Source organism: Anabrus simplex, chromosome 10, assembly GCF_040414725.1.
Source record: "Anabrus simplex isolate iqAnaSimp1 chromosome 10, ASM4041472v1, whole genome shotgun sequence".
NCBI classification, from domain to species: Eukaryota; Metazoa; Arthropoda; class Insecta; order Orthoptera; family Tettigoniidae; genus Anabrus; species Anabrus simplex.
In genome coordinates this window covers 110,922,796-111,032,489 of record NC_090274.1, presented here as the reverse complement: position 1 = coordinate 111,032,489, position 109,694 = coordinate 110,922,796, and the positions used below count along the sequence as shown (strand labels likewise).

General features: G+C 39.5%; 1 protein-coding gene and 1 non-coding gene across 11 annotated transcripts; both read left to right on the top strand.

Moving 5' to 3' along the window:
• Window positions 1–31,882: 31,882 nt before the first annotated feature.
• sqd (RNA-binding protein squid) lies at window positions 31,883–101,635 on the top strand. 10 transcript variants are annotated; one of them, XM_067154670.2, is made up of 11 exons: window positions 31,883–32,133; window positions 41,338–41,378; window positions 44,708–44,835; window positions 44,916–45,062; window positions 45,152–45,283; window positions 62,764–62,857; window positions 73,223–73,279; window positions 82,814–82,909; window positions 93,652–93,720; window positions 96,349–96,465; window positions 101,209–101,635. In XM_067154670.2, the coding sequence occupies exons 1-10, from the start codon at window positions 31,949–31,951 to the stop codon at window positions 96,423–96,425; spliced, it is 1,026 nt and encodes a 341-aa protein (XP_067010771.1). In that variant the 5' UTR covers window positions 31,883–31,948; the 3' UTR covers window positions 96,426–96,465; window positions 101,209–101,635. The 10 variants fall into 10 exon arrangements, with proteins under 10 accessions (XP_067010771.1, XP_067010770.1, XP_067010769.1 ...); XM_067154669.1 differs by having other exon boundaries at window positions 62,764–62,878; window positions 101,212–101,635; XM_067154668.1 differs by having other exon boundaries at window positions 62,764–62,878.
• Window positions 62,963–63,028, top strand: LOC136882507 (small nucleolar RNA SNORD58). Its single transcript, XR_010861208.1, has one exon. It is a non-coding gene; the product is annotated as a small nucleolar RNA SNORD58 (small nucleolar RNA).
• Window positions 101,636–109,694: the final 8,059 nt, after the last annotated feature.

Below are 109,694 nucleotides of genomic sequence, written 5' to 3'. Positions count from 1 at the left end.
ACGCACAGGGCGCCTACGGTAGTCGAATCAAAAGACCTGAACCTGGCGAGCCGAACACTCCCGACACTAAAAGCTATACGCCTTTTCATTTTTTCAACTTTCAGAACATTTTAAAATCCATGGCCCTGACCGACTGGCTTATAAACGCCCAGCCGAGAACATTAAAGCTAGAGAAATCAGAATTTTAAGGATTCATTCGTATAAGTGCGCGAAGGTGTGCCAACAGGTTTTTTTTAATAACATTTTGATTTTAAGGCGATAAAATGGGGTAGAGGCCTACTCGAAAGTTATAGTTTTTTTCGATTTTCTCGGCCGCGAAATAAAATACACCGTTTTTTCTTGCAGAAAACATTCTTCATATAAATGCCTAAAATATGATTTCTAATTTATTGAAGTTGGATTTACAAGGGGTACAAAGTTTTGAACAAGTGTTCTTTATTTCTTAATCTGTTTATCCTCTAGGGTTGGTTTCCCCTCGGACTCATCAAGGGATCCCACCTCTGTCGCCTCAAGGCCAGTGTCCTGGAGCGAGTAACTTTCGGTTGTGAAAATACAACTGGGAAGGAGGACCAGTCCCTCGCCCAGGCGGCCTCGGCTGCTATGCTGAACAGGGGCCTTGTGGGAGGGATGGAAAGATTGGAAGAGATAGACAAGGAAGGGGGAAGGAAGCGGCCGTGACATTAAGTTAGGTACCATCCCGGCATTTGCCTGGAGGAAAACCACTTCGAGAATGGCTGAGGTGGGAGTCGAACCACCCTCTACTCAGTTGATTTCCCGAGGCTGAGTGGACCCCGTTCCAGCCTTCGTACCACTTTTCAGAGCCGGGAATCGAACCTGGGCCTCCGGGGGTGGCAGCTAATCACACTAACCACTAGACCACAGAGGCTGACTTTAACACGTGTATTTTCCAAATTTAATTAATTAATTAGCGCCTTTCTCAGTGGCGAAGTTAATTAAAATCTAAAAGAAAATACTAAAATAATTAAACTAGTTAAAACTTAACAATTAATAGAATTAAACATGAATTTAAATAAATTACTGATAAAATTAATATTAAAACTTATTAATTTAAAACTCTTAAAATATCTTAACTCAGCGATGTGCAGATGCAGCGCGCTGCTACACGGGCAGGGCACAGGGGTGCGACGTCCTCTCGCTCACTTCATAGTTATTAGTCTCGGTCGACAAAATGGAGCTTACTGTGGACATTCCCGTCCTCGTTGTCGTTTCGAAATGAATGGGCATCGCCCTCTACTATGACCAAATACAGTAGAGACAATACACGACACTTACGGATTTCGCCTTGCTAAAATGGGAGACAATTCGACGGTGGCGCTCCTAGTGACTTGACCTGAACAAATCGCGCTAAATTCAAATATCAATGGAAATGTATATACGGAAATGAGCAAATAAATTACGTCTAGAAAGACAGTGGTATTGAGATATTAACTTCGAAGTTGCTAAAGCAATTCTGGATAAATGAATGAAGAATTATTTAAAAGGTTATTATTCAAAGACTGAAATTAGACATATAAACAAGGTGTGAAATGGACTGCTGTGAAATGGCTTGATCTTTCATTTATGCATTACTTTTTTAGCTTTAGCATACCTGCCTGAAATCTTACGGTTGGATTTGTCTTTTTTTTTTTCTCATTTAAAAACATTGTATCATCACATTAAGACACTTGTCAATAAAAATATCGGCACATTCCTTACACATATGATGCAATGAATTAACATTTAATAGCTGGACAATTTTCCTCTTAACATGAAGCCTACTAACAGAAAGAAAATCTATAAAATCCCGGCTTTAATCTGAGAAGAGGGATAAAAGAAAGAAAAGTTCGAAAATGTTGTCGATAGTGATGCTTTGAGGAATATTTACGTACAATTAGAGTAAAAATGTAACATACCGTACCCTTGGCTGTATAGTCGAGGATTTTTAAAGTCGCTGGCCTGGAAATGATCTGAACAGATCTTATAATTCTTATACAAGCCTTACGTCCCTTCTTTCTTGTACACTTTATCCAAATCGCTTCTGTGGCATTTCAAAACCCACAGATCACACCTACAACAACACATCGGTATTGAAGGTTAACTGCTGCACTATACAATAAAATATGCGTATTATATTTTAAGCCCGTTAAAACATGGGTCGAGCAGGTCAGAAGATTATGAAGTACTATAAAAGTCTCTGTCACTGGAAGAATAGATATGCAAACACAATATTACTTACATGTTCTTGTCACGAGGGAACCTGAAGAACGAGCGCGCATTTTTCTCTACTTCGTAATTACTGCAGCCAAACACAGCACATACCTTTCCCCTCATGTTGAGAGGAGATATCAAGGAATGACACACGCTACTATTTAATTATGTCAACTCACTGAAAACGCATAAATAACACCAAAAACTTCACACAAAAATACACGTGCTCTTATGACAGAATCAGTACCGTTCAGGTCTATCCGCTAGAGTGAGCTCCAATAGCTGTCCCTCGATATCTCGCTCAGTGTCGTGTATTGTCTCTACTGTATTTGCTATGACTGCGCTAATACGCCTTCTCAATTGCCCAGTCACACATGTAAACGAGCGAACACGGCGTAGTTACAAGTTCAGGCGCTAGGAGCGCTGAGAAGCTGGCATTAGTCTGCTTGACGAGACACACTCAGTGATCATTGCTGATAGTGCTGGTGTAATTTGAGCAAGTGTTTTCCTTATTTGGTTTGTTTCTTTGGTCGTGAACCGTTTTAATGTTTATGTTCATAATATTATTTACTACTGTGTGCCTTAATGTAAGATGAAAAGCAGATCGGCAAGTGGGATTTGGTTTCATGAATTCACTTTCAATGAACAACGTCATCAATGGCTAAATGTTACTTCAAAACAGAATTTCTCGTCGAATTTCAATTCAAGATCACCGAAACGATATGTTTGGCACACCGAATAAATCCACACTTTCACGCTACGTAGGAGATATAAACTGCGAGACTGGCATAATACTATCACTAAAGGAGCGCCTCTTAGCAGAAAGTCAGCGCCTAAATGAAGCAGAGAGATTGTGTTTGTTGGTAGTCCATCGAACAGAAGATGTTATATGACAAGAAACTCGACACCTTCTTTCAACAGCAAGACGCTTCATTCCATGTTGAGCCAATAAATACTACTGAAGATGATTGTCGTGCAAGCGAAAGTAGAAATCGAATTACCCTAGTCAATAACCTTTTCTGTTTTATAATTTCTGCTGTGACTACAAAATAAAGGTTACAACAGCATTTTTCTTGTTTAGGAAGCTTTTGGGTACAGAGCTATATATTAACACTCAAAACAATAAAGGAATTCGAAGCTTGAGGTTTTTTCGTGTTGCGCATTGTGAGTGACAATCGTAAGACTAATGTTAGCAGGATAAGAAGAATGTCTTCTTCAAAACACATTAAACCGAAGATCTGTTATCCTGTTGATGGTGAAATGCCTCTTGCTTTTGACAAATGGCATATTCTGAAAAGTAAGAAATCCCCCCCACACAAAAAATATATCTATGTTTGATGTTTCCCAGGATATAAATGGTGATTTTATCAAGAAACTATATCAGATGCAATCAAATTACTTAAACTGTGAAACAGATTCATTTTTCTTACATGCAAAAACATCGAGCCGCCTAAGTTTAAGAAAATGAATGTGCAGCGCCCGAAATATATTTTCTCGACTGAAGTAATAACAGCCTTATAATATTTAAAAGACCATTCGTATGCATATATTCACGATTTTTAATGCAGGTACCACTGTCAAATACAAGTTATCGATAAAAAATTGATTCGACATACGTGTCCGTAGCACAAATGCAGCAACATTGCAGCCGGACAAGATGCTTGATTCTTTTGACAAGACCAAGGTGCTCAACAGTGCTAATGGACTTGATTTATAAAATAGATTTAAACAGCAGGCTGCAGTACCCATCTGATTTGCCAATGTGGATTTTGAAAGTTATTCATGATTTTGTATTGAAAGTAGCCCCAGGGGCTCTGAACTTTGGAGCGTGGGTTGGCGACCACGGGGTCCTCAGCTGAGTCCTGGCATTGCTTCCACTTACTTGTGCCAGGCTCCTCACTTTCATCTATCCTATCCGACCTCACTTGGTCAGCTCTTGTTCTTTTCCGACCCCGACGCTATTAGGTTTGCGAGGACTAGGAAGTCTTTCATTTTCACGCCCTTCGTGGCCCTTGTCTTTCTTTGACCGACATCTTCATTTTTCGAAGTGTCGGATCCCTTCCACTTTTCCCTCTGATTAGTGTTAAATAGAGGATGGTTGCCTAGTTGTACTTCCTCTTAAAACAATAATCACCACCACCACCACCACCGTATTGAAAGCACAACCATTTGTGCATAAAAATCCTCTTGCATCTATGAGTGACTATTTAGTGCTTGTGTTGCGTGATTTTCCTCACTTCAGTTGTTCTGAAATCGGACATTCATAGTTATTGAGTGAAGTTATTTTTCTTTTTGCTAGTCGCCTTACGTCGCACCAACGCAGATAGGTCTTATGGCAACGATGGGACAGGAAAGGCCTAGGGAAGGTACAGCCCCAGCATTTGCCTGGTGTGAAAATCGGAAGTGTTTAGTATATTTAGTATATCTTCAGGACTGCCGACAGTGGGGTTCGAACCAACTATCTCCCGGATGCGAGCTCACAGCTGTGCGTTCCTAACCGCACGGCCAACTCGCCCGGCAGCGAAGTTATTTGCGAGTGTGCTATTCCTGTATTCTTAAATAACATAGCCACATAAATAACAGAGAACTTTGAAAGATTTGAACGCGAGAACGCGAAACACTTCAACAGAAAATTGTGTGAATATAATTCTCTACAGTATTTACTGTACTACCAACCGTTAACATTATTTTGTTCAGCTTTTCCGCTGCGGAGGGGTACGTTCTTCACTGCATTTCTTTATTAAGGTGTTTTTTCTTGCTAGGGACTTTACGTCGCACCGACACAGATAGGTCTTATGGTGACGATGGGATGGGGAAGGTCTAGGAGTTGGAAAGAAGCGGCCGTGGCCTTAATTAAGGTACAGCCCCAGCATTTGCCTGGTGTGAAAATGGGAAACCACGGAAAACCATCTTCAGGGCTGCCGATAGTGGGATTCGAACCTACTATCTCCCGGATGCAAGCTCACAGCCGCGCTCCTCTACGCGCACGGCCAACTCGCCCGGTTTATTAAGGTGTAAGGTGTGATTCATATATGTTTTTTGAGTGATTGGCTATATATTTGAACAGAAATATACTAAACACTTAACGTGTGCTGTAATGAACAATCATGTTTCAATGCCAGCGAAGCAGCGCTCGGTGGTAGAAATGGGAACTAGGCCCATATCGCTCATATTGCTGTATTGGGAAGGCGTATTAGCGCAGTCATAGTAGAGGGCGATGGAATGGGAAATATTGTACTTATTTATGGACGCTTAAGGGTTGACAATATGTTTAATTTGTCATGAAACCTGTCCGCCTGTGTGGTGTAATGGTTAGCGTGATTAGCTGTCATCCCCGGAGGCCCGGGTTCGATTCCCGGCTCTGCCACAAAATTTGAAAGAAAAGTGGTATGAGGACTGGAACGGGGTCCACTCAGCCTCGGAAGGCCAACTCAGCCATCCTCGAAGTGGTTTCCACTTTTCCTCCAGGCAAATGCCGGGATGGTACTTAACTTAGGACCACGTCCGCTTCCTTCCCTCCTCCTTATCTATCCCTTCCAATCTTTCCATCCCCTACAAGGTCTCTGTTCAGCATAGCAAGTGAGGCGGCCTGGGTGAGGTACTGGTTCTCCTCCCCAGTTTTAACCCGACCCAAAGTCTCATGCTCCAGGCCACTGCCCTTGAGGCGGTAGAGGTGGGATCCCTCGCTGAGTCCGAGGAAAAACCAACCCTGGAGGGTAAAAAGATTAAGAAAGAAAGATGAAAGCTTGAGCCAACTGAATAAATCCAATCAAAAACGACATTATATTGTTTATCATAGTAAGGATTACGATCAATCTAAATACAACGATCGTCCAGCACAAATAAGCGAATAAAAAGGAGGAAATGTTCAACCGAGAAATTTTATTCACACATTTCAGAGTTTATGATTAATTTATCTATGCCTGATCATATTAGCCTATTAAATATGGTTCAAAACTGAATACGCACTAACTACGAAACTATTCTGTAACGCCAGGCAAATGCTGGGGTTGTACCTTAATAAAGGCTACGGTCACTTCCTTTCAGCTCCTAGGCCTTTCCTATCCCATTGTCGCCATAAGACATATCTGTGTCGGTGCGACGTAAAGCCAATAGCAAAAAAAAAGAAATTAAAAAATTCTGTAACGTATTATTAGCCCATTGCTAGATGGTTCGTAAATAATTATGATTATTGAAATAACTAAAACAAAACCTGAAATTTCCATGTATGAGAATTATTTAAAATAAGGGTAAGTTAAGATTACATCACTCTGTTTACTTTCAGGACAATGCAATTTTAAATATAAACAATTAGCCAGCCGTCCGCCTTTCCTACAACATTTCTCTTCTGTTGGCAAAACTATTATGACGTTCATTAGATGGAGATTTGATCAAAGGTTGATTAAAATGGGTGGAGGGTGGACGGAAGAATTTAATCCAAATCTGACAAAACAATTATCAGTAAACCTATCAAGACGGACTGTGATTTGAAAGAGAAACGTTCCGTCAACGTACGGGTTGTTATCGCCAGCACCGGACGGTTGAGGAGCTGGCCTTCTGACCCCAACTTGGCAGGTTCAATCCTGGCTCAGTCCGGTGGTATTTGAAGGTGCTCAAATACGTCAGCCTCGTGTCGGTAGATTTACTGGCATGTAAAAGAACTCCTGCGGGACTAAATTCCGGCACCTCGGCGTTTCCGTAAACCGTAAAAGTAGTTAGCCGGACGTAAAATTGCAATTATATTCTTCTTCTTCTTCTTCTTATTATTATTATTATTATTATTATTATTATTATTATTATTATTATTATTATTATTATTGCCAACCCGAAGGTCGCCACTGGCGCACTGGCAAGCAGCTGCTCGCAGGTTGTTCTAGCGAGCCAACTACTGTAATCCTCAGGCAGGCACACATTCTTACTTCAACCATTCAGTCAGCTGTCCTCAGCAGGTCTCGGCAGGCGACCTTAAATCTTGGTGATGTAATGAGTAAGTTTCTTTGACCTGAGTTTATTTTACTTATTTATTCATTTATTTATTTATTTTATTTATTTTATTTATTTATTTATTTATTTATTTATTTATTTAATTAATGATTAGATACAGCCTGAGTCCTGGGTTGCCTCTTCCGCAATCTCCACCATTCAGAAGTCCATCTTCTCCGCTGTAGATTCCGTTGAGGGCTTCGCTCGTAACCTTGAGCTGGGACCCATACCAGATGCTACACACCGGGTCAGTGTGCTCTGGAACTCACATAGGCAGGGGCGCCAATCCCTAGGTACGGCTGCCTCTAAAGAGGGTCCCTACCTGCTACAGACTTATATTGAACTCTGAGCTGTATCGTAGGAATGGGACAAATGGTTACTTTCCAGTATCAAGTTCCTGTGTATCTGTTACACTGTAGTATTAGGTTGGAGTATTAGGATTTAAAAGTAAGGTAATACAAGTTGAAGGTCAACTTTTGAAAGGAACATTCCTTAAGGGCCCCATACACGCGCAGACTTAGTCGGAGGTAAGTCTGCACAAACCAGTCTCTTCAGACATGTCTCTGTGTGTATGGCCGATAAGTCTGCCGACAAAAAGTCTGCAGGCAAGTCTCTGACATTCTAGCGCTGCTTGAATTCAGCCGGAGACTTTGCGACGAAAGCGCCATCTCAGAGTTGCGGCAGAAAATGTAAATGTGGTCATCTACAAATATGAAAACTGAAATTTATTTTTGCGCGTCTTCTTCGTGCAGAGCGCTAAATTGTGTCCAGATAACAACTCATCTTCTATACCGACTACCGGTATCTAATTAATTTCGATCCGCATTCATTTTTCAACCATCCGAAGCCCATAATCGTAAACAGAAAACAGCTGAGCGTGACGTACCGTATTCAACTTCCTCGGTAAATAGTCATTTAGTCTGAGCATGTGTGGGCAACTGCATACTTCCGACTTACCTCCCGGAGGCAAGTCCGTGCAGGTAAGTATTCCAGAAGTCTGCGCGTGTATGGGGCCCTTATGCCTGTTGTCTTGTAGCCCCTAACCGCACCTTAGTAAATATTTATAAATAGCAATACTATAACTTCATCTCGCTTTCTTCTCTCCCACTGTCCGTTTCACCAGCACGTCTCTCCATTCTTAACCATTCCTAGAAAAATGTTTGCAATGACCCATTTACATTCCGAGAACCAATACTTCGAATATTTATAAAAAGCCCCGTGGCTATTAGGTAACTATGTGCATTCGTTTATGTCCAAGGATCTGCAGTTACGCAGACACTAGGACCAGACATAACGAATGTCATATACACTTCAGATGCTGCTGGAATGGGTCTTGAGGAAATAGCCCTATCAGGCAAGACGTACTCTTTTGTTATTTGTTTCTTTACGTCGTACCGACACAGACTGATCTTGCAGTGACGATAGGATAGGATAGGATAGGATAGGATAGGATAGGATAGGATAGGATAGGATAGGATAGGATAGGATAGGATAGGATAGGATAGGATAGGATATGACAGAACTAGGACGAAAACAACCGCGGCCTTAACTGAGTCCCAGCATTTGCTTGATGTGAAAATGTGAAAATGGGAAACCACTGAAAACCATCTTGAGGACTGCTGACAGTGCGGTTCGAATTCACCATCTCCCGAATACAACCTAACAGCTACGTAACACAAACCGTGTAGCCAAGTGGCTCTGTAAATCCAGTATTTTTTTTCTTTTTTGCTAGTTGCTTTACGTCGCACCGACACAGATAGGTCTTATGGCGACGATGGGACAAGGAAGGGCTATGAGTGGGAATGAAGCGGCCGTGGCCTTGATTAAGGTACAGCCCCAGCATTTGCCTGGTGTGAAAATGAGAAACCACGGAAAACCATCTTCAGAACTGCCGACAGTGGGGTTCGAACATACCATCTCCCAAATACTGGATACTGGCCGCACTTAAGCGACTGCAGCTATCGAGCTCGGTAAATCCAGTATAAAAGGCACCAAAATCGCCTTTCGTTATATACAGAAGGTTGTAGATATGTGGTAAACAACAGTGTAAGTGGTTTGTCCATCGTCTTTTTTCTTTTTTCTTTTTCTGTATATCACTCCTCTTTTGTACTGGTAAAAATTATTATAGCAGCTTGTGCTGCACTTGCCTCATAGGTTGCAGTCGATGACTGAATTTCAGGAAATTCACGTGATGGGACTTTCGATAGCTTTTCAGGACCTGATATTTGAGTACCATGTACATTATCAGAACTACGGTATACGAACCGGTAGAATTTTGAATTTTTAAAAAATTATTACATCCACTCACTCGTCTAGAACACGGAGTGAAACTCGAGATGCAAGGTAGGAAGACCACGAGGAACTACGCTACCACCAGTAAGCCTAATACAAAGCACTTCGAATAAATAAAGAATATCTGTAACCGCCTCCTCTGCGAACCACGTGACCTTGCCGCGATGGGGAGGCTTGCGTGTCCCAATGATGCAGATAGCCGAGCCGCAGGTGCAACCATATCGGATGGGTATCTGTTGAGAGACCAGACTAACGAATGGTTCATCGAAAGGGGGGTAGCAGCCTTTCGGTAGTTGCAAGGGCGGCAGTCTAGATGATTGACTGATATGGCCTTGTAATAATACTCAACATGGCTTAGCTGTGTTGATACTGCTACACGGCTGAAAGCAACGGGAAACTACAGCCGTAACTAACTCCCGAGGACATGCAGCTCTCTCTGTATGAATGATGTACTGATGATGGCTTCCTCCCGGGTAAAATATTCCGGAGGTAAACTAGTCCCCCATTCGGATCTCCGGGTGGGGACTACACGAGAGGGGGCGATCATCAGGAAGATGGATACTGACATTCTGCGAGTCGGAGCGTGGAATGTTAGAAGTTTGAATCGTTGTGGTAGGTTAGAGAATCTGAAAAGGAAGATGGATAGGCTAAAGTTCGATGTAGTTGGTATAAGTGAAGTACGTTGGCAGGAAGAACAAGATTTTTGGTTTAATAATGAATAAGAAAATAGGGCAGCGGGCAAGCTACTACGACCAGCATAGTGAAAGAATTATTGTCGTTAAGATAGACACCAAACCAATGCCCACCACAATAGTGCAGGTCTATATGCCTACTAGTTCAGCGGATGATGAAGAAATCGAAAGAATATATGAGGTGATAGAAGATTTAATACAATATGTAAAAGGTGACGAGAATCTAATTGTGATGGGAGACTGGAATGCAGTGGTAGGCCAAGAAAGAGAAGGTAGTACAGTAGGAGAATTTGGATTGGGACAAAGGAATGAAAAAGGAAGTCGGCTGGTTGAATTCTGCACTGATCATAATTTAGTCCTTGCCAATACTTGGTTCAAACACCACAAACGACGGCTGTATACGTGGACGAGACCTGGAGACACTGGAAGGTATCAAATAGACTTCATTATGATTAGGCAGAGATTCAGAAACCAGGTGTTGAATTGCAAAACTTTCCCAGGAGCAGACGTGGACTCTGACCACAACTTGTTGGTCATGAAATGCCATCTGAAGTTGAAGAAATTGAAGAAAGGAAAGAATGCAAAAAGATGGGATCTAGACAAGTTGAAAGAAAAGAGTGTGCGGGATTGTTTCAAAGAACATGTTGCACAAGGACTAAATGAAAAGGCTGAAGGAAACACTATAGAGGAAGAGTGGAGAGTCACGAAAAATGAAGTCAGTAGGGCTGCTGAAGAAATGTTAGGAAGGAAGGAAAGATCAACTAAGAATCAGTGGATAACTCGGGAGATACTAGACCTGATTGATGAACGACGAAAATACAAGAATGCTAGAAATGAAAAGGGCAGAAAAGAATACAGGCGATTAAAGAATCAAGTGGATAGAAAGTGCATGGTAGCTAAGGAAGAATGGCTGAACGAGAAGTGCAAGGATGTCGAAGTCTGTATGGTCCTGGGAAAGGTAGATGCTGCATACAGGAAAATCAAGGAAACCTTTGGAGAAAGGAAATCTAGTTGTATGAATATTAAGAGCTCAGATGGAAAGCCACTTCTAGGGAAAGAAGACAAAGCAGAAAGATGGCAGGAGCATATCCAACAGTTGTATAAAGGTAAAGATGTAGATAATTTGGTTCTGGAACATGAAGAGGCTGTTGATGCTGATGAAATGGGAGACCCAATTTTGAGGTCAGAGTTTGACAGAGCTGTGAGTGACCTCGATAGGAACAAGGCACCTGGAATTGATGACATTCCCTCTGAATTACTGACTGCCTTAGCAGAAACCAGCATGGCAAGGTTATTTCATTTAGTGTGCAAGATGTATGAGACAGGAGAAGTCCCATCCGATTTTCGGAAGAATGTTGTTATACCTATTCCCAAGAAAGACGGTGCTGACAGGTGTGAAAACTACCGCACCATTAGTTTAGTATCTCATGCCTGCAAACTTTTAACACGTATTATTTACAGAAGAATGGAAAAACAAGTTGAAGCTGAGTTGGGAGAAGATAAATTTGGCTTCAGAAGAAATGTAGGAACACGTGAAGCAATCCTGACTTTACGTCTGATCTTAGAGGATCGAATCAAGAAGGACAAGGCAACGTACATGGCATTCGTAGATCTAGAAAAGGCATTCGATAATGTTGATTGGACCAAGCTATTTATGATTCTGAAGATGATAGGGATCAGATACCGAGAACGAAGAATTATCTACAATCTGTATAAAAATCAGTCTGCAATGATAAGAATCGAGGGTTTTGAAAAAGAAGCAGCAATCCAGAAAGGAGTGAGGCAAGGCTGCAGCTTGTCCCCTCTCCTTTTCAATGTTTACATAAAACAGACAGTAAAGGAAATCAAAGAGGAATTTGGAAAGGGAATCACAGTCCAAGGGGAGGAAATCAAAACCTTTAGATTTGCCGATGATATTGTTATTTTATCTGAGAATGCAGAAGATCTCGAGAAGTTGCTGAATGGTATGGATGAAGTCTTGGGTAAGGAGTACAAGATGAAAATAAATAAGTCCAAAACAAAAGTAATGGAGTGCAGTCGAACGAAGGCAGGTGATGCAGGAAATATTCAATTAGGAAATGAAGTCTTAAAGGAAGTAGATGAATATTGTTACTTGGGTAGTAAAATAACTAACGATGGCAGAAGTAAGGAGGACATAAAATGCAGACTAGCACAAGCAAGGGAGAGCTTTCTTAAGAAAAGAAATTTGCTCTCTTCAAACATTGATATCGGAATTAGAAAGATGTTTTTGAAGACTTTTGTGTGGAGCGTGGCATTGTATGGAAGTGAAACATGGACGGTAACTAGCTCAGAAAGAAAGAGAATAGAAGCTTTTGAAATGTGGTGTTACAGAAGAATGCTGAAGGTGAGATGGATAGATCGAATCACGAATGAAGAGATACTGAATCGAATTGGTGAGAGGAGATCGATTTGGCTAAATTTGACGAGAAGAAGAGATATAATGATAGGACACATCTTAAGACACCCAGGACTTGTTCAGTTGGTTTTTGAAGGAAGTGTAGGTGGTAAGAACGGTAGGGTTAGACCAAGGTATGAATATGGCAAGCAGATTAGAGCAGACGTAGGATGCAATAGTTACGTAGAAATGAAAAGGTTAGCACAGGATAGGGTGGCATGGAGGGCTGCATCAAACCAGTCTATGGACTGATGACTCAAACAACAAAAACATCTGTAACCGACCAGCAAGTAACAGGATAGGAGCTGCGCAAGAGTGCACCCTTAAAGCGAGCTGCTATGCTTCCTAATATCCGTTATCCAATCAGAAACTCCCTATCCTTCCCTTGGTTTCACTGAGACAGTTACTTTTGTATTAGGGTCTCCGGAGGAACATTATATATCTGGAACAGCTTACTGTTATGGATTAGGATACAGTATCATGTTACGATATGTAACTCCCATCTCTACTGTATCGACAGTTAGAATCAGCCAATATCAGCATGCGACGTAGGAGGCTTAAGTTCTACGGACACCTACACTGAATGGACAGCAACAGGCTTACCAAGAAGATCTTCTCTTTGGTTAAAAGCTACAAGACTGGAAGCTTGTGGTTTAATGAAGTTCAGAAGGACTTGGATTCGGCTGGGATTTCAGACATTGATATAGAAGTTCGTTCCAAATTTTGTGCTATGGTACAGTCTTGGACCCCACCATGGGCTCCCGCAGGATCTTTTCCAGGGGGCGGGGCCACATTAACATTTTTCTTGAATATAAAAACCAATATAACGTCAGCAACATTAAATTGTTTACTGAAATTTCCGGTTATAACAGATGCTAGCTGGCTATCAGTAAGTTCAGTTTATGAAATAACCTTGTATTATATTAAGCAATTGAACATCAACCTTTTTAGAATACTAGGGGGGAGGGCGCTCCCCCCCCCTTGCCAGCCCTTGCGAGCGACGATGGACCCTAGAAGTCGGAAGCCCCTTTCACAGGAGAGAAAGGAGAAATTGTCAGCAGGGCTCAAGACATATTGGGAACGAAGAAGAGCATCGAGGAAGAACTATTTTAGTGGTTTTAAATCAATAATAATAGAGTAATTATTGGCAAGTGTCGGTTACAGAAATTAGGAAGAAGAAAGGTGGAGGGTTGGATGGACGGAATTGGCAAGGAATTCCATAATCTGGCGGCGGTCACCGCAAATGACATGTTAATTTTATTTTTGCGGTGCACTGGAATAGAAAGAAAGCAGCACGAACGGGTATTTAGGTCGTGAAAAGATGATAAAAAGGTGAATTTAGAATAAATATACACCGGCCCCGTGTGCCTACCTCTTACCAGGAGGTCCCGGCACCTGGATTTTAGGGCTGGTTCGAGGTCGACTCAGCCGACGTGATTACAATTGAGGAGCTATTTGACAATGAGATGGCGGCTCCGTCTAGGAATTTTCATCGCCACTAAAATTGCTCACAGTCTGAGTAAAACCAAATTATCCCCACTTTTACATCCTCGGATACCGTATACGAAATTCCCTGTAGTTGTGGTAAGGTATACATCGACCAAACATGCCGGTCCATTGGTACCCGTATCAAGGAACATGAACGTAATATTCGTCTCAACCAACCTGACAAATCGGCAATAAGTCAAGATGGCAGTGACTTACATGATGTTCGCGTGTAATATTGTCGCTTGGAACTATTGAATAATCGGTCATTCTAAGCTAAAATTTACCGTCTGAAGCACCAGAGTGAAGCTGCTAAGTACTTTTGTAGTGAGTGTGGTTTTAAATCTGCGTTGTGGAGATTAGTGTTCATTAAAGGATCAATCTCATACCTATAACCTCATCTTGTTAGCTAACCGATAATGGCCGCCTCTGTTGATGGAGGTCGGCAAGTTTTTTGTAACTCAATGAATCTAAATAATGAAAATCAGCAAGTCTCAAGTAACCTCATGAATCGACAGAATAAAGAAAGCATAATTCCCACCCGTACCGGTGAACCAGGTAACCTCATGACAACCTCTATTACTGTTCCTAACACACTTAATCTCCTAACAATCCAAGGTTAAGTTACTCTGCAGCAATGCAATCCTACCCTACCAAAGATCAAGCTATTGTTATTGAATCTTGCGATGGTATTAGTATCCGAGATTTGTTGTTGTTGTTGTTAGTCTTTTAGTCGCTTTCGACTCTCCGTGACCCCATAGACCAAAGTGCACCATTTCTTCCTGTCGTATACTATTTTCCGAAGTCTTTCTAAATTGAGAGCCGTGGCTTCCTTGATGTCATCAATCCACCTCATCCGTTGTCGCCCTCTTCTCCTGTTACCATCAGTCTTCCCCAGCATTAAGGTCTTTTCCAGTGAATCATGTTTTCTCATGATATGACCGAAGTACTTTAGTTTTTGCCTGAGTATTTGACCTTCCAGTGAACAGCCTGGGTTGATTTCCTGTAATATGGACTTATTAGATCTCTTCGCAGTCCACGGAACTCTAAGGAGTTTTCTCCAACACCATAGTTCAAATGCATCTATTCTTCGGCGCTCAGCCTTTCTTACTGTCCAGGTTTCGCTTCCGTACATTGCTACTGGGAAGACCATAGCAATTGGAAAAGTCACTAGCCCTAGTAACATCCGATTTGTCTCACGGATATCTAATGGAAGAATATGTATCTTCCTTGCAAGTCAAAAGTGTGTTGAAGAATTAATTTCAAAACGTCCTAAGATTCTCATAAATAATGTCTCCTTGGAAATAAGACCTCTCCTAACTAAAAACAAACGAGTTATTCTATCCAATGTTTGCCCCGTTGCCTTCGCTATAATACAAGGCCTTGAAATGCACTCGTGGAAAAGGGTTGCTTCCTAGTTCACCATTCAGCCGCTAGGATCGCGGTCTTGCCCCCTTGTATTCGCATGGCCGTATATGTCAATAAGTAAAGTATAGCCTATCCTAAATTTAAAAAAAACTGAATGTTTTTGCGAGTATTGGCAGTACTTTATTTATAGAGCGGTACTGCATTGTCTTGGATATGTCATTGAAGTTTCAAAACTTTCCTTCTGAGGAGCTTCTTATCAAGTTTCAAAACTTTCTCTCTTCTACTTGAGTGGCTCAAAGCAATGTTGTCTAACAGAGGTCTCAGAAATTTTCATAGTAGAAAAAGAGGTGGTTTGTCGCCTTTACACTTTCCACACTTAATTTCACTGTTGAACATGTCTTTCGAAAAAATAAACGCACACCTTTTAGTAACTCTCTTCGGGACAAGTACTGCGTAGCGGAAGTGACAAATTCCGTCGTTCACTGCAGAAGTGCCACAGACGATGATTTTCGGTATCTGAGGGCTCCTCGATCTTGAAAACGAATAAGACACAATGTTGGACTTTGAGTAGCTGGAGAACAGATATGTTCTAAACAGCCTTTACAGTCTGTTTTTTCTTTTGCCACACGAACCATAATGTCATTGTATTCCGCTTGGCGTCTTAGGTAGCTGAAGAAGAGCTCGATGTCATAGCTCGTTAGGTTCCTCGTCAATGCATAATGCAAATGTATACTTATGAGGTATTTTACGCAGGCCACAGTGGCCTGGGTAGTCAAGATCTATGCCTGATACATTTCTCTCATGATTCTTTTTTACTTTCTCTGAATGCATTTTAAGTTTCTTAATATATGACAGGAAATCATTAATTAACCAACTGAGGAGTTCATCTTCAGTACTAAAAGATGTTTTTTTTTTTTGCTGGTGGCTTTGCATCGCACCGACACAGATAGGTATTATGGCGACGATGGGATAGGAAAGGCCTAGGAGTTGGAAGGAAGCGGCCGTGGCCTTAATTAAGGTACAGCCCCAGCATTTGCCTGGTGTCAAAATGGGAAAGCACGGAAAACCATCTTCAGGGCTGCCGACAGTGGGATTCGAACCCATTATCTCCCGGATGCAAGCTCACAGCCGCGCGCCCCTAACCGTACGACCAACTCGCCCGGTTAAAAGATGTTCGTTTGTTCTCGTTCCTGAATATGTCCCATGTGAGGTGTTGTTGACGTTATACGCATTGAACAATTTAATAAAATGCTCCATAAAACAAATGGCTTATTTTAAACTGTATTTTATGCTCTCGGGACAAAACCACCTCCATACTTTTCAAACCAGAGATTGTTTCAGGGGAAAATACAATATTTTTAGCTCTTGCTACATTCATTTTTGTGAAATTTGTTGGGCAAATTATTTTCCTCGTTGGTTTCCTAATTTAAGATTTCTGAGTTTGAAGATGCCTCTCAAATGATTGCCGGTCACGGTAGCATAGTTTAAAAAAGGTCAAGTGACAAATTTTGGGATCGCCCGATTCTTATGACGTAACTCGGATCAAAACTTAGGAACAGAGGCCTACTTCGATCAGCTTGAATTCGTATCTCATGCGTAATACTTCCTCTGTATAATGTTTCGAACATTGAACATTCACTGGAAATTGTGAAACGAAATTCCACTACCTTTAATTTCTCGTGAATAAACCATGACTGGAACTGCGAATGCTTAACATGAGACAAATACATAATACATTCACAACCAACTCAGTTAATGAACACGTTTAAAGGCGAGAGCCTTGTAGACAGGGGCAAGATAGCGATCCTAGCGGCCCAGCATTGAACTTCAGTGTAACCACTTCCATAGCGTTTTACGGGCTCTATTTCCAGGCCTTGTATTATAACGTAAGGCAACGGTTTGCCCTGTGATTCCTAATATTGTTGTTGAATAAGAATTTCTCAAACTTGGCATTAAACCAATGTCAAAGATATCACCTATTAGAGCAGGTTTAACAATCCCCGGATTTTCTCACATTCTCAGTTTTCGGAGAGAGATTTATATTCAAAATGAAGACTTTAACAAACTTCCAGACTCACTCCAAATGGAATATGAGGGTACCAATTACTGAATTTATTTATCCTCTGACACACCCACCTGCTTTCTTTGTAAAACTGAGGGGCACTTAGCTAGAAACTGTCCTGATAATGATGAAATAATAAATGAAGGCTCCTCATTAAATCAAAACAGTCATTCTCGTGGCAAGATCAATCTAACAGAATTTCCCCAACTAGTAGAGGATACACAAAAAATTAAAACAAACTGTCAAGAAAATGTTACCTGTACTCCCTCACAAACTACTGTTCAGACAACTGCTACATCTACATCTCTTCAGTGTTCTCAAAATCAAAACTGTGGGCCTTTACCCTCAGTCGAAACAACTCTAACCTCTCATTTGGAATGCCCTCAAAACCACTCATGTGTTCATCTTGCTGGATCGAAGAGACCAATATCACTATCTAGCAGTGAAACTACAGGCAGAAAAGACCTTGATTTTAAGGAACCTCCCCTAACAACTGAACCTAAGACAAGTGAACAGACAGGGAAACACAAGAGAAAACAAACAAGAAACCAAAGACAGAAAAAGAAAGCACAACTATTAGTGATATGCTTAAGCCAATTAAGCAAGTTCTAGAAGCCAACCCTCAGTTACTTACAACTCCAATCCTTTTTTAAAAACAGTATTGGAGTTAATGACATTGCAGCAATAGCTTCCAATTACACCCAAGATCTAGAGGGTTTAGCCCAAGCCCTTCAAAAACTATATCCATACTACACTGAAAAATCCATTAAGAACAGGAGTACTCGAATAGTCAAGAAACTGCGGCTAGCAGTGAAAACCGAGGTGAAGCAATTAACAGTTTAGTTCCAGATTACTCCAGCGATGACTCTACTTCCCTCACATAATGATGATAAAATTCCCTCTACACTTGTTTGTCATTCTTATGACTATATCATTACTTCAATGGAACCTCAACAGTTTTCGATCACAGCGAGAGTATTTACAACTTCTACTAAATAAACATCAGCCTTCAGTTCTCTGCCTACAAGAAACTAACTTTAGAGACAACTTTGTTTCCCATTTAAGACCGTTCAACGTACATTATAAAAACCGAATTAATCCAAATCATGCAAGTGGAGGCGTAGCCACCTATGTTAAAAATAATTTATACCATCAAGAGGTTCCTTTAACTACTGATTTAGAAGCAGTCGCAGTTTTATTATACCTACCACAAGCTATATGTGTATGTAATGTTTATTTTCCTACGAATAGTACATCTCACGCTGATGATTTAAGAAACCTAATACACCAACTCCCCAAACCCTTCATTTTGATGGGTGATTTTAATAGCCAGAACAGTTTATGGGGTTGTCGCAATAATTATGCAATGGGGAAAGAAATAGAGAAGATACTAGATGAATTTACTCTAGTATTATTGAACTCAACTGCTCCAACTCGTTTTGATATAGCACACGGAACATACAGTAGCATAGACTTAACTATATGTACGCCAGACATAGCTGCACTATTTAACTGGTCCATTTATTCAACTCTACAAGGAAGTGACCACTTCCCCATCATAATTAATGATGATCAAAGTTCTCCAGACAATACATCAAAACTCCAATACTGTAAATGGAATTTAAATAAGGCAAATTGGCAATCATTTAGAAAGATTGTAAATAACTATTTAAATGATCTAACTCCAACAAATAAATTTCCTTCTAAGCACATCAATGATATTGTTCAAGACTTCACTGAAGTAATAATTAAATCTGCTGACCAGAGCATCCCAAAAACAGCTCCTATGCCCTTCAAGAAAACGGTTCCCTGGTGGAATGACTCCTGTAAAGAGGCTATCAAAAATAAAAACCGTGCTTACTACCTATACAAAAGAAATCCTACGCCTGAAAATAAAATCAATTTTCAAAAACAACGAGCAATAGCACGAAATAAAATAAAATAAAGTAAGAAAACCTCCTGGTTAACATTCGTCTCCTCCTTAACCTGCCAAACTTCACAAAAAGTTATGTGGAATAAAATCCAAAGAATAAGTGGCAAATACAATAAATTCTGTATTACCTCTCTAAGAGATCCAGTCGCTGGGTCAATTGTAAATGAACCTCAACAAATAGCTGATTAACTGGCTAAATCATTTTCAAAAATCTCTAGCGATAACAATTATGAACCTGAATTTCTTCGCATGAAAACAACTCGAGATCCAATAGACTTAAGTGAAACTGTACCTACACCGAACTATGCTTATAATGATACTTTACAGTTACAAGAAATGGTTACAGAACTCAACAAATGCGACAGATCTAGTCCTGGCCCAGACACCATTCCATATGAATTTTTAAAACAGCTTCCACATTGTGCACTCAATTATCTACTTGCTATTTTCAACTATATATGGAGTTCCAAACTATTTCCAGATCAATGGCGTTGTGCTATTGTAGTGCCTATACTCAAACCAGGAAAGGACATTTTGATCCCAGATAATTATCGTCCCATCGCCTTGACAAATACAATGTGTAAGCTACTGGAGAAAATTGTTAACAAGAGATTACGCTGGTATTTGGAACATATACACTTTTTTAGTGATGCACAAAATGGTTTTCATCAAGCACGTTCAACAACAGATACTCTGATATATTTAGAATCAGAAATCCGAGAAGCTTTCCTAAATAATCAGCACTTCATAGCTGTTAGTTTAGACATTGAGAAGGCATATGACATGGTGTGGAAATACTATCTAATTGAAACACTGATGAAACATAATATTTCAGGAAACATGCTTCACTTCATTTATAATTTCCTTAAAGATCGCCGAATTCAAGTCAGGACAAATGGAACTCTTTCACATGAAGTAACCATTGACAATGGAGTTCCCCAAGGATCTGTCATCAGTGTCACATTATTCCTCGTTGCAATAAATGGCATTGTCTCCAACATTCACCTACCAGTAAAGGCTTGCCTTTTTGCCGATGATTTGACTATACTAAGTGCAGAAAGAAAGAAATTAACTACTCAACAGTTACTTCAAGAATCAATTGATAATATCCAAAAATGGGCTAAAGTTACAGGGTTCAAGTTTTCCAAAACTAAAACCAAATGCATACTCTTCTCCAAATGTAAACATACTGTACAAGACCCTGAGCTGTACATGGACAATCACAAAATTGAAACAGTAACAACTATGAAAATCTTAGGAGTTTTATTCGACACTACGTTAAGTTGGATACCTCACCTGAAAAACCTTAAAGATGACTGCTTGCGAAGGCTGAACATAATGAAGATCCTGGTAGCAAAGAACTGGGGGGCAGACTACCAAGTGCTAATGAACACGTACAAAGCCATTATTAGGGCTAAATTAGACTATGGCAGCATTGTATACAATTCCGCAAGAATGTTTTCGCTCAAAAATCCTTGATTCCATCCAGTCCTCAGCTCTTCGAATTGCTCTAGGAGCCTTCCGTACCAGTCCAGTAGCCAGCATTCAAATAGAAGCAAATGAACCACCACTCACAATTAGACGTAAACAACTAAATTTGACTTACGCGCTCAAGGTAGCAACTATGAGTGAATCAAGTATTAAGTTGTATGCTTTTCCTAACAAGCATCAAGGTACACTCATTAAATCAGGATCACAACCACAGCCTTTCAATGTCAGAATAGCCAAGTTTCTTGAAGAACTAAATTTAAATATCCCTCCAATACTCCTCACAGACAACTCTCTTAATGTCCCACCATGGACTATTACCCTTCCAAAAATTAACTTTGAAATAAATTACAGTGTCAAAGATGAAACTGACAGATCTCACTACCATCAATTATTTCTTGAAATTTCTAATAAATACCCAAGGCACACTGCAATCTATACTGATGGATCAAAATGTGAGGAAAGAAATGGATGTGGGATTATATATCCTGAACGTACCATGCTATACCGATTGCCTGACTACTATACAGTCTTCTCTAATGAGCTGTACAAATAAAGCAGGCTATGCTATATATTTTGAAAACCAGCGCCTGTAATAACTCCATCATTTTTTCTGATTCAAAAAGTGCATTAAACGCAATAGAAAGTCCATCATCGAAACACATCCTTGTACAAGAAATACAACTGTTGTTTAACAACATTATGAAAGAAGGCAAACAAGTCATCCTTGTGTGGATACCTCTCATAGAGGTATTCAAGGCAATGAATCTGCTGATCAAGCAGCTAAAGACGCTACTTACCTCCCGCTAGGCGATCTAACAATAGCTACCCCTCACACTGACATTATTGCCTATGCTAAAACAAAATTATACCAACAGTGGAAGATAAAATGGCTTCAAACTTCGAACAGCAAACTCCACGAAGTAACAACGGAATCTACAGTACAACACTATCTTCACAACCTTCACAGGCAAGATCAAGTCCTAATAACTAGAATACGGATTGGCCCCTCCAAGATAAGTCACAGCTACCTCCTTGAGAAGAAACTGCCTCCCATCTGTACAACATGCAATAGTGTGTTGACTGTGAACCACATCGTAACAGACTGTTCACTGTATGACAAATGGCGCCAGTACCACGGTATACCTAAGGATATTAAGGGGACACACTCATCTCCTTCACTGTGCAAACAAATTATCAAGTTTTTCAAAGACACTGGTCTGTATTCAAAAATTTAACTGTTCAGTTTAAAATACCACTTTTATATAGTTTCATTCTTCACCCTACTGTAATTTAATGTAAATTCTACAGTTAGAAGTCACGATAAGACCTTAGGGTTAAAGTGACTCTAAATTATCTTAATAATAAAATAATAAATCGGCAATAACTGAGCACGCTCTATCGTCGGGTCATGATGTCATGCTCCAAGATGCTCGAGCTCTTCCCCACACTAGACACTATAGGTCTAGGATTATAAGGGAAGCTGTGGAAAGACGTAGAAATCCTAACAATTTCAACAGGGACACTGGCTATCAATTAAGTAATACGTTGTTGCCAGCCATTAAGGATTTACGTAGGTAGTTCCCTTCCCTGTCCCTTCACTATTGTTATTTCGTCTCGGTGTTTTCCAAATTCGTACGTTCCTCATCGCCAGATGTTTCATTCCAGGCTTGTGTCAATGTCATACATCTGTCATTGTAATATGTTACGTACACATATTATGTGACCCTCTTTGACTGATTCTGATGGTTCTTTCAGCTTCCGCTTCGAACGCTAGCGCTGTGCCACATCCAGGGAGCCATCTGGTGAAAGTACCATTTCCACTTCTATTATAACGTCTAAATTTTAAAAGTCATTGTTTAAGAAGCCTTTCTCGTGGACAGTCGAGATTTTCTTCTGATGACGCAGAGCACAGTTCTCTGCGAAACGTAAAGAATATCACCTTATTTTCTTGACACGGCATAAGCCCGAAAGCCTTATACAGCATAATGACAACGATGTTATCTGCTCTAAACATATTTTTTAATCCAGAGAACCGAAGGTTCAAGTCGGTTCCTGCAGTACAAATAAATCATTTAGGGACCGAGCTCGATAGGTGCTGCAGTCGCTTAAGTGCGGCCAGTATCCAGTAATGGGGAGATAGTGGGTTCGAGCCCCATTGTCGGCAGCCCTAAAGATGGTTTTCCGTGGTTTTCCATTTCACACCAAGCAAATGCTGGGGCTGTACCTTAATTAAGGCCACAGCCGCTTCCTTCCCACTCCTAGCCCTTCCCTGTCCCATCGTCGCCATAAGACCTATCTGTGTCGGTGCGACAGGTACGTCAGGGCTGCCCACAGTGGGGTTCGAACCTACTGGCTCCCGAATACTGGATATTGGCCGCACCTAAGCGACTGCAGCTATCGCGCTCGGTTCGTAGTTTTCCTACTCCCAATAATTCTGTGTTGTTTCTTTGAACTGCTGATCCAGGCAAGAGAGGCTTAGAAATTACTTTGTTCGATAGGTAGTCCACGTGCAATTTCCAAAGCCCACAGTCACAAATCTTCCTAACTTGCATATTTCGCCTTCCCCTTCTAGCCTCCTGGAAACAGGAACAGCGTTTTTCATACTGTACATACTTTTTTATGTTCAATCAGACTTGCCGACATAACCGTATTTTCCAACTGCTTCTTCCACAAGTAAAGATATCGCTCCGACTTCACTAAACTAAAATATTTGTGGTTGTATGAAAGTGATAATCGCTTTTTGCCGCCTTCGTTAAGGCAGAAGTTTATAGCCCTTTTCTTTTACTCCAAACTGATGTTTTCTCGCACACTTTTTACGTGGCTAGGAACACACTGTAACTAGAATTGGGTCTTCACTGTGGAGAAACCTCCTCAATGCGTCGCACTCCTCTACGATTTTTTTTTCCATCAAACCAATCAGGTATTCCTTTTCTTTGGAGCTATTTTTTTCTGAAAACAAAAGCGCCTTTCCGCGGAAATAACTTATTACAAGCTCCGCTACGATTTCAAACGTCATCCTTCGAGGAACTCCTTTTCACTGCCTTATTTTCTTTAAAGAGACCATCAAAACCGTTACGTTACTGCTGTGTATAGTGAAAAGCAGTCCGGTGGTATTTGAAGGTGCTCAAATACGTCAGCCTCGTATCGGTAGATTTACTGGAACGTAAAAAAACTCCTGCGGGACTGAATTCCGGTACCTCGGCGTCGCCGAAAACCGTAAAAGTAGTTAGTGGGACGTAAAGGATATAACATTATTATTATACAGAGAAAACACCCGACAGCTGAGTAGCGCGCGCGGTTGTGCTTATCACTGGCCGTGGGTACGTCGGCCACAAGGGCTGTCCACACCAGTCCTAGCATAACATCCCATTGATCTATATGAGAGAATCGCCACATGATTTTGGAGACTTGCAGTTAAATTTAGAGGCTGATGAAATGAAATGGCGTTTGACTTTTAGTGCCGGGAGTGTCCGAGGACAAGTTCGGCTCGCCAGGTGCAGGTCTTTTGATTTGACATCCGTAGGCGACCTGCGCGTCGTGATGAGGATGTAATGATGATGAAGACGACATATTCACCGACCCCGCGTGCCAGCGAAATTAATCAATTATGGTTAAAGTTTCCTACCCTGTCGGGAATCGAACCCGGGACCCCTGTGGCCAAAGGCCAGCACGCTAACCATTTAGCGATGGAGCCGGACTAGAGGCTTATTTTCCGCACGTTGTCCTCTTATAGAACACAACGGGGGTGTCAAAAAATGTCAAGGTAGTTTTCGACCCGTCTTACCTGATACTTCCCTTGTCAGAACGTTTTAAGAAAGCCTCGGACCTACGGGAGTAACGGAGTCCCACTCCCAGTTGACAGGTGAGGGACTCCTTGGATACGACTTGGCGAGCAAAATGGAATTCGATAGCGAGCTATCAGTATTAATGGGGCTTATGGAAGAAAGGAAGTAGAACTGGCTGAGTCAGCAAAGAGGATGCATTTGAATGTTTTAGGAGTTAATGATTATTATTATTATTATTATTATTATTATTATTATTATTATTATTATTATTATTATTACCCGCTTCTGTGGTGTAGTGGTTACTTATATTACCTGCCACTCCCGGAGGCCCGGGTTCGATTCCCGGCTCTGCCACGAAATATGAAAAGTTGTACGAGGGCTGGAACGGGGTCCTCTCAGTCTCGCGTGGTCAACTGTGTAGAAGGGGTTTCGATTCCCACCTCAGCCATCCTCGAAGTTATTTTCCGTTGTTTCCCCACTTCTCCTCCAGGCAAATGTCAGAATGGTACCTAACCTAAGGCCACGGCCGCTTCCTTCCCTCTTTCTTGTCTACTCGCTTCCAAGCTTCCCCCCCCCCGCCCCACAAGGCCCCTGTTCAGCATAGCAGACTAGACCGCCTGGGTGAGGTACTGGTCCTCCTCCCATTTGTATCCCCCGACCCAAAGTCTCACGCTCCAGGACACTGCATTTGAGGCGGTAGAGGTGGGATCCCTCGCCGAGTCCGACGGAATAACCAACCCTGAAGGGTAAACAGATTAAGAAAGAAAGAAAGATCCAAAGAAAGAAAGATTATTATTATTATTTATTTATTTATTTTCCTTAACTTGTACATGTACAATCTAGGGGTGGTCGATGGAGAAAGCGCAAGCCCCACATGATATTCGGGTAAGGGGAGATAACGAGGAAGAGTGTACTTACCGGGTGTTAAAAAGGGAAGGGCAGAGTGTGGGGTAGGACTGTTCATCAGGAATACTATTGCACGCAATATAGTTTTCTGTTAGGCACGTAAATGAACGATTGGTGTGGGTAGATTTCGCAGTTGGAGGAATTAGGAATATGATTGTCTCAGTGTATTCACAATGTGTGGGTGCAGATGAGAATGAAGTTGACAAGTTTTATGAAGCATTGAGTGACATCGTAGTCAGAGTCAACAGCAAAGATAGGCTAGTGGTAATGCGAGTTTTCAACGTGATTGGTAAATGTGGGGAAGATATGGAAGCTATAATAGGAATGTGAAGCGCTTGTTAGACTTCTGTGCTATTATGGGAAATATCTTAGAAATGTCCAGCAAAGCAGCAAACGCTTCCCCTTACTATTGGTTTCCATATCTTCCCCACATTTACCAATCACCCCTTCGTATCCTTCAGTAATCTTGGTGGAATGATGAAGTGAGAGTAGCTTGTAAACGTAAAAGGAAGGCTTATCAGAAATGGCTCCAAACAAGGACTGATGCTGATAGGGATTTGTATGTAGATGAAAGAAACAGAGCGAAACAAACAGTTGTTGAATCCAAGAAGTTGTGGGAAGAATTTGGTAATAACCTGGATAGGCTAGGTCAAGCAGCAGGGAAACGTTTCTGAACAATAACAAAGAATCTTAGGAAGGCTAGTTGCTTTACGTCACACCGACACAGATAGGTCTTATGGCGACGATGGAATAGGAAAGGGCTAGGAGTTGGAAGGAAGCGGCCGGGACCTTAATTAAGGTACAGCCCCAGCACTTGCCTGGTATGGAAATAGGAAAGCACGGAAAACCATTTTCAGGGCTGCCGACAGTGGGGCTCGAACCCACTATCTCCCCATTACTGGATACTGGCCGAACTTAAGCGACTGCAGCTATGCAAGCTCACAGCTGCGTGCCCCTGACGGCACGGTCAACTCGCCCGGTAATCTTAGGAAGGGAGGGAAAAAGGAAACTGATATTGATTTGAATAAATCATGTGAACTCATACTAGATCCCAGGAATCACTGAACAGGTGGAAGGAATATTTTGAAAATCTTCTCAACCTAAAATGAAATCTTCCTGGTGACGCCGCAAACAAGCGAGCTTATGGGGAGGAGGTCAATGGTGTTGGTGAAATTACTCTTAAGGAAGTGGAAAGAATGGTAAATAAACTGCATTGTCATAAAGCAGCAGGAATACATAAACTTCGATCTGAAATGGTGAAATGTAGTTGGAATGCAGGGATGAAATGGCTTCACAGTGTAATAAGATTATCACGGAGTGTTAGTAAGGTACCTTTTGATAGGACAAAAGCAGTAATTGCACCTACAATCAGTCACAAAAGTCTACATACACCTAGTAAATGTTCTACCTATACAAGAAACACAAATAAATATTAAGTTTATACCACCTTTTTCCTTTACAGTGACATAAACGTTGTCATAACAAAAATAAACATTCAGGTACTTATTTTGTGACAAAAATAGAAAACGAACTAAAGGTAGCAACTCACAAAAGTGTTCACTCTCAATACTTCGTAGCACCTCCATCTGCGTCTACAGTATAACAGTCTGCAGTCTTCTAGGCATAGATAACACAAGATGTTCTGTCATCGATGGAGTTATTTCGGACCATGCCCTCTTCAGTGCATCCTTCAAAGTATCTTTGTTTGTGATTCGATATTTGCGAAGTCTTTCTTCGACTTCAGCCCAGATATGCTCGATTGGAGTGGTGAGTGCAATTGTTTAGGAACGTTATACAGGATCCATTCTCAGACGGTGCGAGCAGTGTGTTTTGGATGGTTATCCTGTTGGAAGATCCATTGTCGTCCAAGCCCTAAACTTTCTGCAGACGCTTTCAGATGTTGTCGTAATATGTTGAGATACTGCCTGTAATCCATTATGCCTTCAGTAAAAAGCAAATTTCCCACCCCAGCCGCCGCCATTGATCCCCATACCATCACAGTGCCTCCACCATGTTTGACGGTTGGTACAAGATTTTCAGTTTTCATGGCTTCATTTGCTATACGCCATATTTTACCACTGCCATCTGCTCTAAATACTTTGTAGGGACTTTCAACCGTAAAGAGAACTCGTTTCCAAAACGTAACATCTTTCCCAAGATGCTGTCTGGCAAACTCTATCCTCTTCCTTCGATTCTCCTCCGTAATTAGAGGCATACGTCTTGCACTTCTTCCTCGAAATCCGTTTGTCCGTAAAATCCTCCTTGCAGTTTCGGGACGTACAGCCTTATGTGTAGTGTTTGCAATATCTGTCGCGATTTTAGGAGCACTTGGCCGTGGATTGGACTTCACTGTCTTCAAGACTGACCGAACATCACGGTCATTTAATATGCGTGGACGGCCAGAACGTGATTTATTCATCACACTACCATTCAATTTGAAATTGCACACAATTGTTAAAACAGTTGCACGAGTCTTCCCCACAATCTCCGCTATATTCCCATAAGATCTACCAGTATAATGTAATGCCACTATTAAATTACGAATATCCATAGGTATTTCTTTTCTAGGCATCGTTAGTCACTTTCCCTCCGTACTGTCACAAGTGAACACCTCGATGGTTGGAGCATGGCCCTCTTTAATCCTCCCAAGATATAAACAGTGGACTAATGCACACGTGTATGTTGACTTTTGTGCGATGCGCTTTTGCTATTTCTTTATACAGTACCTTCCCGGAAGTATTTTGTTGAAAGCGACATGTATGGGTAGAATAGATGATTATATTGTGTATTATTAGTTTACGAAGGTTAAACAGAAAAATATCCTTCCAATATCCTATATTTTGAAGTAGTAGGTGGTGTATGTAGACTTTTGTGACTGATTGTATCTGTAAGCAAGGGAACAGGAAGGATTGCAACAACTATAACTATATCTCATTAATCTGTATACCAGACAAGGTGTTCATTGGCATTTTGGAAGGAAGATTGCGATCAGTAATTGAGAGTAAGTTTGATGAAAACCAGTGTGGTTTCAGACCACAAAGGGGTTGTCAGGATCAGATTTTCGGTATGAAAATTAGCCTTTCGAAGATTAAATTGATGTCAGTAGGTAAGAAATCCGAGAGACTTGAATGTTAGATTGGTGATACAAAGCTGGAATAGGTCGATAATTTCAAGTATTTAGGATGTGTGAGTTGCGATCAGCAGTATTCTGTAAGAAGGAAGTCAGCTGCCGGACCAAATTATCTTTACATCGGTCTTTTTTTCAGACCAACTTTGTTTTACGGGAGCGAAAGTTGGGTGGACTCAGGATATCTTATTCATAAGTTAGAAGTAACAGACATGAAAGTAGCGAGAATGATTGCTGGTACAAACAGGTGGGAACACTGGCAGGAGGGTACCCGGAATGAGGAGATAAAGGCTAAGTTAGGAATGAACACAATGGATGAAGCTGTACGCATATACCTGCTTCGGTGGTGGGGTCATGTGAGGCGAATGGAGGAGGATAGGTTACCTAGGAGAATAATGGACTCTGCTATGGAGGGTAAGAGGAGTAGAGGGAGACCAAGACGACGATGGTTAGACTCAGTTTCTAACGATTTAAAGATAAGAGGTATAGAACTAAATGAGCCCACAGCACTAGGTGCAAATAGAGGATTGTGGCCACAAATTTATGAATTCATAAAGGCTTGCAGACTGAACGCTGAAAGGCATAACATAATGATGATATATGCATTACAGTCAATCAAAGGCATTTTTGTTGACAATTGGGCTGCGGTAAGAATTGACGAGTTCTTGGTTCAAGGTACTTATAGGGGTTATGCTGTAATATTTCACCTTTGTTGTTCATAGCTTACATGAATCATCTACTGAGTGGCGGGGAGGGATCTAGCTCGGCGTATGCTGACGACTTAGTCTTAATGGCAGATTGGAACTTGAAAATAGGTGCGGTGGATATAGTATGAAAAAGTCTTTCCAAGAGAAATTCAAGAGAATTGTTGTCAGATTGGGGTTACATGTAGATAATTGCAACTATTTAGGATGTGTGTTCTCCCAGGATGAGAGATTGAGTCAAAGTGCAGTGAGCTCGCAGTTGAAAAAACCTACAACCTGTTTTCCTGTCATTGACCGGGTCAGGGATGGAATGAATGAAGCCCCCATCTTGCGGCGAGGATAGGAATGGTGCCGCCTGCCGAGGCCTGTCGCACTCCTCTGGGGCAATGATTAATGGCTGACAGATAAAATGAAATGATAGTGGAGAGTGTTTCTGGAATGAAAGATGACAGGGAAAACCGGAGTACCCGGAGAAAAACCTGTCTCGCCTCCGCTTTGTTCAGCACAAATCTCACATTGAGTGCCCGGGATTTGAACCACGGCACCCAGCGGAACCAGCTGCCGCCTGAGGCTGCTGAGGTCGCAGTTACTATCACAATATTTTGTAGGAAGTCAGCTCCCGGACGAAATTATCTTTACATCGGTCTGTTTTCAGACCAAAGTTTCTTTAGGGGAGTGAAAGCTGGATGGATTCAGATATATTATTCATAAATTAGAAGTAACAGACATGAAAGTTGCGAGAAGGATTTCTAGTACGAACAGGTGGGGACAATGGCAGGAGGGTACCCGGAATGAGGAAAGATAAGTTAGGAATTAATTCGATGGATGAAGGTGAACGCATAAACCGGCCTCGGTGATGGTATCATGTGAGGCGAATGGAGGAAGATAGGTTATCTAGGAGAATAATGGACTCTGTTATTGAGGGTAAGAGAAGTAGAGAGAGACCGAGATCACGATGGTAAGACTCAGTTTCTAACGATTTAAAGATAAGATGTATAGAACTAAATGAGGACACAGAACTAGTTACAAATAGAGGGTTGTGGCGGCGGTTAGTAAATTCAGAGATGCTTGCAGACTGAACGCTCATAGGCATAACAGTCCATAATGAAGATGTATGTATGTTATACCGGTAATAATAAATGCATTACAATTCTTTCCGATTTTCTTGGCCGCGAACTAAAACACAACTTCGTATTTGCAGTAAAACATTCTTCATATAAATACCAAAAACGTAATTGCTACTTCAGTTAAAACAATCGCGGGCGAAGCGCTGACGGGTAGTGTCAGTGTATTTATAAGTCAGTTTGTTTGATTGGTCTATTCGGATATGCCGTTCTATCTACGCCCATGGTTATGAATACAATATGAACATTTTTTGGTTACCAGTCATATCTGAAGAGTACTCTAGTTTTTAGTAATCTCTACTTCATAAAGGAAAAGCCCACTGCTAAATACAATAGTATCAAGTGATACATGTCTTCGGCTACCGGAATTTGAATAGGAGGTGTTTTAGGGCTAAACTGTCGGGATTATCAGTCCCGGATATTTGAGATAAATATATTAATATAAAAGAATGCCCGTAATTAACGCCAATGGTTGATAGTAAAATCTTTTCCTATTTTGTAATCTTTGTGGGGTGATTGCGGCCAACAACCCACAATACTTCTAATATTACGGTTCATCGGGTTGGAGTACTGTAAGACTTATTTGCCAGACTGATATCGCACTAGATTAATAATAATGTGATAATATACTGAAAGAAATGAAAATTATATACTGAGAACATTATGGAGATAAGCAGCAATTTTCTGATACAGTACTCACAGAACCCTGCAAGCGTGCACGGTTTGTCAAAATGGAGAACGATATTCCAACATTACTGAGGCAAAGGTACTAAGTATTTGTTTCAGGTTCTGCTATTAGAACTTGCAACTACTATACTCTTGTCTGAAGCAGTCTGAACAATAAAGTGACTTCTATAGCAAAGTTCCTTCTTGCAACGATAGATTAAAACAACAAAGCTGTAAGACTGCTGAAAGCTACTGTACAACTGTACAGCTATTTCAAGCGTGATTCCTAACTCAACTTTGTACAATTATTGTTCTCTCAAATGTTCAAGTTTAATCTTTGTAAGAAATGCAATTAATAAGAAAAGCAGTATTTTCGAGTTGGTAATTTTAAATACAAACTAGACAACGCACTATTTTTTTAATGACGTCAATAACCAGGAAGCTTCCACGCAGACGTGAAAGATTTGGCGGTTTTCATCAATAAGGTCGCTTTTCTCCGCAGAACAGCAACGTAAAATGACCTTACGCATACTTCTGTTCGCTTGTCATAGGCTCGCTTTTGAACATGGTGAAGTTGTGATTGGATGCGGAAGGTGAAGAGCGAGTTTGGGCTTCCACCTAGTCTAGGACGCCTTCCCTCCTCCTTGCCTCTTCATCATCCGGCAGTCGTATTGTATAGACGTGTTGATACACTTCAATTCTTAAAATGGGAGATAACCAAGAATATGAAATGCAAAACAGTGAATTTCAACAAGATGGTGGTGATCAACAATTTCAGCAAGACGAACAAATTAATGGTGATGCAGAGGGTGTAAATGAGAGTGGCGGTGGTGACGCTTCTGCTCCCGCAGATAGTGGTAGCGCAGAGGCGCCGGGTCGTGACGACGACAGGTAAATAATTCAATTCTTTTGATTTGTCTGTATTTATTCAATGATGGATGTAAATTAAACCACGCACAGCTTGTACTGTTCCATTGTATTCTGGACTAGGACCTAAATATCATTAGCACGCTTGCTTGTAGACCACGACAATGGCGGCACTTTACTCGTGTTGGCAATTTTTTCTATCTGAATTCATCCGGAACATCTTGAACGCAGCATTACTTCTGACGTTTTCATTAAGCACGTCTGGAATTATGATTTAATTTTGTATAATTTTCTCGAGGATCAGGACTATCATTTGTTGTAAATCCCTAGGATTTCGTTCAATTCGTAAAATGGCGACCTGTATAATTTGAAGCGTCTTGGGCAGTCGGAGTCAATGAAGCTGTGTGCTGGTTTTGTTTACTCATTTTGTTGTGGAACTTATTTATTGGAAGGATAGATTCAGCACTTGTCACGCCTGTAAAATTTGGGTATTTGCAACCACTATCATGTTCATTCAGAAACTGGGTAAGTTATATTGGGAAGTTTTCAGTTTGTCGCTACCTTTCGAATTTTAGGCCTAGTTATATTTTGTTTTCAGATACCATGGCTATCCGGTGTTTTTTATCATCCGTCGTAATTGTGCAGTCTAATCAAAAGTTGGTCAAAACTTGTGTGCAATGTGTTCTTGTTACATTCTTTGTAGTAATTATAATATAACCTCTCTTTTCAGTGTGTTGCTTGAGAAACACGAAACGTCTCTTTTAAGTTACGGAATAAGTTTTTCTGTGGTTGCATATTACTCATATTTGTTTGGATTTCATAGTTGCTCAAGTGTTGTATCTGCCTTTTTTTTTGGCTGTATACTACTGCTCTAACCTCCATGATAATTTGACAACTGGGATTGTACATTGAATTAACTGAATTCATCTTAGTTCTGTTGCGATATATGTGTACATGCCTTTGTTAATTTGCATGGGGGGAAGTTTGTTCTGCTCTGTGTTGAAAACATTCCGTGGGAGAGGTAGTTACCCTTATGTTTACATGGTTCTTGGTATTCTAAATCTTGGGTAACTAGTGATCTTCCTATCTGCATGGATTAAGACTCGAAGCAGCTGTTATATTGTGACTCATTTTGCCAAATATCGGAAGGTAATGTTATTGTGTAAACCCATGATATTGCTCATTTTTCCAGGTCATAGGTTACGTAAGGAAATATATTGTTTATGGATTGCTTTAATGTTTCATTACATTGCTGTTTTTCTCACCGCCCTAAATATTTATACAGATTTAATTACATGTGCACTTCTGCATCCTTTCTGGCTAGATTCTCAAGTGACTGTACCTCCCAACTGATACTCTTCAGGTGTTGCAAGCAATGTACATAGTTTGAAATTTGCGGTTATGTAATCTATTGGAGCGTAGTGGTAATCTTTGTATTGGAACGGCAGCATTACTTATCTCAAAATTTATTAAGTGTTGAGGAAAATTTCAAATTATGGAAGGCTTCAGTTACTCTGGTATGGTTTAAAAAAAAAGCAGCTTTCCCTGTATACCATAAAATATTACATGCAAGATGATAGTTTTATTGGATTTCATAAATGATTTTCCATAATCCAAAACCTGTGTTGGGTATGGGATAGAGCTTATAGTAGTCTACGTCTTCAGCATTTTTGATGGCTTGCAGCCTTCAGTTTAGACACGTTGCTTAGTGGAAGTTAATTTTGTTGCTTTTTTTTTTTTTCCTTTCAGCAGGGTGGGATGTAGTTTCTGTTGCAGATACTTAGGAAAGTAGACATGCTCTTAACTTGAGATTCGTAGTGATGCTGAACTCTTCCAGTTGTGCCTTTCTGTAGCGAACATGTATATTCTATAAACGAATAGACATATATTAGAGTTTGGCAACAGTTGGCTGAAATGTACTTATAAACTTTAAACACTTCATTTGTGGCAACTGTTATTTTGGTTACTGATCTGCATAAGTGTTAATTTTGGTTATTTACAAGCTATTTTTTCTGGGCCCGTGCAGACTTGACTTCACATAGGTTTCCGATGAAGTTTATCTGTTGGGTGGTATTGAAGATTTCGGTTAAACCTAAGTTTTTATCTGAAGTTTGCATTAAACAGAATATCTTTTGTACTTTTTCCTCGACAAATTAATTTTCCTGGACATTCATGTTGCTTGTGATTTGAGAATCTAGCAATGTATGAATTGTACTGATTACAACCAGAACCTGTAACATCTGGACTGTTACAAGATCCTCTTGTTGCCTAATCAAATAGTTGAAGTTTTAGTGGTATTTTCAATGATGTTTTCTTGAGCACATTGGTTCTTAAATGATGCTTCTCATTACAAAATTTTAGTGGACTGATCACTGGGGTTAAAATTTTGCTATCCCATAATGGCAATGCAGTTTGCATGGTTTATGGGCAGTATGTCTATTTATGGCATGTGTAAAGTGTTCCTTCTTGACTGTCAAGTGTGCAATGTCCTTATGTTGGAGATTTTATGGAGGTTGTGGAGTCCTTGTATGATATGGTCATTGTTTTAGTATTAAGAGTAATAAGCAAGTGTAGTTTTTAAATTATAAATTTGCTGAAGAAAAATATTAAATATCAGTGTGGTTTGCTCTATTTTAAGTAACAATTTTTCATCTTAAGTTAAAGCTGGAACAGTCACTTTGCTTAGCTTTATCAACAGTGCTTTCATTCAGATCAAAGAAGTTTGCTTACAGATTCCTGAGTCTTGTGAATTTTGGCTTCCCAGCTGTGGAGTAGTTTGTAAAGTCTTGCTCTTTAGAAACTTAGTATGGTAATTGTTTCATAATTGGACAGTAGAAGTTTTAACTTATTTACAATCATGTTACGTGTGGTTTGCTGAAGGATTATTTGTATGTCATAAATTTTGCCCTAGATTTATAATCACATTAGCTAACCTGGCTGGTAGGTTCCCTGGGAATTTTCTTCATATCGGAAGGTTTTGTATTTCAATCAAGTTTTCAGATTGGGCCATTTACTGCGTTCCAGTGAAAGGTCAATTTTGTCATACTGATGTAGGTTACTTTGAAATGACTAGTAATCTTTATTTTCACAATTTTGCCTTACGCTGCCCCACCACACATTGGGCCTTTATGGTGACTGGGATAGGAATTGGCTAGGAATGGGATCAACCATGGCCTTGGATTACAGTACTTACAGCCCCAGCATTTGTCTGGTGTGAAGATGGGAAACCACAGAAATCCATCTTCAGGGCTACAGACTGGGATTTGACACTATCTCACTAATGTAAGCTCAGTTATCTGACCCTGAACACATGGCAAACTCTCTTTCATAACCGTTCATCTGTCTTCATTGACTACTAGGAACCTGAGAGGAATATTGTTCACCTTGTGCACTGTTTTCAGTGAAAAATCTGAATGGAAAAAGGCTTCCTGATAAAATGGTGAGTGATTCATTTGACAATTTGGACATTTCCAGGATGGAAGAGGGAAGGATATGGAAGTAGATGATGGGAACCTTGAGAGGGAGAAGGTGAGGGGGACTCAAAAGATGGTTGAAAATTATCCAGAACAGTGTAATTAGAAGAAACCTGTAGAAACACAGTTGAAGACCAGCAATTGTCGATGTGGGAAGATAGGTGCCATAAACATCCCAACCTAGCAGGAGCTCAATAAGGGGAAAGGATGTGTCCAGTTCTTCCATTTGAAATTTGTTCTTGGTAAAGTTGATGTAGGCTAATCAATGCTGAAACAATGCCAGTTTTAGTGATAATTCGTGCTCAACAGTAAGAAATTCATTCCTGATAGCGTGAACTGTTTTGTGGTTCAAGCAATAAAGTAATATTGCTACTGTATTACTGCCAGTTTGCAACAGTCTTTGCCGTTAGCATTTGAACATTTTACAACTTGTTTCATCTGAGGTTGAAATTTTTGTCAGCTGGGTTGCAGAAATGAGCAGTTAGGTCGGGAAGAATACTGGGTCAAAGAAAGAATGTGAGCCGTTGCGTGGGAAGGGACCCCAGTCGGCAGTAGGAATTTTACTGCAGAGCTGAACAAAAGCATCTGGGGGTGTAAAAAAAAACTTGAATTTGTTTAAACTTCTTGCGCTGCCTATGGGGTGTCCTTAAACTAAGTTACGTAGCAGTTGGTCTTCACAACTCTTATGAAAACTGTACAAATGGTAAGAAAATTAGTGAAAGGGTATAGTGCGCATTCGTATCCCTGAAATATCACTAAAATTTGTCACAAATGGAGTATAATTGCATTTATACATATTAAGTGAAAAATCTGCAGCAAATTAAGAAATATTTGATTTTTGGAGATTATGTATACGTACTTTTACCACTTTACAAGTACATTTGGTGTTACGCTCAGTGACGTATGTCTATTGTCTTACACTTTCAACAATTTCGTGTGTGATGTCTGTGTTCACTGAAGTTCTTTGCTTTCGTTTCATTGCTTCAGTTGTCAATGACATCACTTCCTGAATTGTACTGCGATATGCAGTATTTAATAGGCGACAAAATGGTATGGCCAATGTACATAAGAATAATTCTGTGGACTAGTGATTTATTGGTCCATATTTTTCTGTTGACCTCCATTTTGCTGTTTGAACTGGCCGCTCTAGTCATATGGACAAAGATAATGAGAATCCAGACATAGCACTCCCATTCCACGGTGCTAGCCCTGGACCTGAAGAAAGTAACAAGACGGCACCAGCAGCGAATGGACAAAGATAATGAGAATCCACAGACACAGCACTTCCATTGCACGGTGCTTGTCCTGGACCTGAAGAAAGTAACAAGACGGCACCAGCAGCGGAGTACGACAAACCAGTCCTGTCTACAAGCCTTAAGCATGTTCTCATATTTCTCAAATGACTGTATTTCTTAATTTGCTGCAGATTTTTCACTTGATATGTGCAAAAGCAATTATTACGTTCCATTTGTGACAAATTTTAGTGATATTTCAGGGATACGAATGCGCATCGTACCCTTAGTGAAAGCTGCAACTGTTTTCTTAATAGCATTAGTATATTTTGAAATATTCCACCAGAAGCGCGAATTCTTTAAATGCTTGGTGTTGTAAGCCGTCAAATCTTGGGTAAATTAAAAGCCAGATTTTAGGTTCCTTTCTGCGTAGTTGGTGATCCAATAAAATTTCAATTTATGCTCCTCGGGGTGTTAATAAGACAGGTAAACAGTCGCAAAATTGAAGTATTTTAGGGTTAGTCTTTTCTTTTGTTCCTGATATATTTTTAACTACTGCTCGTTCATAATTGTGTAACAGTGGGACTTATCACCCTGTTACTGTGGAGTGCCATACGGGTTTAAGAAATCGTGCTCGCATACGATGCCATTCTAATCTAGTCACTACTCGCCCAACACTGCTGAGCTACACAAATAAACTTTGATGCGATTGAAATTATGCTGATACTGAGTATTTCATTTAAAATAGTTTTTACAGTATTTCAGTTTTAATTTAGAGCATTCAGTGATGCAGTATGTAACTAGCACACATCTAGGTGCAAGGATGAGTAGCTCAGAAGGTCGAGGCGCTGGCAGGTTCGATCTTGGCTCAGTCCGGTGGCATTTGAAGGTGCTCAAACACGCCAGCCTTGTCTTTAGATTTACTGGCATAGGAAATGAATTCCTGCGGGACTCAGATCTGGCACCTTGGCGTCACTAAAAGTAGTGGGATCTAAAGCCAATAATATTACATACCTAGGTTAGTCAGGTGTAGTCTGTGTCAACTATGGGGTGATGTGCCCATTTTGTTCTAGGGAGAACACTGAACTTGTTTTTTAATCAGCAGTTACCAGTTCTGCCATATCAGCTGAACTATTAGATTCTCTAGCTATGGCGGTATTGGGTTCCTGATCAATCTTCACTAGTTTTAAACAAATATTTCACTTCTCAAATATCCTGTTCTGTTAATGTCATGGTGCCATTATTGTTTATCAGTATCTTTTTCTTCATGATCTTTCATCCAATTACGTACTAGAACATTGATCATTCATCCACTTAGAGCTCTGACATTAGAGCACTTCATGAGATTTCTTCAGGGCCATATGTATTCTGAATTCAACTCAATGGCATGTCAGATTCTATACAATTTCCTGTGTACGAGGTCTTAATAGGGAATAGCAACACTGCATCAAACATGCAGCAGAGCTTAGTATTCATGTATACTGTACTGCACGGTCCAATTCTGCCTAATGCGCCATACACACTGTTGGGTCACAGGTAGCATACCGGTTAAGACTTCTGTGCAACTGGTTGTAAGACTTATTTTGTACATGTCCTTTTTTGCCCATTATATTAACATTTTCTGGGAGTTTTGTGATTTATGTAGCAAGTATTCTAGTTAACCTCAAAATATTTGACATTTTTGTAGCTTCATCCTGCCTTCAAGAAAATTATCAATTTTTATGTGACATTTGCTCCAGACAACATCCTAGGTTTGTTACAGCAAGAACAGAGTTTAATCCTGATGTAAACAAATAGGCAGAGCACCATGTAAACAAATAGGCAGAGCACCTTGCCTTTGCACGTGGACATAGACGTAGTTGATTGGAGAAGCAAGTCGCACTCATTCGACTGTATGCAAGCTACAAGAATTGTACGTCACGTTAATTTTTAGTTCATTACATTTAGAGTTTGGAAGAGTATGTAATGAAATTAAAATATGGTTGTCATATATACTGCTGTATGTATAAGATTTTTAAAAAATAAAGTGGTGATTAAATAACGAGATGAAGGCATAAGGCGTGGTGTAATAGAGGAAGTCTTCTCGTAGTGGGGGGGGAAAGGGCGAAGCTATAGTAAGCCTTACTCAATGTTTAGTAACGTGAGCCACTTCACTGTCTCATTAGTAGCCTGAGAGAGTGTCGAGAGGAACGACAATGCTGCCAACTGTTGGTTGTTGGTTTGATATGACTATACTTTGGTTATGTGAATGATGTTAATCCAATGATGTTGATTCACAAAATATCACTAATATTTGTGACAAATGTAAGGTATGATTTACACGGTCTCAAATTGGAGGTTAAGAAATACCGTCATTACTATTTGTGACAAATTAGTGATTTTGTGGATCATCATTCACATCTGTATTTTTTTGTTGCCGTGCAGCAGTATGCACCGCGGCGATGCAGATTGTCCTCGAGGTGCAAAAATACCTTAAAGCTAATAAATGACCTTTAAAGGGGCCACGGCATGAGAAATAAACTTCCCTGGCCGCTTCATAATTTTTTCTTCTGCAGTGGTTGGAAATTCTCGACCTCATCCTGGGTGTCGGTGATGTCGTCCTCTTCCTTACAGGAACAAATCACCGTTAAACGTGGCGTCTAAAGCGGTATTTCTGGTTATAAAAGTAAATGTACTTCTAGGGGCAGGTGGGTTGGTCCCAGGCAAGCGTATTGAACACCTCTTCCACAATCATAAGGTATACTTGGAAGCATTTCAAGTAACATTCCATGTAATAATCCTTAAGTAATGGTTTCTAAGTTTTTCCTGGAGAAAGTCCCAACTACTGCGTGGAGATAAGGTGTTGCATCTTCCAGCAGTCCGTATTCATAGTGAGAAAAATCGAGCAAGAGGTAGGACTGTTGCATATAGTGAAGCACAAAAGAGGAAAAACCAGTCTGAAGTGAGCATGGGCAGGGCATTGTGAATGTGTTCAATAAACTAAGTGAACAGAATGCAGGTTTAGTCGTCTATTCAGAAGTTCAGATCTTCGCACTGTTATATGTGATGTGCAGCCCTGTATGCCCGAACACAAAACATTTTTGAGATGGTAGGTACTACATGCTCCTATAAATATTAGTGATATGTGTCATCTTCAATACGGAACCAAAATGAGAATACTTACAACTACATGCTCAGCTAATCAAAACTCTTTGGCAGAGGCGTGGACATACCAAGTTTACATCAGGATTAAACTCTCGTGGTTTGTATAGTGTTGGACGGATTCCCTTGTTGCCATTGCCTGAAATTGCTGTGCTGATATTTTGAAACTGGAAATTTAATTTTTTGACAACATGGTTTGTTTTTCTTGCTAATGTTTTGAAATATCACTAATAATTGCTCATTTGTTTGTTAAAAAGGGTGTTCAGTATCATTAGGTACAGCATTGTTCACTGCTTATCCCTGTGACTTGAGTACAAATACATTACTACACACACACACATTGACCATATTAATGGCCTATAGTGGTATTGGATATGTACTAGTTTTTTTGTATAGTATTCACAAGACGGACTGATCTTTTCGTAACTAAGATCAGTGGAAATTTAATGTTTGTGTTTTACATTGCATTGTTTGTTGGGCTTGGTGGCTCAAATGTTGGGGGTGGTATGAAACTCGTGCGTGACAATTTCCAGTTCCGGGCATTTCCAAATGCCAGGTTGATCAGTTGATTTTTTTTCCCCAAGGATAGTCTTAAATTTTGAGTGGATATGTTGATGCTTTTGTTAATGTAAATTTAAGTCTTCACGGAATTCATAATCCATTAATTTAGATTTAATTTGTTACCCGGTGTCTTTGAGTAATTAACAGTTACCGGTCTGGGGCTGAATTTAAGTGGCATGCAAATTTGCCAATTAATAATCTTAGATATAAAATCTACTGTCCACGTATGAAATTATTTCATCAGGAAGCTTTAGAGTATTTAACGTGTTGCAAAAGTTTTCTGTGGACTAACCTGCCTTCCTCTCCTTCAGGTGACACACGCTCATAAGGCGAGAAGCAAGTACGCTGCCTGCTGCCCGCTGACCCATGGTATTTATTCCTGGGTTTACTTTCTTGTGGTCTCAAGTAAATCAAGCATTTGGTTACTGAACTAAATAGGGCCGTTTGCTTTTGATGGGCCACATAAAAGTACTTACCATAAATGATCATCATATTTTTTGTTTTACCTTACCTATTTGGGGAGATCATTTTGTTAAAATCTTGTTCATGTTAACCTGCTTTATTACCATATTTTGTCTCCCAAGCCTTCATTTTAAGCTCTTGCAGATTTTTCTCTTGCTCAAGATTTTTTCAGATGCCATTTGAACTTAATGCCAGTTCAGTTCAGTTTGCTGCAGTTGAAAAGGTGTACAGAGTAAAGTACAGCTAATAACGTACATGTCAAACGTTCTTACTTGCCAGAGAGGTTTAACGTCAATATAGGAATTTTTACTATTGATTCTTTGATTCTTGCTAACCTGGTCTTGTTTTTCTCTTTACAGGAAGTTATTTGTTGGTGGCCTGAGTTGGGAAACTACTGACAGTAAGTATCAATCTTCCCTCATGTTGCATCCTTTTCCTATATCCCCCAGAGGCAATAATTGTGAAGAAAGTTAATCTAGCGGGAAACATGGAGGGGAATCTTTCAAAAAACTATTTCCAGCTTTTCTTTGTATTTCTTTTGATTAAAACACAGTTGTGGCAAAGCTCACTTATGTACTGTTCGCATGCAAGTCAATGGAAACTGGTGCTTCTCGAGATATATACTTAACGTAACACTTGGCAGTGAGAATATGGTCCAAGGAAAAAAACAGTACTCTCAAAGGAAGTCTTAATTCCACCCAGAACTTTGAAATACATCCACACCTAGTGATGACTGGGGGAGGGCGGGGCTGAGCTTGACGGAGCTTCCGTGCTTGTCTGGATTTTGTTGAGGTGTTCAGTTTAGTTGACTGTAATACCAATATATTTGGTCTGTTATTGGACATAATTTTCCAGCTAACTCATTTCTGGTTTTGCCCCAGTCTGCTAAGTTGGACTTGTCCGTTGGTAAATAGCACACCTACAAAGACACGTGGTTAGTGCATACCGGGGAGGCCACTGCGTAGGCTGCTTGGAGCCACCGGCAGTGCCAGTGCACCATTAGACTGTTTTAGTTCACTATTCATCCAGTCTTATTACCGTGCATAATATTTTATCAAGAGTTGGATGGTATTTTAATTACGCATAGAATAGCGTTTTCTTCAGACTTGACCACTGCTTGCTATTCGCACAGCCTTAATTTGAATCCATTCATTCAGTCTTGTCACTCAAAATATTCAAGAATATTGAACAATATTTTGGAGAAGGGGAAATGTTGGGTAATTACTCAAATTGGCAGTGAAAGGTTGTTTTAAAAATTCCATGAAAAACTTGTACCAAGAAAATCGAGATCACTTCAAAGAATGCAGCGTTTATATTGATTCTAGTCTTATAACCTAATTTGCCTTAACATTTGGTTAGAATTAAGAAACTTCTGAGCTAGTTGTGGAGAAAATGGGGAATAATTATGTGGACAGGGAGTACCGTACAAGCCGAACAATGTTAAGTTAGAATTTGTTCATAATGCTATCTTAGTGTTGGGTACCTCCCACGGTACAGTTCTGGTAGGTAATCACATTGCTATCTACATGTTAGTTACAGGTTATTCAACTACTGTTGACTGTTTTTGAGATGGTACTGCAACGTGTGCATGGCTGGAGTTTACACCCAGGTTAGGAGAGGGTTTAGAGTTCATATAGAAACTGCGCTGCCAAAATAAACATGCATCAATATATTGCTGAAGTCTAAGGTGACTTCATACATGTCTCCCTGGCTTTGGGGAAGTCTGCTACCATGACTGCGTCAGTATATTGCACAACTTCGAAATGAAATTTTGCTGATCATAGGTAACAAATATCCGAAGTGTTGCAGATTTTATGGGATTGTGGTAATTTGGTGCTTATGCTACAGATGAAATCTGTGATGATAACCTTATGCCAGTTCTGCTACTGATGGGTAGTGATGACATACGGTTTTCTGAGATTTTATCTTCATAGACTAGGGCCTACATGAAATAGTTGTTCAGTTGCGGCTGAAAGATATGGTAAGTCATTAATAAATTACTTAATTTCACAAAAACATTTAATACTAGAATATTTGTTTGATATTAGCACACTGTAGGACCTGTAATACTTCTGTTACTCCACGTGCAGAGCACTCTTTGTAACTGCGGCATAAGTCTTATTTTTTAGCTGTTCTGCCAGCTGCGTTTACATCTGTACCTACTTCCAACAAGCTGTTGCTAACCTTGCCATGCTGGAACTATGATTGTGGGCTGGCAGTATTTACCATATGTTTTATTCTTTCAGCTTTTCTTTATTGGTCTGTACAAATCTTGCCTAGTGATTTAAATCTCCATAGGGGTATTTGCTGAGAGCCTGTTGAAGGGACTGAGCATCCAATAAGCAGGGGCTCATCTTGTCTGCCCTTGGTTCACATTGTTCTGGATTTTTTATTGTGCATTGCTTGCTTGCCAAGTTCCGTGTCAGTTTCTGTGAACAGTCATGAATATTTGAGAAAATACAGCAGTAGTAGCTGCAGAAAGTATGGACAGTGATCTGCTTTATTAGGTTATAAATGCAAACATACTTTTTTAAGGGCTGGTTGGGTCTGCAAGCAGAGAGAAGATAGCATTTACCTTTTGCTATGACCAACTTTGAGGGCATTTTGTTCTTTGCTAATTGGCAGATTTCTGAAATGGTGGACCCTGTTTTGTCGTTCGCCAAAAAGTTTCAATACCATATAAACTTTGAATGTTGGTTTTGCTTGTTAAAAATAGCCCTTCTGCTCTAGTGAGCAATTTATTGTATTTGTCAAAATACAGGAACTGCAATAAGTGTAAATAACTTAATTTCTTTAAACGTAAATTGAAAATGTGGATCTCTGCTCTTCCTTTATTTTCTATCTCCACTTGAAACTCGCGTATTGCTGCAGACTCGGAGAAATTCGCTCAACCTTCACGGCCTGTGACATAGCTACAGGCAGTCATTCTAGTTGAATAGAATACGCTCATTGCCTGCCTGCCCATCCGCTTAGTGCTGGGCGCCCGCAGGACGGAATGCCCAACATGAGCACCTCTGATCTAGACACGTATATTGGCTGCTCATTTAGACGTAATTTTCAGTTGAGCTGCTTTATTTATATTTGGAAGATAATTTTGAGAATTGAAACTTGACAAAGGTCTGTAGTTGCAAACAGGACTTGCATTTATCTAAACTGAAAGCCAAAATTGGCACAAAGGCAAAACATTGGCATCCAAAAGAATTTGTGGAAAATGTTTTAATTTCCAATAACAGACCGATTGTATTACAATGAAGAATCATCTTCAGCTGTTCATATAAATCCAGATGTGAAGAATTTGTAGAGCAGGCTTGTAAGGTATGAAGTGTGTAAATTTTTCACACATATAACATTGATACAAACTTATCAGTTATGACTTGCAAGGGAATTCTGAACAGCCCAGATTGTATTTGTGAGGAACTGTTGTTGCTTAACGGCATTCGTTTGCAGATTCATACGTATTGAAACCGTTTTAATTGAGAGCACGAACTTAACAGGATGTTTATTTCAGTGGTAACTAACTCTTGCCTTCAACTTTCTCTCACTTCACACAAATTTCTCTGGTACAATAGTAAATATCTTTAGTTGTGTAATTTGCCTCTGCATACAAGGTGTACCTATTCCAAATGCATTACTCCATGGGTCCTTTGATTAATTTAATTTAAAAAATGTATACTGATACAACATTTAGGGTCATAACTGCAGAGTTTTATTTGCCTTTCCTTGTTTCAGAGGAACTGCGTGAACACTTCCATGCGTATGGCGAAATTGAAAGTATAAATGTTAAGACTGACCCTAACACTGGCAGATCACGAGGGTTTGCATTTATAGTATTCTCTTCAGCAGAATCTATCGACAAGGTAATAAATTTGCTTTGTGGTCACAGTATTCCCTTAATAAAGCAATTTTGAGACTTCTCATTTGTCCTGTTCTCTCGTAGGTTCTTTCAGCTGGAGATCATGTCATCAACAGTAAGAAAGTTGACCCTAAAAAGGCTAAAGCGAGGCATGGGAAGATTTTTGTTGGTGGACTGGTACCTGAACTTTCGGATGATGACATTAAGAACTTCTTTGCGCAATATGGAACAGTGAGTATGAAATTGTAAGTTTAGTGGGTTCTCTTTTATGTAAGAGTATGGGTTGAATTTAACATTTTTTATTTTTTTTTCTTCTCTAGATTGTGGAAGTGGAGATGCCATTTGACAAGACAAAGAATCAGAGGAAAGGATTCTGCTTTATCACTTTTGAATCTGAGCAAGTTGTCCAAGAGCTCTTGAAGTCTCCGAAACAGTCCATTAATGGAAAGGAGGTAGGTGTTCGTATTGTATGTACTAAATTAGCTTGTGTAATTTGTAATAGTAAACTTATCCTGAATCCTTTCACCTATAAAGTGAAAGTTTAAAGCTTCTTAGTTGAATAAGAAATTGTTTTCAATGTTATTTAGGAATATGTTCACTATTTCTGATGCTGAGCCCATGGTTCCTTTCGACAGATTTGTCGAATGCAAAATTGCTTTGGTTTAAACTTGTGGTTTTACACCATTTGCCATGCAAGTCCAAAAAGATAGCAAACACTCCCAACACATTTCAATCTGTATGAAACAGCAATTGGTTTGTTGGCTGTTTTCCAAACAGTTTAAAGGCTTGTTACAAAACTTTGCATTTTCGTACTTCCAGCAGGAGTTGCCCGACCTAGATTTATTGCGCACTATTGTCAACATATTTCTAGCTCCCTGTAGAGCAATAACCTTTCACTACAAATTTACGTGGGAACTGCCATTCTTGCACAGGCTAACCTCTGAAATTGGTTATACATTCTGCTGTACCTTGTGAGTTTTCAAATTATTTTTTCACTACCTAGTATTAAAATTAAGCAAACGTTTATTTCTAAGGAGTTAACTGCTGTCAGTGTGCTTACTCCAAAAACCATGTTCTCAGATATTTACATCAGTAATTTGTGCTTCCCCCCCCAGTGTTGCTCTGGTTATGCCATTAGTCTGAAGTCCCAGGGCGTGTTCTATTACACATGTTAAAGTAACTTGGATAGCACATCTGTCACTCTTCAGTAAGTTTGTAACTCCCAACATAAGGAATTTAAGTTACTGTTCCTGGCCACGTTGCATGCACGACAGGCCAGTGACAGCTGGCGTAGTTGAACAAGGATTCGACACAACTTCACGGCCGCGGAGCGCAGTTGCGTGTCGGCCTACAGCTGCAGGGGGTTAGTCTCAAGCCAGTCTTATTCTCCTTGCATTTGATGTTCTGGTGCTTAATTTTAAGTTTGTGAGGCCTCTTTCAGATGGTGCGGGTTCGACCTGCTTTCACGCTTAGTCGCCGGTCTGCTTAGGCCTGAACTAAGAACTGATTGTTCAAAAAGAATCGTTTCAGATGTAGAGGCGGAGAGTAACAGCGCGCAGCAGAAATGTTTGAGCGGGCAGTCCGCGGTGAGTGGAAATTAGTTTTTATTGCATGTCGTCATGCGCAATGGATAGAACGTGCTCGCGACCAGTACAGAATCTGATTTTGTACATAAAATAAAGTAGAAATTTATTTAGATGATAAAATGTAGGTCTGCTCTTACCCATTTGGCATAGTCTTTATTTCGCATTTTCAATTTGTTTTCTTTTGTGTGTTATGTACAGCGGATGTTACGGAACACGAAATACACATTGAGAACTCTAATGTCGGAAATACCAGTGGTCTCATGCTTGGGAAACAGATGTCATTCAGGCCCATTATTGACAGCGTCCTCAGTTGTACCTGTCTTGAACAAAATGTGGACACAGCATTCGTAAACTATTAGTGTTTTAGTTAGTTTTAAACTAAGACTATGATGGTCCATATTTATCACCCACACCTAAGTGTGTTGATAATGGTCCATTGGAAAGCATGGGGAGTTTAGCTCCACTCGACCCGTTGTGTGTGTCAGCGGAAGCGGGTCCACCCGCACATACGCTCGATCAGGTTTTACTCCTGAGCGACTTGTGTGTGCAAATTAGGTCTCTGTACTTGTGTGTACAGCTGACACGTTTACTTTAACGTCTGAAAATGAAATGTGTAACAACGTACATAAATTAGGCCTACAGTACTTGCGCATGGTGGTTTGAGAGACTTTCAGTTATGGAGAAGAAAGTTAGACAATTTACAGACGAAGAAAAATTAGTTTATTGAGAAAGTGGATGCTAAACCACACATGAAGTGTGCGAATCGCTAAGATGTTGGACTTCCCTTTGACAACTTTAAAACATAATTGTAAGCTTCGTGCAGTCTGTTTCTAAGAACATTTTTTTGTTCAATTTTTCCTCTGTTGGTGTTAAACTGTATTACTTATTTCACTAATTATAATTGTAAACATTTGTTTGTCTTTATTGTAATTATTTTATGTTCAAACCAAACCTGACAGTTAACATCAAAATAGTTTCATTTTTAGCACGCTCCCTCGTTATAAAAGTTATTTTTTTTATTTCAGTCCTCACAAACATCCTAAAGAACTTTGGCTGTACTTGACATTGGCAGCATGTATGAATGTCTAGGAGACCTTGCTTGTGCATGTAGCAAATACAGTTTGTCCGCTGTAACGAGGACCCCGTTACACCGACAGTGTTTTACTGTCCCTTCAAAATTCCCATATTAAACTATATTGTCCTTCGGTTACAGCGAGAGCCCTATCACTCATCCGTTGAGCGATTAAAAGCGCGCACGATTTTCTCCATTGCCGATATTTATGCACTCTGGCAATTGTGTTGTGTGCTATCTATTTTATCTTCCGTATCATTTCCTCGCTGTCGACATTCAAAGGCGATGTAGGAGTCGATTACTAATATCTAATGACTGCTGTTCTCTAAAGAAAATTCAAAATGAAATAGGATAAGTATTTGTAGTAAATGTGTAAATGACATGGCCAAAAGCAGTTGACTTGTTTAAAATGACTGAAGTAAACACTCTTAATTTTAATCTTACATACTGAAATTAAGAATGTGATACATCTCAAGATGTGCCAGAATACATCACTGATTTCAGAGGATCGTTCATCTATTCTCTCGTCACATTTTGGAAACGCTATTCACATACTTTTTAGCAAGGATAGCTCGTTTCTCTACATGCGTTTCAAATGTTTTCATGACACATATACGGTTAGGTTAGATGACGCCATTTGAAGAAGTTAACTCTGGAGTATGAAGAAGATAACTGGAGTGATACCGTATTTCTCTGAATCCAAGATGATTTTTTTTCCCTCGGAATCTCATGCTAACAGTAATGAATACCACTGGCAACTACCAAGGTAACCATGCTGCTTTTCATCGTGCATGCACACAAAACTTCTTGACCATAAGACCTCCTTTTGGGCCTCTTTATTATACAGTGGAACCTCTATAATTCGAAATGTGTTAATTCAAAGTCCCACCTAATTTGAAGCTCTCGTTCCCAGACACGAGGTGGTTTTGCATGTTATTTAAATTGTTTAATTCGAAATGCAGATAATTCTTAATTCGAAGAATCTGTTCCATTACCGAAATTTACTTCTAATTTAAACTGCCTTTATATTTTAAAAAATTATTTTTTCAGAGTAATTTTAATTCGAAATCTGAGTCATGATGGAACGCATCTTCTGGAACGTGCTGGGTAGATTTCAGTATTTTCTCACTTCGGTGTGTACAGTGCTCATTTTTGTTAAGTTCAAGTAAAATCTTAATTCTTTTATATTCGGCGTTTTAAAGAATACATTGCCACTTAGCGGGCAGTGTGCGGAGAAGCAGAATCCGTGAACACCCGCGATGCAGACAGTTGGTGAAAAAGCGTGGCTCAAAATAAATTCATACGTCCTGAATATTGTCAATGCCAACGAAACTGCATTGGTTTTTTTAATGCCGAGCCCAAAGGACTGGTGTTATAGGAGGGAAGTGTCAGCCAGGAAATCATACATGGTCATTGCTCTGTTGCAGTGCACACGGAAGCGAGGCACTTATTCACCTCGTCCTAGGGAAGTTCAATAAGCCATGATGTTTTAAGGGCGTTGGGCCCTTTCCGTGGAAGTAGAGGACATCTAAAATGCATTCAGTACAGTAATCAAATGAATAAAGGGCCCAGCTTAGATTTCTCATCTTTGAATCATGCTTTTGTTTTTTGGTAGTGCGAGGTTTTTTCAGAGAGTTGTTCAATACTGTATTGTGAATTTGAATACTGTAAATGCACCTTGTTGGATACATTTTGGAATTTTATTTTTCAATGGCATTTCAAAGGTTTAAACTTTGAATCAAGGTTAATTGCTTGCAGTACAGGTCTTCGGAATATTTTTTGATGCGGCAAGGGTTGGCATTTCTGAATTAGTTGGCGCTTAATTCGAAATCACGTAATTCGAAGTCCAATTTTTGCGTCCCAAAGATTTCGAATTAACAGTTTTACTGTACATCGCTAGTAGTGACAACCAGTTGTACAGTGCCTGTGTGTATTGTCATTGGATCTGGGGAAATAGTGAGGAGGGGAGGATGACATTCTATTAGCCAGTACAAAAGCATTTCTGAAATCTGCAGAATGGCATCAAAAAATGCGAGCCTTCGAATTCTTAGAAAGGCCATGGCTATGCAGTCGCAGTTATAACGCGTATACTATACCTGACTTAGTAAAATGGAAGTTCCATAGACGGCAGGAATACTTTTGTGATAGTCGTAAATATACGTGGAACGGGTATTGCCGGAAAATTTTCAAGGTGTTCATAGTCTATATTATGGTGCCAATTTTTAAGTTAATGGTTATTAAACGGTCGGAAATGTAGAATCGTGCAGCCGCAAGAAAATGACGCAGGCCTAATTAAATACAATATATGGAGTCGGCGTGAAGACGGATAGCTATAGCAAAATGTGTACTTTACAAAAAATGCATTTAGTGGTCCACAACAAGAAGTTAAAAATGAAATTGAGGCATGTATATGAAAAGCGCAAGCGCGGAATGGCTATACCATGCTGCAATAAGAGTTCGTTCACTTTCACGTTTACGCCTATACTACGCTAGCTGCTAAAGTTGGCCGAACGCCGAGACGTGCGTGTAGCTGTAGCCTGTTATATCTGACGCTGAGTAAAACTGTCGGAACAGTTTTTATAGACGGCAAGAATACGGATTGCCGTATTGTAGATGCATAGAATAGGTATTGCTGGCAAATTTTCATTTGGTTCTCTTCAGTATTATGATGCCAATTTTAATTTAATGGTCACTAAACCTGTGGAAATGAAGGAATAATTGTGCAGTCGCAAAAAGATGCGGCATAACGAAAGTCAGTGTTTGGCGTCTAAAAATGCGTACTCTACAAAAAAGGCTTTCATGTAATTTTACAAAACGCTTCTTATGCCTGATTGTATTTTAAGGAAAAAGTGGGGCTCGTCTTGGATTTGGAGAAATAGGGTACGGTCATTTTTTTCAGAATGAAATTAAACATACTTTCACGTACTGTCGGATTTCGAACAATAACAAGTAAGCCATAGTGTGGATATCTGCAGAAACGCAAGTTTCGAACAAACTGATTGCAGTCTCATTTCAATTTTAATGTGTATGGGGATGTTTTTCCTACTTTTATTCAAAAAATTGATTATAACAATCTGCTATAGCGAGTAAATTTTCCGCTGTTGTGAATTGTCGATATAACGGCTTATACAGTTACAGAGCCATTAAGATGGCAGAAATTGCTAGAAATCCTTACTTTTGGAACTTAATGAAATCCTCACTGCTCTTCACTCTAGCATATCAGTAAAGCAAATGTTTATACCTAGGAGTGTAATTTAATAAAATTTCATGTTCTATTACTGTGGAGCTTACACTACAGATGAAAACTGTGATGATAACCTCATGCCAGTTCTGCTACTGATGGGTAGTGATGACATACGGTTTTCTGAGATTTCATCTTGTTAACACGGTCACGAATTTTTGCTATTACTGCCTAGTTCAATCATATTTTTCCTTGCCCTGAAAATGTCAACCGTCATGAAAGAAACGTGATTTCCAACTCGGGTGATGGCAGTTGCCACATTTGAGAGATTGCGAGAAAACACCTTGAATTTCTGAACTGCACAGGATAAGTTGTACCTTCTGGGAGCAAGCCTCAGGAATGTTCAGTTTTGCTTGCTGGTAAGCAGTGAGATAGCTGAAAAACTGAGCCTTTTTGTGTATTTTGCATTCCATTCAGAATTTAATGGCGAGAATTTCATTTTTGGTCCTTGAAATTTACAGTTACAGTAAAAGGATAAATGTTTCCACCTGTTCGATACAAAAAATAGTGAAATTATTAGAATATCACATACTTATCTATCATTTTGACACCTTCCTGTGACATCCTATGAAATTATTGCAAGGCTTTTTCAAATAGTTACATGAAATGCTTGTACCAATGTAAGAACATGAACAGAGCCTTCTACCCTAAGTTGTGAATTTTACAATTACGTATGTGACTATGTAATTAAAATAAGACTCGATTAATCCTTGTGGGATGATAGAAAAGTCTAAATCATTTATATACATTTTAAAAGCTCTTTGCGTTATAGATTTGTTGCAACTATTATCAAACTAATTGTAACACATAAAGGTGGGCCGGTGTGAGGTTGCACATAACAGCTGCACACAAAGTGATGTGCCTCCGGAACAGCTGATTACATGATATGCGAGTTTTTAAAAACATGCGATGATACATAATACAAATGAATTCCGTCGACAAAGATCAAACTTCTTACTCGGATTATTCATCACTATATTTATCTTGCATCATTTTGTGTGAAGTTCTTATCGCGATGTTAGAAAATACCGAAGAAATCGGCAGACAAGCATCTCACTTTAAATACACTAATAAATGTTAAGAGTAATATACACCGGTGTTAACACAAAAGATTTCAAGTAAAATATAAAAAAATGTGCAAAAATTGAGAAACCATGTAGAGGCTCGATACCCTCCAGATCACTGCCATCACTGCTGTCGCCTTCGTTGTCTACGCAGATCAACTCTTGACAGTCGCTGATGATGCCATGTATTGCCATTGCAGAGTTAATGAATGTTGCGACATGGCTAACTTTCTTCCTCCATAAAGCCACGTCTATTTGAGCAATACTCTCCCGGAGCAGTCCTTCCACTTCAGTAATTGTGAAGGACTTGTTATTAGTGCATACTTAATGTTTTACTTCACCCCTATACCATACCAACTCCGTGAGGTTGAAGTGACTGGTACGGCGGAAGCTAATAAACCTCGTGCCCTTGTTCCTTCGCTACCTCGTCGGCTAATTTAGTCATACAAATATTCGCTGGGATATTTCTTTACTGCAGCCATTCCACTAACAGTTCTTTACGGGTGCTCGAAGTAGGGGTCTTGGTCCATTGTTAGTGTGGTAAGATGGTCCATAACAATGACAGAAGGGACTTTGAGCTGAAATAATCGTACCTGTCTTCGTATTGCATCAGTCTGGAAATAATTCATTCCTGTTGCAGGACATAGCTTAGTTTCTTTCCCGGAGAGCTGTGAAACAAGTCCCTATCAGCCCCGTTTCCGCTACTGCTATGTGCCCCAGTTCCTTTTTCCTTCTGTTCCTGGAGGCGAATACCTTTCTGAATGACAGTACGCTTTGAAAGACCTAATGTTTGACATGCGTTCCACAACTTGATCTGCAGGAAGAGACGGCTACACAAGCGTACGAATTTCCTCTCCCTCGAAGAATTATCACTTCGCGCTTCATGACTATGTTGCCGTTTCAGACACATAGCAGTGCATTTGTTAAAATCAAATTTCACAGTTATCTCGCTATGGAAACAAAACTTTCATGAACGCGAGAATCGCACCTGACCACGTGCTAGCGGCGACAGACTAAATGGCAACACTTCAATGTGGTAGTTAAGCTGGTTATAGATGGCAGCACCATACTATCCATATTGCCAACAATCAACTGAAAATAGTTCGAATTTATTTTGTGGCTCGCTTAAACCTTGTAACATATTTTTAAATGATCATATTTGTGTAGATAATTAAAAGATTACAAGCATTAAAGGCATTAAATACAAATTAACATGAATAAAATGCATAACTGTGTACAACATTAGTAGTGGATTGGTGATTGACGGGTGATGTTCATTTCATTTTTGTAGTGGTGCCAACATGACTTAAAAATGTCAAGTGCAACCTTTTGCTGGGCCACCTATAGTTTTAATAATCTTTTCTTGTAGGGCAAAACTCATATTGCTATGAAGTATGTACGAATAGCCTTAAAGAGTAATAAGAGCATTCCTTTAAAAAATTGTATTAGGCACTGTCTAAAATGCTAAACTAACAGCTGATTTCTCAAGTAGTGTTCTCTTTATGTGGGTAAAATTATTTATGGTCCATTTTTCATGTGAAACAGTTCCTCATATGTAATCTAAGAAAAATCTGTAATGTATAGATTTTCTCCCGTTAGAATAAAAGATCTAATGTCATTGTACAGTTGCTCTAAAACAGCTTAATTTGAAGTGCTATAAGTGTTGGCTCTATTTCAATGTTGATCCAGTGTTAATGTGGGGCTGAAGCCATGTGTTGATGGACTGGATCTTGAAAATTTCAATATTCAGGTGGATTGAATGAGTTTAGAACAATCTCGAACCAACACGGACCTAAAAGTACTCATTTTAAAACTGTAGGTTAGCATTACGAAATCGGAGACAGTGCTTTGTAAAAAGAATACAGTAGAACCTCGATAATTCAAAATCGGTTAATTCAAAATCCCGCCTAATTCGAAGAAGCTCTCGTTCCCGGAAACATGAGATACAATTTTGCATGTTATTTCAATTGTTTAATTCGAAATACGGATAATTCGTAATTCGAAGTACAATGTCGGCCCCATTACCGAAATTCAGACTTTTAATTCGAAACTGCCTTTACATTTTAAAACAATAGTATGTTACAGAGTAATTTCAACTCGAAATTTATCCGCTCCGCGTCATAATAGAACGCGCGTTCCGGAACGTGGAGGGGTAGCTTTCCGCACTTACACTCACTTCGGTGGGCCAACAGTAAGCTTTATGATTGCTAAGTTGAATGAAATAGGAATTCTTGTTTGTTCAACCTTTTAAGGAACGCCGTAATATCATGCAACATGCAGTGTGCGGGAAAACAGAATCCGCGAACACTGGCGATGCCGACAGTTGACGAAAAAACGTGGCAAATATAATAAATTTGTAGGCACCGAACAATATTGACATGCCGGTGAAACTGCATTGCTTTATTTTAAAGCGAGCCCAAACGGTCTTATTGTTTTAAAGGAGAAATTGCCAGCCTGGAAATCGTACAGTGTGAGGGATGGGGGTCATAGTAGTGCGTTGCAATGCACATGGAAGCGAGATACCGGTACTTTATTCCCTCGAAATAGGAAACTTCGATAAGACACGATGTTTTAAGAGCGTCCGGCACTTTCCATGCCAGTACAAAGCATCTATAATAAAAATGCAAACGGTAAAGAAATCAAAAAAATAATGCATTTGCACAGGGGAACCGGCATAATTTATCCTCGTCTTTGAATTGTGCGATTTTTTTTCTTTCGTTGCGTGAGGTTATGTTTGTCAGTGATTTATCCAAGTGCATTATTTGAACATTGTAAATGCACCTTGTTGGATACATTTCGGAAATAGTTTTTTCCATAGAATTTGAAAGGTTTAAACTGTGAATCGAGGTGATTGCATGTATTAATGGGTCTTAGAATACTTCGTGACGCGGCAAGTGTTTACATTTCTGAAGTACGAGAGAAGTGCCATGGCGGGAAATCATACAAGGATAGTCATAGGAAAGTTCGATTTTTAAGGGTATCGGGTACTTTCTGTGTAAATACAAGGCATCTAAAATGCATACAGTATAGTAATCCAATTAATAAAGCACTTGCACATGGGAGCGAGCATAGATTTCTCCTCGTCTTTGAATCGTGCTTTTTTTCTTTCTTTCGTTGCGTGAGGTTATGTTTACCAGTGAGATATCCGAGTGTATTATTTGAATACTGTAAATGCACCTTCTTGGATACATTTTGGAAATAGTTCTTTTTCCATGGCATTTGAAAGGTATAAACTGTGAATCAAGGTTAAATGCATGCTGTAACGGGCCTTAGAATATTTTGTAACGCGGCAAGGGTTGGTACTTCTGAATTGCGAATTGGCGGTTAATTCGAAATCGCGTAATTCGAAGTCCGATTTTTGAGTCCCAACGACTTCGAATTAACGAGGTTTTACTGTAGTAAGGAAGGAAACATGCCTCGAGCACCAAGTTGACAAGCGTAGAGGAGTACTAGCTGTTTTAGAGCTAGAGCAACTGTACAATGACCGCGACTATAGATCTTTTATTCTAACGGCAGATCTGTACATTATAGATGTTCTTAGATTACATATTATGAGGAATTATCACATTAAAAAATGGACCATAAGTTATTTTACCCAAATAGAGAACACTACTCTAAAAATCAGCTGTTCGTTTAGCATTTTAGAAGGTGCCTAATTACATAAGAGCATTACTTTGAAACAATGTATTACTCTTTAAGGCTAGTTGTACATACTTTATAGTTGTAAGAGTTTTGCCCTACAATAAAGATTTTATTAAAACTGGGTGTTATGATTAGTTTTATAATATTTATAACAAATCGATAATACAGAGCTTTAAAAATGTATATAAATGTTTTATGAAGTGTCTATTATCTCACGAGGACTAATCCAGTCTTGGTATTCGAATTGCATACAGTTTGTCACATACGTAATTGTAAAGTTTACAACTTAGCTTAGAAGGCTCTGTTCATGTTTTTCCATTGGTACAAGTATTTCATGTAGCTATTTAAAACAGCCTTGCAACAATTTCCTAGGCTGATGTTGGCACAGGAAGGTGCCAAAACTGGTCCCAAAATGACAGATAATCAGTGATATTCTAATTTCTCTTTTATTGTATTGAACAGGTGGAAACCTTTATCCTTTTCTGTAACTCTAAATTCCATTCAGAAGTTCAAAACTTCTAGCGCAGTACAGTGAAGTGTAACGATTACAGTATTACCCCGCATTTACGTTCCTGGCTTTTACGTTTTCCAGTCTGTTTTTTTGTTGGTCCCCTGAAATTTCCTATGCTTACATTGTATCAAAATCCTCAAATTGAAGTTACAAAAATTTTATGCTTCCTGCAGGCTGTTTGAGAGGAAAATGTTAAAATGGAGTCACAACTAACTTTAAAAGCCTTGAGTAACCTTGGCATGACGACCAAATCAAACAACCATGGTCTAAAACTCTTAAAACTCTCAGTATTGAACTTCTGCTTAACCAACGCAGCACATTCTTTGATATCGGGTGTTTCCCACAATGTCCTGAACCTTATTTTCAAATCGGTTGAATTTACTCTTCCAAATATTGCATGCATACACATTCCACCATAATCCTGTGACTTTTGAATGCAAGTAAACAAACACCCTATAGAAATCTAAAACTTGTATAATACCGCACATACAGTATCTGTGTAATAGCAAAATGCAGAGCCCAACAAAACTGCAAAGGAGGAAGAGATATCAGGCGTTTGCTTTATTGCTGAAACAGTATAAGCCACAAGGACACTTAAAGTGATTCAGTGTTTGTCTTGCCAGTGTTAGTTATTTTACGGTTATTGTTTTACACTTGCGTTTGTTGTGCGAGTTGTTAGTTCGTCACATTTATTTTTGTTACGTTTTTTGTTATGTGAGTCGAGCGGTCGAAGTAAATTGCTGCGATCTTCCTTTCCTGTCGTGTATTTGTTAATCCTTTGTTTTGTCTTCCTGCTAATAATTGGAAAAAAGAAACTCACTATGGATGCGGAACACGTGTTTCATTGGCACACGAATTGCAGCTTCCCGTATCCACGCTGAATAAAATTGTGAAAAACAGAGGGAGCATTATATAAAGTGCTTCAGAATGCAGACCAAAGAAAGAGGTATGAGTCATACTGCAAATGCAAGAAAATGGGGAAAATGGTGAAAAATTGGTTTGAAACTTACAAGCTGCAGGCATTCCAATTGATGTGCTCTTAATGGGACAAGGGGCTTAAAGTGGCAAACATTCTTGGCATTGAAAAATTCAGCGCGTCTAATGGCTGGATAGATTTAGGGGAAGGTGTAACCTGACCTATGAAACTGCTTGTGGGCAATGCAATGCAATTAATGAAACTGGGGAAGATGGATCGATAGAAAATTGCAGGAGCTGACCAAGGATTATGATGAAACTGGACCGTTTTTGTGTGTTGCACAGGAAGACTGGCATTCAATGGAGATAAATGCCATGGTGGGAAATGGCAAGATGAGGCTCACAGTGATGTTGGGAGCCAATACTGATGGCTCATGAGAAGCTCCACCCCTGTGCGATAGGGAAATCTAAAGCCTAGTTGCTTCAAGGATCTCGGATCATTACCTTCTGCCTACGATGCCAACCATAAAGCTTGGATGACCTCAGATCTTTTCCGACAGCAGTTAATTGCTCTGTATTAAAAAATGGGTGCGCAAAATAGGAAGATCTTTTCATCGACTGTTGTCCTGCACATCCTGTGGATGTTAATTTGAGGAATATGCTGTTGGAATTTCAGCTTGCTAACTGCACGAGCAAGCTAAGACCTATGAATTTACGGTTTATTCGCTCCTTTAAGTCAAATAGGATGAACCTGGTGCAGAGAATTTCATTCCTTATATGGATGCTGAAAAGGATCCATCCTTTAGTGTTTCAATCCTGGTTGAGCTTCAGTTCATTGCAAGGTCTTGGAAAGCTGTCAAGCAGACTACCATCTCAAGAATCATCCTGAATATCAGCTGCCAGAAAGCCTGCTACTTTGTATATGAAGAATGTTGCAGTCAGACTGCACTAGATTTTCTTCAGGTAGATTATTGTGATCACTGTAGAGGAAAGAAGTGTGGAGGAGTTGGTTGCTGAGCAAATGGCAGCAGTCTCTCCCACCAGTGACAGTGATGAAGAGGAAGACAGTGAAGTGATGCCTACCAGTGCTGATGCAAGTGCAACAGTAGATGTTTTATGCAGGTATCTGTCCTCTGTAGAGGGGAGGTAATGATTTTCATAACCTTTCATCTTGAAAAACAAATAGGTCATAAGAAATAAGCATAAACAAGAGATCGATTGTAGACTATTTTTGTTAGGTACTAGTGTAGTTTTCCATCTGGAATAAATTGATGTTAATGTTATAAATAGGGAAACAGTAGTAGCAATTAAAATGTTTCATTCAGAGGAAATATTGCCATTCTAAGAAAGTAACTACTGTATATTAAAAGAATATATAACACATTTTTAACCACCTATCGCTAACCTTCTACTGGGCAAATGATGAGCAGAATTACAAAGGCAGTGTAGTCAACAGTTCTTTAATGCTATTTATTCAGGGCGTCGACATAAGATCTTTTGCCCCTACTTTGCACCATATGTTATGAACCTGTGTGTATTTTGAAATTACAGAAGTGTAATGGGTTGAATGTGAGGAAAGGAACATTACGGACGACACAAACACCCAGGCCAGGGATATTAATCACGTACAATTGAAAACCCCTGACCCGGCCGGGAATCAAGTTCAGTAAATAGATTGAGATTGAAATACTCTATAAATTAATATGAATTTGTGTAACATTTTACTTCCTTTTCCAGAGAATTTTTATATATATAAAGTAGAACCTTGATTATACGTTCCTGGGAACAAGTTTTCCCGTATTCGTTCAAATTACGTGGTCCCGCGAGCATCCTAATTAAATCATGTTGTAAAAAATCCTGCATCATCCGTTCCTCGAAACTATTTCCCTTATTGGGCGTCCAGAAATTCCAGTCCCATAAAGGCTAATCCTCGATCACACGTTTTTCAAGAATCTGTATCTCACGAAAGGACAGCTACGGCGTACTTTTGGCTCTTGGTGTTAACGTCCCGTCATTGCGTTAATTAGATATATTACTGTATTGGAAAAGCGATCAGTGGTGAACTTTCAAAAGGGACCATCTTAGAATCTTTCGGGTGGTATTATTTAGAGAATCCTCGTTAATAAAGTCGTGTGGCCACTATTGGAAGGCGACTGAGCACACTTCAAAGTTCTAATCGAAGGCGGAACGAGTTTGTCAAATGCTCGTACTTGCAAAACATCTACAATATGTCTAGGTTTAGATGTTTAAATTTTTTCGATTGTATCGCCGGACAGGTTTTCGGCGCTCCCCTTTAAGGCATTGTATAGTCAGTGGGCTTTCAGGCAGGAATCAAAACTGCTCCTCAACACAATATAGTATCTGTATTTTAATATCATCATATACGATTAGACCAGGACAGATGTTGCACCTTACCTACGTAAAGCCGTAGGAGGTTTCAGAGATTGCCTATTATTGTTTTGGTCCTAATATAAGACTGGGAATTTAAAGTTCTGTGTTAAAATCATTTTATTTCCGTACATTACATGTAAAAAGTTCATGGCATTTCGCACTCGTACAGACTTCTACAGCGAGCGCACTTTACAGTTAAGCTGTAGGTCACGCATAAGTCTTAAGTTTTGATAATATTTTGTCTTTCCAATTTGTGATTAGTGAGGGGCAGAATTGAATATAATGCTTTCAAGAACAGATGCTTGCATCTGAAACCATTTTCTAGAGTTCAACATAACCTCTAAAAGTTGCTGTAGGCCTGATTTATTACGTGGTACCAGATCTCCATAAACTAAGTATATACTGGTGGCCAAATTAAAATGGAAGATAAATTTTGCCATCATGTAGGCTGATTTTGTCTAATGTTTATTTTATTAGATTAGAGAATTAAAAATTACTTGTGGTAGATTGTTTGGCTTGGCATTACTGGTATTAGATTTTTCAGAGTGTTGTTGATTAAAATAATTACTGAACTGAAAGATGTTTTCACGGAAAACTGACGGAAGTTTCCTCGGTAAAATTGAATGTAAAGTTTCGTGATTTTGAAGTTGGGTTTTTATTCGTGTATTCAGTAGTAAGTTCTCTCGCTTAACATGTTAATTTTTGTGTCCTGTAGAAACTTTTGAATGAAGTTTTACTGTATAGCAACTGTATCTTTTATTATTGGAGCACCTGGACTGTAAGAAATGTCTTCTTTCACAATGAAAAGTATTAAGTAATATTACACTAGTATGTGTGTCAGTACAAAATTTCCTCGAAGAAATGACTATAAAATTCCCTTAGTGTTTAGGGTGTAGACAATGGAGATTCCTGTTCTCTTTTCATAATTGCACAAACACTATCTCAGGAATTAAACTGTAATGTGTCCCCTCCATCCTAATACTGCTGTTACCTGTACTGTTGCCAGATTTCTGTAGGACCGATGAATGGGAGCAACATACTGAAATAGATCAGTCTTTTTTGCAGTCATCCTATGCCCTTGAGGATACAAGTGGGGTTGTGCCCCTAAATCCACTTGGGCAACAAAGTATTTTTACTCCAATCAAGTCGCTGAAAAAAGTTCTTGAAAGGTGAAGTTAGCTGTGAATGTGAAAAACAAAGAACATCGTCCTTTTTCACTGCGTTTTCTTCCACTCTGAAAATTCATTGCTTGTTTTGAAGAATGTTGTTTACAAAGTTCAAACATTTCAAAACTTCTCCAGTTTGTGCAAAACTTCCAACTTTGTCCTTGTTTTTGTCTCTTGGGGCCGAATTGGAAGATTCAGTCAATTCTCAACTGAAGAAATTTTCTGTCTGAAATGGCATTGCCCATACCATATGAAGCAGCACTTGCTGAAGCCTCATTGCCCATATACATTTTAGATTTATTGCCAGGGAACAGAGTGGTGGTTGAAAGTAACTTACTGCATCCCACAAAAGCAAAAGTACTACTATAGGTGGGCCGGCGTAAGGTTGCACATGACAGCTGCGCACAATGTTGGTCACACTGCAATGGCACACGAAGCGATGTTGCCGCCATAACAACAGCTGATTGCATGACACGTGAGTTTTTAAAAACATTGGAGAAAAGTTTTTAATATCATAGCGATAATACACAATACAAATGAAATCGGCCGACAAAGATCAAACTTTCAACTCGCAGATCATTCATCACACAAAATGATAAGAGAGAAATATACGACTGAGTTCTCATTATCGCGATGTTAGAAAATACGGAAGAAATCGGCCGGCAAGAATCTCATTTTAAATACACCAATAAACGTTAGACTAATATACACCGGTGCTAACACGAAATGTTTCAAGTAAAATCTATAAAATTTACGAAAATTCAGAAACTTTATTTTCATACCTGATACCCTCCAGATCACTGCCATCACTACCGTCGCCTTCGTTGTCATTGTCATCGTCGTCTAGGCAGATCATGAAGTCCTGACAGTCACTGATGATGCCATGTATTGCCATTGCCGAGTTAATGAATGCTGCAACATGGCTAACTTTTTTCCTCCACAAAGCCGCATCCATTCGAGCAATACTCTCCCGGAACAGTCCTTCCACTTCAGTAACTGTGAAGGACTTGTTATTAGTGCGTACGTAATGTTTTACTTCACCCCATACCCTACCGGTACCGAGGTTGAAGTGACAGTAGAACGGTGGCAATCCAATAACCTCGTGGCCTTGTTCCTTCGCTACCTCGTAGACTAATTTAGTCGTGCACATATGCGCTGGAATATTTCTTTACTGCAGCCATTCCACTAACAGTTCTTTACGGGCACTCGAAGTAGGGGTCTTGTCCTTTATTATGGAGTGGTAACGTGCATTGTCCATTACAATGACAGGAGGGACTTTGAGCTGTAATAACTGTACTAGTGTCTTTGTATTGCATCAGCCTGGAAAGAATTCCTGTTACATGAGATAGCTTCATTCGTTTCTTTCCCGGAGTGCTGTGAAACAAGTCCCTACTATCAGCCCCTTTTTTGCTACTATGTACCAGTCACTTTTGCCTTCTGTTCTTGGAGGCAAACACCTGTTTGAATGACAGTACGCTTTGAAAGCCCTAATGTTTGAGATATGCAATCCACATGATCTACAGACGGCTATAAAAGCGTTCGAATTTCGTCTCCCTCTCGAAAAACTCAAGAGTTCTCCGCACTAATTCTAATGCCTGACTATTAAGGGACACTCCACTTCGCGCTTCATGATTATGTTGTCATTTCCAAGACATCACACTGCATTCGTTACAATAAAATTTCACAATTATCTCACAATCGAAACAAAACTTTCATTAACGCGCGAATCACACCCGACCACGTGCTAGCGGCGACAGCAAAAACGGCAACACTTCAATACAGTAGTCAAGCTACTTATAGATGGCACCGCTATACTACCCATATTGCCAAAAACAATCAACTGAAAATAGTTCGTATTTATTTTGTGGCTCGCTTAAACCTTATAAGTTTTTTAAATGCTCATATTTGTGTAAGCAAATAAAAATTTATAAGCAGTATGCGGAATTAAATACGAATTAACGTGAATAAAATGTGGAACTGTATCTGACATTAAAAGTAGTAGATTGGTGATTCTGATTGATGGGTGATGTTCTTCATTTGATTTTTGTAGCTGTGCCAACATGACTTACAACTGTCAAGTGCAACCTTGTGCCAGCCCTCCTATAGATGAATTGTTGGTTAGTTGTGAAGTTCCTTCCAGGGATGAGAGTTGTTAGTCCAGTACTTAATGTGTTACAAAGTACAAAACAGTATAAAGACTGGAATAAGTGACCATGAAAGACTTAGGAAGGTTTCTCAGTGTATGTTATAAGAAATGTTTCTTACAATCATATGTATTGTTACTTGGCAAGCCTTATAACAGTGTTTAAATTGTGCTTGAATCTATTGTATGTTTTTGTTGCAGGTTGATGTGAAAAAGGCCACACCCAAGCCCGATGGAATGGGTGGAATGCGTGGTGGCAGAGGTGGTCGAGGCGGACGGGGTAGAGGGAGAGGAGGTAGGGGGGCGAGAGGTGGAGGTAAGGGGGAACAGCACTCAGTCTCATTTCCTAGAGGATTCTTGGTGGTGTGTGTAGACTTAAGAGTAGCATGTGGAACTTCATTTGCTATGATGACATTCTTAGGACACCTCTGATATGAGTGAAGTGATACATAGTAATCTGAGCAACGAGTTCCTTGCAATGTTAAATATTTCTACTTCCTAGGTGTTTGGGGTTGTTTTCTGGCTAACAAAGCAACATTTGAAATGGTGTCCCAAGTTGAGCATTCTTTTGTCTGGATGAAACTACACTAGAATCTGTTTATCAATGGTTAAGTTACCTAAAATTGAAAAATTAGAAGAATCGAAACTGGGTTCATGAATTTCTTGAATTATTTTTGGAGAATTCCCTTGTACAGAGATGCAAGACTTTATCGTGATAAATTTTGATTATTTAAGAATGACAAATGCTTATGACCTTCCAAACCCTGGAACTGAAATGTGGTGCAAGTAGCAGAGAAATATTGGGAGAAATTAAATTTTCCCAATTGTCGCGGAGCACCGGTCAGCAAACGTGGAAATTAAATTTCCAGCTAAATCTCGCTCTTTTATATAATTACAAATAGTATTTGGCAATATTGTTACATTTAGCATACACAATTTATCATAACTAAATTGGAGTAAATATGTGACAAACATAATTCATAAACAGAAAAATATTTTACTTCCAAGCCCACTACTAGCCTGCAGAGTGTTAACTACCTTCCGTTGGCAAAATTATAAACCGATAACAGATTCTGGGATATTCTAGACACTTGGTCAGTGTCTGGCTACATGGCTAAATGGTTACCGTACTGGCCTTTGGTCACAAGAATCCTGGGTTCGATTCCTGGCAGTCGGGAATTGTGGTCATACTTTATAATCCCGAAAACCACCTGCCACCGTAGAAGACATGCACCCTAAGGTTGAGACGGCAAAATACGAAAAAGAAATCGAATACTTCAGTTTTCTTCAAATATACCACAAATGTAAATTCAAATAGCTTACAGATAATAAAATAAGCAATTGTAAATAAAATCGGTCCTACATCATTCACAATTCAGTCATGTGAAGTTTCACCATAGCAACTTTCGTCGCTTGCATCTTTCCAGAAGTCTTCCTCACTACCGTCCACTGAATTTGAAATTCCCCATTTCTTAAAGATTTTGGACACTGGATCGTTCGGAATGTGTGCCCATGGTCCGTCCAGCTGTTTGTCCATTTTCAGGTTTCTTCACTCGTCCAGTTGGTGTCATGCATGCTCACCATCAGACATCCATTTGGTGTAACAACGGTTTCAGTGCAGTTTTGAAAGGCCGGTTCGCACACTCATCCAACGGCTATAGAATAGAAGAAAGTCCTCCGAGAATTATTACAAGATCGGTTTTTCGTTTTCCATATCTTTTAGAGCGTCGGTTGTATGTAATCGATAACCGTCCAACGCAAGCATGTTTAGTCTTTGTAACAGAGCTCCCAGGTGACTGCCAAACTTGCTTCACCCAGTCCTCAACGTGTCCATCCAGCCAGACTCGTGTTTTAACAGTGACACCGGACGGCAAGTTTACTTTCGGAAGTATTTTCCTTTTCCTTTTGAGAACCACATATGGACGGAGTTTTCTTTCAATCTGCTAATACAAGCATTACCGTGCATAGTTGCTTTTCGTTACCACCTGTTCTGATGGTTACATTTTTAGAACCTTTTGTATCCACTGTATTTTCCAAAGGCATTTCAAAATAGGCAGGTGTCTGGTCAGCATTCTTGATTTGACAGCAAATAATCATTAGCTTCTTCAAATAAATGTGATGCTGAAAGGCTGTTAATTATTCTTCATACGCCCTAGGGAGACACGAAATAGGCGTGCATCTCCGAATGCACAATCTTTCTCCGTTGAAAGTTACTGATCCATCCGTGAGTTTTGAGATCTCTATTGACGTCCGAAACGGGGGAGGAGCTTACGGTCAGCTCTTTCCAATATGGCAGCGAGATAGTGACGGGAAATAAACACGACAGTGATCGGGTGTGGGTCTGTAGGATATAAGTGTTCAAAATGTCTTTGGTGTTGTATGCACAACTGTTGAGAGTTGTCGGAGATTTCACGCGTCCATTAGTAGAAGGGGAAGAAATATTCAAGCGTAATTACTTGATATGTGTAAGTAAAAAGTTTGAAACAGAAGATGAAACTGGTGTTGTAGCGTTGTGTTTACAATCATCCCACATCGATTCAAAACCCCACAAAGTTAATGTTGTCTTGAACAAAGGGAGTGAAAATGTGAAGTGTAACTGTACATGTAAAGCGGGTTTGTCAGATAAATGTTACCGTTGACACGCTAATTCACCTTAACAGTTAAGCTACTGTAATTTTCCACTATTAAAGGTTATGGAGTAATTTCTTGTTGGTCTGGTCCATGCCAAAGACTTAGCCAGGTGACGGGGGAGTTACCTGTCTTGTAAACTGTAATCTTGGGGAAGAAATAAAATAATTCTACTAAGTAAATGTTGTAAAGCAAATAAATCCTAGGCTTTATACAGGCTTGTGTTGGCACAGCCCACATCCTAATCTTAATATTCTTCCATTTTTACCATCAGCACAAAAGTTAGAACTTAGAACCGACAATAATAAGTTTGAAAATTATAATTTAAGAGTACTATAACTTCTAGTCACAGCTGTTTGGGGTTGAAGAATACTTGGTTTGTCCAATTCTACCAAATAATTAGGTTATGGCTTCTAATTTATGATGACCGGACGAGTTGGCCGTGCGGTAGGAGCGTGACAGCTGTGAGCTCGCATCCGGGAGATAGTGGGTTCGAACCCCACTGTCGGCATCCCTGAATATGGTTTTCCGTGGTTTCCCAAATGCTGGGGCTGTACCTTAATTAAGGCCACGGCCGCTTCCTTCCCGTTCCCATTCCTAGACCTTTCCTGTCCCATCGTCGCCATAAGATCTAACTGTGTCGGTGTGACGTAAAACAAATAGCAAAAAAGCTCATTTATGATGGCAAAATACTACATATTTTCTTTCATTGATAGAAGTATTTTATAGGCAATTTAAATGCAGTGCTTAATTACTACCAGTTAAAGATATTACTCACACGTAGGTAGTTAATTTACTGTCTGCTGTTACACATATGAAGAAGTTTACAAAGAGCGGATTACATTCTATGTGCGGCACAGAAGTATTAGGCTACAAGTTTATCAGTATTTTTGATGTAGCTAAATCTTTGTGAATACAAATTAGAGACAATAATTATCAATGAGTACAATACAGTATCGGTACCTACACTGTGGAAAGAAGTCGTTTTCACGAGAATGTAGACTGCACATTGTCATGTATCGCGTAACGCGTTTTCCAATTGACAGCGCGGAAGCCCATCTTTCTCTGAACTTTTTGTACAGGAAAGTAGTGAAGAGATTTCGCATCCGTTTTATACGATTTGCCCCAATATACAGAGCAGTACCTCCTCAAATTTGACAATTTTCTTTCTGTTTCCATCACGACGTCAATGCTCGCCATGTAAATAAACCACACCAGTCACTATGTTGCAGCTTCAACATTCAACCGCGTGGCTGCGCCATCCAACTTTTCTGACGTCAATAGTGCTTTCAATCGACGTATTTCACTAGAAACGCTGTATCCTAACTTGTTTTTCTATCACAAATTTGTGGAGTTTTCAATTTCAGGAAACACTGCACTCCGGCCGCAGAATATTCTGCGATCGCTGTTAGTTTTCCTTTCTTCCGCCAACGCAATCACGAATACACAATTCATCAATACCGTACTTTCTGCCAGTGGCATGATTTCCTTATATTTCAGCTTCGCTTACAACTTCAGTTTTTCACGCACAGTAAATGACCACAGATGCCTGTTTGAATCCATCGCTTACTATAGAGGCTGCACTTCCACGGGACAGATACGGAATTCAAATGTGAGCTAGGTAGGCTTCTGTAACAGTCTCAGCTCTCGCAAAGTACGTTATCCTGCGAGATCAGCTATTCGTGCACCCAGCATGTCGGCAATATTTATGAAACAAATGCCTCAAGCATCCGCAGCAGTGGCTTTATTTAGCGCATATTTACCCATATTTTTTGTTTGACCGTATTTCCTTCCCTTACATTTTGCGTTTACGTGCCACTGTAACAGCATTGAGAAAAATCTATCTTGTTCTAGAACACAACTAAAACGAGATCTGAATGCCCGTTTACACGTGGTATATTGAGTACGGTAACGATATTCAAATCTATCAATAATCCATGCAAACTCTGTGAATATTTATGAGAATGAACGGCTTGAATACGACCCGCACCCAAGATTTAGAACTAATATTTGGGGGGGGGGGAACTGTGGTTCGGGATTATACGGTAATAAGTAAATTCCGTTGGCACGGGGGCTGGGTGTATGTGTATGTTCATAATCATTTCATCCTTATGACCCAGTTCTACGGGCATCAATTCAAACGACCTGCACCTGGCAAGCCGAACTTCCTCGGACACTCGACATTTAAAATCCATACGCAATGTTTAGCCCAGTAAAGTGTGACAGAGGTAATATTACTGTATGTTTACTGTCGGAATGCAATAAAACTGTTCTAGGCAAGTCTACTTATTTTGCAAAAGCATTTTTACTGTTTTGTCTTGGGTTCCATGTTTCACTTTGAAACACTGCATGAATAATTTCTGCCATAGTTTTTGATCCAGCTAGGTAATGCTAAGCATTGACCAACACTGCGCGTTGTCTGACGCTTCGCTTAGCTAGAGGGTAGGCGTTCAGCACAGCCGAGAGGATGGTGTGAGCACTTGGCCTAGGAACAAAGTACTGGTTATGCTTAGCGTGTTAAGCAACGTGACATACTATGCAAAGCACGCTCGGTGTGCACACAGCTTTAGAAGTGCGATGGCGGGAAATTGTGCAAGTATAGTCACTGTACGGTACTGTTGTAATGCAGACGGAAGCAAGATTTCTTCCCTCATCATAGGAAAAGTTGGATAAGCCGCGATGTTTTAAGGGCATCGGGTACTTTCTGTGCAAGTGCAAGGCCTCTACTATGCATACGGTACAGTAATGCAATGAATAAAGCACTTGCACAGGGTAGGCAATATAGATTTCTCATCTTTGAATAATGTTATCTTTGCATTTCATTGCATAAGGTTGTTTGCCAGTGCATGATTTGAATACTGTAAATGCACCTTGTTGAATACATTTTGGAAATATGTTGGTGTTTTTTTTTTTTTTTCTAGCGGCTTTACGTCGCACCGACACAGATAGGTCTTATGGCGAGGATGGGATAGGAAAGGCCTAGGAGTTGGAAGGAAGTGGCCGTGGCCTTAATTAAGGTACAGCCCCAGCATTTGCCTGGTGTGAAAATGGGAAACCACGGAAAACCATCTTCAAGGCTGCCGATAGTGGGATTCGAACCTACTATCTCCCGGATGCAAGCTCACAGCCGTGCGCGTAGAGGCGCCCGGTGGAAATATGTTTTGCCATGACATTTCAGATTTATAATTATTATAATTTTGTGACTATTACTAGCAGTGCAGCCCTAAATGTAAAGTCGTGCCCTCATTCCGAAGTGGTGCGGGTCTTTTCAGGCAAACCTCCATTAGAGGTGAGCTACATGTACCATTTCAACCACAAACTAGCCCCCCTGCCTTTCCCCCATTTCTGGCAGTACCGTTAATCACTCGGGCCCCGAAGGACTGCAGTTAATTACATTAACTGATGCGCTACGGAGGCGGTCGTTTAAACTGAATAAATGTTAATTGCATGCAGTAACGTATTAGAATATACCTGGTATTCTGATGATGCAAGGGATGGCATTTCCGAATGACATATTGGCAGTTGATTCGAAATCGTGTAATTTCAAGTCCGCGCCCCAACGACTTCGGATTAACAGTTTTACTGTGCAGCTGAATCCTTCAGAAAATTTTCTAATTTCTCCAATTTAGCAAGATTTCTTTTGTCCCTCATTTTATGGTCTACAGAAACCTGCTTAGTCTTGAGAATTGAGTGCAACTCCCTGAACATGTATTCGAATAGAAGCTTGGCTGCTTTGCAGTTGTCACAGCAGGTGTTAGTCAATGTGGTGTAGTGAGATTTGGTTGTAGTCATCCTGGATGAAAAAACTATGGAAGGTTGACATCTACAGCATTCGAATGAAGCTTGTTATTTGCACCATGGACGAAAATTTAACTGCACATATGTAAAATGGGAAAATGATTGCAGCACATTGTATCTTGCTTTTCTCTCAGTGCTTCGATGGAGAGTTAGCAAGTGCCTGCATAATTATCTATGCTACTGTGATTTAGATGCCCCAACGACAATGAAGAAAGGATTCCACTTTTCTGGATTAAGTGTTGGAACTGCTAAAATACAGGCTTTTGTGTTATTTTATAAAAGGGGATTGTGAATGTCAATATTGTTTCTTGCTATAAGAAACGGGAGTTGCTGAAGCCGTTGCTACATTTTCTAGTTGCTCTGGGCAGAACAATTGTTTTCTAAAGGTGGAATCTTTCATGACTAGCCTGTATTAGTTAAGACATCCTTAGTGCAATTGCCTTATATGGCACTATTCCAAAGTCCCAGTTCATGTCCTATGCTAAGAAAATTCAAACTCCCATCGTGAGGAATTTGCATTCGTAATGGAGGACATGCCAGTGACAACTGGCCTGGGTAAACATTTCGAGAGAACTTAATTCTGGAACCTCGGCAATGTAGCATCAGTGTCTGTTTTAAAGCTACATGGAGTCTTTTCCATGTCTGCCTTTGCTGTGGTGGTTGGGATTGTACAATAGTGGATGCGTTGTTACTTAATTGTGAGTGAATGCATAAGGGCAACTGCACTTGAGTATGCAGTAGACTGGGTGACAAATTTAATATAAAACTTCAAGAACTTCCCATTTATCAAATAATTAATATAATGAAAGAAATGAACAGTTGAGATTTTTCTTCCAGCACTATGCTATCTTCATGTTCAACTTTGGAAGTAGAAGTGAACTTTTATTTTGGGCTTAACCCTAGGCATATCAGGCATAAAAAGCACGCGTATCAATCTCAAATGTGCGTAACATCAACTTACCTGTCCTTTACTCTCCACAGCTTCCTTTAAGACTAACCGGTAGAAAGATATTCAGTAGTTAGTGTCCATTCAGTCGTCCCATATTGGATACCCCAAGTCATCCAGACTTCAGAATTTCCTCAATCTGATTCAAGGCTCAAAGAATCGATCGGCACAGTTTCATGTGGCTCTTAATGTGCCTTTTTTGAGTCCAGAAGAACCAGATGCCATCCATTCTTAAAACTGGCAGAGGTCCTTCAATGATTCATTTGAAATTGTTAGCCTGCCTGGTATTATGATGGGAATGGAGATGACACAATCTCATTTCAAATAGGCTCTGTTAAATGACCACAAACTGTCCTCAACAAGCATGGATTTTCAAATGAAATAAAGCTTCAGGGCGTCAATTCCACAGAACTTTGTCAAACTTCAATACATCAGCTGATTTTCATCCTTGTTCCTACACTTGAGTAATATGCCAGCTGGAAGATAGCATTTTGGGATCATTTTTCTTTTGAAAACTGCAAAGGGTGGTAGCTTTCTGCAATCTGCCATACCTGCCGACATGATTGACAGAAATTTGTCTAAGACTAATGTCGATGCACCCTTCATATCGACCTTCTTAGGGGCATGTTAAAATAAACCTGAGTTTGGTTCACACTTACTTTGAGGAAGAATATGTAATTTCAAATAAATTACTTTGTCGTAAGTATGTAATTGCTCGGTAGACGCTCGGACAGTGTGATTCATCTTTGCAGACGAAGCCCGTCTTGGCATAAGACTTAGGCCATCCCTGGCATACACACCTTAAGTTGGGCATTTGTAATCCCTTTTTCTCTTAAGTATTTTCTTTGGCATGATTTCATACGATGCAGCAGTGCCTGATTCCATTAGTCTGGTAATTCTTGATATCAGGATGTTGATTCCCATACGGAATTGATCAGGAAATTTTCCATACTTTGGCCCATGTAACAAAACAAGTGGATTGAGCTCTCAAATAGCGAATTAAGTTGTGTTGTCCACCAAACTGTTTGCTGCGAAGTAAGCCAAATTTAAAACTGCACAATTTCATCAAATTTTCAATGTCGCTTTACAACATGCTGGTTTTGCTCCTATAAAAGGCTGAGTGTGGCAGTTTCCTTTCTTGGGTCTGGTTGGAGGCAGGCCGAGGTAGTACATAATTGGAAAGGATGGTTATTGGCCTTTGGCATTTCTGTTTAGAGGTATTTATGGATTGATGGAATCCGGGAAAGAGGCTTGTTAAGTACAGGGGGTGTCAAACATGTTAGGATGCTAGTGATGGTTAGCACAGCACACAAAAGCAGGAATAATTAGATACAAAAAATACATCTTAAGTGCCCTACAAATCGGAACTTCAGTTGCTAGAATTTTCAGAAGTCCTCTGAATCCTTATGTTCAGATACGGAGAGGCAAGTCATTTGAATTGGCAGTCTAATAATGAACGGCTGTTTCCATGGTGCTGCGTTTCCTTCAATATTTTTGGTTAAGTTTGTGTACTTGCATTAACCTTCCCGGTCTGAAGTTTCACTTTCTTTGCTTTTGATACCTGTAATTTTCCATGCCTGTTCTATAGGGTTTGAGGTCTGTTGTATGCTGCTATATGAAGTGCCCCTTTTCCATGGGCCTTTGTCTACCTGAACATTCTTTTGCAGAACGCCTTTCCTCATACTAATGTAACACCATATCAAAATGAGCTGCTCTTTCCCTGGTCTTTTTTTAAGTTCATAAGAATATTTCTTTTCTACACAATTTATTGAACTTAAACTTCGGAAATTTATGTGCCGTTTTCTCGCGACTGAGCCGAGCTGTTCGATATGGCATCCCGGTGTCATTAGAGCAATGCCGCTTTCTTTACATGGAATTATCTATAGTATTCATAGCCAGTTTACCATTTCTTCTTTCTTACAAGATTTCGAATCAAAGGCAGAAAGGAAACACTTAACCTCGTCCAAATACACTGCAAGAACAAAGTGGCATCAATGTCTTCTGGATGCACTTCCCCCAGGCAGCTGCTTTCTTAACTTTTCCAGCATTTCCCACCGGTTTGTAAATCATACTTAACAGTTTTCGTTGCCTTCTTGCCCAGAGTGCTGTATTGACACTGTTCACACAGCACTCCACAATGTATCCACATATTCACAATGATTATTCTGAACTCTCTTCCACATAGTTAGTGCATCTCAGAACAGTAAGATACCCATCTTCCCATGTAAGCTAGGGGTGTTTTTTGAAATGTGGGATCTACCTTCTTCACAATGTGGAATTCCTTAATGATATTGTTAAAATAGGTTTGTTGAAATTGTTCAGAATGACCTCTCCCCTCTTTGGTGCAATTGATTAAAATAAGCCTGTTTAAACAGTAAGTATGTGTAACAATGTCTGTATGAAAGCACATTTGGTCTACCTTTTCTTGCCTGGTGTTATTGGACACTTGTATGTGACACTATCTTAAGTGTAGAACTATTTGCACCGTTCTACATACTTGCCCTCTTTAAGAGGAACCATTCAAGATTTGCTTTCTTGCATTCCAGAAATTTGTGACCTTCCTCTCACGTATATGATATATATGATAAAATGCGGGCTTGTTTTAGAGGGGTTTCTTCGACTTCTCACAACAGTCCAGGAGTAGCATTTTCGATCTTATTGCTGCATTACAATGAACAAAATCTTGATACTCAGGTTATGCATTCATACAGGTATGACAAGGCAATGTAAAAAAATAATTGAAAGTGTCGAATCCACAGTTTTTGGGGTCGCTGAGATTTACAGCACTGGCCTTAAATTGTGCCCATCAGAAAGCCAAAGCAGTCCTAAACTAAGGATGGAACTGTGCAGCAGAGGGCTCTTGTCATACCACACCAATGGTGGGACTGTCGCATGGAGGTAGTCATGCTTTGGAGCTAATGGTGTTGGTAGTTTTCCTCTTATGTTACAGCATCTCTAATTTGTGCATAGCTGGCCTCTGGTAGATTCCAGAAATTCTTGCCATGGAGTCACTGTTAGGCACCCTCAGTGTGGGTATTTGTGGATGTAGGTAGACTTGGTTCCCTGCTGTCCATATAACTTGTGGCATAAACAAATGTTGCTTGAATTGGCTTCTTGGCTTTCCCAAACTAATTCTGTTCTAACAATGTCAATTATGAAGTTAGCTTTCCACAGTTAGGTTTAAGTTTAATGTTCAGTGGTGTTCCCCTTTACTTTCTTCCAAGTTACTCATTTGTGGTTACTTTTGTAATTCTGTGCTGGTTCTGATTTCTCTTTTTTGCTTTGCAGGTTATGGCAGCCAAGGCTGGGGAAACCAGGGATATGGAGGATACGGTTATGATCAAGGTGGTTATCTATGTTAATTTTTGTAGTAGGGCTTGCAATGTACTGCATTATGTAGAATGTTCAGTGTACTTGGTAATCCATCTTAATGTACACCATTATGTAGTTATGCTGGTAGATGGGAACTTAACCATACCGTTCCCTTCCCAGCACAATCACTTTTTTCATTTGAATGAAGATGGCAGATGATACTCCTTGCGTTATGCTATCAGTGCATTTTCAATGAGCAATACCACCAGAACAAAAATTGGCTGAGCTGGCTGATAACTTATTGCTGATGGTTGTCTTGGGCAAGGTACCTAGTGCCAAAAGTGGATATACAGCTAGATTTACTGTCCATCCAGTGTGAATGAATATGGGTACCTCTGTTCATCAGGATATCAAGGTCTTCATTCTGAATGCTCTGCAGTTTGCACTATGTGAAGGTGATGCCACTTTCTCATGTGCCCGGAATTGCCTGTTCTCGGCAGTCTGATACCAGTTTCCTGAAATGCCTGCTGATGCAGCAGATACATGACCTAGGCAGGTTGTGAGATGCTTGCATCCGCATCATTCGTGGTGCTCCCAAGCCACGTTGGCATTGCAGGAAATGAACTTGCGGATCAAACTGCAGAAGAAGCAAGACTTCACATAGACCTGTGAACGTACCTGCTAGGGATGTTCTCTTCTTGGCCACATCGAAGTCTTGACATCGTGAGTCTTAAGTGGCTACCTATCTGAACTTCAACAAGTTAAGGGCAGTTTGGTGCCAAATTTGCAGTGGACTACAGTGCACCAATTTCTTTGGCTTAAGACAGGGTCTTTACCTGCAGGAGGGACCTGAACTCTTACTAGCGAAGGACTAAATACTCCTGATCTAGTAATCGAGAATTAATCAAGGGCGTGTGCATTTAGTGTTCTATGCCCTTTTCGGCTCAAATTTTTCATTTTAATGTTCCCTATTTAGAAGTTACATTCTCGTTTCCGCTAAATTTGTTCTGAGAGGACGGGCTTCTGTTCAGCGAAATTCTTCTCTGAAGTGATATAAGGTGAAGAGTTCTTAATTCTTACATTAAGTTGTGATTAGAAGAAAAAGCCCATGGCTTGTTCATTTAGTCCATTCCTGCTTCTGCTGCAGTATTTTTTTTTTTTGTGTGTGTGTGTGAAGCTTATCAAAACTGTTTTGATATTCTGCTTCTCTCTCCATAGTCACTTGTCACGTGTGGTTAAAGTGTTGGGCTGAGTGGCTCAGACGTTTGAGGCAGGTTTGATTCTGGGTCAATCCGGTGGTTGTTCAGGGATTTCAAACACGTCAGCCTTGTCGGTAGATGTACCGACATGTAAAAGAACTGCGGGACTAAATTCTGGCAACTTGGGATCTCCGAATACAAAGTAGTGCGACGTCGAGCCAGGAACATTTACTGTATGAAGATTGAAGACTAGATTTTTGTATTGCAATTTATTTAGGTGTGGACGATGTTCCATTGTGCAAACTGTATTCAGCTGGTGTTTGTTGAAATTTAGTCAGATGGAATCTGAATATTTTGTTACTCGTCGTTACAGCTGCGACGCACCTCCATACATATTGTGGCTAATCGTGTGTATGACTTCCACATATGAGGACATCTCTTTCTGTGGAAACCTTAAAATATTCACAGAAACGAGCACACCACCGTTAAACTGTAAACATTGTCCGGATAGTTTCTGCAATGCATATTTTAAGAAGCAATGTTTTTCACTTCCACATGGCATGATGTTCTCGGCCTACGCGTGATTTGAGTACCAGCTTATATTCTGGGTCTCAGGCGGCCTGGCATTGAGAAATCAATCTATCCCTTTAAGTGTGAAACTTGCAGGCGGTGGAAGGTATGTACCTTCCTCTCCTGTTGCATCATTTAGTAGTTGACTATGTTGTGTCAGTGGAGAGTTTGGATCTATTTTCTGGAAAGCGGTATAGAATGAACCAAATACTGCTCCAGATCTCCAAAGGAACTGAAAGTATTCTAAGAAGTTTGGCATTGCTATTCCACGTCACCAGAGTGCATCCAGTTCTGTGCAGTTCCTTGTGGAGGTTGAAGTCCATAATAAAAATAACTCAACGTAAGGATCGGCAAAGAAATGTTGATTATACCAACCAGTTTTTGGAAATGTCACATTTTGCAAACTTCCTTTTGTTGGTTTTGAATCGTGTTCCTGAGGGAAATTTAACCAGGCCTTATTTTGTATTGTGTATGACAACTCACGTATTGGCTCCCACCCCTGGCTTTTTTAGGGTAAGAATTTTAAATCTAGCTTAAAAGACCCCTCCAACATAATTTGTCGAATAACAATTCTGCTTCAAAGCAGGTACAAGCTTTAGCAGATCTGTTCCAGCTCTGTCGCACAAATGGATGAATAGTTTCGTGTCCCACCCTCGCATCAGTTGTGTTGTGAGTCGGTTTTTTCGCAGTTGACTCTTTGAGCACCAATGGATGATTTTTCGTTCCTCCGTGAACTTGTCGTAATTTTTCATTATTTAGAATTGAAATGGGACGTTAGACTTGGTTTTGTTCCTTTATTTTTCCTTTTTGCTTAGTTGCTCTAACACGGAAGGTTTTTAGTGGCGGAAGGATGGGGAAGAGCTAAGATTAGAAAGGCCTTGTGGATTTGCCTGGTGTGAAAAGAGATAAATCGTGGGAAACCACCTTTTGGGCTGCCGACAGTGGAAATCGAACCCACCATCTCCTGAAGGCAAGCTCACAGCTGCGAGAGACTAAACGCAAGACCAACTCGCTTGGTTGTTTAGTTCTTTACTGTATATGACTTGATTAAAAGCTTTGTGTATACATTCTCAATTCACCAGCCATGAATTGTTTAATCGATTTGTGAAAAACAGATCATTCCAGCATGAAGTCAGCTCCCAGCTGATGAATTGTAATCCACGTATTGTGGAGGACAGTGGGAGACGTTCGTTATCGTGGGATGAAATACACTCGAATCTCCCTTCTGCGGACACAGTCTGTTCCGAGGAAAAATGTCCAACTAAAATAAGGTTGTAATAATAATCAAACATTTCAACGGCAATGAACATCCACCTTAAATATAAGCATACATATCTTTATTTTTATTATTCTAAGTCATTTCTGTGTTAGTATTTCATAGAGTTATTATAAGTGATTTTACATTTACAAACATTACAGCTTCGTCTGTGTAAATTTAGCAAGTTTTCTTAACTGCGATATTCTCGAAAACGGAATAAAGTCTGTTAAATGGTTCCGTAGTGTTCTCGCTGTACTCGCGGTCCAGCGTGATACACAAATTCTTTCTGTTTAAGCATACTTAGTCCCTGCTTCGTTGTCAGAACTTCTTGTTCTACCGCCTCACCGCCATAGTCACTTTTCGTTCCTGGTTCGGGCTCTGTAAAACGATAAAGTTTTATTCAAAATGGTCGTTTTGTAAGACTAATGAAGGCTGCTATGGACGGGTAGAAATATGTGCGAAGTGCAGTGAATTAAATGAAAACTGAAATTTAGCTTAAAAGAATTAAAAGCTATCGCAAGAAGAAAATGAATGAGGTGCAAACAAACATGGACCTTAAGATACGTGCAACACACAATTACTGTATAACTTGATAACACAAAGCTTACCGTAAAGTGCGTCCTGAAGTTGGGACTGCCACTTGCCCTCGATCTTCGTAGCAAGGAATATTCTCTTCTTCGGCTTCAATATCATACGTCAATCCAGCTGTCATTGCTCAAGTCTGAAGTTCATCATTTTCATTTTGAACCTCTACCTCTGCTTGTTCAACTGTAGAATTAACGATGATGCATTTTGCAAAGCATTTCCTGATTGTGCTTTCACTGACCTCATTCCAGGCTGCCTTTGTCCATGAAACTGCATCGCCAGCATTGATCTTCATCAAATCAAAAACTGAGTCTGCTTCATCCATGTGTGCTACTAACGACCGTAAAACCCTCATACGATAGTCTAATTTGAATGATTCCTTGATTCAATGCCTGAAGATGGTTTCTGGCCTTCATATTGGAACCCAAAGCTAGGAGCCAATTCTCGAACGTTGCTGATGTCATCCATGCCTTTTTATTCGCGTGCGATCTGACACCAAGACAATTTTAGTCCATGTTTTTAAAGTACCTGGGTCTCAAGAATTTACAGATTATTAGAGGATTTTCCTTTCACAGAGTGCGTTACAACAAAACAGGGTGATTCTTTTGACTTTTTCCCACCCCTGAAACTTTCATTCGGCAAAGTCCGAGACTTCTTCGTGATCGCCCTATAGAACAGACCAGTTTCATCAACATTCAAAATGTGTTTCAGTTGGTAACTATTAAAAAGGTCTGGTAACCTATCTTTCCAATCCGCTACTTCAGTCGCAGACACATCACCACCATCTCCACAGACTTTTGAAACTAATGTTATGACGTTTTCTAAAACAATCTAACCAACCATTGCTGGCTACAAAATTCTCAACTTTCAGATTATTTGCGATTTGTCAAACATGTCAGATGTAAGGCTTTTCAGGCGTTTGCTCTATTAACCAGCGTTTTGTCTTAGGTCTGACACTAGACTCGTCAGAGTGGGATGTGTCAGACCCTACCCACTGATGCTGGGGGTATGCAGGTGAGCTTATCAGAAGCCTATTTATGAGGTACAGTCTGATAACTGCATACGGGAGATAAATGTCCACAATGGAATTATTGCCCGCCTAGCAATTCCGAATGGAAAATTCTAAATTTCCATGGAGTGAATTAGATATTTTTCACAAATAGAGCATGTCAAACATATATTTGAAATTTCTCGAGCTTTTTCTTGTAACATTGGTCTACTCGCACAGTTTCTTCACTCGAGCACACTTGAACCACTCGTATACCACTATGGTCACTTCTGAAAAATCTGACTCCCGCTTTTTCACTCCTCGATTCCTATTTTCCTCCCACTCCTTTAAAATTTGTTCTATTCTTCACAATAGTGTTTCAGTTTTCCCGCAGTTGAAATTTTCGGTAAGCTTTCTCACTGAAAGTCCCTTGTCACTTTCTATAATTAACATTTCTTCTTGCCTCGAGATCTAAACACGATCGTCCCTTGTTACTCATGTTTCCCTGCTATGGTATTTGTCTTGCTAATTAGCACCTGCATTGTCTTTTCCTTCTGAGCTCGACCTTATCAGCGAAAATCCGAGTTATGAATAGAATGATGCAAGAAGGGACGAAAATCCCCAGGTAACTTGCGAGTCAAGTCTGACAGCATTTCTGGGCTATTAGAATTCTCGGAATAGGCCTATACACCACTAGGTAGAACTGCATTCCGATGTACACTCTCCCCTTGCACTCGAAATAGTGCAAACATTCAAGAGATTTCCTTATGACTGAAGAATGGTTTTAAAAGAATGATGTAGTGCGGCGTAATAAATTGTCCTGAAACGTGTTAACGTGTCCGCTTAAATCAAGTGGATGGGAGAAATGGCGCTGTCCGTAGTTAAAGGTGTCCGCTTAAATGAGGCCAATTTAACACTTGTCTTATGTAAAATAGTCGGTTCCGAGGAAAATTGTCCGCTGAATAAGGGTGTCGACTGTAGTATTGTCTGTTAATTTTCAAAATATAGTTGACACTTGTTGCCAGTTGTTAAATTTAAAAACAGACGCTCATTTGTTTGTACTGGAAAGCCTTAACGGAAGAAACTCTTGAAATTTGTGGAATGTTATTTAAATCAAATGTACACACAAACCTTGGATTGTTTGATCTTTTCTTGGCAACGACACTTACTGGTCTAGTTCTTGAACAGAACACTTAATGTTGGTTAGGTTATGTACATTCATTTGTTTAGGCCTAATATGACAGGTAATAACTGAGATTGCTTAGAGTAATTGATGCTACAGGATGCTAATTTTATTGTGTATCAATCTCATTTGATATAGATGTTGATTCCCATAGGGAATCTGAAATATTTGTCCTGAATGAGCAAATTTATAATACCAATATAAATGGTCCGTTATTGGACATTATAAATTTTCCAGGTAGCTCATTCTTGGTTGCCAGAGTTTCGCCCTCGTGTGCTAGGGTGGGCTCATCAGTTGGTACCTAGCACACCTACCAATACGCTGGCTAGTGCATACCGTGGAGGCCACTGCGTAGGCTAACTGGATCCACCGGCAGTGCCAATGCACTAAGATACTCATCACTAAAAATTGATGCCTGCTTGGCCATCAGATGATATAGATGTTGATTCCCATGGGGAATCTGAAATATTTGTCCTGAATGAGCTAGGGTGGGCTCATCAGTTGGTAGCACACGAGGGCGAAACGCTGGCAACCAAGAATGAGCTAGCTGGAAAATTTATAATGTCCAATAACGGACCATTTATATTGGTATTATCAATCTCATTTTGCGTAACAAAATGGTGAAATGCCATGTCGTTTCATTACTTGCTCCTTTTAGTAAAAGGATAATTCATTCATTGTTTTGTGTTTCAGACAAAACAAAGCCTTCTCTACTTGCATAATGTTCTCCTTGGCGAAGCGGCATACGTTTCGGCAAAGCGCGTGACTGCTTTGGTCTCAGATTGTCTTCCTCATCACTCCTCTCCCTGTGCCATCACACAGCTCTTCAATTGTTGAAGACTCCACATGTAGCTACATGAGAATCTATCAGCACATATCTTCAAAATCAAAGGGGACAGTCACCCCCAGTCTTCATTACCAACGGTCATCGCTCTATCTTCACAATTAGCACAGTGATTTTCAGCGGTCTATTTCTGCTGCATGTAGCTGACAGCTGAAACCACCTTCATGGAAATAGTTCCTGTTGGCTGGGATAACTGCCGCCAAGCTGCTATTGTGAAATGAATTGCCCGTAGTAAAGATTTTCTTGCTCATTTCTTTCCTGGCATCAAACAAGCTCACAACAGTTTGCAGTAGGTGCTTATGGGACAGTTGCTTGAAGCCGGTACAATTTGGGGGGAGGAATGCGCTACTTTAATATTGCGAAGAAATGAAGTGCCCTGTGGATAGAGGCATAATTATCCACATAGAGAAACAAATATTTGAAATGTTATAAAATTAGAAACATTTCTTTCTGAACAACTTTTATTCCTATTATGATTTACAAAGCGATTCTCTAAAGCTGTAGTAACAAATAACAGATCACAAAGTATATAATTGGGATTTAGACAAGTTTGAAATGCTCAAATACCGCATCATTTACCAAAATGATTTCTTCACAGGCTGCATTAGCAGACTTGAGAATCGTCACATGACTTTCAGGTGTTAAGTATTTCAATAGTGAAAGAACATCAACCCTTTTGTCAATAGAAATATCGGTACCAGCCACAAAACCTGCTCTTCCACTCACTGATATCATCTCCAGCCGAAGAACTGGCGGCAACTGAACGTGCCGCTCTTGAAGCATGCCACTTTGAATAACAGCGTAGTCCGTGGTACCGGTATTAGGGAGCTGAACTCGAGCGGCTCCCTAACAATCTGGGTTGTAGTCAAGGGGCCGGGAAATTCGAAAACAGTATTCATGCAATACGCTGTTATTGCATCTAGCTCATCAATTGTTACTATTCAAATCTGACACATGTTATCAAACTTAAGTTGACTTCGAGGTCACAGTGCTGCCGTTTTACTAGAAAACTCCTGAAACCATGACAGTTGGCTGGGGCAGTCATTAATTTTTCTGGCATCACACATTGCAAGGTTTATAGCCAATCCTCAATTGAATGGGTGCGGTTTGTCAGACTCTATGCTTCCTGAAGTAATTCAACTGCAGCGAAAAGTTTCTTCGATTCGGATTCAACTGAAACTTGTAAATTACAAAAACATCTCTCCTTTCTGCCTTTAAGCACACTGGATGTTAATTTTCTTCCAGGATGCACCTTCTGTTACCCTATGGTTATGAAATGAACAGTAAATAATTTTGTAGTTGTAGGTAGCTTCATCGTTACAAAAAAAAATATTATTCTGTATTTATCATATTGCAAGCCCAAACTTAAAAAAATTTCTACCTTTTTCTTTGTTCAGAAACTTCCCTCAACTTAAAATCCATTGTTAACACAGCCTACTTTGCAGTCAGGATTTTGCAGCTGTGAATTGGCATTCTGGAGGTGGTGCATTTGAATCTGTCCGGAGCCGTGGTTTCCCATTTTCATACCATACAAATTATGGGACTACATAAAGACCATGGCCACTATCTTCTGATCCTTCAGTCTCCAAAAACCATTGTTTTTGCAACTTCGAACAAGTAGATGGCAGAAATTAGATGATGTGCCTTTTGATGCAGTAGGAAAACGTTCCAAAAAGAAACTAATACAGTAGAAACTCTAATTCGGAATCGGATAATTGAAAATCCTGCCTAGTTCGGGGAAGCTCTCGTTCCTGGGAACATGAGGTACGGTTTTGAATCTTCGAATTGTTTAATTCGAAATACGAATTAAATTCGAAATACTGATAATTCGTATTTCGAACATGTCCCATTGCTGAAATAGCCGTTTTACTCAAAACTGCCTGTACATTTAAAAAATGTATCATAGAGGGTAATGTAAATTCAAAATTTATCCTAATGATACAAGACCTCTTATGAAATGGGGTGTGTGTGTGTGTGTGTGTGTGCAGTGTGCTTCATACTTGCAAAGTTAGAGCGAATAATTTTGTATCCAGAGTTTTAAGGAACGCCACAATATCACGTAGCAGTCAGTGTGCCGTGAAAGACATTCCGTGAACACTGGCGATGCCACCAGTTGGTGAAAAAGTCTCATACAATCAATTCGTATGGACCAAACAATATTGTCAATGCGGATGAAACTGCATTGTTTAATGTGTAGCCCAAGCGGACTTGGTTTTATAGTAGAGAAATGCGTGCTGCGAAATGGTACGATGGTGGGGGTCATTGTACTGTTGCAATGCACACGGTGACGGAAGAGAGACTGTCCCCTCGTCATAGGAAAGTTTGGTTAGCCAGTGGTTTTTTTTTGCTAGGGACCGACGCAGATGGGCTTTATGGCGACAATGGCCAGGAGTGGGAAGGAGGCGGCCATGGCCTTAAGATACAGCCCCAGCCTTTGCCTAGCGTGAAAATTGAAAACTGTGGATAACCATATTCAGGGCTGCCGACAGTGGGATTCAAACCCACGATCTCCCGGATGAAAGTTCATAGCCGCACGCCTCTTCCAGAATGGCCACAATGTTTTAAGAGAGTTTGGCGCTTTCATTGCAAGTATACATAGTGATCGAATTTGCTCTGTGGCATGGTTGGACTAGTGTTAATATTCATTTTTATGCATATACAGTTGGTTGGCTATTATGAAAAGATGTATATTTGAAAAGGTTTAATTGTTTATATTTTTTCGTTCCTTGTTACTGTTCTGCCCATGAAATTTAAACTACCTAAAAGCTCAGTGTCAAGTCATTTTAAAAGGTATTAACTAAAAGGGTGAGGGGTATATTGCCAGTGTAATGTAATGTCAATGGTATATTGAATTGTCAATTGCTTAGGAGAAAATTTAAGTTATTTTAACATGCATCTACGTTGAACTGTTCTGATAATTCCTCTTGAATGAATTTTCAGGCTATGGTGGTTATGACTACTATGGCAGTGGCTATGGAAATTACGGAGGTTATGGAGGATACGATTATTCTGGCTACCCTGGATATGGCAACTATGGTAAATAGCAACATGTCTACTCTGCATGTGTTAATGGGATACTAAAGGAAGCTAATACTGTGGTGGTAATGTATTTCTGTTCATGGGTGAGGGACCCTTCTGATGTCTTGTTCTTTCCTATAGAATTCTGGTACATACCTTTAATGTTGGTATGGTTGTGTTCAAGGGTAGTTCTCTTCCCCTGGCTTTCTTGTCACTAAATTCCCAAAGTGGAGTGAATGTTACTAAGAACTGTGAATTGATTTAAATTCGGGAATGATTCTGAAATGGTAAAGTGAGATGCTCAGTTTTAGTATTTGATACGTGCTTTTAACATAGAATTGCTACTGTGGAATAGAACCAAATCTCTGGTAACGGAGCACGTGTTTCTTCAGTATAGATTTTCTGCAGTTGCTTTTGCTTATATTTAGGGGAAACAAATAAGTAATGTAATGTTGAAACAAGGCTTGATGTAAATAGTTTGTGTTCTTTGTTTTAAAAAATGTTCAGTGCATTAAACTTTGAAAATTTTAATGTATGCTAGAATGCGAGGCGTTCTTAACTACAGTTAATGATACTAGGTTCTAAATTTTGTTGTATACGCTGGTTATTGGTTTCTTGGCAGTGACCGGTGCTAGGTGCAACACTGCAAGCCATAGTCAGTATACGCCTCTATTACACTTCTAACCTTGTCAGACTTACTTGATCTACAACATACACAAGTCTTGGATGCTTTGAGTTGCGATGAGCCTATCCACCATGAGAAATAATCGTGATGCATGTTACAAACAGCAAAATAGGCTGTAATATGAAACTAAATCTTCATGGGCATACTGTATTTCCCGGCATAATTGTCGCACTTTTTATATCATAATTTTCAAAAAAAATAGGTTGCGACCATTATACGAAGAATTTTTAATAAGAGTACTTTATTTATAACTAAATTGTACTTCATACAAATTTAAGATGCATGTAATACTCGTGTTTATACATCAAAATAATTCAAAAAGCCTAAAACAAAACTCATTATTTGCAACAATTCGGCAAACTTTTTTCCAACCTGAAAATAAAAATGAACCTATAAGTTAATTTTCATTAATTTGAGTATTAGTTAAAATACACTTGCAAGGAATTATCGCTTTGTTGTCAAATACGGACTTACAGTACACAACTTATTCCAAATCATCTGTGTCGCTATCGCAGGTTTCGGCATCTGACGAGTCGTCCTCGCAGCTGTTAATACCAGTATCAGATTCTTGGTCTCTGCCACACTGAGTCATTTTCGGGTCCGTGTAGTGCATTCGGAATCCCAGTCCTTTTGAAGCTCTTGGAGACTACCGTATTTACGCGAATAATCCCCACACCCTAATTTTAGGTAGGCTTATTTTGAAAAAAGAAATGCCAACTTTGACGCAAAGAACCGCATCCCAATTTCGTGCCTCAAATCTTTTACAAAATGTGCGGGTATTTTTCGCGTAAATACGGATAATTACGCGAATAATACCCGCCACCGAATAATCCTGCACCCTAAATTTAGGAAGGGTGATTTTGAAAAAAAAATGTCAACATTGACGCAAATAAAACCCGCATCCCAATTTCGTGCCCCAATTTTTTAAAAAAATGCGCGGGTATTATTCGCGTAGATACGGTAATTCAGGTGGTATAAGATCCCAACTCGTCACTCACGAGCATAGCAAGCCCAAGGGTGGACACCTTATATTTCCAGCAGGCGTCAGTTGCTGATCGCCGCTCATCATCCACTCGTAAAATTGACGTAAGTGGTCTTTGTAGGGTTTATTAATACGTACGTCTAGTGGCTGCAAAGCAGATGTTAGGCTGCCAGGAATGACTGTCGTGTCTTGTTTTTACGGAGAAGTTGCTTCACTTCGTTCACAAGGTGACCTCGGAAACTATCTAAAAGCAGAGCTGGTTTTACAAGTGCACCGGGTCTTCTACCCCACACAGTTTTAACCCAGTCCAGCATGGGTTTTACGTCCATCCAACCCTTTGGTTGCACTCGTACGTGAATTCCACGGGGAAACTGTATTATTAGGCATAGTTTTCCTTTTGAAAATGATGCAAGACTGTAACTTTCTTCCGCCATTCCGCCAGCTGTAACGGCTAGCATTGCCGTGCATTGCAGCTTCTCACTACCGCTGGTATTCATTAATACACACTGATCCTTTTAGCGCAACAGTGCTGTTGCGAGGCACATCGGAAAAGATTGGAGTCTGATCGGCATTATCGATTTGAGAAAGTCAAGTACGAAGGTTAATTGCGCAAACGTATGACAAATGGAACATTCTCAATTCCCGTGGAGGGAATTAGATTTTATCACCAATAGAGCATGTCAGATGTCTCAACGTGTCGTCGCATGAACTCTTTAATCCACCTACGACTCGCCTTAAACTCAAGTTATGTTGTGTTTGCACACTACCTCCCATCCCTTAATTTGTAACATTACATATGATACACTGCAGCCATTGCTACGTATTTCATTGACGTACAAACTCTTCTTTGTCAAAATTATAGGAAACTTCCCTGTTTTACGATCTCTTAAACGTGCGTCTAGAAGGGTTTGTGTTTTTTAATTTCCGCCGGTCACGCACCAACTTTTCATTGCTGAAAATTTTCTTTCTGCAGCTCTGTTCCCATGCTGTTCAGCGAAGGCAATTATACTTAGCTTGAAGCCCGCAGAATAGTTTCTATATTTACCCACAATCGCTTATAAATGCGTCACATGTTAATGTTTTGCAATATAAATGACTTTCCATAATTGTTAACTATCAAAACAAATTATTTCCACAAACACCCCAAACACAAATTAAAAGCTTAATTCTCATGCCACATGTCTACAGTAATCACGTCAGTCACAAATGCCTCTGATCTGTCCATTCCAGAGCAGCCAATACTGTTAGGCAGCAAGGAAGCATGCAGCAATTAACAGTTGAGCTCATTGTTGCAACATACTAGTGCGCTTGCGCAAAGCTTGCAAACCGGAGCACGGGCGTCTTCATACATCGCTTTAGCTAGCGTGGTGTGGATCCGAGACGTCGGTAACATTCATTTTTTTTCAATTTCTTTTAGACATCTGGTAATTGGCTTAATATTTCTTCCCAGTTATTGATTTTACATTACTGGCCAGTTTATAAAATAAAACTTCAATGCTATTGGTTAATAATCTCGACTCCTTGGGTAAAAGTTTTCATCCCATGCCTGTACAATTATGACGTGGTAGTAAGAAGTCTAGCGATGACAACTGAGACATCGTAAAGTTTGGCTGACCGTGAGCTGAATAATTCCGTAGAAATCAGCGTTATAGTCTTGGATTTCACTTTGCGCAATAACACAGGTGGCGGTCCCGAGTGTAGGGGTAGCGTGCCTACCTCTTACACGGAGGACCCGGGTTCAATTCACAGCCGGGTCAGGGAATTTTACCTGTATCTTAGGCGTGGTTTGAGGTCCACTCAACCTACGTGATTACAATCGAGGAGCCATCCGACGGTGAGATGGCGGCCCCGGTCTAAAGGGCCAAGGATAACGGCCTTGAGGATTCGTCGTGCTGACCATTCGACACCTCGTAACCTACAGGCCTCCGGGCCGAGCAGCGGTCGCTTGCTAGGCCAAGGTTCTTAGTGACTTGCGCTGGGGTGCGGTTGGTTGTAATAACGCAGAATTCTGAGACCTCTTGTGTACTAGAAGACAAGTGTGTTGGTACCAGTATTTCCCGGCAACGATGCCGAAAAAACGACGCCTTACAGCATTACGTATTTCAAATGAGAACTCGTATGTGTGGTGAATAAATTGTACACTGTCTCCTGACCATGTTGTCAAACTGCTGATAGCCTACTGGGAAGCCATGCGTCGTACATATACCGGTATTTTTTATTTATACGTTGTGCAAGATCTCGCAAATCTGACTGTTGCCAAATTGCCCATAAACCATACCCGTATTTAAATTGCACATTCACGTGCAACTTAAATTGCAGTTTATGTACCTTCTAACCAGATTGGTGAACAAAATTTGGACGTGCGACAATTATGCGATTAAATGTTTAAAGTCCGATTTTTAAAATTGAAAATAAAGGATGCGACGATTACGCCAGGCAGGCATCAATTTTTGGTAGCAAGTATCTCATAGTGCATTGGCACTGCCAGTGGCGTCAAGTAGCCTACGCAGTGACTGCCACGGTATGCACTAGCCATGCGTCTTGATAGGTCTGCTAGGTACCAATTGATGAGCCCAATCTAGCACACGGGCAAAACGCTTGCACCCAGGAATGAGTTAGCTGGAAAATTAAAAAATGTCCATTAACGGACCATTTATATTGGTATTATAAATTTACTCATTCGGGACAGGTATTTCAGATTCTGTATGGTAATCAACATCTATATCAAATGCCCTCATGTCTGAAAATATTTCTAGTCTTTCCATATCCCTGTGGGATAGTTTTTTTGTATGTTCGTTACTAAGTTCTTTTTCAGTGTCCCTAACGAAGTTTCACCGTATTATGAGTAGGAGAAAAGCTGCATCTAAGAACTAGAAGCTACTCCTACACTGCAAATACTTAAGTTGCAATCTGTGGGAAACTCTAGCTTATTTCTTTTAGTATATTCATTATGACTGGAAATGATGTACCCATCTTTGTAGGAAACTTCCTTCTGGTACTTCTAAAAATGTTTTTTTTCTTAGTATGGATTATTCTATACCTACAATTTTTAGTTTTTATACAGCAGTATAGCTTCAAACAAGTCTCCTTGTTGCTGCCATTTACAGCTGTTACGAGGTTTATTCCAGGGTTGGTATCATTTTTATATAGATATTAACAATTTATTAGTATTCTTAATTCTTGAAGAGAATTAAGTCCACTGAACAGGAGGGATAGCACATCACAGATACTGGACCACTGTTTAAAGGAAAATGAGTTTTGCTGTTGGAAACCAACTCTGTTTTACAGTTTGAAAGCACTTGGAACTTTCTTGCATTAAGTATTGAAAAATTCAAATAGCATTTTTTAGCAATTTAATGTACCTTATTTAGGTAATTATTCCTCATAGGATTGTTTTTAATGAAGTACAATATTTTCTTTATTGCTCTCCACTTGGGAGTGAAAGACTAATGGTGGTTAAAACTACTAACAATGGAAATAGGTCTGTAGTAATCTTTTTATTTAATGAGGCTTGTTTGGCGGAACAGTTTAGAGATCCTGCTATAACCTTTGCAAGTTTTAACTTGCAGGAGGGACAAGTTTTTGCACATGGCTGCGTTTGTATTAGGGCAACACCTTTTCTGCAGGGGAGAAGGAAAGGGGATATGTTGACAAAAATGATATGGATTTACTTCATTTTTGTGTATACATGCATTTTACGTATGCTTACCTATCAACTCGACTGATTTAGGCGGGAGACTCCAGATTTTCAACAGTTTTCCCGCCTCCCGACTATTCCATTATTTATCCCGATCTGGAGGAATAAAATTTATTGCATATTATGTTCAATAATTCTATAGCCATTCTAAGAAACCTAATCATATTAAATATGCTATATTACGCAATATTTTGAATACCTACTGGTACCATTCTAGTGGTCGGTGGATGACCAGAATTACCCAAGGCAGTGTGGTGTCCAACTGTTGACACGGGGCTCTTGAGCGAATTACTGTAATTATGAATAAGACAAATGCTCTACAAATTATTAATACACATTTGTGTAATGTTGTCTTCTTCCAGATAGTTTTTATCTGTAAGTGGATTCCCACGATATACTTCCCCCGTTTACATCCGTATTCATTGAGTCCCTTGAAAAATATTAGCGGGGTAATTGTGTAGGGGCATGGTTTTGGCTTTGAATTATCTGGATGTTGGTTACACTTAGTGTTTTAAGTTGCATGAACTTAGGACTGCCTCATGCGAACCCAATTGATAACACTAGCCTGAAAAAAACCTTTTTTGTGCGGTAAAAACGAAAATAGGTGGGTTTATGAATGTCTAAGCGGAAATGGAGAAAAGTTGACTTTTGGCGTATCACGTCTGGTTTAGTGGTAATTTTACAAAATGTTATTTTGTTCTTATGTAAAATTGTTGATACTTAGTATTGATTAACCCTTAAATATTGACGTACATTTTCAGTGACATCAACATGGACGTGAGGTCACTGAGACCGCATGAAAATTAATTTGACTACGGAAGGGACGGTTAATGAGATAAATTGCTAGCTGCTTTTATTTGAATAATTTCACTGAACCCAAAACCACAAAAATATTTTCCATTTGTTAATTTGTATAACCCTCATACCTTCAGATTGCAGTCACAGCAATTTTCGTTATTCAGACTACACTGTTCCATTTAAACACACGCATATCCTTTACACTATCAACAAAAATTGACCCTAACTTGGGTATTAAAGATGTTTGATAACCACTGCACTGAAAATTGACGCATTAGACTGATCTCTTATTGGGGTGGAAATTGCAAGCACTGAACTTGGCCCTCAATGTTACTCTCACTCAACACATTTGAAGCAGATCTTCCTTGTACACTCCAAGCATACTGGTTTTTCACATCTGTAGCACTTGTAATGTTTTTCACAAGTTATCCGTTTTTCAAGCTTCTCCTCGGAAATGTTGATACGCTCAGCAGGGATGCTCAAAATTCTAGAGATAGCGCCTCGAATATCTCTTGGGATCCTGGGATTTGATAATCTTATGTGTGACCTAGTGAGTTGAGCAGCAAGTTCTTTTAGAAAATGTTGCCTGGTCATTTGGGGGCTCTCGCGATAGGACTGATGCAAGATATTCGCATTCACAGCTGCAATATCGATGATACGGAAGAAGACTGCCATCGGCCACCGTCTTGTTGTTCTACCTGTGTAGTAGTTGGCTGACATCTGATCCTAAGTATCTACTCCAGACTTCGTAGAATTATAAAACTGAATCATCTCTTCCTTCCCCGTGTCCGCAGCAGTTGCTTTCCCATGGTGCATAGAGGATACTAACAAAACAGCTTTCTTTTCGGAACGTGTGAGAGAAGAGATGTCTTTCGTGAAGCCATACACAGAGGAACTAACCTTTCTCTGCTTAGAAGGCAAGAAGTTAGTTGGAATTTCCTTGTTCTTTCTTACTGTCCCAACAGAAGGGAGTCCCCTTTTCCTCAGCTCCTGAACAAGCTCCACTGAGGTGAACCAATTGTTGGCTGTCACCCAGGCCGCTACGAAACTCATCAGCTTCTTATCGCAGCTGCACGGTTATTTATGACATAAGATAAATACAGTGGAGAGGTCATCTTAAAATAGGATACTGCAAGCAAATATACTGGCAGGGCGATAAGCGAGGTGTGGCACGTGTTCACGCGGTCATGTTGACTTCACGTCCATAGTGAAGGGTTAAATGTGATGTATTAATGTAAATTTCAGCTTGCAAAGGTAATCATATTTTGCATGCATATAAATGCTGCTTTGTTAGTAAGTAGATGGTTTGTATTATATTTTAATGTATATTGAAATTTGTGAAACTGAAACATAAAGCGCATATTTAGTTTCGGTTGTATGGTTGCTTTTAAATTAAGATAACCGTACCTTGAATAAAAATTACATGGTTGAACATACATTGTTTTGTTTACATTATGTGCAGGTTAGATTCACACCTCAGTCTTTTCCAGTTTTCTGTGGAATTTCTGGGTTTTTGAAGTTCTTGAATGATCTCTAGAAGGGTCGTCTCGTGCAGTCGGCCATGATATTCACATCCCAATGTCCCTGATAGCGTCGTGCATCTTTGAGATCCTGACGAAACTTTTCCCCTTGTTCACTGACAGCTCCTAAGTTTGGAGGGAAATAATCCAGATGTGAAGCTAGTAAATGAAGCTTAAAGGCTCTTATTACAACAGTTCCTTATACTTTCCCAACATTTTCCTTACAATTTCTTTGTATTGAGGGTCCTTAATGTTGCCAAAGAATTTAGTCACGTCATCGAATGCGTTCCATGCCTCTTAATTTTGGTCATAGTGTCTGTTAAATTTTTACTCTTCATCAGTTTACGAATCTGTGGTCCATCACATACGCCTTTTAACTTTTGCGCCTGATAATGAGGAAAATTTAGTGAATAAATATTGGAAGCATAGGCTACTTGTATCTAATGCCTTGACATACTGTTTCATCAATCCTAATTTGATGTGCAAGGGTGGAAGTAGAATTTTTTCACGGTAAATAAGACTTACATTCAAGACCTTTTTGGATCATGGTTGTAGTTTTTTCCTTTCTGGCCAATTCACTGTACCCCAATGTTTATCCCCTGCCCTGCTATCCCATTCGCATAGGAAACTGAAATTTTCTATAGCCTTTTTGTTGTCTCGGCAACAATCCCAATGATCTTCAAATCACCGCAAATTTGCCACCCATGCCACTAGGATCATACTTTTCCTCTCCCAATTGACGTAGAGGATTTGAAACATCCGTACAAAATAGTTCATCTTCTGGAGTATAATACTTTTGGACTTATCTTGGAAAGGAAACCGCTTTCAGTCCATCATAAACATTGCGTAAGGGTTGAGGGCAGCGATTTCCATTAGAATTACATATTTTCTATTTTACTGAAGAATCATGTTGGCTAGTGTAATTCAAGGTGTGACAGTGGTACTACGGCCGGTACTGATGTTAACGATGTAATTTGCGATGGTACGCAGAAACGTGAACGCATGGGGTAGGGCGGGGTGCTAAAGTAGTTTCCGATGTTGGTGTGCAGTTGTGTTTAGGATAGTTTGGTAATTGTAGCAAAATTCATACAATACTGTACTCAGCATTGAGAGTAGGCTGGAAATAAAACACTGGGTTATTGTAATGTCCCTCTTCAGGGGTCAATAGAAAGCAGGTATTGGCTTTTTGTTGCTAGTCAGTTTGCAACAAATTTTTACAAAAAAATCTCCCTCTTGCTGCAACAAATGTAGTCTTGGAATGGAAGTGAATTTGTGTAAATTCTTAACTGATCACATAACTAGTATGGTTTAGATAACCAATATTCTTTCCTAATTTAAAACTAATATGAAATTCTTCCGTTAGTTAGTGGAAAGCAGTACCATACGGTTAAGGTTTTGGCAGTGAGGAATGTGAACACTGAAAATTATTTTTAGTATGTTGGTACAGGTTTGAAAGGGATTTGTGGCTGTTTCAGTGAGACTTCGGCTCTTGGAACTGCTTGAAGTCGTTCTGAGGTGCACTCATATCCTCCGTAGCTTTGACTAGAAACCCTGGTCAGTTGCTATAAAAACCGAAAATTTTATCCTAAACATGTTCAGATGACTGAAAACACAACTTTTTTAAAAATAAATGTTCCTCAGGTTGCAAATTGAGGTGTAAAATATTGATTATTCGAAGCAGGCTCTTGCTCAGTTCAGTGCCAAACAAAAATATTTTAAATGCTAATCATAATCAGGTCTTTAAAATCTGGCTTTGTGTTTTTTGTTTGTGGATTATGTTGCATAGATTACGTGGGTAGACATACTATAAGAACAGTTGAGTAGATTGTTGTAATGTTGGCAGTTTACATTAAGGCATTGACTAGATCTAAGGGCCGGTATTATAATCGAAATTGTTGGTTTAGTTTAAACTTTAGTTTATCTGTTAGTTGCATATTATAAAACTTAAACGATTTAGTTTAGAGATTAATTTTACTGCTACTCATCTACCGTTTAAACTGAAGAGAATACATAACCTTGTAACATGGCAGAATGAAACGATCTCTATATTTTTGAGGTGTTTGAAGAAATACTAAGTGATGAAGAGGTGGTTTCAATTATTGAACGACCACAGGCTGTTTTTCGAACAAGGGCAAATCACTTTCGTAGTTTTTAAATAGGATTTCATATATGGATTGAAACAGTTTTTAAATAGTATTAGGGTTTTTTATCCACCATTTTCCTTACAAGAAGTAAACAAAACGTTGATAGTCACCTTTTCTCGCAAGTCACTGCTACCATGATCATATATTTCCTTCTTCACCTCCGTTTGACTTAGGCCGGCCATTAGACTCGGCATTGGTTTAAACTCAAGTTACATTTTAACTCGGATCTTCAGTTTAAACTTTCATTATAATACTGGCCCTAAGTGGTACTTCAGAAGATTTACCAAGAGGTATTTAATCTGGTGGTAAGAGGGTATTTGGTGAAATTTACTAGGAAACTGCCAGAATTTGTTGGATTTGGAAGTTTCATGGAGAGGAATGGTGGGAGAGTAGGAATGACTTTGCTGGGATGAGAATGGTAGTGGCATGGGAACTGCAGAAAACCACAATAGTCTGTGCAGCAGGATATTTGTTTGGTTCTTGGGAACAAATGCATGCTTGGAAATCTGTGCTGAAGGGAAAAGTAGACCATTCCCTTCTGCCTAGTTTATACTTCGCCATAACCTTTGCTACCAGATGAAAAAATTGCCTTCCCATGATTACAGAATAATTTTCATGCCTGGTTCTAGAATGCTACTTTTATCAATTGATGCAACTTTGTTTGTGCAATCCTTTCATCTTGAGAAGATAATACTGTGCTTAATGTTGCTTTTCAATTTCTTTTCCCATATTACATACCTTTTGGGAGAGCTGTAAAGTTTGCTATAAATATTGTGCTTTGTTTCTATCCACTCTGATGATAGAACCGAGGTCAAATGCTACTCAGTATTTTGAATCTGATGTAGGAATCGGGAATTATGTATTTACTGGCTATCAGCTAATTTGTCTGTAGCTGGCAAGTGTCTTGACAAATGTTTGCATCTTTTTACTCTAGACTATGGAAGCTATGGAAATAGTTATGATGGCGGATACAGTGGTGGAAGAGGTGGTGGCCGTGGGAAAGGTATAACCCTAAATGTTTCTTAATTGTTTGAATTTTGGACTCCCCTTACCCTTTCATTAGTCTGATTTGGTGTTTTATTTTTCGTCTGTTCTAGCTTTCAGTAACAATTTTTGTTAACACTAGCTGTTCGATTTCTCCAGTTAAGTTGTCTGAAATCTTTAGAACCTAGTTCTCGGCTTATATTGAAGTTCATTTTTTCCCATCCCGTCGCTTCCTGAAATGTGTGCTTGTATTTTCTGTTTAATGCTTGATTTTGTTTGGGTTAAGGAACTGCTGACTGGATGAATGGTTTGCAATGCTGAGGTTGATTTAACATGTGGGATACTAACAGACATGCTTAATGTGTGTTAACACTACTCTTGCATGTTGCTGCATGGCCTAGAAAGTTCTTCCAGCATCGGTGCGAGAGTAAATTTCATTAGGCACTTTTGGGTAGATCAGAATAGACTTGTGGGATCACCACACTATATGCTGCACCTCGGGAATTTGCGGATTGTGGTGTGAATGTTTAGCCTTCTGATCCCTAGATTTGAGCTTGCATTATATAAACACGCATTAACGTGTCATCTTTGATTACTGGTGCTATATTTTGAGGTACCTGCAAGTTTTCCTAGTGCAGCTTTGAGTAGCATGCATTGTGAATTGTACGGCATTGTCATAACTGTGCTGGCTCAAATCTGGAGGTGTTCCATGTTGTCTTTAGATCTTGATATGGGTAATATTCAGTAATATTTATTGATATTTTAGGTTAATAGTTCCTTCTTTATAACTGGTGTTGTCTAGTAAGTATGCACCTGTGCTATTGAATGTATGGAACGGTAGCTGAAATTTGTTTTGGTCAATTTGTCTTAGTGAATACAATTGAATAGACATTCATTGTGGAATATGAACTCCACACTATGTAAGATTTGAGTTTACACCAGAATGTAATACCTTATTTTATGGTTGATTTAATTTTCCTCCTTTGCTTTCCTTCCTGTAGTTAAATATGCACTTCCTTTTGCGAGGTAATAGAGTAGGGTGATCATTCAAAAATGTCTGCAGACTTCCGTCATAATATGCAGTTTATTATAATATTGTGGGAATCTGTTCTTCGTTTACTTTCCACTTTGTCTTCTATTGGGAGTGTGTTGATTAGTTCATTTATCTTCCAGAAGTGCATATAATGAATTTCAATCCAGACATGTACTCAACGTCCTCATTAGCAGTCTGAAGTTTAGTGTGAGACTAACGTCTTCAGTTTAGAGAGATGCGATTTATTTTAGAAAATTTGCGTGCAATGTGTTGGTCACCACACTTGCTCCAGAAAATGCTATTCCTGAAGATGTCCATTGAAACTAGCCCAGTATGCCAGATACAAGAGTTCTTCATGATCTATATTAGTTTTTTGTGAATAGTTATCAATCTTGCACCACTAAGTTGGATCTGCTAGATTCTTTTGTGATGACTTCCATTCCATTCCCTGACTTTTTTCAATTAGTTGCAGAATTGTGCGGACTGCATACTTTGTACTTGTTTAAAATATATATATATACCAAGCTGGAATTCTCTTATTATACTGAGCCCAGTGAAGAAACTTCATGATGGGGAGCCATCCTGTGGATTCACTTCTTGCCTGGGCTGTTTTGTCCTATGCTATTATTTACTTGATATCCTTCATTTATTGCGGAGCAAATATAATTCTCAGTTTGGCTGTAATTGATTACACCTGGCATGGATGTTCGCTTAATATGGTGGCAGGAAGGGCGTGGAATGTTTGCAAGGTATCCTAATTGTAAGCATTTGTAGTGTTTCATTGTGGCATTCTCAATGTGTACCAAAGTTTGGTATTGCTTGATGCAGGTTTTTAAATGTAATAAAATAGTTTACCTTATGGTTTCTTTGAATTAGTAAAACTGTAGCATACTCTGAATCAGAGTTTAGCATTTAAGTTACTCTTTAGATTTATGTACTGAATTGTACAGTCCACTTGGACAGAAATAGTTTTTATTTGTGGTCCATTCATCACCTCAGGTTGTGTAAGGAACATCTCTATCTGGAAGTATTACATGTTAATCTATTGCAGTTTTTCTGTGAGGTTGTCATTTAAAGTCCAGGAATTTTATGCACACGGTGTGAGAATTTCTTGTTGGGGGTTGTCTTGTCTAGGTTTGAGCTTTGAAGAAATGCTGTCTCATACAGTGTGCAGGGTAACACAAAAAGAAAAAAATTGCCATGCATCTTCAAACACACTGTTAGCTACTGTAAATTTTTTCTCACTATAGTTTTTGAAATTACAGTAAAACCCTATTAGATAAACCCTTCCTGTTCTGTGTCTTGTGCTTTTCATCCCATATTATTGAGGTATGTTATGCCACCTGTAATTCTGTATTGAATGTGCTCTATTTGAAAGTCTGTTTTGCCTAGCTTTTGTAAAGGATATACCGATAATTGTGTTCGTGCAGTTATCCTTGTTATAAAACACCTAATTCCATAAATATCCATGTCCATCTGGTAGGGTTTTACTGTTTTAATGCAAAGGGATTTTCTTCAAGCTCTTAAACCAGGCAAAATGCCCTCATTATTTTTTGGCACTTATTTTTGTTCAATGGGGGTGAAAAGCTAACAGCTGGGGTTTGAATGTTGCAGGCAGCACAGGTGGTTACAGTGGTGGTGGAAAGCAGAGGGGTGGGACCCGCCAGGCACAGAGACATCAGCCGTATTAAGTCGCTCGCTCTCACAATTTCATGTCTTGTGTTTGTCTTGGTAAGTAATTTAATAATGCATCATGCATGGTGGTGTTTTTTCCTTTGTGTAGGGTTCTTAATTTTGATGCATGCTTTAAACGAACAAATTCATTGTATATTATTTGTGACTAATCTTGTAAAATATTCATGGGTAGGTAAGAACTTGATGGCAATGATGGCTGGGAATCTTCCAGTTGTCTCCCCAGAAAAGTTGCATTAATGATGAACACTGAGCGTTCTTTAATAATTCTCTTCTAGTGTGATAATTCTGGTTTTATATATTGAGAGCCAGTGACAATGTTGTAATTGGGTAGATTTGAGGACTAGGCTAAATAGGATGATTCCCTATCTTTAGGCTTTATTTAGAAAGGTTTTTTGGCATCATTTTTTCTTGCACAGCAGTTTCTGCAATTATTCGTTCTACCTAATTCATGGTACAGTTAGCTAGAAAATATTTGCTTAGGTGGGTTGATAGGATGTTAATGTAAATCTGTGTGCAGCCATGCTTAAGGTTGCTATGAATCAGTTATGGGAAGCGCTAGACACTGCATGTGCAAGTTATTAAGGTGGGTTGTAGCTTTTAAATTCATATCATTTGCTTCTGTGCTTTTGAAATTGCTTTATCATTTTTCAGTACACTAGTCAGCTTTGCAGGTGAAGTACGCTAAAACTGCTGTGTGCACGATCTTAATTTATGTATAGTGGGTGTTAGGTGGGTTGATTTAAAAGGCATTGATCGGTGTGGATGTATTTCAGGCATTTTCCATAGTTTGGAGATGACCAACTTTAACTCGGATCAAATTTTCCCGTAATTGTCTGGCTCTTGATAGCACTTGAATCCCTGCGTTCAGATCTCAATGTTATAGAAAACTATTGCTAATCACTTATTGCCATGAAGTGAACAGTGAAGTGATTGATGTTTCTTCCACATTGCATGCTGTGTTAGTCAACAAATGTACTTATCGTATTTTCTCGTAATTAACACTTTTTTTATATATACAGTTGAAAACTTCAGACGTCAGATATATAAAAAATATTTACAATTCGTTTACATTCCGAAGGTACATCAAATATACGTACAATTGGTTAGTCATTCGGCGTGAAATTCTGACTTTTGTGAAAAATGAAGTAGGGTACGTCAGGTAAGTTGGGACACGTGGGTTTGAAGTATCGACGCTGGAAAATATTCTTCCAGTTACAATCTGGCAATATGAAGTGAAATAAGCATGAACTCGTAAAAGTACCATTCATGTAAGTGCATAATAATGACATTGCGGCAAAAAAAAGATGACTGTCCAACAGGAAGGGGCAGGGCATCGGAGGAGGGACCTCGATAGATTTCTTCAAACCGTTCGTAACTAAATCTTGTACGTAGGAGTGGTCTGTCCACCCTTTTCCTTGGATACGAACGTAGATCGCTTGCAGAAATTTTACTTTGGGCATTGTTTTTAGTTTAAAAAAGGTAAGGTGCAAGCTTTCTGCCATCACCTGTTTCAGCAAGGATTGCAGTATGTTTTTCGCTTCTGGTAGTGGGTACGCAAACACTGTCCCCTTATCGGTTCGACTGTGTCATGGAAAGTGAATGGTGTCTGGCCTGCGGTTCCTGTTCCGGAGAGCAAATATTCCTTCACTTGACTCTTCTCAGTGACTAAGCGATGAAAATATATTTATTTGTCATTGAAATAATTTGGCTTTTTTAGGCATAAAATTCTTTGGAGGGAAAGTCAATTTCTCTTCATAAAAGTAATCAAGTCTTGGCTAACCTTCAAATCAGAGATTGATTCCACATGCAGCAGCTATTTTTCATCCTTTAAAATACTGCTTTTCGTTGTGACAAAATCTGATATTTAATCACATTAATACTCTACTTTTGGAAACTAGCTGCCTTTCTGTCCGCAAAATGTTAAACTTGGTCGCTTGAAGTGCTCTTTTGCTACCGTAGTAGCGCAGGTTACATTCAAACACTGAATATCTGCGGCCCACTGCCCTATTCCTGTATCTTCCAGCGTAACTGATGCCTGGGAGTTTGTATGATGCAATATTATTTTATTACCTGCTCACTGTGGGCTAAGATATAATTTTCAGAACACAGAAAAGTAATTTCCTGGTCCCAAAATACTCGTGAAATAAGTTTATACCTGGTTTTGCAATAGGAAGGCTGCTGCTACCTGAATAGTTGAACTTTATTTCGAAACTCATCTGGACCTGCATGATGTTACAAGAAGTTTGTGCCTGATACGCAAACATTTCGTTTTCTCCACTACAGAGCGGCCGCTCTTTAACTGCCATTTTGTCCCTGATGAGGGGGCATACTTTATTCAGATCATTCTGCTTGCAGGGGATCAATTTGAAGCCATGTTTCGGGCTTCAGGCATAGAGGGAAGCAGTGATATGACTGATTCACGGGCTGTTCAGAATTCCGTTAAGATACTTGTGAAATCTAGTATTTTAACGTCCACTGATAGTTCTAGCAACATACACAAGCAAAATTCACAATTTTTCCCCCTCAATATCTTCTTTCATATTTGGCTAAACAGAATCATATGGAAGATGTTCGTGAGCCACCTGAGTCAGTGTGCCACTTTAGTAACAGCTTCACAGGCACTAGTGTGTGTGCGTGTGTATTTGGTGCATGTAATCCAGGAAGAAACGGAATGCAGTACGTAATTGAGTAATTTTCACACCTCGGTTAATGCATCCCTATTGATATTGATCAGTCACTCGGATACTCTTGGGGTATCCCTGGCCGCGATTTACTGTCTAAGGCATTACTTTGTCAATTTCTGTTTTTTCATCTCAACAGTGTTACGTGGCTGATGATGTTGATAATATACGAAGCAGGTACCCCTTTTAACCATTAAATTGCCTTAAGCAATCATTGTATCTACTAGGTGAAAAATGCTTAGTTGTGAATCTATTGAAGTGAGATACGGTCCATGAAGCTAATTTTGCTTCCTTGTCCATCGAAACCTCTAATTCATGAAGCTTTAAACCTCGAAACCACTACTTTAAAAGTAAAATTCCTTTCTTTTTCTAGTTGAAGTTTCAGCTTTGCCTATGTGCTTATCTTACTTGTATTCCTGCGATAACTAGGGCTGTTTGGTGCTGCCATCTAGTGGTGGATTCTTTGCAAGTAGTGTTACGCGTTGGAGTATGAAATAAACAGGCAGTATAAGCAGCCATCGATTGCATATCGAGCAGGCCGTGCTAAACATTTAATTGCCATTATGCCTGACAGTAATGATTTATCATATAAATGACCAGTTTTACAGAATTTAAGTTTTAATTTGGTGTACCCAATGACTGTGTTAATGTTATATAACTAGCACATATGTAGCTTGTTAGTTAGGGCAGTCTGTAGAAAAGCAGCTGTGGTTCATCCATCGGAGGTTTTAGGGAGAACACTGCAGTTAAGTTCAGATTAACTAAACTTCTGTAAACCTATCCCAGCTTGACCGAAACTTGTGAAATAATTAAATTGGTCAGCATTGCTTGCAGCAAGCAACATAGTTCTAGTGTACGGCTTGGTAAAGTTCCCTCTTAACATTCCATTTGTTTGCAATGTCTAGTTACAGTAGCTGTGTATTGCCCCATTTATACCCTATTTTACTTTTCATGATCCATGTGGGCTATTTTGGGCTGCAGAATAACTAGTGTTAACTTTTTACAAAATTGAAGCAGTTAGTATTTTGCTGACAGTATTCTGGCAGTAGAAGTGAAGTCAAAATTTCAGGAACAAGTCTAGTCAAAACTAAATTTTAAGAGCAGTATATGAGAATTTAAATTCTCTTTACCCAGCAATTTGCTACAGAGATACAGTTACTTGGACCTTCACTTAAGGTAAATCCATTCCAGCTGATGCAATGCTAATCCAAGCATGGTGTCCTAAATGCTTGCAAGCAGAGACAGACTTTCTTTCGAAGTTTAATTTAGTGAAATGTCTAAATATATTTAAGTCTATGGAATTGCCGTGCTGTAAGAGTTTTTTCTGAATTGACTCTGCCCCTTAGTTTGGTTATCCATAGTTTTACTGCTTTTGAAAACCTGAATACATCAGATGTGAAATGTTAGGTATAATACTCTTAACTTTTTAACATGCTACTTAAGACTCTATACTATTCTAATAGACTCACAATACTTCGGATGTATATTTGTTGTTTGCAATCTGGTATGCAGAAACGGTGATGATACGGCAATATACATGTTGGCAATCTTTAAAAATGCTAGCAACATGAAAGTTAGGTGGAAACATTACTGTGCTTCTTCAGGTCCTCAGCATTAGCGGTTTCTTTCAAGCTCTACTCGTCCTGCAAAATGTTGCCTTGCTTGATTTTACATCAGTTAGCCTATGTGGGGTGAAAGAGGAAGTAAACGAGAATGGTGTGCCTGGTGAATGTATGAACTGTATTTTGGTGTGGTAAATTGAAGTTACATGTAAATTGAATCTTGTACTTCCTGGCGTAATTGGTGAATTGGTACTTTGGTAGAGTTTATTAGCATTTGTAGTATAGATACATTAGTTCTTTATTCTTGTTGTATCTTGATAGCATTTCCTTTTGTAAGGATTAGGGCATTGCTTTCTTTAACGTTTTCTCTTTCAGTTTTCTTATGATTTCACTTGTTAGGTTGGTGATTCATGGTGGTAGATTAGTCTGGTGCTGCCTGATACTTGCACGAGACTATCCCTTCCCAAACATCCCTCATTAAAGCGTCTACAAACTGTAACATTCGTGTTATTAATATCTTCTCGTTTTCTTTCCAGCAGCAGTTTAGTACCGTGTTTCTCCATCGTCTTCATCGCCAGATCGTGTATCATTCCATTTCACAAGCAAGATTTTGATGATTTCCCATGTGGAAAGAATTTGATACAGTTCTCGAACTTACATTAAGTGTTTAAGTGACTGTCGAATGGTGAAAAGTGAAGTATTCGAAATGAACTAAGTGGTGAATTTTTAAATGAACACCAGACTGTGTTTTATTTAATTACTGTGAACTATTGCAAGAGTCAACAAAAGAGGATGTTCGTTTTGTTGCACTCGTGTATCATGAGTCATCAAGATCATTTAAGAAGTTGAAATAAATTGTCTTAGTTATAAAAATGTTTTAATTTCCTGTTGTCGGGCAGGACCTTCCATGTTCTCTCTTTGCGTACGAGTTTATTAGTGATATAATAAAATGAGTTTTATTTATGTTGAGGAGTTTCATTTCAGAAGTCTTACCTTTTGGCGATTCCAGGTTACTTTCCTGCTTCGTTATTGCCCCTTAAGTTTTAAACTTCTGCAATGTGAGAAAATCACTGGTTGGGAGGTAATGTTCTGGTTTAAAGCACATGTATTCTCTTTGAATTACATGCTTGGAAGATAGTTGCAGCATGCATTACATTGCTGGAGTGTTGGCATCCACACATTTCATGATTTCCACAACCATAAGGAGGTGCAGGGTAAGGATCAGTCCCAAGAAGAGCAACATTGGCAGATGATGGTTTCTTACGATTTGAAGTTCTGCAATAATTCAACCATGGCCATTGAAGTTCAAAATTGACTTGCAAAGTTATAGTGTTTAGTTTTGGCAGGAGCACTGTTCAAGGATTACAGAGCCAATCTTCAATCCAGAAGAATGGCTAAAGGTCTGAAAGTTGCCAAAAGGTATTGCACAGCTTGGCTTGGAGTTCTACAAGGGAGCATGTGGGTCTGCAATTTGGCCTACGTCCACGTGATGTTAGAGAATGGGTTTGGGGAAAAGTGCATTCCCTCGCAGGATCTTACTTTGCATCGACATTTCTTTCAAGTTTATAAATATCTTGGAGACATTACTGTAATATCAATTGAGGAGCTAGATGCAATAACAGCGCAAGTAGACTAACGCTGTTATTGCATGAATACCGTTTTTTGATTTCCCGGTCCCTTTACTACAACCTGGTCCTAGTCTTGGTCTTAGTTCGCTAGGGTGCCGATAGAGGTCAGCTCACTAAAACCAGTGCCATGCGCTACGCTGTTATTGCATGAAGCATGCTTCACGAGTGGCACGTTCAGTTGCCGCCAGTTCTTTGGCTGGAGATGTCAGCGAGCGGAAGGGAAGGTTTTGTGGCTAGTGCAGACAAAAGGGTTGATGTTCTTTCACTAATGAATTACTTAAAACCTAAAAAATTTTGAGTGGTATGTGAAAGTCATGTCTGTGTGTAATGATTCCCTAGAGTCTGCTAATGCGCATGTGAAAGATGAATCATCCTGATTTTGGTCAATGACGCGGTATACACGTATTTTAAACAAGTAAGATGTACAATGTCTAAATCCTAATTACAGTAGAACCTCGATAATTCGAAATCGGTTAATTCAAAATCCCGCCTAATTCGAAGAAGCTCTCGTTCCCAGAAACGTGAGATACAGTTTTGCATGTTATTTCAATTGTTTAATTCGAAATACGGATAATTCGTAATTTCGAAGTACAATGTCGGCCCCATTACCGAAATTAGACTTTTAATCCGAAACTGCCTTTACGTTTTAAAACAATAGTATGTTAGAGTAATTTCAACTGAAGATATATCCGCTCCGCGTCATAGAACGCCCGTTCCGGAACATGGAGGGGTAGCTTTCCGCACTTACACTCACTTCGGTGGGTCTGCTGTGCGCTTCATGATTGCTGCCTCTGTGGATCCGTGGTAGTGTCGGCCTCCGGATCCCAAGATAGCGGGTTCAAACCCAGCAGAGGTAGTCGGATTTTTGAAGGGCGGAAAAAAGTCATTCGACACTCCATGTCGTACGATGTCGGCATGTAAAAGATCTCTGGTGATACATTTGGTATTTACCCGACAAAATTAATTAAATCTCAGCCATAGACGCCCAAAAGAGATCCGGTTTACTCTGACATCTAACGGACCTAGAGTAAAAACGGAACGTCGAAATTTGACGAGCAGACAGCCAGATGGCGTCAAATCGAAATGTCTGCACACGGTAGCTGAGGCCATACGATGATTATTATTATTTTATGATTGCTAAGTTGAATGAAATCGGAACTCTTGTGTGTTCAACCTTTTAAGGAACGCCGTAATATCACACAACACACTGTGTGCGGGAAAACAGAATCCGCGAACACTGGCGATGCCGACAGTTGACGAAAAAAAAACGTGGCAAATATAATAAATTCGTATGCACCGAACAATACTGACATTGTCGGTGAAACTGCATTGCTTTATTTTAATGCGAGCCCAAACAGTCTTATTGTTTTAAAGGAGAAATTGCCAGCCGGGAAATCGTAGTGTGAGGGATGGGGGTCATAGTAGTACGTTGCAATGCACATGGAAGCGAGATACTTTATTCCCTCGTCATTCGTAGGAAACTTCGATAAGTCACAATGTTTTAAGAGCGCCGGGCACTTTCCATGCCAGTACAAAGCATCTATAATAAAAATGCAAACAGTAAAGAAATCCAAGGAATAAGGCATTTGCACAGGGAACCGGCATAATTTATCCTAGTCTTTGAATTGTGCGATTTTTTTTCTTTCGTTGCGTGAGGTTATGTTTGTCAGTGATTTATCCAAGTGCATTATTTGAACATTGTAAATGCACCTTGTTGGATACATTTCGGAAATATTTTTTTCCATGGCATTTGAAAGGTTTAAACTGTAAATCGAGGTGATTGCATGTATTAATGGGTCTTAAAGAGTACTTCGTGACGCAAGTGTTTACATTTTTGAAGTACAAGAGAAGTGCCATGGCGGGAAATCGTACAAGGATAGTCATAGGAAAGTTAGATTTTAAGGGCATCGGGTACTTTTTGTGTAAATACAAGGCATCTAAAATGCATACAGTATAGTAATCCAATTAATAAAGCACTTGCACATGGGAGCGAGCATAAATTTCTCCTCGTCTTTGAATAGTGCTTTTTTTTTTCTTTCGTTGCGTGAGGTTATGTTTACCAGTGAGATATCAGAGTGTATTATTTGAATACTGTAGATGCACCTTCTTGGATACATTTTGGAAATAGTTCTTTTTTCATGGCATTTGAAAGGTATAAACTGTGAATCAAGGTTAAATGCATGCAGTAGCAGGCCTTAGAATATTTTATAACGCGGCAAGAGTTGGTACTTCTGAATTGCGAATTGGCGGTTACTTCGAAGTCCGATTTTTTAGTCCAACAACTTCGAATTAACGAGGTTTTACTGTATATACTTTGTGATCTGTTTGTTTCTTTTCATTTTTTTAAGTTTAGGGAATCACTTTTTAAATGAAAATAGGAATAAAAGTAGTTCAGAAAGTAATGTTTCAAATTTTATAACATTTCAAATATTTGTTGGTGAAGGTGAGAAATTACCGTAGCCTAATACCATAGTTGGGGAGAACACTGTAAAAAACCTCTCGGCCCTTTGCCCAATAAAGAACGAAAAAGGTGAATATTATATAACGAATAAACTTATTTCTTTACCTTAGTTGACTTATTTTAATCAATTTGTTCTTAATTTGAGTAATTTTAGACATTTTTGAGAACAGAGGTGTGATAAACTGCCACTTTTGTGCCTCTAGTGGGCAAGCATGCTTTCCTATCTCCCTGATCAATACTGGTGTACGGTAAAATATAATGTTCCTGCTCTTCATGCTATAACGGCGTGTAAAAGGAAATTTTAAATAACTGTGTCTTATATGCTAACAGAACAATACAATTCTTTGGGAATTACATTTCCAGGCTGTTTTAAATGTCTTTAAATGAAATTCAGGTTGATTCCTAATATTACTTTTTAACTCGGAACATTTATAAACTTCGAGCTTCTGTTTCTCAAAATAACGTAAATCTACTTTCGCTGTTATTGCATCCAACTCGATCTCTGAACAGCAGCATTGCTTGGAAACCCAACAATTTTAGATTTCCATGACCAACAAAGGATTACTTTTTACAACTTGTTACTTTCATATGGTGCACTGGATCTTTTTATGGATTTCTTTTTTTTTTTTACATAATGTAGCACATCTCTGGTTTCTACGTGCAAAAATTACCTTCATGTTCCAAAAAACTGAAGAGCCTTTCCAGCATCCATGTGTTTTGAAGTCTACGAATATCTTAAACGACGTAACTTCGTCTGTTCTCTGAATATACAGCGGCACATTTAAGAAGCCAGCATACGTTGAATTCCTTGACCCACGACTGAAAAATTTCCAACCCTAACACCTTTTTAATGCTATATGGCGCACTGGACTTCAATCGTAAATACACATGATTTAGGCTCAGTGTTTCAATTGGATACCAGCATCTTAAAGGAGCCAGCATATTCTAATCTCCTTATCCAGTAACTCAGATTCCTTTCTATGCGCACTAATCTTGAATCTTTTTCATAGTTATTTTTTAACGTGGTGCTGCAGAATATCTCGCATGGTATGTACATACCTGCCAAGTATTGATTGTACATTTTACGGCTGTACGGATGAACGTTATTGTACGGATTTTGAACATCTGCGCTTGGTTTTGCTTTCTGCGGTCAAATTGGATTTGTTTGACTTTCGATAGTAGCTGGTAATACGAGATGCAGCATTTGTAATTCGACCGGTAAATGGTATTATCACCGTGCTTTTGTCACCTGTTCGACCTCAACTGCTACTTCGTTGACAGATGTTCCCAAACAAGTAGCAGGGTGTGAATTTATATAAATATAACAACTTTAGTAACTGCATTGTGCTTCGTAGCAGCTGTGAAAGACTTTGTGTGTGGCTGAGAACTCGTTGAATTGTGTGACAAATTTTTAAGCGATTTTAGTGTTTTTATTGGTTTTCGTAATGAGTTCAACTAAGAAACGATATGTCTTTTAGGGAGGCATATTTAATTTCCTTGTTTTATACAATCAGAAAGTGTTAAGTGGGAACAGATGTGGGCACTCGTCAAGATGTAACTTTGTGTATTTAATTTCAGGGGTGATCTTAACATATAGTCCTCTCCGTGTAAGGACGTACCCTAAGGGTGCAACCTTACCCTTTCTCCCCTGTAATATTAAGGTATCGATTTATAGTTACTTTTCTTGCTGTTGGGTATTTTGCAGGTCTTTTTCAGTGTCGGTAACCATACAGTTTAGGGACCCTACTTGCCGATACGACGTCTTACATTAACCGTTAATCTGGCACGTTGGCAACGTTCAATCACTGTTCTAGCATGAATTGCGTGTTGCCACCGCATCGCCGTTAAAGTGACTAGTGATACATTTGCGAGAATATTTAAAGAATATTTTCTTTTTCTGTGGGATTGTAAATCTATTTGGCTAATACCAAGTAAGTAGAATTGTGGCATGTTCGGATAATGCATTTATTAACATTGTTTGCGCGAAATGATTAAAGTGCTCAAGTACGTCAGTCTCATGTCTAGATCTACCGGTACACGAAATAACTCTTGCGGGACGAAATTTTGGCAGTAGAACTTATGACATTATTATTTTCAAATCCGCAGTGAACTTGAAACCTGACCTAATTTCCGTTCACGGAGCTTGGCACATTAGTATTCCTATATGTTTCCTGATAAGCTTGAAGATATAACCAGCCTGCAGGCTGAAAATATGCCCAATAATTTCTCTCCTTACTGGTTACCGGTGTTGAAGAGAGAAGGAAATGTTCGCGCAAAAGAAAGGGAAGTCATTGGATGTCTGGAACTTTCTAAAATCACACTGCAAAGACTTATTAAATAAATTGCATCGTTTAACACGCCCCTCTTGTCAAGAATATGGTTATAGTACGCCTAGTGTATATCAAAATAAAGACGGATAATTTGAGTGAGAAAGTGTGTTTATATCCTTAATTCTTCATTGAGCGTGGAAATCGACGAGATATTCATAATTATCTTGAGTTATTTGATCTTATCTTTTATCATTTACTAGGGTAGGGAAACATTGATTATCGGTGTTTCCTACATTGAGGTTAGTTTGTTATGGTTATGTCTGGTGATTTTAATATGTAACCAGGCAGGTTGGCAGCAGTGATCCGCCATTACAAAAAAGAGAAAAGAAGAGCATCGGGTGGCGATATTTACTTTCTGGGGTATTTCCTTACGTGGAAATTACTATATATATGACTTGTATTAATATTATCTCCCTTTCCACCCTTTTTCATTATGTCTCAAGACTTTGCAACGCAAAGTTAAGACATTTTCGCTTTAGGATCGTCCGGATTTCTATTTTTGAAAGTTGGCAGGTATGTATGTACTTTTACAAGACCTTTTGTGTCTTCACATAGTTTAATTTCATTGGTATTTTTTTAAATTTTGCTTTAGGCCGACGACCTAGTACTAGATTGAAACTAGTCCCTAATCATTTATGTAATTTAAACTTTACATTTTGTATTGAAAAGGTGGACCCTAATAATACATTAATTTACTCTATTTTTATAAATTCTCCAAAAGATATGCCTTAATAATATATATTAGCGTTTATGGTACCAACATGCCAGTGGTAGAATCGAGGACGAGCTATCTGAATAAGCAGTGGGAATGTCAAATGTGGAATCAAATCGAGTGAAGCAGCCTCAAAGAATTTTAAAATAAAAAGCCACCGTGAAGCAAGAAACTCCTTTCTTGAACTTGGTTTGTAAGTTGGTTGTATTATAAGGAACGAAAACTACGTACAGATATGTCTTTAAGATGACTTAGTTTTGAGAATTTCCAGGCCATATCCCTATTTTAAAAATGGTGAAATGTTTGAATTTTGAGCAAGTTATATTAAGCCCTTTTTATGTACAGTATATTTAACTTAGCCCTTTTAGAAATGTTTTTTATCCTGTTAATTCCCAAGCATCAGACAAAATACGTTCCTTTGCAGCTAATACCCAAACGCGCCAACTCTCCCAATTTAACCCATGTATGTATGTTTAGTCCTCAGCCCGAAGGCTGGTTGGATCCTCAACAGTTCCGCCATCAGCTGTCATAGAGGGCCTAGGCATCACTGAAGAGGCGTACTAGAGAAATGAGGAGTGAGGTAGTTTCCCGTTGCTTTCCTCACCGAGCCAGAAGTTGCTATTGCACATCAGTCTGCCAAGCCCACTGAAATGCATGCACCAACTGACCCTATGAGCAATATTTTTACACCATTCATAGCAGGGACTGGCTTCAGAAGGAATGGCATTACTAGCATTACTCATACCTGTCACTTTCATTTTGTCAAAGCTAAGGATAAAGCTGAGACAGATCAAGGAAATTAACAAAATTGCTCTAGCCCATACCAGAAGACATAGTGCACTGTAAACACTAGGTTCTGCCAGCAAAGGCACATTTAACCCATACCTGCTCAAATTATTTTTCTGTGGAATATTGCGATATATTTATTTAGTACAGCTGTTTGTAACCCAAATGAAAGGGTTAAGATGATTTTGGGTTTCATTAACTTATTTTCGCAGAGATTTACTTGTCAACAGTAACAGTTTTGTCTCAATTTAGAATGCACACTGTTTCAAAACAAAGGGACAAAAATATTTGTTTGTAGTACTTGTTTTACACAGTACCAAATTTTGAGCAAGTATATTCTCACTGAAAATAGCAAAAATGGAGAACTAAGAATAGAACTTCGAAACAGTTTAGTCTGTGTTTTGAGGTTAATCTCTGCTTTCCATCATCCAGTCTGGTTTAGAGTGAGTGAAATGTCTCAAAGTAAAGGACGTGGCAGCCAATGTTACATTTTTTCACAATTTCCTGGCAGCTTTACCACACTTGCTTCTCGTTTTGTAGTAGTGAGATGCCCCATCGGAACATACTTCTGGCAACATGCGTGAAGAAACTTTCGTACTCGGTCTTCTTGCGTTAGGGCGCGGTGCGGTACAAGATCGGCTATATGCCCTAACGATGTACCGTGTGATGCCGAGGTCTAAATTTTTCTCTTTGCCCTTTGGGGTCAAACAATCAAGTTCACTTATTTTGTGCACACTAGTTCAGCACCAGCCCAGGGTTGATTACTAAGTGTCGCGTTATCGGTGAATTTATGTATATATTAGCATCTAGGCTGTCTTTTGATTCCTCCGGGATCCTTACGATCTGTTTGTCGTGTTTGTCGATCTGAGAAGTATAAATGAAAATTCTATCTCAATACTGAGGCAATTCCATTTGTGGAAATTTTCTGCTCTCCTTGACAGAAGTAACTGTGAATCAACCATAAATGAATTCAAAATCTGATAACGGCATGTTTCGTTATTACGTTTAACACAGCAATCCGATCTTACTTTCACCTGTAACAATATAAGAAAATCGCTCACTGCGATGGAAGCGCCATCCTCTCGACTGTATATGGAATGGTATT

Bases quoted from the DNA above. Each gene is read 5' to 3' on its own strand.
- sqd (XM_067154669.1), top strand. From the start codon at position 31,949: ATGGGAGATAACCAAGAATATGAAATGCAAAACAGTGAATTTCAACAA. The intron at 73,280-82,813 runs GTGGTTATCTAT...ATGAATTTTCAG, and splicing joins AGGATACGGTTATGATCAAG to GCTATGGTGGTTATGACTAC. The intron at 93,721-96,348 runs GTATAACCCTAA...TGAATGTTGCAG, and splicing joins AGGTGGTGGCCGTGGGAAAG to GCAGCACAGGTGGTTACAGT.